Source organism: Myxine glutinosa, chromosome 12, assembly GCF_964187855.1.
Source record: "Myxine glutinosa chromosome 12, kmMyxGlut1.1, whole genome shotgun sequence".
In the NCBI taxonomy this organism is placed as follows: Eukaryota; Metazoa; Chordata; class Myxini; order Myxiniformes; family Myxinidae; genus Myxine; species Myxine glutinosa.
The window spans coordinates 94074989-94193320 of NC_136272.1; the positions used below are offsets into that span (position 1 = coordinate 94074989).

Here is a 118332-nt window from a genome sequence, read left to right on the forward strand (position 1 = left end):
GTGCATAAGTGTGTGGAATGGCTGGGCGTGTGGCCTGTTAGTGCATATGGTTGGTTGAGCACTCCGCCACTGGTAGTCTGTCGGCCAGGTGAGGCCGCAGGTAGGCTCTGGGAGCCAGGTAGAGTTGAGTTAGAGTTCAGCGGGGCCCGAGGATCCTAAAGAGAGGACCCAGGTAGCCCCATGCCAGAGAGGGCATCGAGGGGGTAAGTGCCAGGGAGGACCTTCCCCAGGTAGGTTAGGGTGAGGAGCTCGGCAAGCTCGGGTGGCGACGTTCAGTGGCGGAGGTGCGCAGGTAAGTAGGACCTGCCAGGAGAGCCACATGACCCAGCCCCGAAATTGTGCGAGGGCACAGTATAGAAAAATCGGGGGAGTGAGACCCCAAATTGGTAGATCACCACAGTTTGGTCAATGGGAATTGGTTTTTAGAACCACATTGTGTAAAGATGGCCAATGGATTGGCAGGGCAAGACCCCGGGTAGTGTAAACTGTATTAACGTCATTTAGAAGATAGTTAGGAGAAAATCTCTTCGCACCATCCGCATCCACTCACCAAGGTGATAGAACTCCACACCATGTTGTGAACGATTTGGACTGTAAGACGCATCTTGACGTGGGTGAGACATTGTATGTACTCCATCCCTTCCTTCTTGGGAGGGATTGGGGACGAATTTGGTTTAGGGGAGATATGGGGGACGAGAAAGTAGAGACGGATTTGTAAATTGTGTAAATACGGGAGGGGCAAGGGTAGTGTAGGCTGACATGGGGGGTGACGTACGAGTAGGGACGAGCTTTCTTAGCTCGCTCTCCCGCGCCCTTCATGTCGCATTGCCTTGTTTTTACGTGTACCCTTGCGCCCTTACCCCTCGCTAACTCTGCTTTGTCTTTCCTCCCCACCCATGGACCCATTGTCTTTTGTCCGAGGCGAGTGTGCAGGTGCCCTGAATTGTGCGCCCGCACCCTTGCTGCCTCCTGCCTGCACTGATGCACCATATGGACCACACGTTCTGTGGCCTGGCACCTCTGCTGGGACCGACCATTGTTGCCAGCGGTATCTGGCTTGCGGACCACTGTTTTAAGTGGCATCAATGCCCAGCAGTCGGACCACCTGAGTTGGCCCTGCTGGCCATAAATAAAAAAGCGGACGCAGTTTGTGCCCTTTTTATTAAAGTAACATCAAGCAAGAAGATCAAGCCAAGATACATCGGCCAAGCAGAGGAGCGCTAGAAGACGACATCATTCATCATTTATTATTTTGAAATGTTTTTGTGCATTTTTTATGATGGTGCTTTTTGGTGCATTTTTCTCATTATGGTGCATTTATTGGGTACATATGGGTATGGTGTATTGGTGCAGTGCATGGCAATGGCATTTCCTCTTCTCAAAACATCTTCTCTTTTCCCACAAAAGACAGGTCCTGGGTTGTAGTTGTAAATAATCAAATGGTAGTCGTGTTGTAAATAATGCTCCCCACCGGCTTAAATGTGTAGTTTGAAGACCATTCCGTAATTTGGATAATTGTGGGCGTGAGTCAGTTAGGTAGGACGCAATGCAGCAGGGGGGACATATCTAGTGTTAAAACTGTCGCACTCAGGGTGAGGTTAAAAGTAGAGGGTAACTACACCTAAGTGTCACACTAATTTAAAAGATAGTCCTATTGTTTTGGCTCGGGCCGAGCCTGGAAAAAGGGGGGGGGGGGGGGGGTGCAGTGTTGCGGTTTTGGAACACACACTTTCTTGTAAATATGACATTATTAAAAGGTTAAAGGTTGCACCCCTTAGTTAGGCCACAAGCAACACGTAGGCCACCATAAAACTTCAGTTATTTCATTAATATGTGTTTAGATAAGGCTGTGTTTCCAATAGTTGAATCTGCGTTGTGTCAATCAAATAAGAGTAGGTCCCCAATCCATTCATTTTGCAAGCCTCCCTCTCCAAGCGACGCCATTACGCGCCCTCCAGTCTGCCCTATGGCTCTCCCAAGTATTACGTGCATCGGCCAGCAGCAGCTGCCTTAGCCCTGCTCGCTCAACGCTGCCATAAGCCACGAGTTAAAGCCGGAAAAAGGGGGCAAAGCGCCAGGAAGAAGGTGTGGCCACGTCATCCAGCCGTCAAAGGCGGGGCCGGTAAGCCTTAACCAGCCAACCAGGGCTGAAGTGACATCACCGACAGGCGTGGCTTTGGGGCCCGCGGAGTGATCGCTTGGTTGAGTTATATAAGCGCAAACGAAAAGCCCTTTTTACGGGACTTGTTGGAGGCGCGCTTGTTGGAGAGAACTAATTGGGAGAGCGCTATTGAAACCGAACTTGCTGGGAGAACACGCGTTGCATTGACAATTCTGATGCAGGGGCACTGATGAAAGGAGGACCTTATCAAAGGAGTACATTGGAGAGGGGGCGTTGGCGCCTTTGTATAGTACGCATATATTACAAATGCAGGACACCAGCCTTCCCCCTGTTATATAACTGTCCGGTAGCATTCTACTATACCCGAAGCTGCCTGCCGGGTTTCGCCCGCTGGACTGGAGCCTGGATTGGAGCCGATTGGAGCCTGGACGCGCGGGTGACCATCCACCATCTACAATCCCCGTGTGAGTGTGTATGTGAGACGGGCCCGTTTGTCCTGGGTATTAAGAATAAGACTGTCTAAGGCTGCCCTGTGTAACTCCTTCTTCCTCTTCCTATCCTGTACATTCTTTCGTTTCCTCTTCTCCTTCTTGTAAATAATTAACAAACAAATCTTTGTTCTTCCTATTTTCTGGGTTTCCTCTTTATCCGATCGCATTCGTCTTTTCTCAATTGAGTAAACGTGGCACGATTAGAAACCGCTCAGAATCGGGTTTAGTCCTTGCTAACGGCCAGAATCGCAGCTCGCTTTGCTCGGCATGTCCACTAACGCCGTGGTCCGGGCGGGAGTTATCTCCTTGCTTTACGGCCGGTGGTAGTACTTACGTAATTGGACTAAGACTCGACCAACAACCCTATTTACCACCGACCGGAAGGAACGTTATAACTTCTAGGACCGGGTCGGCCAGATAAAAGGACAAGGGGATTAACCCCCCCCCCCCCTTGATAAGGGGAGAGCCGACGTCCGAGATCCGTAACAATATATATATATATATATTGTTGCGGTTCTACGCCGCCCTTCTTCCCTTTACCAAGGGGGGATTCATCCCCTTGTTCTTTCTGGGCTTGGCGGAACCGAGGCTTGACACGTCCCTTCCGGACAAAGGCAGAGTCGGGTCTCGGGACCAATTCTCGCTCATACCTAATTCCCTGCGCCGCCCTGGAAGCGAGGAAGCAAGCCTCACACGAGCCACGTGTGGTTTAAGTACGCCGAGCGGATTGAGTACGACGTGGTCCGTGCAGTCTCAGTTAGTGGAACCCGATTTGAGCGATCCTATTCGTACCACGCTTAGCCAATGAAGAAACCACAGAAACGATCGAATGGAAGAAAGGAAGAACACAGGTTTAATTATTCCCACACGTATGTACAATGATCAAGGACGCAGACACAGAGCATCGTTAGACAATCGTATCTTATTGCCCAGAATCGGGCCCATCTCACACTCACACAGGGAATTGCAGATGTTGATGTTCAGCCAACGCGTCGACGTGGTCGTCCAGAGACGGCCCCCGTCCGGCTCTCCACGGTCCCAGCACGTCCCGCGAAGATGGCAGCAGGCGATGGCAGGAACTTCGTGGCGCGTCTCCCGAACAAGGGCAGATGATGAGGTGGAACGGCAAAGGGCGGGACTCTCAGCGCGGCTGGCGATTACACAGCCGTTTTCCTCACTCGCGTGACTTAATGCACTGTATAGCGATCAGCCTCAAACTCAACCGAGCATCACGTATTAATAGCGCGTCTTTTGGTTCATGAGCGTCAGGCTTCGCCCGCGTATCTTGTACAGTTCTTGGATGCTCACAACTCCTCTTCCTCGATCCCTCCAAGCTGGTTGGTTAGTGCGCGCGAGTCCTTTGCTCATCAAATGTTCCCGCGCTAGTCCTCCGCTTCAGTCCTTTCGAGGGCTGGTTTTATAGCTACGCCCCCCGAACCTTCTGGCACCCGCTCGAACCTTCTTACCACGCCCTGTGACGCCACGCCGCCGCCACCACCTCTGAGCCCTGATTGGCGGCTCATGCTTACCGTCAGCGCTTCTGCCGCTTTGCCTTCGACTCCGCCCCGACCCTCCTAGCCTGCCTCGTGTTAATTCGCCCAAAATGAACCAAAGTTAGTGCAAAGGGGCATGAGGCTAGGGTAGCTGGAAAGTCGGTAGAAGTAGGGCCTATTCTCCTGAATCTACTCAACGCAGAACTAACATTGGAGAAGGACTAAGCTTACAAATACTAAGACATAACTATACTATCGCGAGGCTACATGTTGCTTATGTGACTAACTATGAGGGGGAAATTTAACCTTTATTAAACTCACTGTACAAACTCAAAACCGCAACAATATATATGTTCCCGTAGGTCCAGTGAAATACATGGTGTCACTTGTGCTGCGAAATCTTATGGTTGAACGTGGTCCTATATTTTGTTCGATTTGTTTTGATGCATGGACGCAAAACATACCCCAACAAGATAAATTGTGGATTCTGTATCCTGTGCCAGTTTCACGTCCACGAGCAATCGTGTACAGCACATGTTCGGTTTACGAGGCTGAAAACGAGGACGTGGTACATCGAGCTCTCGAGAGTGCACGGACCGACAGCTGTATTCACACTTATCAGTAAGTCGAACACCGATGAGTCCACCTGGCAAGAGCAGTGTGGTTGACCGTTTTTAGAGCCTTCATCTTGTTGTCTCATGTGTGCACAACTGATTTTTCCAGGCTGGGCCCACCTGTCCTGTTTCCATGGAAAATGGATGACTTTGGTGATTCCAGCGAAAGCTTCCTCAAGCTTACACCTTCCCCGGAGAGAAATGGCAGCTTCACAGCTGTGCTCTTACGACAGGTACCTACCTTCGAGCATGAGAACTGGACTCAAACTCCAGCTGTGAAATGTATAAAAGCTGCATATATTTTTTCTCCTACGACTGGATTGAAGATTTGCAATCAAATTGCTTTTACAAAAACCGATTTCAAAATTACACACAAATATCTTTTTTTGTTGATTTCCAGCCAGATGCACGTGCCCCTAGTTCATCTCAGAAAGCACTTCCTCAAGATGCAATCACCAGTAGGCCAGATTCCCTTACCAGTTCCCAAGCAATCCAGCTGAAAGCTGCATCTACTGGGAAAAAGCAACCCAGGACAACCAGGGATGAGGTGAGGGGGAAAAAAATTTTTTTTTGCAAGGATTCAGCAAAGCGAGGAACTGTGAAAGCAGCAACTTCAAAATCTGATTGGTGCGGAGAGGCAAATGTGACAAAACGCAGAGGTTTTCCTTTACAGACCAATAAGCCGATGCCTTCTGTCAATGATCAAGTTAAGGTTTGGGGCAAACTGTCCACCAAGCCTGGTGCTACAAAGAACAATCCTCCAAACCCTCGTTCCGCCTCCGTCACGGATATCAACCTGGGGTCAACCGTACCAAACCAAGACGAGCACACATCTTCAACCAAAGCATCAGCTTCTCCGATTCTCAGGAAGCACCCAAAAGATAACTACATTCATCACAAACAAACATCCAAGCCCAAGGAAGGAAGTCCCCACAAGGTTATTCTACATCCTGCCATAATCTTACTGCCTCCACCAGATATGGGTCTAACCAGTACGCCAAACCCTTCCATCCGCAACCCTTCCAAAGCTCAATGTAACAGAAATTACAATGCAAAACCTCTTTTGAAGACACACTTTGCGAGATAAATCGACTTACTCGCACTCGTTTTTCTCCACAATCCCTCTTCATCTTCCACAAATTGGGAAGAAAGTTTACCACTTGCCACCTGACTCCATAAGTTCGGTATTGTGGGCGGCGAACAGATGGTAGAAGTGAGGATCGATAAGGAAGCCCGAAGAGTCCAGAACACCACCAACAACAAAGAAAACGCAGTCGACTTCCCTTTTTAAAACGTTTAATAACCATTTGTCATTGACTTTAGTGTTAAGCATGAGCTAGCTAGTTCGTTCATAACATGTGTGTGCAAACGGCTCGAGGGTAGTGCTCGACAATGTCGGACAATGATGGCGGGGCATGAAAAGGTGGCTTTTTCTTGTCGTTTCGTGAACAATATTGCGTCGGTATTCCATAAGGCCATCACTACTGTGGACTCTGGATACAGTATTGCTCAGCTTGGCATTATTTCAATCCTCATTGCTTCACCGCTCTCCATCACGCGTGCTTTGAGCCTTCAGCTTCTCTTGGAAGTTTTGCCAGAAAACTGGATCTTCAGGGAACATGGGAATTGCTGATGCCACGAGGTCTCGGAAGGATAGAGTGCTGAATCGAGGCGCAGCCTAATGAGTCAGTGGTTGACATGGTGTTACCGATCTCATAGCATGGATTTGGTTTTGGTTCGCAATCTTTTCTGGCGTTTTTTCCTTTCCTTCCATCCTTGTACAGTGTATGGCGGCATAACGCTATAGTTCGCGGCAGTCATATGCTCTCACTGACATATTACTGTTACGTTTCTCTTTGTCAAATTGTATTGTGTTCGGTATTTATTGTTAATTATTGGCATTAAATTTTTTTAGCGAAGTGAATAGATTATTATATTCAGGAAGTAAAAGTGCCCTCTTGTCTTGCATCCGGAGAAAATATTTTCTATCGACCACAACAAGAAGATGCGATAAAGAAGATTATGGCGTCGCACCTTTTACGCTTTGAGAGTGCTCGAGATATTGAAACTCACCGGGAATTAAAGCGAAGAGCACAGAATGAGCTGCTCGACCAGGTGCGGAAGAAATTCCAGCAGGAGGAAAGGAAGGAACCTATCTATGAAACTGAAAGATACGAGTACCGACTGCAAAGCCGCAATGAGCCGGCGAAGCCAAAGCCTCTTACCACTATTTTACCCATCACTATGGCATCAGTGGGTTAGGTAGTTGGTAGTAGGTAGGTGTAGTAGGTACCGTACCTAGTTCAAAATGACACCATTTGCATTCTGGATGAGATTAAAATTGATAAATATGTGCTCCACATTAGTTTTCAGAAGTTTACTGTTCCTTGTTCACAAAGGATGAGAGTCGTACTTGACATAAAAATTTTTTGTGCTTTGGAAAGATTGACAAACACAAGTCTATTAAGCACACTAAAAGACATTTGTGTTGGCAATGCCGAATCCTAAAAACAAATGTGGACGAACTTGCAATGCTGCATCAACCTTTAATTTGTAGAATGTCCGTTAATTTGTAGGCTCAAGTGACCCATGTGCTGTTGGTTGGTTACACCTGGCGTGAGCTGCGACGTTAAGGTATCAACAGACAGTCAGTGCATGGGTATTGTGGGGTGTGGGAGGATGGGGCGGGGCATCGATGCAAGGTGTACTGATATGACGTCTCCTCTATGAACTATGGCTCGAGCTTACTGAACCCTTTTTCTGGTGTTTTAAGAGTCTTATTATTCTTCTTTTTATCTCTCGATCTTAAGTCGATCATGGTTACACACTTTAGTGGAAATAGCAGCAGATTTAAAAGAGCAGTTTCCACATACAGTGACCGGCAAAAGTACTCAGACCGACCTCCTACCCTGACCAATAATGCCACATTTAGATGAATTACGAATTACGGGAAAAAAAAAATTCCAAATGAACTTTTTATTCATAACTGAAGAGACCTAACTGAACACTTATAGGTAAAGGAGGTTACATGTTAGAAATACCTGCAAAAACAGGTACAAAACAAAATGCACTGGTTGCAAAGGTATTCAGCCCCTCAGGTCTTTCGCTCTTTCACGAGCCTCGATCTTGTATACAAAAAAAAAAAAAAAAAGGTCAGTATTTGGTGGAAGCCCTTTTGCAGCAATGACTGTTGAGTCGTTTTGGGTCGGTGAATGAATGAATGATCGTTTTAAGGCCATTTTTCCCCGCTAGAGCGGGGGTTAGCCTTGCGGGCCCCATGACAATCATGGTTCCCTGTTTGAGGCAGTTTTTATGGCCGGATGTCCTTCCTGGCGCCAACCCTTAGTCGCCTCCTACGATGCACAGGGATACGGTGTACCTATTCTAAACCGGGGTACACACCGTGATCATTCATCCCAGCAAGCTGGTACTCAATTTGCCGACCTCGGAAGGATGACAGGCTGAGTCAACCCCCCTGGCGTTAATTCAGCGATCGACCGGGATTCAAACCCAGGATCCTAGGATCCCAAGCCGGCACCCTAACCGCTAAGCCAACACACCAGGAAGAATAGTAATCTTCACCGGAAAAATGCTCTAGTTCTGCCAAGTTTTATGGGGATCGTTGATGGGCTGCAATCTTCAAGTCTCGCCATAAATGCTCAATTGGGTTCAACTCATAACTTTGACCGGGTCACTCAAGAACATTTATTTTCTTCTTATTCAGCCACTCCATTGTGGCTTCAGCTTTGTGCTTCGATTCATTGTCCTGCTGGAATGTGAATCTCCTACCCAGTTTCAGATTCATGGCTGACTCGAGCAGGTTTTCATCAAGGATTCTCCTATACTTTGCACCATCCATTGTCACTTCTATCCCGACAAGCTTGCCAGTCCCTGCTGATGAAACCAGCCCCATAACATGATGCTGCCACCACCGTCCACCATGCTTGATAGTTGTTATGGTGTTGATGGTGCAATGTGCAGTGTTAGGCTCGCACCAGACAAACACTTTGAATTTAGACCAAAACGTTCAATTTTTGTCCCGTCTGACCACGAAACCTTTCTCCACATGTCTGAAGTATCATCAAGATGCTTTTTCGCAAACTCCATACGAGCTTTCAGATGTGCCTTTTTCAGGAATGGCTTCTTTCTTGTCAGCTGTCCAGAGAGACGAGCTTTGTGAATGGAATGGGTTACACAGGGCAAAAAAACAAAAACGTTTCGTCTGCTACAAAGGGAAATGCAGGTGTTCTTGGCTAAATCTGGGCAGCCAATTTCAGATCTGTAGTCAGAATTTAGCCAGCACGTCAGGTTTAAAAAAATATGTACATGTATTAATGATACCCGGCATGCTATATTAGATACTTTTTTCAACTATTGTTGAAAGTGGCCAACAGTGGCCAAAAATATTGGCACCCTTGCACTTTTTTCAACTAACTCACAATTTTCTCTAAAAATAAGTTGAAATTGACAAAAGTATTTGATCTCCACAATTCTTTATTTCACTGTTAATATTACAGAACCTTTGTTTTTGATTCAGAACTTAATATATCCTTTTAAATCAGAAAATAAAAAGAAATGGCATTGACAAAATTATTGACACCCTCGACTTAATATTTGGTAGCACAGCCTTTGGGCAAAATAACTGCAGGCAAGCACTTCCTCTAGCCATGAGTGAGCTTCCTACACCTCTCTATTGGCAGTTTGGCCCACTCTTCTTGTGCAAACAACTCCAGTTCTCCCAGATTTGAAGGGTGCCTTCTCAAAACTGCTGTTTTCAGATCTCCCCACAGGTGTTCAATGGGATTTAGACCTGGACTCATTGCTGGCCACTTCGGGACAGTCCAGCATTTTGTCTTGAACCATTCCTGGGTGCTTTTTAAAGTGTGTTTGGGGTCATTGTCCTGCTTCAAGACCCATGACCTTCGACGGCGACCAAGCTTTCTGACACTGGGTTGAACATTGCACTCCAAAATGTCTTGGTAATCTCCTGAATCCATGATGCCATGCACACATTCAAGGCACCCAGTGCCAGAGGCAGCACAACAACCTCAAAACATCACTGAACCTCCTCCAACATAGAAACATGGAGATGATGTGCTTTACCAAAAAGCTCTAATTTGGTCCCATCTGTCCACAGGACATTCTCCCAGAAGAATTTTGGCTTGTTCAGGTGTGTTTTGGCAAACTCCAGTCGGGCTTTCTTATGTCTCTCTCAGTGGGGTCCTCCTGGGTCTTGTACCATAGAACCCCCTTTCATTGAGTTGGTGACGGATGGTGCTAGTTGAAGCTGTCGTACCTTGTGTCTGAAGCTCAGCTTGAATCTCCTCGCTGTCTTGAAATTGGAGAGCGAGGGGTTGGAGAGAGGGGCTAGGGGTTGGAGAGCGAGGAGCTAGGGGTTGGAGAGTGAGGAGCGAGGGGTTGGAGAGCGAGGAGTTGGAGAGCGAGGAGCTAGGTGTTGGAGAGCGAGGAGCTAGGGGTGGGAGAGCGAGGAGCTAGGGGTTGGAGAGTGAGGGGTTGGAGAGCGAGGAGCTAGGGTTTGGAGAGCGAAGAGCGGGAGGTTGGAGAGCAAGGAGCTAGGGGTTGGAGAGCGAGGGGTTGGAGAGCGAGGGGTTGGGGAGCGAGGGGTTGGAGAGCGAGGAGCGAGGGGTTGGAGAGCGAGGTGCTAGGGGTTGGAGAGCGAGGAGCTAAGGATTGGAGAGCGAGGAGCTAGGGGTTGGAGAGCGAGGAGCGAGGGGTTGGAGAGTGAGGAGCGAGGGATTGGAGAGTGAGGAGCTAGGGGTTGGAGAGCGAGGAGCTAGGGGTTGGAGAGCGAGGAGTGAGGGGTTGGAGAGCGAGAAGCTAGGGGTTGGAGAGAGATGAGCAAGGGGTTGGAGAGCGAGGAGCAAGGGGTTGGAGAGCGAGGAGCTAGGGGTTGGAGAGCGAGGAGCAAGGGGTTGGAGAGCGAGGGGTTGGAGAGCGAGGAGCGATGGGTTGGAGAGTGAGGGGTTGGAGAGCGAGGAGTGAGGGGTTGGAGAGCGAGGAGTGAGGGGTTGGAGAGCGAGGAGCGAGGGCTTGGAGAGCGAGGAGCGAGGGCTTGGAGAGCGAGGAGCGAGGGGTTGGAGAGCGAGGAGCGAGGGGTTGGAGAGCGAGGAGTGAGGGGTTGGAGAGCAAGGAGTGAGGGGTTGGAGAGCGAGGAGTTGGAGAGCGAGGAGCTAGGGTTTGGAGAGTGAGAAGCGAGGAGCTAGGGGTTTGAGAGCGAGGAGCTAGGTGTTGGAGAGTGAGGAGCGAGGGGTTGGAGAGGGAGGAGCGAGGTGTTGGAGAGTGAGGAGCAAGGAGTTGGAGAGTGAGGGCCGATTGGAGCGGAGAGTGAGGAGCGATTGGAGAGGAGAGTGAGGAGCGATTGGAGGGGAGTGTGAGGATTTGAAGAGGAGTGTGAGGGATTGGAGAGGAGTGTGAGGGATTGGAGAGGAGTGTGTGGGATTGGAGAGGAGTGTGAGGGATTGGAGAGGAGTGAGGGATTGGAGAGGAGTGTGAGGAAGTATTGGAGAGGAGTGTGAGGGGTTGGAGAGCGAGGAGCTAGGGGTTGGAGAGTGAGGAGCGAGGGGTTGGAGAGCGAGGAGTTGGAGAGCGAGGAGCTAGGTGTTGGAGAGCGAGGAGCTAGGGGTGGGAGAGTGAGGAGCTAGGGGTTGGAGAGCAAGGAGCTAGGGGGTTGGGGGTGGTAGGCCGTAGTATGGTGGAGCTTGACCCCCAGGTTGCGGGCGACCGCGCCCCACAGCTCGGAGGTGAACTGCGGTCCGCGGTCCGACGGGATGTCCGCCGGTGCGCCGAAGCGGGCGACCCAGGTGGCGATGAAAGCCTGCGAAGTCCGCCGACCACACTCCCCTCCAATACCTATTGGAGGGGAGTGTGAGGATGAGTGGTATTGGAGAGGCGTGAGGGTGGAGAGAGAGAGGAGAGTGTCAGGTGGAGAGGAGTGAGGGGTTACATATGTGAAATAAATAAATTGTGTTCATTACACCATTTCTGTATCTGATGAATTGCCAGTAACCATTTTGTAAAATTTAATGTGCAGCATCTAAATGAAAATGTCCAAATATCACACACGTCCATGCCCGTGGGATTCCCACGGGTGACCACACTAGTTTCTTATAACTGTCTCCCAGTCTCTGACATCGACTGGGAGAAATTTTGCCCACTCCTCCATGCAGAATTATTTCAGCTGTGCGATGTTTGAGGGGTTTCTTGCATGCACAGCTCGGTTCAAATCCCCCCACAACATCTCGATGGGATTTAGATCCAGGCTTTGACTTGGCCATTCCAGAACCCTCCATTTCTTTCTTTTCAGCCATTCCTTGGTGTGGATTTACTGGTACGTTTAGGGTCATTGTCATGTTGCAAGGTCCACCTTCGGTTGAGCTTCAACTTTCCGACAGATGGCCTCACATTATCCTCAAGCACCCTCTGGTACAATGAAGAATTCATGGTGGATTCTATGATGGTGAGCTGCCCAGGCCCTGATGCAGCAAAGATGCCCCAAACCATAATATTTCCACCACCATGCTTTACAGTTGGTATCAGGTTCTTGTGGTCAAATGCTGTCTTTGGTTTTCGCCAAACATGTCTTCTGGTACTGTGGCCAAATAGCTCTACCTTTGACTCATTTGTCCAGAGCACATTGTTCCGGAAGTGCTGGTCTTTGCCTCGGTGGTCATTGGCAAACATTAGTCTTGCCCTGATGTTCTTTCTGGACAGCAAAGGTTTCCTCCTGGCACACCTCCCATGTAGATCAAATTTGTGCAGCCTCTTTCTAATGGTGGACTCGCGCACTTTGACATCAACAGTGGCAAGAGCGACCTGTAGGTCCCGTGATGACATTCTGGGGTTCTTGGAGACTTCTTTCAGCATCTTGCGGTCTGCTCTCGGGCTGAACTTGCTGGGGCGGCCTGGCCTGAACAAGTTGGCAGTTGTTTGGAATCTTCTCCACTTGTAGGTGATCTTCCGGACAGTCGAATGATTGATTTCAAATTGTTTGGAGATCTTTTTAAATCCCTTCCCAGACTCGTCGGCATCTATAAACTTCTTTCTGAAGGCCTCAGAGAGCTCTTTTTATCTAGGCATGGTGACGCCGCACACTTCAACAACAAAGAGCACACCAAACGAAATTTCTGAGGTTTAAATAAGACAGGTTCCTCCAAGATCCTCTCTAACGATGTTGTAATCATTTGCACCTGAGCTGGTGCATCTGATTCTAATTTTAGGTATTTGAAGTAGTGATAAATGTAGGGGTGTACTTACTTTTCCCACATGCGAAATTTGCATTCATGTTTATTTAAATTATACAATGAACTACAAAATGTAAATGTTTCATGATATTTGTTATATTATATCACCTTTATCTATCAATATTGTTGAAATGAAGATCAAATAGCTGTATGTTGAAATATGTTGAAAAAGTCAAAACTTTACATGGGGTGTACTTACTTTTTCCCATGACTGTATTTGTGGCCACGACTGTAATTAGTTTGCATGTTATCACAAAACAACATTAACTGGGACGACGTGAAGTGGGGACACCCTGTATTTTGATTTTCGGATGCAAGGATAGAAAAGAGAATGATGTTGAGGAGGAAGACGTAAGATATTTCGGAAGAAAGAAGCAAAACGAGGAATATGGCAGAAAGGCCTATTCCGAGAAAAGGCCTTGTCGATATCTATTGTACACCTCTTAAACAACCCCCACAAATTTTGCATGCTCCTCTACCTTTCATCGTTACCTGCATCCCTTGTTTGTCCGTCTCTGTATATTTCTTCCTCCGCCCTGCTGTTGGCATTTCTCCCTTCTACTGCTGCTGTTACTTTAGTAATGTGCGTCCTGTTCCCTTCTGTGTTCTAATTCTAACTCTTCCACGAACCTTGACAATGTACACAAAAAAGTGAAGACTTTCACGAATTATATTTTGTGAAAAGTGAAGACCTTCATTAAGTAAAGTATTGTACGTATTTTCAAAAGTCCATTCTGCTGAAGAGGAAACATTTATGCCACCACAAAATACCCACAATAAACATCATAATACAGCATAATTTACATATAATGACCACTCAATTGGCACATTATGCAACAAAATTATGATGTCACTTCCAAATACACTCTTATGGTTTAGTTTTGGAAGAATAAAGTACTCTGCGCCAAATTAAAGATTATAAACGAGGAACAACAGATAATAATCACAAAGGTCGAACCAGAGTGGCCTCAAAATGAATATCACTGGTTAGATCTCTACCTCCAAGGTAACCATTCTCACAAAGGCAACCATACCCCACGAGAGCAACATACACAACTGCCATGCCGACTTCACCGTGCTGTTTAACCTTCCGGGGATCTTTGCCTGGACGAGGGTTAACGGTGACCATCACCGCCGCGCCTCGGCACAATGTACCATTTCCTGTGTGTTTTATATTTCACGGCGATGGCCCCGCTTCACACAGGGGGTACAAAGGCTTCATTGGCTTGATATGGGTGGGAGAGAGAGAGAGAGAGAGAGAGAGAGAGGGGTGGGGAGAGAGAGGGTGGGGAGAGAGAGGGGTGGGGAGAGAGAGAGGGGTGGGGAGAGAGAGAGAGAGGGGTGGGGAGAGAGAGAGAGAGAGGGGTGGGGAGAGAGAGAGGGGTGGGGAGAGAGAGAGGGGTGGGGAGAGAGAGAGAGAGAGGGGTGGGGAGAGAGAGAGAGGGGTGGGGAGAGAGAGAGAGGGGTGGGGAGCGAGAGAGAGGGGTGGGGAGAGAGAGAGAGGGGTGGGGAGAGAGAGAGAGAGGGGTGGGGAGAGAGAGAGAGGGGTGGGGAGAGAGACAGAGGGGTGGGGAGAGAGAGAGAGAGAGGGGTGGGGAGAGAGAGAGAGGGGTGGGGAGAGAGAGAGAGAGAGAGAGAGAGAGAGGGGTGGGGAGAGAGAGAGGGTGGGGAGAGAGGGGTGGGGAGAGAGAGAGAGAGAGAGAGGGGTGGGGAGAGAGAGAGAGAGGTGGGGAGAGAGAGAGAGAGGGGTGGGGAGAGATAGAGAGGGGTGGGGAGAGAGAGAGAGAGGGGTGGGGAGAGAGAGAGAGAGGTGGGGAGAGAGAGAGAGGGGTGGGGAGAGATAGAGAGGGGTGGGAGAGAGAGAGAGGGGTGGGGAGAGAGGGGTGGGGAGAGAGGGAGAGAGAGAGGGGTGGGGGGAGAGAGAGAGAGAGAGAGGGGTGGGGAGAGACAGAGAGAGAGACAGAGAAGAGAGAAAGAGAGAGAGAGAGACAGAGAGAGAGAGAGAAAAAGAAGAAGAAAAAAAGAAAGAAAGAAAGAAGGGTGGGGAGAGAGAGAGGGGTGGGAAGAGAGAGAGAGGGGTGGGGAGAGACAGAGAGAGAGGGGTGGAGAGACAGAGAGAGAGGGGTGGAGAGACAGAGAGAGAGGGGTGGAGAGACAGAGAGAGAGGGGTGGAGAGACAGAGAGAGAGAGAGAGAGAGAGAGGAGGAGGGTGGGGGAGGGAGAGAGAGAGAGAGAGACAGAGGAGGGTGGGGGAGGGAGAGAGAGAGAGACAGAGAGGGTGGGGGAGGGAGAGAGAGAGGCAGAGAGGGGTGGGGGAGAGAGAGGCAGAGAGGGGTGGGGCATGGAGAGAGACAGAGAGGGGTGGGGGAGAGAGAGAGACAGAGAGGGGTTGGGGAGAGAGAGGCAGAGAGGGGTGGGAGAGAGAGAGAGAGACAGAGAGGGGTGGGGGAGAGAGAGGGGTGGGGGAGAGAGAGAGACAGAGAGGGGTGGGGGAGAGAGAGAGAGACAGAGGAGGATGGGGGAGAGAGAGAGACAGAGGAGGGTGGGGGAGAGAGAGAGACAGACAGAGAGGGGTGGGGGAGGGAGAGAGAGAGAGAGAGAGAGACAGAGGAGGGTGGGGGAGGGAGAGAGAGAGAGACAGAGAGGGGTGGGGGAGGGAGAGAGAGAGAGACAGAGAGGGTGGGGGAGGGAGGGAGAGACAGAGAGGGTGGGGGAGGGAGGGAGAGACAGAGAGGGTGGGGGAGGGAGAGAGACAGAGGAGGGTGGGGGAGGGAGAGAGAGAGACAGAGAGGGTGAGGGAGGGAGAGAGAGAGACAGAGAGGGGTGGGGGAGAGAGAGAGAGAGAGGCAGAGGAGGGTGGGGGAGGGAGAGAGAGAGACAGAGAGGGTGGGGGAGGGAGAGAGAGAGAGACAGAGAGGGTGGGGGAGGGAGAGAGAGAGAGACAGAGAGAAATTATTGAGCATAATCTAGGAATAAATTAGTTTAGAAAACAAATAATGATGACATCATCGGTCACGTGGTTCGGCCACCATCTTACTATAATTCACCAAATGTCCGTCTGTCCGTTCCAAGGTACCGTAAAAACGGCTCATCCGATCGCAACGATATTTTTGGTGGGTATCCCTGGGACCCCTGAAGTAAAATAGGCTATATTTGTTTTTCCAATTTTTCCAATTTTCCAGTTTTTCCAAACACAATGGAATAATATTTACCGACATGAACAGTGATGTGGCTTTTATTGAGATTCTACAAATACTGTTTAGATTTTGATGAGAATTACGAACCTGCCGCGAATGCGGAAGTGGACAGATGACGGCAATGCGCGGGTTTGATAAATATCCCAATACAACCGTCATTCAAGCGTAATGTTAAATCGTTTAACGTTAATCGTGTTAATAGTTTTGTTAAAGTATCAATGGATGATTGGAATTGAGCGAATACAATTACGATTTTGAATTCGTAATTGTGTTCACCCGACCGTACGGAACTTCACATCAGGATTTAAATATTTGTTTGTGCCACGAATGTTGTTAAAAGTTTATTTTTTATATTAATGTTATTTCATTTGTGATTGGAGTTATGCTGTTTGGAATGAAAAAAGAGATATTGAATTCAAGTGAATGACGGAATGCCGTGACGGTTTCTACTTTATAAACGTGAATTTGTGGATCGCCGTATGCAGATTCGCCATTGACTGGGTATGGAACAAACGTACCTGTTTGTTTGCGAACGGGTACGTTTTTCATGGAAGTCCTTCACGAACTTGCTGTCCAGGTCTGACGTGCGACTGAAGGTGCAACAGGAATGTGTAATTTATTGGTTTCATGCTTTAGCATTCGCCGTTTCTGCATTGTCTGTTTGCTTCTGGCCTCCCACCCGTGCGTAGCACGGGTACCTCACTAGTATTTTTAATTCCGGCAAGTCCTTGGTCTCTGACCGATTTTTAATCTGTCTGTCTGTCTGTCCGTTTGTGAACAAAATATCTCAAAAAGTTGGGGACGGTTTCGGACGAAATTTGGCAGAGATGTAGCGGATGTGACAAGGACGAAATGATTAGATTTTTGTGAAGATCAGAATTCGGATCCGGCTGCTAGAATTTTTAAAGTGATCCTTCACCATTGGGAGATGGGGCGAAAAACTATATATAGCAGGATATCTCAAAAAGTTGTGAACGGATTTGGACGAAACTTGGTGGACCGGTTGGGTGTCTGATAAGGACGATTCGATTCGATTTTGGTGAAGATCTGAATATGGATTCGGATATGATAATTATTTAATTTTTCAAGTGGTTCTTCACCATTGGGAGATCGGGCCAAAAACTATACATAGCAGGATATCTCAAAAAGTTCTGGACGGATTTGGACGAAACTTGTTGGACATGTTGTTTGTGTGTCAAGGAATAATCGATTAAATTTTGTTGAAGATCCGGATCCGGATCCAGGTAGTATAATTTTTTTTAAGTGATTCTTCACCATTGAGTGGTATGGCCAACCTGGCGGAGGTATGCTCTCTACTGAGTGCCGTTATAGTCTTTAAAATGTGATTGAGGTTTGATGAGGAGGTAAATTACCTAAAACATGATTGACAACTGTTAAGTATATATGCCTTCTCTAAATGCCCCAATTATTCGCACGTTATCGTGGGGTTGGGCAGGGACCGAGTTTGGTCCAATTCGTTCACGAACCGGTTGGTCAGGCCTTGTGTTCCACCGTTGGCAATTTGAACAGGAATTTGGAATTTGTTCACGGTGCCCGAGATAGCTCGCCGACTCTTCACGAAGGATATCGTGTGATCTTTAACATCCACCAACCAATTATTGTGGACGGAAAGCTCCGTTTAACGTCCATCCGAGGGACGGCACCCACATTGATGAATCGCCCTGCTCTTGAAACACCAGGGTGGCAGTTTACAGCTGGGTCAGGATTCAAACCCAGGTGAGACTTAGAGTGTGCGTACCTCTAGGCCATGACATCAGCCCCACAAACCACAGGGTAGTAATCTATTATCCTATAATTTTCCTGTTTTGAAACCCTTCTGTTGTAAATCGGTCCATTTCAAAATTCTTGTGGAATAATGTTTTTTAAATAATAGAATTTTTTTAAAATTCCTTCATTCAACTCTCACAGTTGTGTAACCTCGTGCGTAATGCAATATTAATATCAATTATAATTATTTTTTAATATAAATTTTGCCCTAGGGTAGTGAGAATGTCAATGTAGTTGAATTGATGCGGACATACTTGCTCGTTTGTTCTGGACGTACGCGTCATCCCACAGTCATTAACGCCGTTGTGCGTCACAATGGATTGCTAAAGGACCGATATCATCCATGATGCAGCGAGGGCGTTTCCTCACTCCATCGTGCTGGATTTCTCGTGTCTTTTGGTAATAAAGTCCCGGGACATGAAAACTCCCGCGGGGGGGAGGTTGTCCGCGGTTGCACAAACCAACCGGATGTCACATGACCCCAAACAAAGTTTCAGAATGGACGTCTTCATGTCCCTACAATACACCCATATCAGGGCTTTGGCCATTGGTTCGTCACGGTTTTCTATTGAAACCGTGAACCGGAAATCCGGAATTGTGGGGTTGAGCCTAGAGCTTCGCGGCTTTGGACAAGTTTTTTAGATGGACAATTCAAGTCCCTCCGTGTCCCAAATTTGAATTCAATTCAAATTATTTCAGAGGTTCGGCCAAGCATTCTGATCATTAAGTCCGGGTTCAAGGGGATTATACAAACTACACAACAGGGTCGACCAAACAGGCCATGCTTTATTTATTTATTTGCATTATTATGGAATCTATACTCTAAGATAACCCTGTCTGTCTGTCTGTCTGTCTGTGTCACCATTTTTCTCAGAGATGGCTGAATGGATCTGTGTCAAACTTTCAGAGGTCCATCAGTGAGTACCCGGGAGTGTTTAAGCAAAAAAAAAAAAAAAGTTGTTGAAAGCAAAAAGTTGGATTTTTGGGGATTTTTGTTTTTTAAATAACTGTATAGTGCCTAAACCTTTGTAGCTATGTAAAAGGTAAAGCAAATGATCCCAACCCCATTCCTTAGTGTTTGTAAAGAAGTGTTTTAGACCTCCCCAAAAAATAGAAAAATAACAAAATTATCTTCTCCATTTCTTTAAAATAATTCCAGTAATCTCTGTGTGTTTGTTTGTACATTTGTACGTTTGTACGTTTGTACGTTTGTACGTTTGTTTGTCTGTGACCGCTGTTTCTCGACAACCACGGGTCCGATATACTTTAAACTTGCCAGGTATATTGCTGGGGACCCGAGGATGTGCCTTTTCAAGGTTTCATATTAATCGGACAAGTACTTACCGAGCTATGTCCAAAAAACGATTCAACCAATCAGAGAGCAGCGAGCTATCGCGTGTGCCGAACGTGGCGGACACACTCTGCCTCGGATGGCACATTTGAGAGCGTATTCATTTATTTCCCGTCGGCAAACTATGTTGGCGCTATGTTGGCGTTAAACGATGTTTTAAAACTAATTAAAACCCCGGGGGGATTGTCACTGTACTCGCAAGCGCAAGCCGTTCGCCGTTCGCTTTGGCGTTGCGAATGGACGAAAACATTTCATGCACCAAACCATTTCATGTAAAGCGTTCGCCGTTCGCTTTGGCGTTGCGAATGGACCAAAACATTTCATGGACCAAACCATTTCATGTAAATAGAGGGGGGGATATAATTTTAGATATAGATATAGTACGGGCATGCCCTAGTTTCTTTAAAATGCCAACAGGATTAGAACAGCACCAGGCAATGCTGGGTACCCCCTGCTGGTACAATGTATAGAAAAGTTTGACAAACTGACAATGGGGTGAAGAAGTCCAACAGGAAGACTTAAGGACAAGCACACAAAGGATGTGACAAAGTGAGTAGATAAAGTACAGTCAAACCGTCAAGCACGTTGGTGGGAATCGAAGAGGTCCTTCATAGAACTAGAATGGCACATGATAGAGAGCACACCTCCACCAGGCTGAACACTTTACGTTTTGTATCCCAATGATAGGCCGGATCTTGTTCGGACCTGAACCAAAATCTAATCAGCTTGTTCTTGTCACCGAATCAACTCGTCCACCTCGTTTTGTCATTATCCGTCCATAACTTTTTGAAATATCATGCTATATAGCCTGGTGTTGGCTTAGCGGTTAGGGTGCAGGCTTGGGATCCTAGGATCCTGGGTTCGAATCCCGGTCGGTCGCTGAATTAATGCCGGGGGGGGGGGGGTTGACTTAGCCTGTCATCCTTCCGAGCTCGGCAAATTGAGTACCAGCTTGCTGGGATGAATGATCCCGGTGTGTACCCCGGTTTAGAATAGGTACACTGTATCCCTGCGCATTGTAAGAGCGTGACCAAGGGTTGGCGTCAGGAAGGGCATCCGGCCATAAAAACATTGCCTCAAACAGGGAACCATGATTGTCATGGGGCCCGCAAGGCTAACCCCCACTCAAGCGGGGAAAATGGCCTTAAAACGATCATTCATATCGTTTTGACCCCATGCCTCAATGGTGACGAATTACTTAAGAATTCTCAGATCCAGATCTTCACCAAAATCTACTCATTTCGTCCTTGTCGCATACCCAAATCATCCGCCCAGTTTCGTCCAAATCCGTCCATAACCTTTTGAGATATTCTGCTATATATAGTTTTTGGCCCTATCTCCCAATGGTGAAGAATCACTTAAAAACGTCTCCCAGCCGGATCCGGATCCGGATCTTCATCGAAATTGAATCGATTCTTCCTTGTCACACACCCAACCTGTCCACCAAGTTTCGTCCAAATCCATCCATAATTTTTTGAGATATCCTGCTATATATAGTTTTTGGCCCGATCTCCCAATGGTGAAGAATCACTTTAAAAATTAAATAATTGTCATATCGGAATCCATATTCAGATCTTCACCGAAATCGAATCGATTCGTCCTTGTCACACACCAAACCTGCCCACCAAATTTCGTGCGAATCCGTCCACAACCTTTTGCGATATCCTGTTTACAAACAGACAGACAGACAGACAGACGGACAAGAATGTGTCAGGCAGTAAGTAACCTGACAGGTATGACGAAAAATCGAGAGAACCTTGACCTTTGAACATCGACATGTTCACGATATGTTTCCCATTATCCATTTGTATGTCGATTTTCAACTAATTTGTGTCAAGTTTGACATCTTGGAGCACATACACTTTTGGTGCTATCTGTTTTATGCAAATGACGTCACAGTCACCTTGACCTTTGACATATATAGTCAAACAAGGGCGCAAGAGTATGTTTTAACATTCACCCAAAAGCTTTAACATGTTGCTTTATTAACTAAAACAAGTACAAAAAGTTTTAATTAAAACAAAAGCCGCGTCGATGTTACACAATGCCTAGATGCAGCTGTGCCTATAACGTCGATGTTATAGGCACAGGACATTCCTATTGATTCGATTACTTGATGTTATTTTTGTGCAAAGTGAAAATATATCTCGGCAATTTCCCGTGTGTGGCGACGAATTTTTAATATATCTCGGCATTTTCCCGTCTTATTTCAGGCGGTGTATGACTGACCATGCCGCGATTTTAAAAATATATATCTCGGCAATTTCCCGTGTGTGGCGACACGTGAACGAAGCTATGCTCCTCTCTCCACATTATTGTGACGACGTATAAATTAAATATTTCATCGTGACGATTGTCATCAAATGGACGAATTTTTAATATATCTCGGCATTTTCCCGTCTGTTATTTCGGGCGGTGTATGACTGACCATGCCGCGATTTAAACAAAATATATATATCTCGGCATTTTCCCGTCTGTTATTTCGGGCGGTGTATGACTGACCATGCCGCGATTAAAAAAAAAAAAAAATCTCAATGGACTTGAAGTTACAGGCCTTTGAGAATTCATTTCGTTCTATAAAGGGCAACTTTCATCGGATTTTCTTCCCGGTTTTTTTCAACCGAGTCTAAAACTATGTTGGCGACTGTGAAAAATGAAATGATATATCGAATTTGATTTGAAATAAAACTGTGTGAGAGGAAGACACCACGGGCCTACAAAACAGGCCTCAAAGCTATGCGAGTTAATAAAATGGTGGATATTTGTTTATATGAAGCCTCTCCCAAAATGGGTGGAGCTATGGTTCCCAGAATGGGTGGAGCTTTGAGGTTTTGTCTTCTCTGCAAGAACAAGAAGAACAACAACAACAGCAGAGGGCACTCTATGAGCAGCGTCTGCGACGCGGCTAAAAACATTGACAGCCTCACTTTTTCTTTTCTTTTTTCAACCTTTTCGGAATCCTCTGTTAATGTTTTATGAAGACAGCAGAAAGTGTTCCGTGAGTTATCGCAATCACAGACAAACGAGACAGACCGACATATGACAAAAAATTTCAATTTTCGTCATAAACAGACAGGAGTGTAACAATGATTATAAATCTGTACATTTGTCTATGTACAGATTAAGTGCGTTTAAACGAATTCTTTTCCAATAATATGTCCGATATCGTCTGTGTCCGGACTTGCAGTACATATTTCTTCAGATAATCTCACTTAATGATGAGCGACGTATGATGCACAGCTCACCTGTACAAACATGTCGCATAACTTATGGTAAAGCTTCAGATACGTTACAATAGCACAGTGTGTACGTGTAGTATTACACCCTGGTTAAGGTCGTGACCAAAGATCATAGAGCGGAGCAAGATAGGCCACTCGTGCGCAACCGCGTTCAATTAGGTGAAGTACGCAATGGAGCAGAACGGCGGCCATCTTAGCAAGCAAGCGGAATTCGGGCTGCTTCACTGGAAGATTTACTTCACTAGAAAAAAAGAAAAGTTATGTATCATTGGCAAATGTACTTTTAAACGCTTGCCTGCAATGATTTTTCACACGTTTTACAGGTGGAAATTAAACTTACAGCACCCGTGCTGACCATTGCATCTCATGACAATTTACGAAAAGATATGAATAAATTATTTTCAATTATTTGCACTACATTAAGTCGGTATTAGATGCACAGATGTCCATGTATTGAAACATTTCAGTGTTTTTTTTTTTATTTATTTTTTTTTATTTTTTTTATTTTTTTGTATACAAGATCGAGGCTCGTGAAAGAGCGAACATTAATCACACAGAAAGACAAACAGACACATAAAACAAATAACATCGGGAGCGGTAGACAAGATGGGGAGAGAGGGGGAAGGACACAAACACAACATTTGAGAGCAGGGACCGAGAGACATGGAGACATCGAGAGATCTGTGGGAGGGAGAGGGCTTTGGGGGGGAGGCATGTGAAGGGGGGGAGGCATGTGAAGGGGGGGGGGGGTTGGGAGAGGTATAAACATATGGACACTGCCAGGATTTCCAGGAAATAAGTTGGAATTTCAAACAAGGTGGATCTGGGGTGAATTAGTGGGGGTAGAAAAGATCAAGGTTATGGATGGGGGAAGATAAGAGATGGTGGTGAACAGCTGTTTTAAAGACCTGGAGGGAGGAGAGGGATTGAAGGGAGTGTGGGAGTTTGTTCCACAGGCGGGAGAAAAGAGGAATGAAAGAGTGAAGGTGAGCAGAGAGCCGAGATTTCGGCAGTTTAACCATCAGAGGGTTGCTGGCAGATCTTGTGCGACCTGTAGGAATATTTGGGGGACAGAGCACAGAGAGAGCTGGGGGAGCAAGGCCGGAGAGGAGTCGGTAGAAGACAGAAAGACCACCTACCTGCCTGCGGTGAATGAGTGAAAGGCCCTCAGAGATAGCTTCATCGCGGGAGATTCCAATGATTTTGAAAGCTTTGGATTCAACAGCGTGAAGCCGAGCCAGGTGTGAGGCAGGAGCACCAGCCCATAGGGGAGAACAGTATTCCATAGAGCTGCGGATGAAAGCCTTGTATGTGGTGAGGAGCTCAGGTGTGCCGAGGAAGGACTTCGCACGACGGAGGATGCCCAGTCGGCGACTGGCTTTGGAGGCCAGCTTGGAAATGTGGTTTTCCCAAGAAAGATCATGGCAGATAGTGAGACCCAAAAGCTTGAGTGACAGAACTTCTTGGAGAGGATTGTTGAGAAAGTAGATGGGAGGGTTGTCCAGTCGATCTTTTCGGAGAGACATAGTAAGAGAGTGAGATTTGGCAGGATTGAAAGACATGTTCCACTTGTTTGACCAGTCTGTGATTTTGTCCAGGTCTTCAGAGAGTGAGGAGGCTGCAGACTGCCGATCTGAGGGAAGAGGAATGGAGCGGCAGAGAGTGGAGTCATCAGCAAAGAGATAGAGAGGATTTTCCAGAGAGTCAGAGAGATCATTGATAAAGACCAGAAAAAGCACAGGGCCCAGCACACTTCCTTGGGGAACTCCAGCCTGAACAGGAAGGGGAGATGAGAGAAATCCATTCAGGGCCACACGTTGACTACGACCAGAGAGGAAGTCCGCAAGCCATGCATGGAGATTTCCATGGATACCATAGGAGGAGAGAGGAGAGTTTCATGTCTATGAAATGTTCATAGACATTTCAACGTCTTGCACAATTTTAAATCCTGTCCCAACAATGTACTTGTATGTAATGCATCATGACCTTCGTTGTCCTTCTCTCCTGACAAGGTGGAGGAGTTTTTGTCAAACCTCGACTCTGATTCTGCAACTGGACCAGACGGCATCAGCCCACGGGTCCTAAAAGCCGGCTCTGCCTCTCTATCTCACCCTCTCTCTGTTCTTATGGTTAAACTGCCAAAATCTCGGCTCTCTGCTCACCTTCACTCTTTCATTCCCCTTTTCTCCCGCCTCTGGAACAAACTCCCCCACTCCCTTCAATCCCACTCCACCCTCCAGGTCTTTAAAACAGCTGTTCAGCACCATCTCTTATCTTCCCCCATCCAAAACCTTGATCTTTTCTACCCCCGCTAATTTCACCCCAGATACACTTTTTGGAAATTCCAACTTCTTTCCTGGAAGTCCTTGCAGTGTTCATATGTTTTATACCTCTCCCACCTCCCCCAAAGCCCTCCCCCTCCCACATTTCTCCCGTTGTCCCTGCTCTCAAATGTTGTGTTTGTGTCCTTCCCCCTCTCCTCTCTCCCTCTCTCCCCATCTTGTCTGCCGCTCCTCTTATTTTTTGTGTTTTGTGTGTCGGTTTGACTTTTTGTGTGATTAATGTTAGCTCTTTCACGAGCCTCGATCTTGTATACAAAAAAAAAAAAAAAATGACAGCAGAAATGAATGATATGTTTATTTTCCTTCGTTTTGCTGCAGAGCCATGTGCTTGAATGAACATTAGATTCTATAAAGGTGTGCAATATATGTTATTACATGCAAATATCATGAAACCATTATTAAATCAGATTAATGATCTTCATTAAACAAGAACTTTAATATCCATATATTTGCATGTCGATCAAATATAGATAAACGTCGGCTGTCGTTCAAATCATACAGATCACAGAGTATGAAAGAAGTTGTCCTAGCAAGCATTGTGAGACATGAATCACTCCTTCCAAGCATTTACACTGGATAGTACATGTATATGTACCTCAAAGGGTTAAAGGGATGCTGGTAGAGTGAAATCCATGTTTATGGATTTATGGGCTGTACTATACAAAATGATGATGGTCATAACTCACTGGGAGATGGATAAAACTGCGATGGATGGCGAGATGATGGATAAGATGGATAAGATATGATATGATAACATGGCGATGGATGGCGAGATGATGGATAAGATGGATAAGATATGATATGATAACATGGCGATGGATAGGATAAACTGCGAGATGATGGATGGCGAGCGCAAGCTCACTCTGCCTGCCTGCTAAAATGGCCGGCGAGCGCGTCCATTGGATACTTCACAGTTTCGCACCAGTGGGCTATCTGCTCCGCTCTACGATATTTGGTCGTGACCCCAGTGCACCCCATAATATTATACTCTACATTTATATCATACTTCCCAAAAAAAAAAAAATCTAATTAAAAAATAATAATAATTCAGTTATATAATTAATTCCTTGGCCCAAAATCTGCACAAGACACCTTTTTGCTGCTTCATTCGACCGCCCACGACCTGTCGGACAGAATGAAGTCTTTGGCATGGTGCGATGTGGTGCATCCATACCTTGGCATCAAGGGGGGCAGAATCCTGCCATTTGGTAGTTGTCATCAGGGAGCAGGAAATCGTACATCACATGTTCATTTGGCCAGATGTTACCCTTATTGTTCTCGACCACGAACCACCTTGGCAGGGGCAAAATAAAACCGCTATGAAATGAGTTCATGAATTTTTTAGTCTATCGATATTTTTGATGCAAGATCTTTTTCGAATCCGCCCTTTGTAACTTCCACTATAAGCACCTCATTAATGCAAATGAATCAAAAAGACCACCCTTATGATATCACCTTCTTGCCACGAATGATGAGGTGTCCATGCTCCAGCAGAGTTAGTCTTCTTCTTCTTCTTTTCCTTCTTCTTCTTCCATTTACAGCATGGGGCTGCTAGGTTGCATGCACATCAATAGCCGGGGAGTGCAACTGTGTCGCTGATGCAGTGGTTCCCTCTGCTGGTCGGGCCAGGAATTTATAACTTGTTCACAGTGCCGGAGAGAGCTCGCCTACTCTTCGCGAAGGACACATGGGATCTTTAATTTCACCAATGAATGCTGACAGACGGGACGGCCAGCTTAAAGTCTATCCGAGGGCCGGCACAAACATTGATGAATCACCATGGCTGTGATACACCAGGATGGCAGTTTATAGCAGGGACGGGATTCGAACCCAGGCCGGACAGCTTCGAAGCTCCAACTTTCGCCTCCGCAACCCTCTCGGTACGCAATAAATTGATAAGCCTTAGTTGAACCAATCAGCATTGACGTTTCGCATTTGCCCATTCTGGTTGGCTGAACACACAACTTGAACAGTGTGCCGACCCCTGGGGACTCTGGCCGCTCCTGCATCGCGAAGCAAACAACTGGTGAAACGTCTCGTCCGTTGCTTCCAGCGCAGTGAAGGAGCTTCGCGGTGTCCTGCGCTTTGTTTGCAGTCATGGAGAACGAAGGAATTTCGATGGAGAACGTTGAGAAGGTAAGATCTCTCCGAGCCACAACGGAACAACATGCCTGTCTCATGTTGGAGCGAAAATATCGGGTTTTTTTTTTTTACATACATGGTCGAGGCTCATGGAAGCGCAGGAGAAGGGGAAACGCCAACAGCAGGGCGGACGGAGAAGGTAGACGGACAAACAAGGGACCCAGGTAACGATGAGAATGCAAGGGGTGGACAAAATGGATACTTATGCAAAATTTTTGGGATGGGCGGGAGTGCTTTAACGGGTGTAAAAGGTTTTAGGCAAAACTTCCCCCAAAATGGAATTTCTCACTTCATCCCTCCTTGTTTACCGTTGCCTTCAGACCCTCTTTCGTTCCAATCCTCATCCCTTCGACCAACACCACTTTCAATACCTTCCTCTAAGGATGGCACACTGTCCCCAAAGCTGTCTAGCCTGGGTTCGAATCCCGACCCAGCTATAAACAGTCGTCCTGGTGTTTCACAGGCAGGGCGATTCATAAATGTGTATACTGTCCCCAAGTTGGGCATTAAACGGAAATCCCGTCTGCCAGCATTGGTTGCTGAACGTTAAAGAACCCACGGTGTCCTTCGCGAAGAGTAAGCGAGCTATCTCCGGCCCGCTGGACATCTCACTATAATTCACCAAATGTCCGTCTGTCCGTTCCCAGGTACCGCAAAAACGGCTGAACCGATCGCAACGATATTCTGGGTGGGTAATCCTGGGAACCCCTGGAGTAAAATAGGCTATGTTGTTTTCCCAATTTTCCAAACACGATGGAATAATATTTACCGATATGAACAGTGATGTGGCTTTTGTTGAAATTCTACGTACCAGGAGAGAGTAGATCGACTCCTGACGAACTCTTCCTATATAAACGTGCGGCTCCGAAGAAACACGGCAGCGTGTGCAAAGCGACTGAGAAACAGGTGTAGCGGCCGCTTCCGTGTTACAGATTCGGCGCGCACTCTTCACACATAAACGTGGGACTGAGAAAGACGTGTAGCGGCCGCTTCCGTTGTGCAGAATTCAATCTTTTTTCAAAATGTGCGCCATGTACTGTTTAGATTTTGATGATTTGTGTGTGATATGATTCAACGGATGTTTACATAAATCGTTTAAAATAAAAAAATTTTAAAGCCTTCAATTTCTGATATTTTGCCTTTTCATTTGGGCCTCCCAATTGAAGCCCTGCCCATAGGGTGGGTACCGTTGCTGGTATTCCAAATTCCTGCACTAAACTCCAAGGGCAAATGCATCAGCAGCACAACCGCTTCCTCAGCCATTGACGCTACCCCGCACCCTTGTGCTGCATACGAAAGAATAATATCAACCTCTATGCTTTCCACATGAGATTTCCATGTGTCCCCCCTCTCTGAAATGAAAGATGTCGGTTGACCCTCCGCAGTTTCGCTCCGATGGATACGTGGCCATAAAAGGCTTCTTGAGTCCCGAAGAGTGCGAGAAAATGGAAAAACGAGTGGCGGAGCTTGTGCACAATATGGTCGTACCACACTCGTGCCTGGTCGAGTTCATCACCGAAGACAGTCAAGTAAAGAGCCAGGTGAGCATCCACAAGGTACATCAATTCAAATATTGCTCATTACTTTGGTCCAATCGGATTGACTGGACCGTGAGAACCAAGAAACCCAAATAAAGCTTCATTTAAAAGGAGGAACCCAAAGGGGAAGATGTGACCTTTTTTTTAAATCAACAACTTGATAAACGCTTCTTTAAAAGAGCAGGTAACGATGATAACAAAGATGCCATCATCTCCTGCACAGGGAAGCAACGAATACTTCCTTACGAGTGGAGACAAAATAAGATTCTTCTTCGAAAAGGACGTTTTCAATACAAAAGGTAAAGTTGCAAATAGATGGAAACAGATAAACTAAGGTGTAAGTTTTACCTGCTTTGTCAACACCAATGTTCGTTTTCCCAGGTGTATTCATCATCCCGAAGGAAAGGGCCGTCAACAAAATTGGACATGGTGAGTCTTCGGTTAAACTACCTTTGGAATGCGTACGGAGTTTCCCATTCCGTTGACTCGATCTAAACCATGATGATTGGTAAGAGTACCGCGGTCATACCAAATGTACTTTAATGTTTCCACATGACCTGATTGTGTGGCCAAGGCAACGGACGAGTCTGGTGAAAGTAGCACGGTCGTCATGTCCTTCGGTTAAGCGATCTGTTGGTTAGGTCCTGAGCTTGAAATTTGGTTGCTCAATGAAGTTGAAGTTTGGGGCTGACAGGATGGTCTAGAATCTAGACTATAGAGATACACGCACTCACCTCTAAACCGTCTAGCTTGGGTTTCATTGCTGACCCAATCATAAACTGTCAGGCCGGTGTTTCACAGGCAAGGTGATTCATCAAAGTGTGCGCCATCCCTCGGATGGGCGTTAAATGGGAGTCCCGTGTACCAGTATTCGTTGGTGGATGTTAACGATCCCGTGGTGTCGCGAAAAGAGTAGGCAAGCTATTGCGAGCACGCTGGCCAAAATTCCAAATTATTGCCCGAACTAATCGAACGTCAGGCCTGGCCAGCCGGTTCATGAGGACTCTGGCCAAGCTTCCCCCAGGCCAACCACATGAAAACGTGGGTCAATAAATGGCCGGTAAAAGAAAAATGAAGTTTGACCTTGTGGCTCACATTATATCTGCTTATTCTGAATATGGTGAACCTCAAGACTGAACTCTCAAACCTGTCTCTCTCCTCCAAATCCTGGTGGCATCTGGTCAAATGTTTCTGGTGTTTGTTCCCCTTCCTCCCCTCCCTTACCTCAAACGGTTACACAGTTGACTCCGCACGTGAAAAAGCCGAAAGCCTCAACTCTGTGTTTGCCTCCAAATATTGTGTCCGAAACCCATCTCTCTGTACCCACCTTACCCAGTCAAACCCAGCTGCTCCTGGACTCTGTGTCCTTCTCTCCCAACAAAGTGGAGAAGTTTCTGTCAAACCTCGACTCTGATTCTGCAACTGGACCAGACGGCATCAGCCCACGGGTCCTAAAATCCTGCTATGCCGCTCTTTCTCACACTCTCTCTGTTCTCTTCGCCCTCTCTTTTGCTCAAGGTCATCTGCCATCAGTTTGGAAATCAGCCAACATTACCACTTTACCCAGAAAGGTGCAAAAATAAATCCTTGCAACTATAGACCAATCAGCCTGCTCTCAATAATCAGCAAGGTCATGGAATCCATCATCACTTCTGACAACAAATCCTTCCTCTTCTCCAAAGGCTTGATCTCAGATCATCAATTTGGATGCAGACCAGGTCACTCTACGCTGGACATGCTGCTTCTGCTGCCTCAACAATGGATGGAGGTCCTCAACGTCAGACAGGAAATCAGAGCTGTCTCCCTTGACATATCTCGTGCCTTCGATATGGTCTGGCACCCTGCCCTGCTCACCAAACTCTCCACTTATGGTATCCATGGAAATCTCCACGCATGGCTCACGGACTTCCTCTCCTGTCGTCATCAACGTGTGGCTCTAAATGGAATTATCTCATCTCCTCTTCCTGTTCAGGCTGGAGTTCCTCAAGGCAGTGTTCTGGGCACTGTGCTTTTTCTGGTCTTCATTAATGATCTCTCTGACTCTCTGGAAAATTCTCTCTATCTCTTTGCTGATGACTGCACTCTCTGCCGCTCTATATCTCGACCCTCATATCGGCAAGCAGCAGCCTCTTCTCTCTCTGCAGACCTGGAAGAAATCACAAACTGGTCAAACAAGTGGAACACGTCTTTCATTCCTGACAAATCTCACACCCTCATTGTGTCTCACCGAAAAGATCATCTGGACAAAACCACATTTCCAAGCAGGCCTCCAAAGCCAGTCACCGACTGGGCAACATCCATCATGCGAAGTCCTTCCTCAGCACGACTGAGGTCCTCACCACATATAAAGCTTTCATCCGCAGCTCAATGGAATACTGCTCTTCCCTCTGGGCTGTTCCTTCTGCCTCTCACCTAGCTTGCCTTCACGCTGTATAAACCAAAGCTTTCAGAATCATTGGTATCTCCCACGATGAAACTGATTGAGGGCCTTTCACTCGCTCACCGCAGGCAGGTTGACGGCCTGTCTTCTACCGACACCTCTCCGGCCTAGCTCCCCCAGCTGACAGCAACCCTCTTCTGATGAAACTGCCAAAATCAAGACTCCCTCCCTGCTCACCTTCACTCTTTCATTCCTCTTTTTTCCTGCCTCTGTAACAAACTCCCACACTCTCTTCAATCCCAGTTCCCCCTCCAGGTATTCAAAACAGTTGTTCACCACCATCTCTCTTCCCCCATCCAAAACCTTGATTTTTTTCTACCTCCGTTAATCCACCTCCTTCAAAATCTGTTTTCTTTCCTAAAAGTCCTTCGAGTATCCATCTTGTTTATCCCTTGTACACCACACCAAACCTCGCCCTTCCACAGATCTCCCGATATCCCTGTTCTCTATTGTTGATGTGCTTCCCTCTTTCTCCTCCTTTTGTCTCCTGCTCCCTTTATCATATGTTCTATGTGTTAGCTCTCACAAGTGTCAATTTCGTATACAAAAAAAAACAACCTTTCTTGGTGGCATCCCCCTTCATGGAGTGCCATTTATAGCATCTCAAGCCCAGCTTCATGCAAGATGGATTTAGTCAATGCCTAGGCATAATATTTATGCCCTCAAGATCCAGATGGTTACTCAGCAGTTTAATCTCACTGGACATGAGGAAAGAGGACAACGTGACATCTGCATCTTTGTTGTTCGAGTCTACCTTAAAGCAAAGTTCACTGCTTCTCATACCATTTCTGCTCCTCGCAATGACCTTATCGTCCTGCATAATCTTGTTGAGTATGACAAGGTGAATTCTACCCTTTCAAAATCTGCTTGACATCTATGGTATTTCAATGAGAAGCTCATTGTATGGGTGTTTTTTGATTCAAATGTGTTCACATGCAGAGTCAAAACGAGCAATGGTAAAGACGCTAAATGAAAAGGAGGGCATGGATAAACCTCCAAAGTGCATCAAGCTGAATATCAGGAAGTCTGAGAACATTGCAATCTTTTTTTGTATGTAGAGTCGAGGCTCGTCGAAGAGCTAAAACACTGAATGAATCAGGATGCAACAGGACAAAAGGAAATATAGAGGGAGGGAGGGACACCAACAGTGGAGTTGAAGGACAAAATTGAGGGAAACTTGGACAAACAATGAGTTTGGTAAGGAATGGAGGGCAGGAAACGACATGTGGGCTGGACAGGATAGATATGACGCAGAAGGGAACTCTCAGGAAGGACAAACTCGAAATTTTGGAGGAGGGATTGGGGTAGGGTGGGCAACAACAACAACAACATGCATTTTAAGGCCATTTTCCCTGCTAGAGCTGGGGTTAGCCTTGCGGTCCCCATGACAATCTTCTCCATTTTGCCCTATTTTCTGCATCTCTCCTTGTTAACCCCCTTGCCCGCATTTGTCCTTACACCATCTTTAGCCAAGTCTTTCTCGGTCTTCCCCGTCCTCTACTTCCTTCTACATTCATTTCCATCACTCTTCTCAACCAGTCACTTTCATCCTTCCTCAACACATGACCAAACCATCTCAACCTGTTCCTCTTCACAGCATCAATCACAGGCTCTATTCCCATCATCTTTCGCAATTCATCATTTGTCTTCCTCTCTCTCAACGATACTCCGCACATCCACCGAACCATTCGCATTTCCACCCTTTCCAGCCTTCGTTGCTGCTCTACGTTCATTACCCATGTCTCGCCCCCATAAATCATAACACTTCTCACACATGCAGCATACACCTTTCCCTTCAGCTTCAACGACACTCCCCTCCTCATCAGCACGCCACTCAGTTCCCGAAACTTCTTCCATGCACATCTCACTCTAGCAACCGTTGCCGAGTCTGATCCACCTTCTCCATTCAGCATGTGTCCGAGGTAGCAAAATGTTTTCACACCTTCCAGCTTCACGCCGTCTCCAAGATCCATCTCAACATTTCCTCCATCTGCAGCTCCCTCTGTGCACACCTTACATTTGAATGCAGCTGCCACACTGGTTAATGACCCTCTCAGACCGCTACATTTTTGATGAACCGACTCAGCGCACATTGTACATTGAATGGAGTTCACTCCGACACCCTTCCTGCATGGGCACATGGGCTGTGGCACATGGCCACTTCCCAGTTCTTTCCACCTCACCACATGCTTTACCACTTGCCATCACCTTCGTCTTTCCTATATTCACCTTCAGACCTTTTCTCTCCATACATTCCTTCCACTTGTTCATCTTTTCCTTCAGTCCATCCATACTTTCCGCAATCAACACCAGATCATCTGCATACAACAACTCCCACGGTAAACCCTCCTTTACATTCTGAGCCAGCACCTCCATCACAGCTACAAATAGTAGTGGACTTAGTACCGACCCCTGATGCACTCCCACCTTCACCTCAAACTCAGCACTGTTCCCGTCCTTCGTCCTTACAGCTGTGCGCGCTCTTTTGTACATTGCCATCACTACTCTGATCAACCATTCCTCCACTTCTAACTTCCTCAATGCCCATGTCAATACTTTGCGTGGAACCCTATCGAATGCTTTCTCCAGATCAACAAACCCAAGAAACAACTTCTTCCTCTTCTCCATGTACTTCTCCTGCAACTGCCTCACAAAAAAGAGCACGTCTGTCGTTCCTCTTCCTGGCATAAATCCAAACTGCATTTCGTCGATCTTCACCTTCTTCCTTATCCTCCTCTCCAACACCCTTTCCAATACCTTCATTCCATGCTCCAATAACTTTATCGCTCGGTACGAGCCACACTCCAGAGGGTCACCTTTCCCCTTGTATAGAGGGACGAGGGTACTCGGTTCCCAATCCACTGGAATGCGGCCTTCTTTCACCACCAGATTACAGATCTCTGTCATTCTCTTCACACCCCAACTTCTTGCTGCCTTCAACATATCTCCCACAACTCCCGTCGGCCCTCCCGCTTTTCTACTCTTCATTGCTTTTATCGCTTCCTCAACTTCCTTCTCAGTTATCTTCTCTGCCGGTCCTAAAACTGGGTTACTCTCTATGTTGCCATCCCATTCATTCTCTGTATTCAACAGCATTTCCATATATCTTTTCCATCTTCCTTTAATTCCATCTGGGTCCACAACGATTTGTCCCACTTCATCCTTCAAGCAACTCACCCCCATCACATCACACCTCTCTTTCGCCATCTGCTTTGCAATCCTGAATAAAACTCTCTGACCCTCTTCCGAATCCAAGCGTTCTCCGAACATTTTCCTACATACCTCCTGCGCCTTTGCTTCCTCTTTCTTTGCAGCCTTCTTGGCTGCCTTATAACTTTCATGCTCTGCTTTTTCTGCTCCCGTACCCTTCGCCTTCTGCCACTCCTTGAACTTCTTCCTCTTCTCGTCAATCCTCTTTCCAACTTCATCATCCCACCACCATGTTTCCGAGTGCCTCGGTGGTCCTTTTGTCCATCCACATACCTCACCAGCGGCTCCCAACAGATTATCTTTCATTGACATCCAACCACGTTCAAGCTCAACCACATCATCCTCGACCCTACTCAGCCTCTCTTTTAATGCCTCCCTTACTGTCACCTCTTTCAACCTCCACACCTTCATTCTCGGTTGGTACTTCACCCGCCGAGCTCTCATCGCACCTTTCACCCTTATGTCGCAGACAACCAAGTGGTGCTGTGAAACAGCCTCCTCCGCCGGGATCACCTTTGTGTCCCGGAGGTGCCCCCTATCTCGCCTACGCACCATCATGTAGTCAACGGTTGTTGTCGACCCACCTGACGTGTGTGTAACAAGCTTATTATCCCCTTTCTGGAACTGAGTATCACAAATCAACAAATCAGCTCCATCAGCGAACTCCAAAATCCTTTCACCTTCTCCATTTCTCACACCATATCCGTAACCCCCATGAACTCCCTCAAAACCGTCCATACTCCTTCCCACATGTCCATTTAGGTCTCCTCCTACCACAACTTCCTCATCTTTAACGTTTTCCATCAGCTTCTCTATCGCACACCAGAACTTGTCCTTCTCTTCATCGCTCCGACCAACCTGCGGAGCATATCCCGAGATGACGTTCACCAAGAGCTTTCCAATCATCATTTTCACCATCATCAACCTATCACTCACTCTAGTCACACTCACCACACTGTCTACAAACTCCTCAGAAAACAGGACACCAACACCATTCACACCCTCTGGGCACCCTTGCCACACAAACTTGTATTTCTGTCCCTGCCTACCCTTCACCATTCTCACACCACTTCCCTTCCATCTCGGCTCTTGCACACAACATATGTCCACTCTTCTTCTGACCAATACTTCCACCACTTCTCCTGATCTCCCTGTCATTGTCCCTACATTCCATGTCCCAAACCTCAGAAACCGATCTCCACTTCTGGCTGTACCCTGCCCATATGTAGTTGTAATTGTCATGGTTCTCTTTTTTGAGGCAATGTTTTTATGGCCGGATGCCCTTCCTGATGCCAACCCTCTTTGTCGCCTCTTACGACACGCAGTACCTATTCTAACCAGGGTACACACAGGGAAGGGTGGGCATCGAGGGCACAAAAGATCATGGTTTGGGATGGGGAACTATGTGAGAGAACAACTGGGTCAAGAGGATTGTGGGAGTGAAGAGGGTGGATAGATGGAGGATGTATGAACTGAGGGAGGAGATTGGTGCGCAGATGCGTTTGACAGGAAGATTGGTGAAATGCCGGCTGAGATGGGCTGGACACGGTGCAGATGGGTGATGAGAGAATGGCAAAGAGAGCGGATAGGTTGAGGGAGAAAGGTAGAAGGAAAAGAGGTCGACCACGGTTGAGATGGGAGGAAGGCATGAAGAGGTATATCAGTAAGGTGGGGTGGTTTGTGAGAGGACAGAGTTTGCTGAGGATAGAGGGGAGTGGAGGAGTATCGTGGTCAAGGCAGAGCAGAAGCATGGTACACCATTGGACCTCACCCCTTATAAAGGGAAGAGGAGAAGAAGAACAACACCGATCAGAGTTGGTGGGGAACAGCTGTCTTGAAGATCTGGAGGGAAGCATGAGGTTAAAGATAATGTTAAAGTTGGATCCACAGGCAGGAAGAGAGGGGGATTGGGGGGGGGGGGGGGAGGGGACAAGCATTGATCCTGGATTTAGGGAGTTTCACCAGTTGTTGGTGGACCATGTGAACACTGCAGGAAACTGGAGAGGGGTGTGAGAGGGGGGGGGGGGGGGGGGGGGGAGGAGAGAATTGATGGTTGTGGTGGATGGCATGGAAAGAGCAGAGAGTGCAAGACCAGAAAGGAGGTGGTGTAAGATAGAGACCACTGACTTGTCTGCGACGGCAAAGTGATAGGTCCATAGACTCAGATTCATCACTAGATTTCAATGATCTTAAAGGCCTTGTTTTCCCCCGGTGTCAAGCAGAGCAAGGTGTGAGGCAGGGGTGTCAATCCAAAGAGGGAGTTGAGATTTACATCAAGCTGCGAATGATGGCCTTGTATGATGGCCAAGGAATTACTTTGTACAACAGAAGATGCCCAGTTGGCAACTGGCTTTGGAGACCAACTTTGGAATGTGGTTTGCCCAATAAAACATTTAATATTTTGTCACAAAGAACACAATGGATTTCTGCAGGTGCATTAGAATTTCAGCTGGTTTTCAGGATTTGGATCTGGTCGGAGTCATGGGAGCTCAGAGAGCATTACAGGTAGGTACTAAACAGTTGAACACTTGAAGGTGATAATGACAATGCTGAAAGTTGTATGGCCCTTATTGTGGAGTATGGCATCATCATTACAAAGAAAAAACAGAAACGATTCCTCCAAGTTGTGCAGGACCATAAAAACCGCTTCCCCAACAGCAAAAAGGAAACTCTATAAATAGAAAAGTGACATAATGTCAGGCCACCAGTACCATTCCTGAACAGTCCAGAACTTCAACCCCATTGAGAAACCTCTAAATATGGTTGAAAATGGATGACGTTTGACTTGTGATGTTTTTTTTTGTACATTTTGTACAAATAACGACTACCCAAGAAAGCACAAAGTGTGCATGCACGTGTTTATGTTCCACTTGTATAACCTTACTCTGCTTTTCACCAGCACTACATGTACTGGATCCAGTTTTCAAAGAAATTACGCACAGTCTTAAAATTAAGGTACGTACTCCTAAAATGGCAAATGGGCTCATCAAAAGGGATTGTGTGAGGGTTGGAAGCGAAGTTGAGAACATGAGCGAATAAATTTAAGAGGAAACAAAAGTGAAGGGAGAGAGAGAGAGAGATGTGAATATAGAAAAAGTGTGACTATATATATATATATATATATATATATATATAGTATATATATATATATATATATATATATATATATATATATATATATATATATATATATATATATATATATATATATATATATATATACGGTATGTACATACATACATATACGAGGGGCAGTCAATAAGTAACCTTAGAATATTTTTCACAACTTGTTTATTGCATGTATGTGTAACAACTGTGCTATTTTCGAACATAATCTCCATTGCGTTCAATGCATTTTTTCCAGCGCTTTACCAAGGCCTGGATTCCTCTATAAAAAAAAAAATTGGGATGTGTAGCCATTCGTGCACCGCCTCTTGGACATCTTCGTCGCATCGGAAAGTCGTTCCACCAAGCACCTCTTTAAGTGGCCCAAATATGTGGCAATCCCAAGGGACGAGGTCTGGCAAGTAGGGTGGACGAGGAAGACACTCAAAATGCAGGTCCTCCCTCGATTGTTGCAGTTGTAGCGCGGGCAGTATAGGGCCGAGCATCGTCATGCTGCAGCAAAACACCTGTAGTGAGTAGTCCACGACGTTTTGATCTGATTGCTGGTTTCAGATGATTTTTAAGGAGGTCGCAGTATAATGCACTGGTGACTGTGGTCCCTCTAGGCATGTAATGCTCTACAAGTGGGCCTCAGCTGTCCCAGAAGAGCGTCAGCATCACTTTTCCAGTGAACGGCTGTATGCGGAATTTTTTGGGCTTTGATGAAGTTGAATGGCACCACTCTTTGCTTGCCCTCTTCCTTTCTGGCTGAAAGTAGTGGACCCAGCTTTCATCCCCAGTCACTACACGCTGTAAGAAAGCGTCGCCTTCTGTTTCGTAACGTCCAGGAAATTCTTCACATGCGTCCACTCGCCGTTCTTTCAGTTTGGGTGTGAGTTGTCTGGGCACCCACCTTGCGGAACCCCAGCACGCTGTGAATGATATGGTGTGCTGGCTGAACCATGGCTAATGTTCAATTCGGAGACCACTTCATCCAGCGTAATGTGACGGTTTTCCCTTGGAACGCGCTCAACTCCTGCAACCATTTCTGGTGTCGGCTGTGTGAGGCCGGCCCGAGCGAGCAGCGTCTGCCACACTGGACACTCCACTTTTAAACATCCTGGCCCAGTCGTACACCTGCTGCAGCGATAAACTTGCGTCACCATATTGCATCTTCATTCTGCGATGGATTTCACTGGGATTCACACCCTCACTTCCCAAGAAACGGATGACAGAACGTTGCTCCTCCCTGGTGCATGCTTCTAAGGGAGCTGCCATCTTGGAACTGCTCTACTGACGTCATACGCTCAATGTTGCCAGATCTAAAACAGGGAAAACATGACTCTTACCCATAGATATAACATATGTCGTCTACAATTACACACATTACATTCTCGAATTATATCGCCATTTTAAGGTTACTTATTGACTGGCCCTCATGTTATATATATATATATATATATATATATATATATACATACACACACCTCCCATGTTCTAACTGAATATAGCTGCATAAAGAAAACATGAGAGGCTACACAAGGTAAGGCCTCTGCAGTGCATAACCCATCAGCGACAGAGTAGACAAACGCACATCACCAAAGCTCTCAAGCAGATGAGGGGGTGTCTAGCATTGGGATTGTCATATATGATTGTATATGCTACCAGTGAATGTCTGCAGTTATAGAGAAACTCGGGAAGAGTTTGAAACAGCAAAGGGCTTACCTAATGGTAGCTCTTTTGGTTGCTTTATGCAGCTTTCCTCAGCTAAAACAGCAGAGGAGTTAATTTATATAATCCTAGCCCCATGGGGCAATTATTCCCTCCAATTACGGCTCTTCATATATATTGTTACGAATTTGGTAGAGCAATATGTAGAGCAGAGTAGATCTGAGTAGTTAACATGCTTCGAGATGTCGCGATAGGGAATCTACCTGTAATAAGTCATGTTTAGGTGTTTTGTCGGTTAAGGTGTATAATTGTGAATCTACCAGGAGATTCGGGTGATAGTTAGTGTAGGGGTTAATCAGTAGAGCCCTTGTATGTCTTACCTGGTAGTCAAACCTTTGTCCATTATGGCACTGCAGACCACATAAACATCAGTTAGGACCTTTAGTACAACACTAAATGACGCCTTTGCCCCCTGACATGACTTAGGAAGAAATCAGGCTAGAACACCGCCACAATTGGCCGCCACCATTTACACCTCCGAGAGGCCTATCCACCTCACATAGCACGTGCTGTGACCAAGGAATAGGAGCGGGAGTGGAGTGACGCAGTGGGTGTGACCTGGACAAGCCGGCTAGCCGGGGGAGGCTCTGATTGGCTGAGGAGTGCGCCAAAGCTGACGTAACCGGCCAGAGATATTAACGAGGGCCGGACGCCAGTTTCGGCAGTGGAGTTGAGAGAGGCAGTCCGGAGAGTTGGATCGAGAGATGAGATCAGAGCCCCGACCTGAGTTGATCAGGAGTGAGGGAGTTGTGACATTCCTGGCAGTGCAGAGAGAGAGCCCGAGTTGCGTTGGCAGTTCGCAGAGTTGGCAGTTGAGCCATAGGGAGTTGCTGAACGCCAGTTTGCCGAACACCATTGGGCAGTCGAGTCGATACGAGGAGTTGTCTTCAGCAGCCCGGTCGAGTCGTTCAGAGATCCCGACCCGAGTTGGGCTGAGGTGTAGCCCGAGTGGAGCGGTGCTGGTGCTTTTGGAGCTTGGTGCACGGACCTCGTTGGCGGCGAGAGGATCGGAGCTTGGAGCGAGGCCTCGTGGGTACATCGGGGCCGGAGTTTGGAGCCGCGTTGGACGGACAAGACAGATAAGCCCGAGCTCCGCGTACACTGTACACGACGTGACGTGTTATTTTTGTTAATTCATATTCCCTCATTTGTATTTGATATCTGTTGTGTGTGGGATCCCAATTTAGGCTTCTTATTAGAGTTATCGTGCTTTTTCTGTCCTTGCCCTTTTCCTGAATAAACCCTTGCATTATTTTCTGTACATACTTGAACGCAGTTTACCACCTGATTGATTTGATAGATAAGGCTGTGGGGACTTGCGCTGTTTCCCTCCATTCCGCGCGCTTAGGTGTTTGAGATTTTGGAATCCGCTATTGAGCTTCCGCCTCGGAGTTAAAGCCTCGTAATCGGCAATCTGCGACCGCCAGATATTAATTTCGGCGGTTGCGCGACAATATTTATGTATACATCATGGTGACGATCATGGCAAAAATTCCACCATTTATCATAAATAATAGCCATGAAAGTGGCTTGTGCAGAAGGCTTACTCATGTTGAAAGTCTCCTAAATGTCTCCCTTTCAGGCTACAGCTGAGGCTTTACAGATCAAAAAACCTGTTGTTGTACAGAGCATGTACATCTTCAAGGCAAGTGCAAGAAACCCATACTTTGTTCTTTTTTTGTGATTATTGGACACTTGATACTTTCAAATTTAAATCCAATGTGCTTCCACCCTCTCCCCATCCCCTCTTCCCTCCCTGACCATTACAGCAACCTGGAATCGGGGGTGAAGGTATGTTTTATGACAGATCAGTTAACATTTTGTAAAACACTATACGTATAAGGTTATCATTGGTAAAGTCTTCTTCCTTCACTTTCATTTATTTATTCATCGATATAGCTATTTATCTATCAATCAATCACCATTTGCTTTCTTGCATATAAATTTGAAAGCTTCAAAAAAAAAAAATGTACTGTACAGTACAGTATTGCAAATTAACTTCCATTCTTAATTTCATGCATATATTATTCTTTACAATCATTTATAAATGGCCAACCTTCATCGGCAGACATTCAGGTCATTTTTGGAGTGTGCTCGTCCAGTCTTCTACAATTCCTTGTTTGAGTACTGCATAACCATGGCAATGGAACACAATACAAGATGGTGGTGGAGACAAATTGCATTTGGCATCCAAGCAACACTCCTTTTATTTGCAGAGGAAAACAGCTCTACCATTGTACCCTGTTCTACCGATCTACCCGACCTCCTTAAGCAACTGTTAAATGCGAGTTATATTGAAGTGATTGCGGAGTTCTCTCGCTAATTCAGGAAAACCAACTAGAAAGGCACTCGGTAGAGCGCATACCTCCGCCAGGCTGAACAGTCTATGTTTTTCGTATCCCACTGATCGGCCAGATCTGGATCCGAACCTGAACCAAAAATCTAATCAATTTTGTCCAGGCCACACACCAAACCAAACCCGCCCACTAAATTTTGTCCGAATCCATCCATAACGTTTTGAAATATCATACTCACAGACAGCAGACAAATAGACAGGGGTGAAAACATAACCTCCATCCAACTTCAGTGGCAGAGGTAAAGATTTTGGACGAGCAAAATTCTGTATTTGAACATGCTGGTACGAAGTGTGTTCGAGCTCCTCCATGAGCCTTGGCATTGGGTTTTAAAAGGTGTTAGACGTGGTTTTAATTAGAAGACACCGTGTATGCCCCTTCGGAGGGAATGTGAAGCCAGTCGAGTTCTCCATATGTTCGCAGTGAATATTAAAGAGCTTCTGGTGCACCTTTCAATAACAGCACGCCATTGTGAGCCAGTACCTAAGACAACATCACGAGGAACTGCAGCTGGAGCATAGCACGACAAGCTTAATAAATTTCCAACAATATCCAGGGACGAGATGTGGCGAAACACATGCTACAGGTGATCCTGTTTTGGAGCCGGATTGAACAGTAAATTTGATCAAAGCATTCAGCGTGCTTAAATGAGATAAAATGGACTTGGTTTGCTGAAACAGCAATCCTAATATCTTTTAAGTGAATGATTAAATGTTACTGGAACATAACTTGGTGAGTTGGTCAATAATTGACAATTGCATTTATTGAAGTTGCATTCCAGCCCAAGCTGTTAGTAAAACCTTGACAAGTTTCAAAATAGACTGTAAATTATTAAGCAGGATGAAATGAAGTAAAAAAATTTATGAACCGACAAAAGCAAGATCACTGACCTATGTTCCTGGGCCCCAAATATACAGTGACACCACACCAGGACGCGACCTTCCTGCACACAGAACCAACGCAATGCATCACCGGCTTCTGGTTTGCTGTCGAGGATGCAACGGAGGAAAACGGCTGCCTGCAAATAATTCCCGGATCGCATCGAAGTACGTCGTAGTTCATCTCAATGCCAAACGGGAAGGGCATCGTGTACACAGGAGCAGTTTTGACCAAACTGTACGGTCAATATGGGTGCAGAAGAGGTGTTTGAAAGGAGAGGGCAGGGGAGGGTTGGCACAGTCCCCAACCATCCCACACATAACTAGAGCAATGTGACTGTGTCACCAATATGCCTCCACATAGTCCCTGCATGTGACAATGGGTAGATGCCCTCATTCACTGTCCTAAAAAGAAACAAGTTTGATTTAAATCCCTTCAGCTGTTTTCAAGTATCACATTTTTACTAGACATGACAGGTTTCACATCGATCGGTGAAGTGGTTTTGGAGAAGGGATTTTTTTTGAAATATTGGCTTTCAAGCTAATATGATTGCGAAACCACGTGACATATGACATCAAAAATGTACACTCTGCATATGTATGGGTAGGGGATCATGTTTGTGAAGTTCCCTGTTGATTGGATAAGGCTTGTTTTTCTATCCAAGATGGCTGCCAAAGCAAGTGACCTACGATGTCATCATTTTCAAACAAAATGCAACAATGGTGTTGGATTACATTTTTGAAATTTCACATCGAAAGGGTAAGCGGTTTCAGAGATATAATTATTTAATATTTTCCTTCAATCCAATATGGCTGCCACACCATGTGACCAATGACGTTTTCGTGATCAACTTTTAATCACCATGCCAAGTCAATGGTTCACATGCTGTTTCGAGTCAATCGATTCGGTGGTTTGGGAGAACATGTTTTTTGAGGTTTTAGGTTAAATCCAATTTGGCTGCCAAACCATGTGACCTGTGAAATCATAAATTTATTATTTCAATACAAATGGGTCATAGATCATATGCATGCAATTTCAGATTTTTAGGACAAGGCATTCAATTAAAACATTTTTGGCTGGTATACCACCTCACCGATGGATGAACATTATCATGTTTTTGTTCCCCATTGGGAGTACTTAACAATGTGCCAAGTTTGGAATTTTTCCATTCAGTGGTTTCCAAGAAATATTTTTTAATTATTTGTGTTTATTCCAAGATGGCTGCCATACCACGTAACCTATGACATCACAATTATCATAAAAACATTCTGCATGGGTGTCGCTCCTACTCTGAAAGTTTTGTCAATCGGACATATGGTTGCTGAGAAAAACGAAGTTTAGCCCATACGGACGGATAATCTGACAACATAATGCCTCCGGCCATCTTCGGGGGCGGAGGCATAAAAACCATTAGCATGCCCACTCATTTCTCCCATTGAGGCTGAACCTCTCTTGGAGAAGACTCAAGCTAAGACTCATCAAATCGGTCTTTGGGGCTCCTGCCATTTATTAAACAAAACTTTGAAATCTTCTTCAGCCCTGGGCCAGGATGCACCAATGGCTAGTTACTTGCAAGCTTTGCCCCGTACCCTGCAAATGAGTGAATAAATACAAATGTTTACTTTGCAGATGATGTCACAAGGAGGATGGTTCGGTCTCTGCCAACAGAGTACCCAAAGACCAAGTTTCTCGGCCAAGAGAAAGACCATCTCGACGAAGAGTTTGTGAAGTTACCCGTGACAAAAGGTAAACTGGTCAGCAGGAAGAGTGCTTTGTGTGAGTTTGCGAACTTAGGCCAACTTTGCAATCGCTTTATTCTTACAAAAAAAAAAAATGTACATTTAGAAAAGGCAACAATAAGGAAGTACAGTATTACGTTCTTCTTCTTGAAACGGAGCATTTAAACAGCAGCACAAATTGCAGGAACCCTCGTGATTTTCGACGGACGCGTCGTACACAAGAGCAACATCAACACATCAAACAGATCCCGACAGGCATACATCTTCCACATCATGGACTCCCAAGACTGCGTGTGGAGCAAGGACAACTGGTAAGGTCAGGTCGGTGTAGCAGAGCATAGGACGTGACTGTGCGGTAGAACGTGGCTCAGTGAATGCCAACTGTAAGGAATAACAATCTTCAATACGGCGGCGGCTGCAGCTAAACATTAATTTTAACAAAACAGCTATTGGAAACAGTTTACCTGTTATACTTTTGTCTATCTCCTTCCTCCAACCCTCTTCCCTCAAGGATGCAGCCTTCCATCGCCCTGCCTTTCCCAGCTTTGTAGATTACCACCAAGGAAGTTCCCAGAACGATCGAGGGACTGAGCCACCACGAAAATCCAGAAAATGGCGAAAAGATACAGAATAAAATAATACAAAGCAAATTCCAGAATACACCAAATGATCTCTATAACGAACCAGGCAAATTTTACTAGATTTGGTGGCTTAACGGTCCACTCCGAATCTGGGAGGTCGGCGGTTCGAACCCCGGCCGAGTCGTACCAAAGAATTAAAAAATGGTACCTGCTACCTCTGATTGACTCCCAGCATTTGAAAAGTATGCAGAACACGGATAAACAACCAAGAGGTTGGCAACGATTGGGCAGGCTTAACGGGTCTTCCCTCCTGCGTTGAAGTGCCTTGCAAGGAACGAGTATTTTCATCTCGTGCATGCATTGCCACTACTACATCGACACAGATCGAAGAACATCACCAAAGTCGAAAGGTTGACGACATTGCAATGACTGCGAAGGGCCTGGTCACCGTAAACCACATTTTGTCCTTGAGGGAAGAGGGTTGGAGGAAGTTGATACTGCGGAAGCATATTACAACATGGCTGTTAGGAGTTGAAAAACGACTGATAGATGGATGGATGAGCTCAAGGAAAACGTTTTCTTTGGAATAAGAATACAATGAAGGATTAAACTGTGCAAATGCAAACTGTATTTATCAATTCATTAAAGTCCCTCACCGTAAATGAGTGTACTTTGGCAGTTTGCACACGTCTTGTTGACATCGTCACGGATGTCGCTGATGGGCACCGTGGCGAGATGAACCAATCAGAACCAACAGGACAATTATACCAAATGAGCCAAAGGTTTTGAACACTTGCACTTGTGAGCACTTTTGAAGAACAGGACACAAAACCAGGGAGAACCCAAGCAACTGACCGTCACAGTCCTACGCTGTGTCCAGAGCAAGAGACATCGAGTGATGTTAGCTCCAGCACCAACATGGCGATGCAAGCGGGCACCACAATGGACCACGTCGCTTGCTCTTGCAAGTCAAAAATATTGCTCAATTACCGTCAACAGATGGCGAGGAACCTTTATCCTATAGTGCATATGCAAGGCAACCAAGAGTCGATATGACAACCGCTGCACGGCTTACCTGTTAGAGTACAGCAGATAGCGACACCAAACGCCAACAATGCATGGAATCGCAACTTCCGAACAAAGCGGAATTTTGTTACTGCAAACATGTGCTTAAATCGATACATGAGGAAATACCATTGAAGGTCAGGTGAAGAAGCAACAAACATGAGGAAGTGCGGAGCGGGAAGAAACATGGCTGACAATTTGAACAAGAGTGATGGGGGAACCGAACACAAATGTCACAGTGCATGCAGACACAGGTACACTTACCCTCCAGCATTCTGGGAGATCTCCATCACAAGGTCTTATCAACTCTGCAATCACACACTAATCGTCTCCATATTGCATATTCATAAAGGGGGAAACGATTTGAGAAGAAAATAAAAGGGGAGGCCAAAAAGTGAAGGGAAAACGGAGATAAAAAGGAGGGTGAAAAATTGGAGAGGAAATGCTTGACTGCGACAGTGGCGGAAAGCTGAGTAGAGGCAGAAAAACAGAAGAGTTAGCATGACAATTCAAAATGGCAATTGTTAAGAGACTAGTTGGTTCTGCAAAAAGGATTCACATTGCTCTCATTTTAACATAAAACTAAAACAAGAATAACCAGACATTAAAATCCACTCAATCTCATTTTGATACCGACGAGAAGCAAGTCCTGACGTGGCAGGTTTAACGGCCGGAAGTCGAAATGCAATTGCACGAGGAACGAGAACATCACTTGGTCGAGAGCAAACCTCCGCCAGGCTGAACATTTTACGTTTTTGTATCCCACCAATAGGCCGGATCTGGATTCGGACGTGACCCAAAATCAAATCGGCTTATTCTTGTCACCTAACCAACTGATCCAAATAGTTTTGTCATAACTCGTCCACAACCTTTTCAAATATCATGTTATAGATACTAGCAACGGTACCCGCCCTATGGGCGGGGGCTTCAATTGGAAAGCCCAAATGAAAAGGCAAAATATGAGAAATTGAAGGATTTTTTATTTTAAACTATTCATATAAACATCCGTTGAATCATATCACATGCAAATCATCAAAATCTAAACAGTACATGGTGCCTATTTGGAAAAAAGATTGAATTCTGTAATACGGAAGCGGCCGCTATACCTGTTTCTCAGTCGCTTTGCACACGCTGCCGTGTTACTTCGGAGCTGCACGTTTATATAGGAAGAGTTCGTCAGGAGTCGATCTACTCTCTCCTGGAACGTAGAATTTCAACAAAAGCCACATCACTGTTCATATCGCTAAATATTATTCCATCGTGTTTGGAAAAATTGGAAAACTTGGAAAAAAAATGGAAAAACAATATGGCCTATTTTACTCCAAGGGGTCCCAGGAATATCCACCCAAAATATTGTTGCGATCGGTTCAGCCGTTTTTGCGGTACCTTAGAACGGACAGACGGACATCTGGTGAATTATAGTGAGATATCGTTTTTGACCACATCTCAATGGTGAAGAATAACTTATAAAATTCTCAGATCCAAATTTGGATCTTCACCAAAATTGAATCAATTCTTCCTTGTCACACACCCAACCTGTCCACCAAGTTTTGGCCAAATCTATCCAAAACTTTGACAGCAATTGTTGTATATCGTTTTTAGCCCCATCTCTCAATAGTGAAGAATCACTTTAAAAAAAAAAAACTACATGCTATTCATAGAATACTTACCCTGCGCAGTCAACTTGGTGAGCCAACTCTTTTGTTTTTAAAGGGTTTTTTTTTTTTTTGATCCAATATGGCTGCCAGACCACATGAGTGATGACATCATAAATTTATATTCTCTCATATAATTGTTGCGTACATCACGCTCAATAAATTTCAAACTGATCAGACCAAGCGTTGTCCCTGTCGAATTATGACGTCATCATTAAGGCATCAATGACTTTCACCACATTAAGGCACCAATGGTTTTATGCACCAATGACGTCATCATTAACACTTGTTCCACATGCAGAGTTATTTACAATTATCCACATTTCAATTTTTTCCATGGAGCGGTTTCAGAGATATGGAGGTGCAATGTTTTTCGTTTTTTTCCAAGATGGCATCTGTATCACGTGAACTATGTCAATATTATTCAAATATTCTACAGGTGAAGGTGCTCCTGTGGTGAAAATTGTGTCCATCAGACCAACAGTTGCAGAGAAAAAAAAATCATACTGATCGGATAAAGCGTTATACTTGTCAAATTATGATGTCATAACGAAGGCACCAATGACATCATCAACATATCCTATTCCCCTTGGGGAGTACTTGACAATGAGGCATGTTTGTTTTCCTTTTTTTCCATTGAGCGGTTTCGGAGATATAGAGGTGTAACCTTTTTCCAAGAAGGTGTCCGTAGCACATGACCTACGACGTCATAATTATGAATAAAATATTCTACAGGTGGAGGCGCTCCTTTGGTAAAATGTCGTGTCAATTGGACCAACGGTTGCCGAGAAAATGAATTTTAAAAACGCAGACACGCACGTACAATCGTACCCGATTGCCTAACCCTGCTTTTCGCTTTGCAGCGCAGGGTAATTATAGTATCCGGATCCAGATCTTCACAAAAATGTAATAATTTTGTCCTTGTCACGAACCCAACACATCCACCAAATTTCGTCCGAATCAGGGCAAAAGCTTTTGAGATATCCTGTTGACAAACAGCCAGACAGGGGTGAAAACATGACCTCCGTCCACCTTCGGTGGCGGAGATAATAAGGAGCAGGGAGTTATGGAGCGTACTGGTGAACAGCACGAGACCTACTTCGATGTAGCATCGAAGGGTTGGCAAGATAGCTCAGAGGCAGAGCACTCGCCTTTGAGCTATCGAGCCCAGGTTCGATTCCCGATCAGATTATAAACTGTCGGATTGGTGCTTCAGCAGCAGCAGTTGCATCAAGTGCATCTTCCCTCGGATGAAAGTGAAGGAATTATACGGTGAACCTCAAAGATCCATTCGTAGTCATTAGAGGGTTATTCAACGAAAAGTTGATGCGTCGCACCAGCAGCCTGAACAAATTAAAAATACCAGCCCCCATGAAACCTACCAACCGAGCTATGTGACCGCCTTCATCGAGGTACTCGGCGACCCCAGAAAGTGACCTGGGAATGAAAGGCTCTCCGCCACCCCGATCAATGGCCGCAGGAGGGCCCCACGCAGAGGCTCATGTCTGTGGATTCTTAGCAAGATAGGTGGCTGGTGCCATTGCACAGGTAAACTTCAACTTACACGAAGCTAAATAAGATTACAAGGCAAACCGATTGAATGTCAAGTGTGGCCGAGTGACCATGAGAGCACAGCACCTGAAAAAAAGCATCAAAAGAAGGATTTGACGTGTAGAAATTTGGCTTCAGAAATGTGGCGAAACGTTTTGACTGTGCGTCAAAAGGTGGCACACATCTGGTGTTGGTGTTGCGCAGTCAGTAGTCACTCATGTCAGCCACACAGACCATTTATATAGGGAAGTGAGACTCACCTCGACAAGTGAAAGCAGAAGGCAGTGGAGGAATTTCCAGTTGCACTGTACCTTGGTCTTTCGGCTCCTGAAGTTGAAGCTTCAACGCGAATGAATGACATTCTCTGGAAATGGGCACGCCGGAACTCCGTCACCGCAATTTGACATTTGCACGTGGGTGGGACCCCCCCCTCCGCCCCCCCCAATCCCCCACGGTTTCCTGCATTTTTGTGTCTTCACAACGCACACCTTACCCGCAGACACATTGAAGAACATTGGGACCTGAAAACATACCGTTTTTCCTTAGCATACCCAGCGGGGTACAGAGTGGAAGTTTTAATTTTGGGGTGAGGAATTAGAGTGAGAGCAATCAGATTTTTATTTTTTAATCGGCGAGAAATAGTGAGGTTTGAAGGAAACGCGAAAGAAGGAAACAGCACATCACATCAGAGGGGAAAAGAGGTGGGGTAAGGAGAAACAGTGGAGAGAAAAGCATGAGAGCATGAAAATGGACTGGTTGTGACTTTGCAGACAATGAGCAAAGTGTGGAACGTGTGTGACACATCTGGATGACAAAGTGCGGGATGCAGGGCATGGGGGACAAAGATATGGGGGTCAGGCACTGGACCCCACAAATAAAGGTGTGACAGGGCGGGAGGGTACCCCATGTATGAGGCGATGCGTGCAAGGACAGGGAAGTGGTGAACCGAGGAGTGTGGGGAAGTGGGGAACCAAGGAGTGTGGGGAGGTGGTGAACCGAGGAGTGTGGGGAGGTGGTGAACCGAGGAGTGTGGGGAGGTGGTGAACCGAGGAGTGTGGGGAGGTGGTGAACCGAGGAGTGTGGGGAAGTGGTGAACCGAGGAGGATGCGGAGGTGGTGAGCCAAGGAGTGTGGGGAAGTGGTGAACCGAGGAGGGTGCGGAGGTGGTGAACCGAGGAGGGTGGGGAAGTGGTGAACCGAGGAGTGTGGGGAAGTGGTGAACCGAGGAGGGTGGGGAAGTGGTGAACCGAGGAGTGTGGGGAGGTGGTGAACCGAGGAGGGTGGGGAGGTGGTGAACCGAGGAGTGTGGGGAAGTGGTGAACCGAGGAGTGTGGGGAAGTGGTGAACCGAGGAGGGTGGGGAGGTGGTGAACCGAGGAGTGTGGGGAAGTGGTGAACCGAGGAGGGTGGGGAGGTGGTGAACCGAGGAGGGTGGGGAGGTGGTGACCCGAGGAGTGGGGGGAAGTGGTGAACCGAGGAGTGTGGGGAAGTGGTGAACCGAGGACTGTGGGGAGGTGGTGAACCGAGGAGTGTGGGGAAGTGGTGAACCGAGGAGTGTGGGGAAGTGGTGAACCGAGGGTGGGGAAGTGGTGAACCGAGGAGTGTGGGGAGGTGGTGAACCGAGGAGTGTGCGGAGGTGGTGAACCGAGGAGTGTGGGGAAGTGGTGAACCGAGGAGTGTGGGGAAGTGGTGAACCGAGGAGTGTGGGGAAGTGGTGAACCGAGGAGTGTGGGGAAGTGGTGAACCGAGGAGTGTGGGGAAGTGGTGAACCGAGGAGTGTGGGGAAGTGGTGAACCGAGGAGGGTGGGGAGGTGGTGAACCGAGGAGTGTGCGGAGGTGGTGAACCGAGGAGTGTGGGGAAGTGGTGAACCGAGGAGTGTGGGGAAGTGGTGAACCGAGGAGTGTGGGGAAATGGTGAACCGAGGAGTGTGGGGAAGTGGTGAACCGAGGAGGGTGGGGAGGTGGTGAACCGAGGAGTGTGGGGAGGTGGTGAACCGAGGAGTGTGGGGAGGTGGTGAACCGAGGAGTGTGGGGAAGTGGTGAACCGAGGAGTGTGGGGAGGTGGTGAACCGAGGAGTGTGGGGAGGTGGTGAACCGAGGAGTGTGGGGAAGTGGTGAACCGAGGAGTGTGGGGAGGTGGTGAACCGAGGAGTGTGGGGAGGTGGTGAACCGAGGAGTGTGGGGAAGTGGTGAACCGAGGAGTGTGGGGAGGTGGTGAACCGAGGAGTGTGGGGAGGTGGTGAACCGAGGAGTGTGGGGAGGTGGTGTATCGAGGTGTGCGGTTAAGGGGGTGTATGGGATATACACGGGTGGATGTGGGTGTGCGTGTGCAAAGAGTGGATGATGGCAAATAACTATGGAGGAAAATGTGGAAAACAAAAGTTGAGGGGAGGAAATACAGTAGGACTTGAAGCAGACACAAAGATGGATGAACATCGGATGTTCAGGGAGTGATACGCAAACTGTAGTTTGTGCAGGAGGTGGTGCGAGGTAGACAAAACAGCGATGGCGATCGGTGTGCGAGCGAAACGTTGGGGCTGAAAAGTATTTTATTAAAACCTCAAGAGCCGCGATACAGGGCGGAATGCGGAGTAATAATAATAATATACGCAATGACGATTGAGATTACACAGGCACAAGAAAATGTGGCGGACCTAGCGGACCGCAACCTGGTACACGCCATGGAAAAACCGCCCAACAACTCAAACAACCAGAACGGACTAACATCAGCCGATTTACAAAGCAGGGCCGATTGTGCGCGTAAATGATGACGATGATGACGATGACGATTATGACGATGATTATCAATGATAAACGCACCAATGAATCGCACTACACGCTCGGAGAAACGAGCCGGGTAAATGTAACTGGGAAAATTAGTATCAACATGAATGCATTAACAGGATAAACAAGATCAAAGAACAACGCCAACCCCATTTCGCTCGGTCAACACGCGAGCACCTAATAATTTTCACCCAAATCTAGAATCGAGCGGGTACAAATTCACGGGGCGGTACGGGATGTGAACAGGGGATGTGGGATGAGCTTGGGGGGGATTGGAGGATGTGGGATGAACTAGGAGTGGGGGGTATAGGATGAACTGAAGGGGAGGAAACATGGGATGATCTGAGGGGGAGGAAACATGGGATGATCTGAGGGGGAGGAAGCATGGGATGATCTGAGGGGGAGGAAACATGGGATGATCTAAGGGGGAGGAAGCATGGGATGATCTGAGGGGGAGGAAACATGGGATGATCTGAGGGAGAGGAAACATGGGATTGGGATCATCTGAGGGGCAGGAAACATGGGATTGGGATCATCTGAGGGGCAGGAAACATGGGATCATCTGAAGGGGAGGGGATATGGGATGATCTGAAGGGGAGGGGATATGGGATGATCGGGAAGGGATATGGGATTATCTGAATGTTGGGAGAGGAGAGAGAGGGAAGGTGAGGGTGGGAGATGATACGAGCTAAATCGGAACGGCACACTGGTATCAGTTTTCTATGTTAATTAGATGTCCGCCTACCTGAACGGGTAAGTACGAGTTATCATAAACGCCAAGTTACCCACTCCAAAAACTCTCGGTACATTAAACAGTCCACCGATGGACCCCGCCCCAATCCGTTCCGCTGCCCATTCCCACGGAGACCGCCCTAGTACACTCTACGGACGCCATTGTAGCGATCGTAGGCCGAATCTCGCTCGTAGGATTCGGAGAGCCGGTAGCGAGAAGCGACGGCCGGTGGGCTCAGGGCCCGACGAGCATACAAGGCGCTGGACGTCGGATAGGGGTGCACGGGGCTTCGTTCCCTGGCCAGCCGAGGGGCGCTGCGGTAGTAGATCGACAGCCGTTCGTAGGGGTCGCGGAGATGAGCAGGTGGTACAGGAGCGTGTGTTGGCTGAACAGGAAGCGGACGTCTCTCGTACGGATCCGAGTAAGGAGAAGGATGAAGAGGGTAGCGCTGATCTAGTGCGTAAGGTCGCCCGGGGACTTCTCTTCTGGGGCCAAGGCGACCGTAACCCGGCGGAGGCGGCGGCGGCGGTGGTGGAGGTGGAGGTGGGTACGGTCGACCGTAGCCCGGCGGGACGGACGGTATCGGGTATCCGGCAGGAGGGTGTGGTAGCATGCCCATCATCCCGCCATTACGGTAGCCCGGAAAGCCCCCGGAAGGCCCGTCGAACTCTTCCCGGCCGTGTGTGCTCACCGAGAGTTTCACGTTGAGTGCTCGCCCGCCCAGGGTCTTCCCGTGCAAGGCGTCGATCGAATCCATGACGGTTGGACCCTTTTCCATGTGCACAAAGGCGTAATCCTTGACGATGTCGCACTCCAGAACTCGCCCGTATTTCTCGAACATTTCCTTGATCTGCCGGCTCGACACCGAGCTGTCCACATTCCCCACAAATATCTTAATGGCGTTTCGCACCTTTGTGGTGGAATAAAGCACGTTGATGTGGTTGCCTTTGAATTCGGACTTGTGCAGGTCGGCGATGGCGTTCTTCGCATCGATTTCCTTCTCCATGTGCACGAACGCGTAGTTTTTCATAATGTCTGCCTCGTTCACCTGGCCGTACTGCTCGAAAAGAGTCCGCAGCTCGGCCGTATTCGCCGAAGCTGGCAGGTTGCCCACGAAGAGCTTCACCATGTCTGCCTCGTCGCTGTTCTGAGGTAACCGAGGAAAACGTCCGAACTGCCTTCAATTCCTCCGAAGCAAGCCCTCCGCCTCGTTGCTTAAAATGGCTGAATACGGTCAACTTCCGGTGGACCTTCACGTTCCTTTATAAAATTTCGGGGATTTTTTTTGATCGACCGAGAAAAGGTTAATCGTATCGTATGTATTTTCTCTAAGATTGCGTGAAAGAACATTATATTTTAAAGAGTTTATAACGTCACTGTGCCTATTGCTTTTTTTCCGAGGGTTTAATTTTATTTCTTTGACATGCATTCTTTTTATCGTGTTCATCTTTTCATATGTTCAACCATAATTTTAATTATTATAAGTTTGTAATGTTTGTTTGTTTCGCAGTAAAATCCGAAAGCAATTTTAAAATTGGAAATTGATGTAAAGTTTTTTCCTTACTATACACCGCCTAAAATTCAACCATCGATTTATTATTGCTAGGCCTAGTGTATTATAGAATCAAATATGCAACGATTCGGCGTTATTGATAGAAAGCAAACCATTCGCTTTTTAATCTTTGTTTTATTTTGCTCTACGATCTCAATGTTCGATTTATGGGGATTGCTTGGCCACAACTTCCGGTGTTGTCGATTGACACCAAATAGCGATGAATTGAATGGACGATGTCTTTCTAAGGGGACGTTATTAAATACAATATCTAATCCTCAATTTTATTTCCACTAATTTGTAATTATAATCCTCACACCATACCCTCCCTTTTTCTGGAGATCACAAAAAAAGAAGTAAAATCGCTTGTAAAATGGCGGCAACTCAAACCGTTTTTTTTGGTTATATTATTGTTGTTTTAAGGGCAGCATAACCTATGGTGTTCGTGTTTTGTGGCGATTTTGGCTATGCAGTTGTTTTTGTTTGTTATCTTATAAATTTTCTCCACAGTACCACTGCCTCCGCCAATCAAAAGAATCAAGTTACTTTCGCCGAGTAGTTTTCCGCGTAAAATCGGCTGAAATCACTACTGTAGTCACGTTCAGTTTATATAGATTTGTTTTCATTCCGCTTCTTGCACGCTTTATTGATTGTGTTGGTGTGTACCTGTAACCATAGATATATATATATATATATATATCTATGCCTGTAACTTGAGAAAAGGATAAATCACAGCCTTGCTCAAATCGACAATGCGAATACACCCTAATACTGCGCAAATATAATACTGCCTAATACTGCAACGATTAAAAATAACTTGTACACCTCATTTGACAATTTATTTTCAACAAAACGAAGAAGGAAAAGTGACACAAAGCTTTATTGGACACCATGTTGGCTAGATATTACAAAAATAAAAAATAAAAACTGTTTTTCGTGATATTTAGCAAACATGTATGACTGTGCAATTCGATACGTAATAATTTATATAAAACTATAAAAACAAAAGAAAAGTTACATTTCATATACAGTATCTGTGCTTTCATTTTCTTGCTACAAAACACCATACAACATGACAAACAATATTCACACTTCAACATGTTCTATATTTACCTTCACTTTGCTGAATACGTGCAAAACACAACACCTTATACACAAGCAAACACGACAGGTGAATGTTGGCTTTTTCGTCTCGGAAATACTCGATTTGAGACCAAACAGTGGAATTGTAAAATGACGTCACGTGGCGCCAAATTGAACGTGCGCGTCATTGAAAGCAGCCATCCAGTGAACTGGTCCATATCGTAAATACCTTGCACAGGTAAGTTTGCCTTTTCAAGCAGGAGCTTGCACCCACGTGTAATTTGTGAGCTCCTCTTCCAGGTTATTTCGGAACCTTTAACAGTCGAACATTAATCATAAGCTTCCCGCCATTCCCACAGCCACGCGTTCTATGAATAGTCCACTCCTGGGGTCCAGACTCGGGCAGGAAACGGCCTTTCCCGCAGCGAGATATATATTGAAGATTTTTGACATCAAGTCGAACATGTCCATAAAGTGCGGAGGTCGGACAAGGGCATTTGTACACAGGAACATCCGAGTCACAAGACCAAAATCAAAAGTAGAGTACAGAGATCGCCAAGAAGTGTAAGAATGAGGGTGTGAGTGGCAACAGGTTCTATATATTATATACATAGACCAAGAAGTGTAAGAATGAGGGAGTGGCAACAGGTTCTATATATATATATATATATATATATATTTATGTACAGTACATAGATCAAGAAGTGTAAGAAGGAGGGTGTGGTGTGAGTGGCAACAGGTTATATATATTATATACATAGACCAAGAAGTGTAAGAATGAGGGTATGAGTGGCAACAGGTTCTATATATATATTTATGTACATAGATCAAGAAGTGTAAGAATGAGGATGTGAGTGGCAACAGGTTCTATATATTATATACATAGACCAAGAAGTGTAAGAATGAGGGAGAGTGGCAACAGGTTCTATATATATATATATTTATGTACATAGATCAAGAAGTGTAAGAAGGAGGGTGTGAGTGGCAACAGGTTATATATATTATATACATAGACCAAGAAGTGTAAGAATGAGGGTGTGAGTGGCAACAGGTTCTATATATATATTTATGTACATAGATCAAGAAGTGTAAGAATGAGGGTGTGAGTAGCAACAGGTTATATATTGTTGCGGTTTTGAAATAAAGGTTAATTTCCCCTCTTAGTTAGTTACACCACAACATGAAGCCTCGCGATAGTTCAGTTATTTCTTCATAAATGTAAGCGTAGTCCTTTCCTGTGTTTAGTTTTGCGTTGAGTAGGCCAGTGAGATTAGGTGTCCCTTTGGTGCTTTGCTTCGATGCTTTTGGTTTGGCACTGAAATACCACGCGGCAGGCCTGAACAAGTCAACTGAGGCCGAAGGAAGGCGGGGCAGGAGGAGTGACCGGTAAGCAACGAGCCGCCAATCAGGGCTCGAGGGGAGTGGCTTACCACTGCGGCAGAGGCGGGGTTTGGAATATTCGAGTGAGACTCTGGGGCGGGGCCATATAATAATAATAATAATAATAATAATTCATTTATTTTGTATAGCGCTTTTCCAGAAGCTCAAAGGCGCTTTGACAGAGTGGCAAACATAATGCATAACAATACATGAAAACAACAATTGCAAAAAGACAAGAATCAATAGGGAAATATTTAAAGCAAAAGGAGGGAGAAGGAGAAGACATAGTCAGGGGTTAAATGCTGTGGGTTGAATGTTGAATGCAGTGTTGAACAGGTGGGTCTTTAGTGATGTTTTGAATGTGGTGAGTGAGGAGGAGTCTCTGATGGTGTGAGGTAGTGAGTTCCAGAGGGTGGGAGCAGCGATGGAGAAGGCCCTGTCCCCCCAGGATCTGAATTTGGTCCGGATGGAGGGGGTCAGGAGGTTGGTACTAGCAGAGCGGAGGTTGCGGGTGGGAGTGTGTCTGGAGAGGAGGTCAGCCAGGTAGGATGGGGCCAGGTTATGGAGGGCTTTGTATGTCAAGAGGAGGATTTTGTACTGGATTCTCTGGGGGATGGGGAGCCAGTGAAGCTTGTAAAGGACGGGGGTGATGTGGTCACGGGTCCGGGAATGGGTGAGTAGACGGGCAGCGGAGTTCTGAATGTATTTTCATATCAATGTATATTGATATGGGATTTGCATCCATCCATATCCGCTTGTAAATATTCCCCTATTTCCTCAATACTTCCCAACTATTCCCAATCCCCCATTCCCTAGTCCCAAACCCTGCTCCGAGCCCCCCCACCTCAGATGAGTTCCGGATGAGATTAGTTCTGAGAGAGATGAGTTCCGAGTCAGATGAGTTGCGCAGCCCAAGAGTTGAGTGGAGAGTTCAGAGATCCGAGACGGCAGAACGTACGAGATCAAGAGAATGAACGGCACGAGAAGGCAGAACGAATTGAATTGCCTCGTTGTACACGAACTTTGCCCTGTTCCCCGCGCAGTATTAATCGCGCGCTGTAAAGAACGACCCGCACCGGGCCACAGACGCGCGATTTTCCTCCTGCCTGCCTTCGCCTGGATACGTGCCGTGACCGCCAGAGGGCTACACCACGAGTGAGCTGTTCCCGGAGCGACCGAAGCAGGCGCGCGAACTTCTCTTCCACCATCTCCCCGTGTATGTGAGTGGGCCCATTGTCTGGGAAATTAGTAAGACTGACTAAGCTCTGCTCTGTGTCCCTTTCCTTCTACAAATCCTTGTATGGTGTAAATAAATTCTGTTCTTCCTTCTGATTTGCCTGTCCTGTCTCTTCTATCATTGGCTTCACATGCTACGAGTAAAACCGCTCTAATCGGGTTCCAATAGAAAAGTAACAGCACGAGTCATGTGATACGCATTCCGCTCGGGCGTACTTGATTAAGCGTGGCCCGTGCGAGGCTCGATCCCCGCTTCCGTTGCGGCGTGAGTACCAAAGGTACGTGCAAATTTGTCCCGAAACCCTTTTCCACGTTTGCCCGGAAGTGGCGACTCGGTCTCGCGGACCCGAAGACCCAGGGGGGAAAAAGGGGGCTTAATCTCCCCTTTGTAACGGGAACGAGCTTCGGGGGATCCGCAACAATATATTGTTGCGGATATGGGATTTGCATCCATCCATATCCGCTTGTAAATATTCCCCTATTTCCTCAATACTTCCCAACTATTCCCAATCCCCCATTCCCTAGTCCCATTTTCTGTAAACAACACTCTGTAGACCCGACCTCCCCCTATTTCCCCCATTAAATGTCGTGCCCAGGTTCACCGCATCTCATGTAAGACAACTATAGGACATCTTGCTAGTTATTCTTAGTCTATGTCAGTTAAGGACTCGTTTCCATTAATTCTGACCCTTCGTTGCACCAGAATGTGATTGTATGGCACCGTTAGGAAGTTTAGGACCTCCCAATACCTCCCCGCAGCTCTTCCTCACGGTTCAGCAACAACAACAACAACAACAGCAACGGCGTGCACAGGGAGTGCGCGTCCTCACTCCGGCTTGGTTGGTAGGGGGTGTTGGGAGGGCATGAGGCCTTCCCAGCGAGCCGCCATCGAACATGTGCTCGACGGGGTTACCAAATAGGGGCTCCCTGTCAGCTCCTCGTCAAGGGCGGAGCCCGGTAACCCCCGCACCCAATGGGAGCGGCGGACCGGTCCCATCTGGGGCGGAGCCAACCAGCCGAGGGCGTGTCACTCCCCGCTGAGCATGCGCAGGAAGAGGGAGGTGACGTCAGATGCGCGCTGAGCATGGAGCAAGAGAGACGTCCCTTCCGAGCGCAGTGAGACCTCCCTGCATCTCTTGGACCGTGCTTGATCCTGTCCCCGAGCCAAGGTTCACCTTGTGCTATCGACTACCTGTCCCTTCCTGCCATCAATCCCTGTGTAAGTCAGCCTTGTCCCGTTTGTCTGTGGTCTGTCTGGGATAAAATAAGATTGTATTTAAGTGCCTATCTCTTCTGTGTCTTTACCTCACTACCTTGTAATCTACCCCTTTTCTCCACCACTGTAATTATATCCTCCTCCGGAGGTCTTGAGAACTGTACCCCTTGCGTCGTTTCATCTATCCCAGTCGTTGTGTCCTTTCCATCATTGATTTAGCATAGCGCGATTTGGTCAACGTCTGGGTGGAATCGGGGTCTAGTCGGGGAATAACTGTTAGGTCGCGGTAATACACCACCGCTCGGTCGAAATAACATCTAACCGCGATCCGTAACAATATTATATACATAGACCAAGAAGTGTAAGAATGAGGGTGTGAGTGGCAACAGGTTATATATATTATATACATAGACCAAGAAGTGTAAGAATGAGGGTGTGAGTGGCAACAGGTTCTATATATATATATACATATGCCAAGATGTGCATGAATGAGGGTGTAGACCCTTTTCGGTCAGGGCCTGTCCGTGAGCTGTTGAAGGAAGAGGTTTCGCTCATCTTCGGGTGTCTGGCCCTGCTGAGCACGCACGATGCACGTTGGCCGATGAAGATTGAGCATGTACACCAATTGCTGTCGCTCGTTCTTCAGCTGTTCAATTTGCGCCTTCAGATCACCGTTTATCTTCTCCAGCCTTTCGGATTCCTGGAGAGAAAGAGCACCATCTTGTAATGACTGCTGCAAGTCAGAAGAGGAGCTTTGACTCTGACATCAGGTGGGTGGTCAACTGGTATTACAGCCAACGCCAGCGATAACTTGCATCTCCGTCATACCCCATTCACATTGTTTTAGAGCCAGGCTTTGGGATTTCAATGGTATTCAGTATTTACTAATGTGCCACAGGATTGATTTATTTTATCACAGGGGTGTTGTATCACAGGGTTTATCTGATTTTGCTCTGGTACCAGCGCACAGTGGCCTACCCTTTTCAGAAGACACGGTGGGATTTTTAACGTCCACAAGTAGAACGGCCAGCATTACGTCCCATCCAATAGGATAGCTTGCTCCTGTGACGCAATGCCCGATGATCTTCAATGAGATTCATCCTTGATGGTTGTTGAACCCAGGCTAGACAGGTAAAAGGTGAGCACTGGATATCCCAGCTCTCTCGATAATCCGTGACATCCAGCAGGAGGCATTATACCTTTTGCTATTACATTTCCACCAAACTTTGACTTACTGCAACAAACTTTGACTAACTTTTTTAATTTTTTTTTCCTTTTTATAAAATTTTTTACAATTTTTTTACATTTTGATTAACCTTTTTACATTTCTTTTTTTTGACATTTTAAAAAAATTTCATTTTGATTAAATTTTACATTTCTTTTTTTGCCTTTTTTTTCATTTTTGACATTTTGGTTAAACTTTTTACATTTCTTTTTTTGACATTTTTTTTTTTTTACATTTTTACATTTCCACCAAACTTTGATTGGGGGGGGGGGGGTGTGTGTTTCTTAAAGGGTGGAGTTTCCCTCCCAAATAAAACGAAGCTAACACCTACATCAAGAACAGGTGGGATTTGAAAAAAACTCGGTATCCATTTGCCGTCCGTTATTGTTGTTGTACAAACGTTTCCATTGGTTCATGGCCAATTTTACACCTGTCACAGCCCAGCACAACGTCACGTGCAGTAATTGAAATTCTTTATTTTACTGGGAGCGATCCAAATCCTTTTCATCTCGGTTGACACTCAAGTCACCGACGAGTTAAAAATGGTATCGGTCTCTAAAGCCTTTCGAAATCCCCCAGAAACTGACACCGAATCGCAGTTACACTATAAATACCATGCATTGCGCAGGAGAACAGCATTCTTGATGCTCGTCATGTTGATGCAGTTCGAATGATACACGAGCCGAAGGGGACGATCATGATACGTGTGCTTTTACAGTGTGGAAAAGGTTAAGAACGGAAGACCGCATGGCCTATAAATGCCCGGCATGATGCAACCCATGGCATCAAGCTTGAAGGTAACAGGTCTTACCTGCTGTAACGTTTCCGTGTGTTCTTTCTTCTTGTTACGACATCTCGCTGCAGCAACCTTATTCCTCTGGCGTCTGCGTTTCTTCCTCTCTTCCTCCGCTGGCGTGAGCTGGAACCACACACACAACACACGTGTTTCCCAAACCCCTTTGAACACATGTTAATGCTATCTCAGGTCAAGCCCTTTAAACATCAACCACCCATGGAACTACCACATGCTACAGCATGATGAACAACCAAGACTATGACTGCAGCCCCAATTATTCCCACCTTTTGTGGGATCGACTGGGAACATTTATGTCCCAAGTCGTTTTTATGACTGAAGGTGGTTTGGTCAGGGGGCCAGTGATGACTCAAATACTCTTTGCGAAAGACATCCTAGGATATTCAAACGTCCAGCAATTAATGTCAGCAGGTGGGAATGACTAGGTAAAAACTACACCTGTAAAGGCCAATCACCCATCTCTATTATAGACTGCAGGTGTAGAAAACGATTCCTTATATCTTTTAAAGGCTAAACCTATGAATGTGTTGTCAAATGTAAAAGTGTAAAAATAAAGCTTCCTGGTCAGTAATATAGTTAATTTGGTGATCCTGCTTCCCACCTTTCTCCTCGAGGTGGTTGAAAACTGGGCCTTCTGCACCAATGGTATTTCAAGACAGGATGTGAATTCCCAAGGACACCCTCCCAAAGTCCAGACTCATGTCTCACCAGTGTTAATTCCTCCTTTCATCCTTGTGTATTCCCACCCATCCCCTTCTTCCATACCTTTATAATTTATGAACCTGTTGCGCTGTCATATAGCTCCTCCATGTGTCTGAATAACTACTCCGTTGACATATTTAGACACGTGGGGCTGCCGCCGCAATTTTTCCTTGGCTAGAGGGCACAATCCTGGACGGGTCGCCACTTCGACAGAGCAGGATACTCGAAAGGCTCATTCATCCCAGTAAGCCGGTACTCGTTTTTCCGACCTAGAGAACGACAGGCTGAGTCAAGGCACTTGGTGGTATGTCAACGGCACGGCAGGAGCTCAAACTCTGGACCCTAGGGTCAGTTGGAGCTAACGCAGCAGGTGAGGTGAAAAGGTAGGACCTCCATAACATCCTTTATCGGATAAGTGTTTCTGGGTTTTCTGTACAATTATTAATCTTACACTTAAACAAGGAAGTAACTAAATTTTAAATATCTAATCTGACATGTTTTCTGGAAGTTCAGGACGTATGGCACCTCACATGAGTTATTGACCAGGAAGGGTCCTGCAAAAGCAAAGTTTTCAACAGTACACACACACTGGAACTATTCCTATTTTGTATGATGCATTACCCCTACAGAGTGAAGGTTGAAACTATTGCAGAATTTAGATGCCCGTACTTCAGGCAGGTCATCCAGCTTCACGTCTCACCCAGGCAGTGTGCATCTGCGTGCACCGCAAAGTTTTCCTAATCTTTGAACAGCACCAGGATCGAAGTGTTTGGAAACTAACGTACACAGTCGGGCAGTGAGCGGGTTTGCCAGCTTCAGTATCACTGATCTAATCTTGGAATTCCTTTCTCCTGGAACAGCGCATCTCATCTATCTGTGGTGGTGATGGTGGTTCTTACCCCTCTGGACAGAGCGAAGCAAGCTCCTGACAAGGGTTACGCTGGGTGGTTTGCCATTGCCTCCTCAGGAGTAAGTCAGGACAGAAATTTGGATTTTGTCCAGTGCGCCAGCACAAGTGGCGGACTCGTTCCAAAAGATATTATGGGATCTTTAACAAATAGCTAATGCTAGCAGACTGTACACCCAGCTTAATGTCCATACGAGGGATAGCACACTTCGTGATGCAACACCCTGTCTGTGAAACACCAATTCAGCAGTTTTATATTCGGGACAGGAATCAAGCCCAGGACAGACCGATCAAGTAAGTGTTCTACCTGTGCGCCATCTTGTTAACCTTGTTTTTATAGCATCCTATAATAAGGCGTAAGGTGCAGGTAGATGGAAGCACCCTTTTGAGGAGCCTACCAAAGGCCGAGGCATGTCCAACAGTCGCTGCTTGTGCGGCGGTTCATGGTCGTCCACAGTGGCTGCGAGCCCATGTGCCAAGCGCTTGCTCTGGATGGCGAAGCGAAGTTCCTCCTTAACAAGCGGAGTCAGACTACAGCATGCAAACTCGTCTGGTATTATCGGAGATGGACACGGGACCGAGGCCCCCGCGCTCAGCTCGGGACCCGAGGCGAGAGTCGCGGAGGGTCCTGGAACGCACGAGTACTGCGGCATGGTGGACGTGGTACAGATGGCTCGTTGTGCTCTGGGTTCTACGCCGAAACCCACTTGCTCCACTTGGCCGAAGACGAATGCTGTCGGGTTACTTGGGATTTCTGCCAAGGAAAGAAGGGCCGATGAGACAAGTTAAAGGTGAAGTCATAAATACAATAGTTCTAAAGATTTACGTCAAATCTCTCATTTCCTCATAAAACTTCCTCGGTGTTTAATTACGTAAATTAAAATATTAACAAATTTTCACATCAGGGCTCTAACTAGGGTTATGTTCCTGCCAACCTATGAAATTTGCACTTTGAGAACTTCATTTCATTAAGACTAATGTGAAAAATAGGTTCAGTTGCAGACACATAACCATCACCAAAAACCAAGCTAAAAATGTTGCTTATTCACAATTAGCTTAACTATACATAATAATATTAGTAGATACTGTTTATACAAATAATGCAATATATGCAAATGACTTCAAGATTTGGACTTTTAAAATAGGTGATTTTAAGGGTGGCAGGATGACAGTGGTACACACACTCACCTCTAAGGTTTGAATCCTGATCCAGCTACAAGCTTTCATGCTGGTGTTTCATAGGCAAAGTGATTCATCAATGTGTGTGCCGTCCCTCGGATGGACGTTAAACTGAGCATTCCACCTGCCGGTATTAGTTGCTGGATATTAAAGATCCAATGGCGTCCTTCATAAGGTTTTGCCCTAACTACTATGTCGAATGTCAGACCTGGCCAACCGGTTCCTGAAAGACTTTGGCCAAAAACTTCCTCCAGCCAACCACACAAAAGCGTGGGAATAAATGTGGCTGTTAAAGAAGATAGGACATTTTAACCAAAGAACCGCATAAAGTCTTCTATTACTCCATGGCAAATCGTGTGAATTATTGTGCAGCCAGGAAAAGTTATAAAAATGTGCTGTCTTCCAATGTCCCAATAATAAACAATTCAGATCCTCATTGTGGTATGTACATATATACAATGAACGTAGAGCAGCAACGAAGGCTGGAAAGGGTGGAAATGCGAATGGTTCGGTGGATGTGCGGAGTATCGTTGAGAGAGAGGAAGACAAATGATGAACTGTGAAAGATGATGGGAATAGAGCCTGTGATGGATGCTGTGAAGTGGAACAGGTTGAGATGGTTTGGTCATGTGTGTGAGGAAGGATGAAAGTGACTGGTTGAGAAGAGTGATGGAAATGAATGTAGAAGGAAGTAGAGGACGGGGAAGACCGAGAAAGACTTGGCTAAAGATGGTGGAAGAAGAAATGCGGGCAAGGGGGTTAACAAGGAGAGATGCCAACAGAGGTTAACCCCCGCTCTAGCAGGGAAAATGGCCTTAAAATGCCTGTTGTATTGTGGTTTATACATTACAGTAGATCTACACGAGAACATAAATTACAGTAGATCCAAGGTAGGCCTTGGAGCACACCTCAGAGCTAGCTCAAAACGCGACTCAGGCTGCACAGGTACAATATAGCCGTGGTCTGAGATGAGCTGCAAGGCCCGAGAAGAATGTTCCACATGTCATCAAATGCTGTGGCTGCGGATGCTTTGCAGGCTCTGTGCATTCTTCACTTGTTATGCTTAAATCAGAACGTTTTTCCAACTTAATTATTGAATAAAAGATGGTACACAGTGCCGCCATGGTACTCGTATATTTCTAAACTGTATATTTAATTAGAAATGACAACGAATGATCTATATTAATGTAGATCTGCACGCAAACTCTGTCTCTCACACTTCATCCCTTCAGAAACGGACAACGTGAATCATAAGTAGATATACAACCAAAGTTTTGTATACATATTTCTGAGATTACATCACAAATTAAACTAGAACGGCACTTCGTAGAGTGCATACCTCCGCCAGGCCGAACAGCTTATGCTTAGTATCTCACCGATAGCCCAGATCTGGATTCGGACCTCAACCAAAATCTAATCAGCTTGTTCTTGTCACCTTGCTAACTCGTCCACCAAGTTTCGTCATAACTCGACCACAACTTTTTTAAAATCATGTTATATAAATCGTTTTTGCCCCATCACTCAATGGCGAAGAATCACTTTAAAATTAAATAATTCTCGTGTCTGAATCCATATTCAGATCTTCACCAAAATCGAATGAGTTCGTCCTGGTCACACACCCAACCAGTCCACCATGTTTCATCCAAATCCGTCCACAACTTTGAGATATCCTGCTAAATATAGTTTTTGGCCTCTCCCAATGGTGAAGAATCCCCCCCAAAAAAAAAATTATAGTAGCCGGATCCGAATCCGGATCTTCACCAAAATCCAATCATTTAGTCCTCGTCACATACACTACCTCTCCGCCAAATTTCGTTTGAAGCTGTCCACAACTTTTTGAGATACCTTGTTCAGAGTCAGACAGACAGGGGTGAAAACATAACTTCCATCCCCCTTCGGTGGCGGAAGTAACAAGAGCGAGAAATGCTTTGCAATAAATGTCCCAATGAATGTTCCAAGCAAAAAGGCCATATCTCCGTGAAACTCAACCTTGTTCTGCAACTTCTTATAATAAAGGCATGTACCAAGTGTCAGTTGAATATGTTGAAGGGTTTAGAAAAAAAGTGCAGAAAACTAAAGGTGGGACTGAGACGGAGAGCAAACCTATAGTCCCCTCTGGGTAGGAGACGACTAATCACAAGTGTTCTTCTGTAAGCTCATGGATAACGGCAACAATACCAGTGTATTCAAACAAAAGGCTCCGATAGCACAAGGGCCATTCCTATGTAGGTTATAGACAACTGATATCACAATTAAAATTCACGTTTCTATTGAAGGGCTTCTATAAAGTACAGTGCAATATCGAGGCTCATGGAAGAGCGTGGAACAATGGAAAAAAAAGACTCAAAACTGGAAGTTTGTTGGAGAAACTTCCAATAGATTATCCAAGGAATAATCAGCAAGTCCAGAGAAGGGAAAATAATAAACTAAACCCAAAAGATAAAGATTGTACCAATGAAATGTTACAATGTTTGATTAACTACTTTGTTATAACTAGAGCTGAATAGTCTAAGTTTTGTATCCCACTGATCGGCTGGATCTGGATCCAGACCTGAACTAAAATCGAATCAATTTGTCCTCGTCACACACCCAACCTGTAGATCCACCAAATTTCGTACAAATTCATCCATAACTTTTGGAAACATGATATATACAGTATATCGTTTTTTGTTTTTTTTTTCTCAATGGTGAAGAATCATTTTGAGAATTAAAAAAAATTCTAGTATCTAGATCCGGATCTTCAAAATCGAATCAATTCATCCTGGCCACACACCCCACCTGTCCACCAAATTTCCTCCAAATCCACCCACAACTCATTGAAATATCGTGCTATATATATATAGTTTTTGGTCACATCTCAATGGTGAAGAATCATTTTGAGAATAAAAATTCTCGTATCTAGATCCGGATCTTCAAAATCGAATAAATTCGTCCTTGCCACACACCCCACCTGTCCACCAAATTTACTCCAAATCCACCCACAACTCATTGAAATATCGTGCTATATATATATATATATATATATATAGTTTTTGGTCACATCTCTCAATGGTGAAGAATCATTTTGAGAATAAAAATTCTCGTATCTAGATCCGGATCTTCAAAATCGAATAAATTCGTCCTTGCCACGCACCCCACCTGTCCACCAAATCCATCCATTACTTATTGAAATATCGTGCTATATATAGTTTTTGGTCACATCTCTCAATGGTGAAGAATCATTTTGAGAATAAAAATTCTCGTATCTAGATCCGGATCTTCAAAATCGAATAAATTCGTCCTTGCCACGCACCCCACCTGTCCACCAAATTTACTCCAAATCCACCCACAACTCATTGAAATATCGTGCTATATATATATAGTTTTTGGTCACATCTCTCAATGGTGAAGAATCATTTTGAGAATAAAAATTCTCGTATCTAGATCCGGATCTAGATACACCCCACCTGTCCACCAAATTTCGGCCGAATCCGTCCATACATTTTTGAGATATCGTGCTCACAGACGGACGTGAAAACAACCACCATCGGTAGCGTAGGTAAATAAATCATCGGCTTAAACGTGCACGATTCTTGTCAGCGCGAGACGTGAGTGATATTCAGCTACAGACTTTGTGATCATTTCCGTGTGTATACGTTTACGTCTGTACATCTTTCAATTGACGCAACTGCTTTTTGTGCGAAAGACAGACGAAGAGCACACACACCGAGGTTATTACTCCTACAACTACGACAACAACTACAGCCCCAATTATTCCCACCTTATTGGGTCGGCCAAAGAAAATTATTTGCCCCCAAACCTCTCGAGAACCGGTTGGCCAGACCTGACATTCGACTGGAGGTGAGTTGGAAACGAATTTGTTCGGGTTCCTGGGAGTAACTTGCCTAGTCTTCATGAAAGACGCGGTGGGATATTTCACGTCTTCCAGCAGACCACCCGGCTTAATGTCAATCGGACGGACGGGCAGTTTGCCAAGCAACGATCCCACATATTATAGTCGGTTCAGGAATCGAACCCGGACGAGACAGTTCAAAGATCGGTGTGCTGACATTTTCTTACAAGTTCTCGAATGAATACACGATCTGACTATACCTCCACCAGCCTCACAAGTTTGTGTTTTGTATCCCACTGATAGGCCGGATCGGGATTCGGAGCTGAAACAAAATCTAATCGGCTTGTTCTTGTCACCTAACAAACGCATTCACCTTGTTTCGTCATAACTCGTCCATAACTTTTTTTTTTTTTTTAAATATCATGTTATACATCGGTTTTATCCCTCATCACTCAATGGTGAAGGATCACTTTAAAAGATTCTCGTATCCGCATCTGGATCTTCACCAAAATCGAATCAATTCGTCCATGTCACACATCATAATTGTCCATAAAGTTTCGTCCGGATCCGTCCAAACGTTTTTTTTAGATATCCTGCTATACATCGTTCCCCCCCCCCCCCCCCCCCCATCTCTCGATGGTGAAGAATCACTTAAAGTTCTCTGATCCAGATCGTCACCAAAATCGAATCAATTTGTCCTTGTCACGTACCCTACCTGTCCACAAAGTTTCGTCCGGATCCGTCCAAAAGTTGATATCCTGCTGTATATCTTTCCCCCCCATCTCTCAATGTTGAACAATCACTAAAAAATTATCTGATCTGGATCTTCACTAATGTCTCATTTTGTCTGTCGCTTACCCAACCTCTCCACCAAATTACGTCAAAATCCGTCCACAACTTTTTGAGACATCCTGTTCACAAACAGAGACAGACATACAGGGGTGAAAACAACCTGTGCTCACCTTGAGTGACGGCGGTAATTACACGGTAACGTGCATTAAATATGCACCGCTTCGCTCGCGGGGAAACGAATTGTGACGTCATGAAGGTTCTTACAGCGTTATTTTTGAGAGAGGGGATGATGCACATGTATAAAACTCAAATTACAAAATACGTATGCAAGTTCGTTTTTTAAAGTGAAGGAATTGAAAGAAAGAACGAGTAATTGACGATTTCTTTCCAAGTTTAAAACGATATTCCAAAAATATCACGAATTATACGATTCCCAAATAAAATAGTTTTGTTAAACAATATTAAACACGAAAAGCAATTTAAAATGTATAAACTACATACATGGTGACGGGGGTTTTTATAAAACCGGGTTGAAAAGGTTCGATGTCGAGTGGTGGTCTAACGTCATATTGGGTTATCCTTATCCCTCGATCAGACGTTACCGATATTTGGTTCGGATTTTTGTTTTTCGTTTTTTAAAATTCGTTCTGTTTTTCCATCCAATCCGAATCCGCTTCGTACATGTACGCAAAGATTACGTACGTACATGGCAACAACGACGACGGACAACCTCGTGTACAAACGGTTACACGCAATGGGCTTCCCTGTAAGAGGGACAACCCGCGACTCCGTCATCTGACGTCATTAACTCTCGCTACATCTGACATTTGGAATGAGGGTAACATAACGAAATTAAAAAATAATAAAACTTTTCGATCGGTTTATTTTACACAAATATTCTATATACTATAAAACGATCCACGTCGCCCTTAAACACCAAATTAGGCTTTTTAAACCGAGTAATCACCCCTATTGTTAAACCTCAATCGTCTCGACGTTGTGAATTATCCGAACAATGTTTCAAAATTAAACGGCGAGTTTTACTAGTTTTAGGACAGAGTTAAATTTCGTTGTGTCGATATGTCTGCCGAGTAATCAACGGATTGAATCCTAAATAGTTGGCCGATCAGTTGAATGACGTCAAAAATAACAATGACGTATGCAATTAAAGGTGACGTCGACAGGTATGGGGAAAACCGTGAGATTTTATGACGAAATATAATATATAAAACCTGTCATATAAAATACATATATGGGACGGTACATTTCTCGTACAATTCATACGATGTATATAACACAATGTTTCTTTTCTGTAAAGTCTGCCTTCGGTGTCTTTTCAGACAATGTACACCTGTCTACCTTGGAAATACGAATCCAGAATCGAATCGACGGGATTCATATGACGCAAACATGTCCTTTTGTTATACATTTTCATGATTCTTATTATACATCGGTATAATTGTAAATTAATAGGAATGGAAGTTATCTGTGACGTCATTGATACAATAAACTTGTACTGAGATGATGTAAAATGACGTAATATTTTCTCCAAGTACTGCTAAACGGAAGGGTTTTGAAAGTGACAAAAAGACGATTTGTGTTCAAGTTTATAATTAAATTGAAATAAATAATAATTTTTAAGGTTGCAGAAAATGTTTTGCTAGTTTACCGCCGTTGATGCAGCGTCTTTTACACCACCTTATTTAACGCTACATTAGTTCTTCGTGCCTGTTTGTGTCCTTTATAACGTCCTTAAAACAGCAAGTTTCCTTTTTGGAATGAGATTTTTATTCAAAATTTAACATTCAAGTGAAATAAAGTTGTTCTGGTCCTGGCTGTCTGCACGTAAATAATACAACCACAAGTTTACATAATAAAATAACTTCACTTGTCATAAGTGAACCACGTCACAAAACAGTGGCAATCAGAAATCAATTCTGTTAATTAAAAAGTTATGATCAAATAATGTTCACACAACACTACAACCAAAGAACGACCAGTTTTACCACGTCCACCATTTTGTTTTGACCATATGCACCAGGCATCCCACATCAATGTGACGTCATCAAGGCGACTTCCAGATGAAACTTCAGTACCGATCGGATGTACGTGAGAAAGCGTTCAGGGCTCACTTAGTTTACTGTAATCAACCAATTCCACAGGTGAGGTCATGAAGGTTATACACCGGGTCGGAACGCCCACGAAGCAGACAGACAAGCAGACAGACAAGCAGATAGACAGACAAGCAGAAACATCTCGAGCTGTGCAATTTCAGACACAAGATTGGAGAATTCAAAGAAAAGAAAAAGAGGATCAGACATATAAGCAGAGACGACGTGAGACCGGACAGACACCGTTATGCACAGAGAAAGACAATGCCGTTCATTCATTCATCCTGTAACAAAAAGTTCGGAGACAAAAGGGCAACAACATATCTTAGGCAGGTGGTAAACAATGGTAGGTAAATACCAAAGGCAATATATCGCCCCCCACCCCCTCACCGGCTTCCCCATCCATTCCTGGGTCTTACCCCCATCCATTTGTGGGTGTTAACCCCGTACACCCCTCCCCGCGTCGCCCGGCGATACCTGCCGTAGTGTACACGAGACACTGCTCCCTACCATATGTCACCTGCTGCAGAGCTTCTTAATGCTCCCGCGCCTTGCATCACTGGCTTTATAAGTGGCCGAAAAACCGACTCCGCCCACCCCTCGCACAGGCCGCGCCCCTTCCCCACAGCCAGAGCTGACGTCATTCTATTTATAGTCGCGCGGCCTCTGCCTTTAGCAATGACGCAATGCACTCTCTCTCTCGACCGGACAACCGGCCATTGGCTCACCATAGCCCGTCCCGTCGGACAAGACGACACACTTGTTGTCCCCTCGTATTCGACAGCCGGTAATAAAGGTGAAAGGTTAATTTATATTCTGTGTACCGAGTGTCCTTTAACCTTCCCGTTCTCGTCATCTCATAAGTCCCTCTTTCTCTTTTGCGGTCTTCGATCTTCCACAACACGTTGACTCCGTTATAATTATAATGTCGGTCGAAGGAGACGACCGGGGACTTCCCACTTGGTGGATGGAATACAGTATACACGGTCCCCGGGCCCGGCAAATCGTCATCCCTGAAAAGGAATCTTCCTGAACGCCATTAGAGGGCGCACTCAGCAACCCTAGGATCCCGGTGAGACTCACATGAGACAATGAAGATATTTCAACCGAAAATCAAAATACACTCGACGTCGGTCGCCACAATAATTAGGGTTTCCTTAGAACATTCGGCGACAAACTGAGGCGGTGTATAGGCAGAGCAAGGAACGAAATACCCCATAATGCGTATATTTCTACAATATATATATATATTAAACCAAGAATCGAATTAATAAACTGTTTTAGACTTTAAAACGGAAACCATAAAAAGTAAAATTTCTTTCACGACTGCTTTGCATGAAAAACAAGCGCGATGGAGAAGAAGAAGATAACGAACAAGAGGCAGAGGAAAACCTTTCAGTGACCAAGTAACTTTTTGCCAAACAGACGAACAATGAAGATAAAGCGGACGAAACAGATATTTAAATAAAATACCGAAGTATCGTATTAAATAGAGTATCACAGTACTGTAGGAGCTTCAAAAGAAGCGAAAAAATTGAGAGGTGAAGATAGTGTATTTTCTGTGACGTCACTTTTGATGTTTCAGGGAGTTGGAGAAAGGAAAATACTTCGTAAAGCTTTTGCCAAGCGTTATATGGAGTTTATATGACGTCACTTAATTAATAAGCCTTTCTGATTCGCGTTATATTATGACGTCACTTTCGACGTGACGGAGCTCTTCGCTACGTCACGTCGGTCGGTGCGCATGCGTGTTATGCGCAAGTTTTCGAGAGATCCTTGAGGACGCAGTTTAGTTTAAGCGAGGTCGCAAGATAACCCCCAAGACCTTTTGACCTGTATGTTCTGGGTTACAGGTTAAACTTGTAACGTCCACCTTGGCCTGGTCCCGCGACCGAGTCGTGACGCGAAAGTCGTATAATTAATGTGCAGAAATAAATAGAATAGCGCTCATTTCAAAAAGTAAAAATACATCTCGGCTATTTTTTGGCGGGTACGCAATTTGCTGGCGAGGAGCCGAAAGGCGCGCCGACCGTCCTCGCGGTCTCCATGACAGGCCCTTCATACGTCACGACGTCACGTGACCTGGCGATCGCCGGTGCCGGATCTTAACACCTCAACCAATTGTTATTTCACGACTTGCGCTGGGTTGCAGTGTGCACGGTTTACGATGACGTCACTAACTCTCGCTAGACCGGCCCGGCTTTCCAGGAACAGCTGAATGATCACCTGAACATCGTGACATCATCGTCATCATCCAGGGTTCCCGGAATCCACAGATCTACCTGGAAGGTGCTTGCCACGGCCGCTCGTTAATCACTCGGGTGTTGTCTTTAATGAGAGATCCCGAAACAACAATTGGAGATCAAGTGTTGTTTGCGACTTTTTCCTACCTGTTCGGATTTGACTGCAAACCTCCGTCATGGTGATGCATGGCGAGGCTTCGAATCGCTGAACGGGTTTGGCTTTTGGAGATGTCAGAAACCACCTGCCCATTGTGCAGTCGTGGAGCCGCGACCTTCGGTGTCTTACAACGTTTGGTGTACAAAAATCTTCCGTCTAACTCCATTTAGCCACATGAGGGTCAAAGGTCAATCTTTCGATGACCTCCAGATCGTGCGACCAATGAGCAACATTGGCGTCGTGTGATTATTATGACGTCATCGCTCCACAACGAGACCGACAAAACATTTCAATATGGATGTAGAGACACGCACAGGGCTGATGTCACCTGCGATGAGTCACGAGCACGTATGAACACCTGTCATGGGACATACAAACAGAGGAGCTTCGCCAGAAGTCGTGAGGACAGCTTTGATGCTTCAGGTGGACATTTTTGTTCTCGTTTGATGGAGGCACTTGATGAAACTGAAGACACTAGCAGGTACGAGGTACACCTACCTGTACAAGCGTACGTCGAATTGAGGTCGCAAGGTGAAACACATCGACGGTCTTCATAAACAGTTAGCCTGGCAGTATTATACCGAGAGGTATGCACACTCGCCTCCGAGCTGTCTCACCTGGGTTCGAATCCCGACCCAGCTATAAACTACCGTCCTGGCCTTTGGCAGGCAGGGCGATTCATCAACGTGTCCGACGTTCCTCGGATGGACGTTAAAACGTGCACCCTGTCTGTCAGGATTTGATGGTGGCTGTCGAAGAGCCCACGGTGTTATCATTGGCACCTTGAGCAAATTACGACAGCGTAATTGATGCCTTGACTACAGGCCACAAGTGATCTGACATTATTGGAGGTACCTCGACACCAGGTGACACTGCTTGGTCTCTGGGTAGCAGCTTCTGCACTGTAATTGACTATCGGGGTGGTGGTGGTGGTGGTGGGTGGTTCGCAAGTTTCATTTGAATACAAAGGTCAACCGACACACAAACCATGAATTGAAGTGACATTTGGGAATTGCCATTCTTGTCTCACACAACGTAGCTTGAGGCGACAGTGCAGCACCTGGTGCTGCTCTGCATCATTATCTGGACAAGTGGCAACACCTCTTACACAAGATGCTCTCCCATCTATCAGGGAACGAATATAGAATTCGCCTAAGGTATCACGACACCGGGACGTACTCTCATCTCCAAGTACCATGGGATCCTCAACTTCCAGAATCTCGAGTGAGTTGAGAGGACGATCCTTTTAACTTCCCCTACAAAGGATGGCAGCACCTTGCCTGGGAATCACCAGGATGGCAGCTCACAGTCAGGCCAGAATCACAACCAGACTCGATGGCTCAAAGCGCTCTTAACCAAAATCCCCAAAACCATCAAAAGCACAAGTCCTCAGGTCTATTATCACCATGATTGGGTCACCTCCACATTTGGAGGAACCAGGTATCAAGTCACCCGAGCACGTGTCGGACCGTCCATTTTCTACTCGACCAATCGGCGTGGACATTCAAACCGGAGACCGCTCTCATTGGACAATTTTAAAAACAAACGTCACCTTCCTTTTCTCGTTTTAATAAATAATTCCATTATGTCCAAATCATATATTACTATCTTGACCAAATGTTTCCTCTCGCAACGCGTGCATTCACCATGGCAACCAATTAACGGTGGACAGTGAAACAAGAACAATCAAAATCAGAATAATGGATGATCTGGTAAAACCGGATCGCAAGACGAGTAGGTATGGAAGAAAAAGAGGAATGGGAATAAGAGCATCACTTATGTACAGGATAAATGAACCATAACAGTGAATAATACTGTGCTGTCTTACTGATCTCAACACGACAGGTGTGACCCTGATGACGACTGCAAAAGTCAGGTGAAATAGTTGACCAAAGTGCTGTACATAATGATTAATGCATTTTATCGTTCGCTCACGGAATTCCTAAAGTCCTCAAGATCTTGAGCATTTCCAGTGCGCTGCTCGAGGATCACAGCGCCAGCGTGTCCTTGATAAGCCGACGGACCGCCGTGCCGACCGAGCCGGCCGGCCCGTCGGGAACGGTGAAGGCGACGCGGTGCAGGTAGGGTTGCACGTCGGGGAAGCCCGTTTGGAAGACAGCCGGCAGCTCGGATTCCGTGGGCATTTTGGGCATGTACTCGTGCCTGTTGATTACCACGGCGATACTACGGATAACCTCAGCCAGTGTTTCGCCCACACGCTCGTGACAAACCTGTAAATAAATGCCAATAACCAGGTTGGGATGACAACTTGTCATATTCACATCATGCGTCATTATTGATACAAACACAAAACACACACAAAACAAAGCACAGCACAAAGCACAAAACAACGGGTATTGATTACACACAATTAAAATACATGGACAATTGAACAAAAGATCTTTATTGCACGTGGACAATCTAGCTGTTGTGGTAGAGAGTAGGTGGGAGATGCAGAAAGTACTGGGGGTGTAGAAGGAGGAATTTGGGAAGCATGGTATGAAGATGAGTATGGAGAAGACAGACGTGATACGAGTCGAGCAGCGGAGAAAAGAAATGAATATCGGGTTAGAGGTGAAAGATCAGATAAGGAAAGAGGTATGAGTATTTGGGGGGGGGGGGGGACAGTGACTGAGCATGGTAAGTCCGAGGCAGAGGTGCAGGAGAGGACTCGGGTAGGTGAAGAGGGCGAAGGGATTAATGGCATACAGAAAGATATTAGGGAAATTCTGATGTCGTGTGTAATGCCGGCCTACCTTTACAACCTGGAAATGGTGGCATTGACAAAGGGACAACAACACATGCTGCAGGTTTTTTGTATACAGAATCGAGGCTCGTGCAAGAGCTAACACATTGAACATCAAAACATGCACAGACACATAAAACATACAATGAAGGGAGCGGGAGACAAGAGGGGGGGGGGGGGGAAGGGAAGCACACAAGCACAACAACAAAAGAGAACAAGGAGGTCAGTAGATCTGTGGAAGAGGGAGGGCTGGGGGAGAAGAGAGGGGCACACGGTATAAAGCAAATGAACACGACTAGGAATTTCAAGAAAGAAGTTGGGGATTGAAAGAGGCGGATTTGGGGTGTTTTAACAGGGGTAGAAAAGATCAAGGTTTTGGATGGGGGAAGACAAGAGATGGTGGTGAACAGCTGTTTTAAAGACCTGGAGGGAGGAGAGTGATTGAAGAGAGGGTGGGAGTTTGTTCCAGAGGTGGGAGAAAGAGGAATGAAAGAGTGAAGGTGAGCAGAGAGTCTTTATTTTGGCAGTTTCACCAGAAGAGGGTTTCTGGCAGATCCTGTTTGTCCTGCAGGAATATTTGGGGGACAGAGCACAGACAGAGTTGGGGCAGCAAGGCCAGAGAGGAGTCGGTAGAAGACAGAAAGACCACCAACCTGCCTGCGGTGAGAGAAAGGCCCTCAGAATCAGCTTCATCGCGGAAGATTCCAATGATTCTGAATGCTTTAGTTTCAACCACGCGAAGCCAAGCTAGGTGTGAGGCAGGAGCACCAGCACAGAGGGGAGAGCAGTATTCCATTGAGCTGTGGCTGAAAGCTTTCTATGCGGTGAGGAGCTCAGAAAGGACTTCGCATGACAGAGGATGCCCAATCGGCGATTCGCTTTGGACGCCAGCTTGGAAATGTGGTTTTCCCAAGAAAGATCATGGCAGATAGTGAGACCTAAAATCTTGAGTGACAGAACTTCTTGAAGAGGATTGTTCAGAAAGTAGATGGGAGGGTTGTACAGTCTTTTCGGAGAGACATAGTGAGAGTGTGAGATTTGTCAGGATTGAAAGACATGTTCCACTTGTTTGACCAGTTTGTGATTTTGTCCAGGTCTGCAGAGTGAGGAGGCTGCAGACAGCTGATCTGAGGGTTGGGATATGTAGTGGCAGAGAGTGGAGTCATCAGCAAAGAGATAGAGAGGATTTTCCAGAGAGTCGGAGAGATCATTAATGAAGACCAGAAAAATCACAGGGCTCAGAACACTGCTTGAGGAACTCCAGCCTGAACAGGAAGGGGAGATGAGAGAATTCCATTCAGAGCCACATGTTGACTGCGACCGGTGAGGAAGTCCGCAAGCCATGCGTGGAGGTTTCCATGGATGCCGTAGGAGGAGAGTTTGGTGAGCAGAGCTGGGTGCCAGACCGCATCGAAAGCACGTGTTATGTCAAGGGAGACAGCTCTGATTTCCTGTTTGGCATTGAGGACCTCCATCCATTGTTGAGACAGCAGAAGCAGCATGTCCAGAGTAGAGTAACCTTGTCTGAATGCAAATTGATGATCAGAGATCAAGCCATTGGAGAAGAGGAAGGATTTGATGTCAGAAGCGATGATCGATTCCATGACCTTGCTGATTATTGGGAGCAGGCGGATTGTTCTTTAGTTGCAAGGATCTGTTTTAGCATCTTTTTTGTGTAAAGTGGTAATGTTGGTTGATTTCCAAGCAGATGGCAGATGACCTTGAGCAAAGGAGAGGGTGAAGAGAATAGACAGAGGGTGAGATAGAGCGGCAGAGCAGGAGGTTTGTGAGAACAACTGGGTCAGGAGGATTGTGAGAGTGAAGAGAGTGGCTAGCAGGAGAATGGATGAACTGAGGGAGGAGATTGGTGTGCAGATGAGCTTGACGGAGAGATTGGTGAAATTCCGGATGAGGTGGGCTGGACACGGTGCAGATGGGGGAAGAGAGAATGGACAAGCATTACGCCTTTTTTCCCCCGTCGGTGAAGCGATGTGAGTTGACAAAGTGGAAGACGCAAGGCGGCCATCTTGGATTTTGACGTGGCGACCCAATTTTCAATAGCGTTCTCCCTTATGCGTAGATACACCCACACACCAGATTAGAAGTTAGTAGTTCGTTTATTTTTCAAGATATTTCGCTCACAAGGTTCAGACATATATATGGTGGCGGCCATCTTTGATTTTGATGTGGCGACCCAATTTTCAATAGCGTTCTTCCTTATGCCTAGATACACCCACACACCAGATTAGAAGTTGGTACTTCGCTTATTTTTCAAGATATTCCGCTCAAAAGGTTCAGACATACATGGCGACGGCCATCTTGGATTTTGACGTGGCGACCCAATTTTCAATAGCGTTCTTCCTTATGTGTAGATATATCCACACACCACATTAGAAGTTAGTAGTTCGTTTATTTTTCAAGATATTTCGCTCACAAGGTTCAGCCATATATATGGTGGCGGCCATCTTTGATTTTGACGTGGCGACCCAATTTTCAATAGCGTTCTTCCTTATGCCTAGATACACCCACACACCAGATTAGAAGTTGGTACTTTGCTTATTTTTCAAGATATTCCATTCACAAGGTTCAGACATACATGGCGGCGGCCATCTTGGATTTTGACGTGGGTTGCACCCACACAAACCAAATTAGAATTCGGTCCTTCGCTTACGCATGCATGCACGTACGCACGCACGCACGCATGGACGGACGCACGGACGCACGGACGGACACACACACACACACACACACACGGACGGAGGGGAAAACCATAGTCCCCCTTTCGCTCCGCGGTGCGACGGGGGACAAAAAGAGAGCGGATAGGTTGAGGGAACAAGGTAGGAGGAAAAGAGGTAGACTGTGGTTGAGATGGGAGGATTGTGTGAAGAGGGATATCAGTAAGGTGGGCTGGTTAGAGAGTGGAGAAGGTTTGATGAGGACAGAGGAGTGGAGGAGTATCATGGTCAAGGTAGGGCAGGAGCTTGGTGCCATTGGACCTCCCCCCTTATAAAGGGAAAAGTAGGAGAAGAAGAATTGTGGAGTCTTAATTTGCCACAAAGTCATATAACAGACTCAAACACGATTCAGAAAGAAGTTCGAGACCAAATTATCTCCAGATAAATCTGCTATTTTTCGATTGATAAAGATGTTCAAGTCCCACGGGACAGTACAAAATCCTAATTACTCAAAGCCTGGTGGTTGCCAGACAGTACAAAATCTTATTTGCTCAAAGCCTGGTGGTTGCCAGACAGTACAAAATCTTATTTGCTCAAAGTCTGGTTGCCCAAGGTTGCCCGAGAAAAACATTGAAGTGGTCCACGATGCAGTTTTGAGGAACCCCAGGAAATTACTGCGTCGTGCATCTCAAGACTTGAACTTATCTTTATCAATTGCACAGAATTCTGAAGCAGGAACTAAAAATGTAGCCGTATCGCATACAAGTGAAGCAAAAACTTACATCCAATGATAAACAACTTCGTGTGATGGTGTGTTAAGGGTTTGAGGAAAAAATGCGTTGGGATCCTAATTTTCTGTGTAACGTGTGGTTTTCTGATGAGGCCCACTTCCTTTTAGGACTTAAGTGTTCATGTTAACTCTAAAAACAATGTGTGTTGGGGTTCTAGTTCTCCTGATGAAGTTCGTGAAAGGCCGTGGCACAGCCAGAAATGCACTGCACGAGTTGCCATAAGCAAACCTGGCATCATTGGGCTTTTCTAGTATCAAGATGAACAAGGGAAATCGGTAACAGTAACCACTGAACGTTATTTGAAAGTTATCCAGAAGTTCTGTGTTAGATTAGCGAGGAAGCGCCACATCGACAGGGCTGTGTAATGGTTTCAGAGAGATGGTGCCACACGTCACACTTCCAACGGATCGATACAGCGGCTACAACAGAAATTCAGTGATCAAATCGTCTCGAGAAGGACAGATGTTGAATGGACGCCCCATTCTCTGGATCTCAACCCACCCGCCTTCTATCTTTGGGGGTTACCTGAAGGATAGAGTGGACCAGGGGAGACCTCAGACTATTGACAACCTGAAAAATTCAATTGCCACCCACATCAAAGCTCTTCTGGTTCAGGAACGCAGCCGAGTTATCGAAAACGTCACCAGGAGGATCCATTTAAGCCTGCTGCAGCAGGGCAGCCATTTAGAACATGGTTTGTGAACTGCCTTTTGAAATTACACGTTTCACTTCTGAAATTACAATTTATTCTACATATTACAAAGATTATTATGTGTAAGTGTCATGTTGTTTCAATGGAACATTTAAAAAGTATAAAAGCAGCTTTGGTTAAGCCTGGTGTTGGCTTAACGGTGAGGTGGCTGGCTTAGGATCCTAGGGTCCTCAGCTCAAGCCCCTGTCGAGCCGTTGAATCAACACCGGGCGGGTCGGCAAAATGAGTACCAGCGAGCTGGTAAGAGGGCATTGCATCAGCGACACAGTCGCACCCCCAGACAATGATGCAACCAAGCAGCCAGGGGCTGCATACAAATAAATAGTACTTTGGGTTGCACTATTTACGAAACACACATACAAGAACAAGAGAACTACTATTATTAGCAGAATTACCCACAGCCAACCAGGCCTTAATCTAGAGTCAATGGAGCACTGCCCTGCCCTATGGGCTAAGCTCCAGCATCACATCTGTTTCTCCTGGAATCCATGAAATCTAAAATTCTCAAAATTATCGGAATCTTCCCCAATGGGAGGGACTGAAGGACAAGGTCTGTTGCTCTTGCATCACTGGTAAGTCGATGGCCACTTTGTTTTTAACCACCTGTCCTCTGGTCGTCTAGTTCCCTCCGTTCTGTGAGCCCTTCAAAACTTTCCAGCTCCTCCAGGGCACACGCATTATTCCAGAAGGCCGTTCTGAGGTCTTTCAATCCCACTCTTCCCTCCAGGGCTTCAAGAAAGCAATGCACTTCCTTTTCATGCACGTCAACACATCCCCACCCACGATGTTTTCTATCCCCATCTACCCTACCCATTTTATTAGTGTCCTTCCCTCCTCTCTTCCTGTTCGTTCAGTCCTTTGCCTGTGTCCAAGTGTTGTCCCACTGTCAGTACATTGCCTCTTCCCCCTCAGGGAGTAATACGTGGATGTCGAGCATGGGGCCCTGTTGTCCTTGTCCAGACGACATGATGTAACATGAGAGAAATCAAGACATTTCTGCACACCTGTCTATCCGGCTCAGAGGCCAGATGCAGCAAACGGACGTGCAACGTCCACACCTCCCAAGGTATACACTCGTCCGAGAAGAGCCAGCGGGAGCGCTTCCTCTGGTAAAACTCCAGCGATATCTGCCCACCACCGCCTGCCGCAGCCGCGCCGCGCATCGCTTCTCGAAACTCGGCCGCGGCTCGGCGCAGCGCCCGATCCAGCGGCTCCGAGTGCACCCGGACGTACGTCAGATCCATGGTGTCGCAGTCCACGTCCTGCACGCCCACCGTACCCACAGAGTACGTGCCCTCACGCTTGTAGTGAAACTTGCCCGTGATTCTGTGCAGCAAAGCAGAGTGAAACACCGCCAGCACGGCCTCCTCAAGCTGCCGAATCTCCAGCGAGACCTCGAACGATTGCGTGCGACAGTTCATGGCTGCGGATGCCCGTTTACACAGTCGATTTGAGTGCAGGCCCGAGACCGAGTCTGGGGACAGAATAGAATAGGAACTATGACTATGAGGCTTGTACTTGTAGAAAGTGAAGATATCTGGATTGTGAAACTCCACAATTGAACGAAGGAACAAACCGAAAAGGTTTCCCAAAAGCTTTATCCTTATTCCCCTTAATTAAATTAAAGCCCGCCAAGGCCGAAATAACAAGAAGCACCACATTTCTTTTGACCGATATTTTCCTCCTCTTCTTCTTCTTCTTTACTTTATTCGTCTTGACCAAAGTGTTACTGCGATAGTGCGATTAAAGACACATTTTTGTGTAGGACCGATAATAAATCACGTCTTCATAAATTAATAACGCGTCAAAAGAGGAAACTAAGCGATAAACTGTTTTTCCCACATTCAAATGCGAAAATATACCGCAACTACCGACACTGTCATGGTTAACATACATTGAACAATTACCGAGAGCCAACCAGTACTTAAGAGCAAGGCGTAAACAAAAACAAATAACTGCAATCTAAACTAGAATGGTACTCGGTAGAGCGCATACCTCCGCCAGGTGAACAGTTTACCTTTTGTATCCCACTGATAGGCCGAATCTCGATTTGGACCTGAAGTTGAACCAAAATCGAATCAGCTTGTTCTTGTCACCTAACATTAACAAACTCATCCACCAAGTTTATTCATAACTCATCCATAACTTCTTTTTAAATATCATGTTATATTTCGCCTTTCGTGGGATCTCTCAATGGTGAAGAATCACTTTAAAAATTAAATAATTATCGTATCCGAATCCATATTCAGATCTTCACCAAAATATAATCGAATCGTCCATGTCACACATCCAACCTCTCTACCAAGTTTCGTCCAAATCCGTCCATAACTTTTTGAGATATCGTGCTATGTATAGTTTTTGTCCCAATCTCCCAATGGTGAAGAATCACTTTAAAAAATTATAGAAGCCGGATCCGAATCCTGACCTTCACCAAAATCGAATCATTTCGTCCGTGTCACATACAATACCTCTCTACCAAGTTTCGTCCAAATCCGTCCATAACATTTTGAAATATCCTGCTATATGTCGTTTTTATCCCTATCACTCAATGGTGAAGAATCACTTTAAAAATTAAATAATTCTCATATCCGAATCCATATTCAGATCTTGACCAAAATCGGATCAAATCGTCCTTGTCAGACACCCAATCTGTACACCAAGTTTCGTCCAAATCCGTCCATAACTTTTTGAGATATCCTGCTATACATCGTTTTTGGCCCCATCTCCCAATGGTGAAGAATCACTTAAAAGATTCTACTAGCCGGATCCGAATCCAGATCTTCACCAAAATCTAATAATTTCGTCCTTGTCACATACACTACCTCTCTGCCAAATTTCGTCTTAATCTGTCCACAACCTTTTGAGATATCGTGTTCACAGACAAACAAACAAACAGATAAACAGACAGAGCTGAAAACATAACCTCCATCCTCCTTTAGTGACCGAGGTACATATACGGTTGTCTCACATCAACCCGATCTCTCCAGAATGACAATGCAAAGAGTCAAAATGGTTGATGAACCACCGATCATATCGACCAGTTCGGGACAGCCTTTACGTCGGTGAGTGGTACGAATATGAATACAAAATTAATACACAAAGTTTCACCAAAAACGTTTTAAAATGTGCCCGTAAATGCATCTTTGGTATTTCACGTTTTGAACCCACCCAGGGGGCGGGGCTTTTCGGGACATTTCGGGCAGTAACCCATCATCGGAGACAAATTAAGCAAAACCTTTATTGTATGGACGAGCGTGATTCGGCGCGCCCCGCGCACTCTCCAGTCACCACACGTCGTTTCACAGTGATAGGCATCTTTGACCATTTCGGTGTCTTTTGGGTCTTCAGGGCCATTTGGGTCTTCAGGATATTTTGGATCCCCTGGGCCTTTAAAGGTTTTTTTTTTTTTTTTTGTATACAAGATCGAGGCTCGTGAAAGAGCTAACATTAATCACACAAAAAGTCAAACCGACACATAAAACACAAAAATAAGGGGAGCAGTAGACAAGATGAGGAGAGAGGGGGAAGGACACAAACACAACATTTGAGAGCAGGGACATCGGGAGAAATGTGGGAGGGGAAGGGCTTGGGGAAAGGTAGGAGAGGTATAAAACGTATGACCACTGCAAGGAATTCAAGGAAAGAAGTTGGAATTTCAAAAAAAGTGTATCTGGGGTGAATTAGCAGGGGTAGAAAAGATCAAGATTTTGGATGGGGGAAGATAAGAGATGGTGTTGAACAGCTGTTTTTAAAACCTGGAGGGAGGAGAGGGATTGAAGAGAGTGGGGGAGTTTGTTCCAGAGGCGGGAGAAAAGGGGAATGAAAGAGTGAAGGTGAGTAGAGAGCCTAGATTTTGGCAGTTTAACCATAAGAGGGTTGCAGACAGATCTTGTGCGACCTGAAGGAATATTAGGGGGACAGAGCACAGAGAGAGCTGGGGGAGCAAGGCTGGAGAGGAGTCGGTAAAAGACAGAAAGACCACCAACCTGCCTGCGGTGAGTGAGTGAAAGGCCCTCGGAGTTAGCTTCATCGCAGGAGATTCCAATGATTCTGAAAGCTTGCCGAGCTAGGTGTGAGGCAGGAGCACCGGCTCAGAGGGGGGAACAGTAATCCATTGAGCTGCAGATGAAAGCCTTGTATGTACTGAGGAGCTCAGGTGTGCCAAGGAAGGACTTCGCACGACGGAGGCTGCCCAGTCGGCGACTGGCTTTGGAGGCCAGCTTGGAAATGTGGTTTTCCCAAGACAGATCATGGCAGATAGTGAGACCCAAAAGCTTGAGCGACAGAACTTCTTGGAGAGGATTGTTGAGAAAGTAGATGGGAGGGTTTTCCAGTCGGTCTTTTCGGAGAGACGCAGCAAGTGTGTGAGATTTGTCAGAATTTTTTTTTTTTTTTTTTTTTTTTTGTATACAAGATCGAGGCTCGTGAAAGAGCGAATTGAAAGACGTGTTCCACTTGTTTGACCAGTCTGTGATTTTGTCCAGGTCTGCAGAGAGTGAGGAGGCTGCAGACTGCCGATCTGAAGGATGAGGAATGGAGGGGCAGATAGTGGAGTCATCAGCAAAGAGATAGAGAGGATTTTCCAGAGAGTCAGATAGATCATTGATGAAGACCAGAAATAGCACTGGGCCCAGAACACTACCTTGGGGAACTCCAGCTAGAACAGGAAGGGGAGATGAGAGAAATCCATTCAGGGCCACACGTTGCCTACGACCAGAGAGGAAGTCCGCAAGCCATGAGTGGAGCTTTCCATGGATACCATAGCCCATAGGAGGAGAGTTTGGTGAGCAGGGCTGGGTGCCAGAACGTATCGAAGGCACATGATGTGTCAAGTGAGACAGCTCTAATTTCCTGTTTGGCATTGAGGACTTCCATCCATTGTTGAGACAGCAGAAGCAACATGTCCAGAGTAGAATGACCTGGTCATAATCCAAATTGATGATCAGAGATCAAGCCATTGGAGAAGAGGAAGGATTTGATATCCGAAGCAATGATGGATTCCATGACTTTGCTGATAATTGGAAGCAGGCTGATTGGTCTGTAGATGCAAGGATCTGTTTTTGCACATTTTTGTGTAAAGCGGTAATGTTTGCTGATTTCCAAGATGCTGGCAGATGACCTTGAGCAAAAGAGAGGGTGAAAAGAACAGAGAGAGGGTGAGATAGAGCAGCAGAGCATTATTTTAGGACCCGTGGGCTGATGCCGTCTGGTCCAGTGCAGAATCAGATTCGAGGTTTGACAAAAACTTCTCCACCTTGTCAGGAGAGAAGGACACAGAGTCCAGGAGCAGTTGGGTTCGACTGGGAAAGGTGGGAACAGAAAGAGATGGGTTTGGGACACAAGATTTTGAGGCAAACACAGAGTTGAGGCATTCGGCTTTGTCACGTGCGGTGTCAACTGTGTCGCGATTTGAGTTAAGAGAGGGGATGGAGGGGGAACAAACACTAGAAACGGATTTGACCAGACACCACCAGGATTTGGAGGAAGGAGACAGGTTTGAGAGTTCAATCTTGAGTGTGGAGAGATAGTGCTTCCTGGCTCTCCTGAGGGTAGACACACACTTGTTCCGAGCTTGTTGGAAGGAACTGAGATTGCCTTCGGTTGGATTTGCTTTCCAAGAGGCAACGGCAAGTTATTTCTGGGCAACTGCCTCACCACAACATTCAGTGTACCATGGACAGGAGGAGGGGTAAGACAACTGAAGACGAGATGGAATAAATCTGTGCATGAGAGAGAGCGGTTTGCTTTTGAAGAATTCCCAGGAAGAATTGATGTCAGAGGCAGTCGGGATGGGAGACCAGTCCAGATGATTGATGGCTGCTTGCAGACCGTGCCAGTCAGCCTGAGTGAAATGCCTGACTCGTCGGCACTGAGGAGGCTCTCTGAGAATGGCCAGAGAGATGTCCACTTTAACAAGCACATGATCAGGAGAACCGATTGGAGCAGAAGAAGAGCAGCAGATATTTTTAGGGAAGTTTGTCATAACCAAGTCCAGAAGAGAAGATACTCGATTGACTGCGATCCGGGTCGGGAAATTGACAGATTGTGTCAGTCTCAATGAGTCAAAGAAGTCCTTTGCTGAGGTGCCATGGCTGGTGAGAGAGGAACCCACACCCAGCCAGCTGGCATGATGAAAGTTGAAGTCGCCACATATGAGGAAGAAAGAGTTTGGATGAGTTGACAGAAGTTGGTCCATGTTGTCTGACAGCAAAATGTAAATGGAGTCATCACTGTTTTGAGGACGGTACAGAACACATATGAACAAAAGGTGGGAGCGGAGAGGAAGCCGTAGCCAGAGGTACTCCTGGGGGTGGGGTGGAGAGAGGTCAGTGCAAGGAGAGTGAGGAAAAGAGTTTTTGATAAAGATAGCCACCCCACCACCAGGATGAGGCTCAGGTCTATCATACCGGAGGAGGGAGTAACCAGGAAGAGATATTAAGGAATCAGAGACATCTTGAAGGAGGAAAGTTTCTGTTAAGCAGATCAAGTCTGGATTGTCAGAAGCAACCTGAATGGAGAGATCAATCAGGGTTGAGTGAAGGCCCCGGATGTTTGAGGTCCATACCGTTAATGAGGAGAGAGGGGGAACATCGGGTACAGGACAGGGGAGGGGAGGGGTAGGGTCAGATGAAGGATGAGAGCGGGAGGTAGGGAGAGCAGTTGATAGTATGTCAGAGATTACAGAAGAGTTACAACAAAGGGAAGGATGAGGAGGACGAAAGGTTTCATGGTGATGGGATGAGGCGCAGTGAGGGGTTGTTTGAGGGGAGGCAGAGGAAAGTAGAAGGTTGGGGGAGGTGGAGGTATGAGATAGAAGGGAGACGAAGTGGAGAGGAGGCAGCTTTGAGAAGGAGGTGGGAGAAGGGAGAATTTGGGAGGGATGGTTGGGGGTGAGATTTGAAGGGGAGGAGTTGGGGGGGAGTTTTGAATGGGAGGGGCAAGGGGGGAGTTTAGGAGGGGAAGGGCAAGGGGGGAGTTTAGGAGGGGAGGGGCAGGGGGGGAGATTTGGAGGGGAAGGGCAAGGGGGGAGATTTGGAGGGGAGGGGCAAGGGGTGAGATTTGGAGGGGAGGGGGCAAGGGGGGAGTTTAGAAAGTGGATGATTAATGAAAGATGAACATTTATAACAAATTGGGTTTATTGTGATTTTGAAGTTAGCGATCCATTTAAGAACGATGGAGGAGGGGTGGAATGAATGAGAATTTAGAGCATATAGTGAGAAAGAATTATAAGAGATTGAATATTTTTTTGAAATGGAATGAGTTTAAGAGGAAATTGAAAGGAGCCTTTTCTTTTAAATAGGAAGAAAAACAGCGTGTTGTAATAAACCACTCAATAAAACACTGCAGGGGAAAGTTTAAACATATTTAAACAGAACCGTGAAGAACAGTCTTATCTATCTATAATTCCAGTAATCTCTGTGTGTATGTTTGTATGTTTGTATGTTTGTATGTTTGTATGTTTGTATGTTTGTATGTTTGTATGTCTGTATGTCTGTGACCGCTGTTTCTCGACAACCACGGGTCCGATATACTTTAAACTTGCCAGGTATATTGCTGGGGACCCGAGGATGTGCCTTTTCAAGGTTTCATATTAATCGGAGAAGTAGTTACCGAGCTATGTCCAAAAAACGATTCAACCAATCAGAGAGCAGCGAGCTATCACGTGTGCCGAACGTGGCGAACAGACTCTGCCTCGGACGGCACATTTGAGAGCGTATTCATTTATTTCACGTTGGAAAACTATGTTGCCGTTAAACTATGTTTTAAAACTAATTAAAACTAATTTGCGATTCATTCGCTTTCCTGCACGTTTGTGCACGCGATGGCGATTTCTTTACCAAACTCCGCAAGCCGTTCGCTTTGGACCAAACCATTTCATGTAAATAGAGGGGGGGGATTGTCACCGTACTCGCAAGCGGTTCGCTTTGGACCAAACCATTTCATGTAAATAGAGGGGGGGGATTGTCACCGTACTCGCAAGCCGTTCGCTTTGGACCAAACCATTTCATGTAAATAGAGGGGGGGGGGGGGGGGGGGGATTGTCACCGTACTCGCAAGCCGTTCGCTTTGGCTTTGCGAATGGACCAAACCATTTCATGTAAATAGAGGGGGGGGGATATAATTTTAGATATATATATAGTACGGGCATGCCCTAGTATTCACAAAGATACCAACAGGGAGACGGCCTTGAGGGACAACCACGAGTCACTTGAACAGGGCAAAAGGTCAATTTTGGGTCTTTGGGGTGTTTTGGGTCTTCGGGGTCTTTTGAGTCTTCGGTGTCTTCAGGGGTTTTGGGTCTTAAGGGTCTTTTGTTTCCTCTGGGTCTGTAAGAGTCTTTTTGGGTATTTTGGTACTTTGGGGGTATTTAAGGGTCTTTTGGGTCTAAAGGGTCTTTCAGAATCTTTGGGGTATTTTGGGTCTTTTGGGTCTTCGGTGTCTTTTGGGTCTTCGGTATCTTCAGGAGCTTTTGGGTCTTAAGGGTCTTTTGGTTTCTCTGGGTCTTTAAGGGTCTTTGGGTCTTCTGGGCCATTTGGGTCTTCAGGATATTTTTGAGCCTCATGGCCTTCAAGGTTATTTTGGGTCTTTGGGGTGTTTTGGGTCTTCAGGGTATTTGGGTTATTCAGGGTATTTTGGGTCTTGAAGAGTCTTTGTGGTGTTCAGGGTGATTTGGGTCTTTGGGGGCGTTTTGGGTCCTCAGGGTCTTTTGGGTCTTCAGGGTCTTTTTGTGTCTTCATGGTCTTTTGTGTATTTTGGGTCTTCGGTGTCTTTTGGGTCTTTTGTGTCTTCAGGGGCTTTTGGGTCTTAAGGGTCATTTGCTTCCTCTGGGTCTTTAAGGGTCTTTGGGTCTTCTGAGCCATTTGGGTCTTCAGGGTATTTTTGACCCTCAGGGCCTTCAAGGGTATTTTGGGTCTTTGGGGTGTTTTGGGTCTTCAAGAGTCTTTGTGTTGTTCAGGGTGTTTTGGGTCTGCAGTGTCTTTTGGGTCTTTGGGTCTTTTGGGTCTTTGGGGCCATTTGTGTTTTTGGGGCCATTTGAGTCTTCAGGGTCTTTTTGAGCCTCAGGGCCTTCAAGGGTCTTTTGGGTCTTTGGGGTGTTTTGGGTCTTCAAGAGTCTTTGTGGTGTTTTGGGTCTTCAGGGTCTTTTTGGTCTTTGGGGTCTTTTGGGTCTTTTGGGTCTTTGGGGCCATTTGGGTTTTTGGGGCCATTTGGGTCTTCAGGGTATTTTTGAGCCTCAGGGCCTTCAAGGGTCTTTTGGGTCTTTGGGGTGTTTTGGGTCTTCAGTGTCTTTTGGGGCTTCAGGGTCTTTAGGGTCTTTAAGGGTATTTTGGGTCTTCAGGGGTCTTGGTGGTCTTAAGGGTCTTGGGGGAATTAAAGTGTCGTCAAAGGTCTGGAGGGTCTCAGCAGTCTAAACGTAATTAAGCGGGTTAATTAAGAAGGTGGTAATTATTTGAAGAAGAAGAAGACGTTTTAGTCGTATATAAACAAACAAACATACATAACGACATAACCATCTACGTTTGGTCTATTATAATTAGATGGATGATATTTATAGTACAAATCTCAAATTCGAACCAACCTCACAGGGATATGCACTATGACTAGAAGAATCCCGAGATATTCGAAAAAAAATAAAAAATGTTTACTAAGCTTCGTCCTTGTTATGATGGCCATGACGACATAGTGAGCAAGAGTTTCTTCATATGTCGTAAACCTTCCATTTTCCACCTTACGCGGTGTGAAAATTGTTTCGTCACTAAGAATTCACTTAGCAGTGAATGGATTTATTTTCCTCCCCAACAGGAACTCGGCAGTGAATTATTAGGGATTATAAACGCTATTGCTTTTGTAAAATGAGTACGGAACAGGAAGTTTATATTCCGTCAATGTTTGGCTCTTTACGTGGCGTCACGTTTATCCATGGCGGCCAATGAGGTGAGTGAGAGCACTCCTGATTCTTCGGCATTCTTCTCAAGTGTGGCCTACATTGCTTCCTTTTGAAGAAGCAATCCGTTTTATGATTAGTTGTCGATGTCTTCCACCTGTACTGCGATAAACTCATACGTTGTGTTTATACACTTGAATGCTGTAAACATGTAAGGCAGCAGCTTGAAACAAACTCCTATCCTATCATCATGGTTCATTTGTATATGAAAACTGATGGACATGAAACTGATCTGCTTATTCCAGCCATCCTGTATTTTATGGAAATTGTTCACTCATCTAAATTTTCTTTAAAAATTTTCTTTTAAAATAAAAAAAATTGTAAAATAGTTTGAGTATATGTTGCTATGTCCACAAGGAAAGTTGTTTTTGAATTTGATTACTTATATACAGTATATGTATTTTCCAGTTCTCTGCAGAGTTCACAGATGTTTCTGTTCATGAAAATGTGCCGGTGGAGGGAAACATCAGGATCTCTGTGCCATTGGCCGGTGAGGACGAGGACATGAGCACGCTCGATGAACCTGTAAAGGAGACCTTTGTAAGTGGCTTCATGATGTCTGTACAGGATGGGCCAGAGATGGGGGCTCTGGATGAATGTTGTAATTGTTTATAAAACAGTGGTTTGTGGTAACCACACCAATAATCCTGGTGTTGGTGGTTAAGGTGGTTGCTTAATATCAAAGGGTCCTGAGATTGAGCACCTCTCATGTCTTTAAATTAACACCAGGTGTGGTGATTCAGCCTGTCATCCTACCGAAGTCGGCAAAGTGAGTACCAGATCACTGGTCATGGAGAGGCATCGCATCAGCGGTAGCTGCACCTCCAGAAAATGATGCAACTAGCAGCCAGTCTGCACATGAACCACCACCACCACACCAATAGCTGAATCGCTACAATCACTTGCAGTCTGTAAACTGGACAGTTCATAGAACGCAATACCCCATGTAGTGCTCAACTATATAATTTAATTTTACTGAAATAATTATTTGAACATGTGACTGCCAACTACGAGTATACTCGTATAAAAGATTACACGAGTGTATTGTAAACAGAATATGCTGCCGTGTTAGATAATGCAACAAACTCTGCTGGCGGTTCGGTTAACATAAATCTGTGTAATATTCATGATTAGTCTCCATGAGAAGTTTTGCCACTTCATCTGCATTCATACGTGACATTTTGAAGGGGAATGACAAGTAGCAAAAAAGAAAAATAATGAAATACCAAGTCGATTCAGTGCAAATAATAGTCCTACTAGATAACTCGTACCTGGCATACAGAATTTAAAATCTTGTCCCACTGCCCGCTATGAGTTTTCTTATAATGTGGGGTTTCTCCAGCAATCGATAAGAAATTTAATTAGATTTGCTCATAGAAGGGTAAAATTTGAAAAGAAAGTATATGCACAACATGCACGCTTGCTTTGCAAATAGAAGTGCTGTATACTTAAGAGTATAATACTCGTCCCTCTATACAAGGGGAAAGGTGACCCTCTGGAGTGTGGCTCGTACCGAGCGATAAAGTTATTGGAGCATGGAATGAAGGTATTGGAAAGGGTGTTGGAGAGGAGGATAAGGAAGAAAGTGAATATCGACGAAATGCAGTTGAGAAGGAAGTCCCTCTATAGTCCCTCTATACAAGGGGAAAGGTGACCCTCTGGAGTGTGGCTGGTACCGAGCGATAAAGTTATTGGAGCATGGAATGAAGGTATTGGAAAGGGTGTTGGAGAGGAGGATAAGGAAGAAGGTGAAGATCGACGAAATGCAGTTTGGATTTATGCCAGGAAGAGGAACGACAGAGGCGCTTTTCATTGTGAGGCAGTTGCAGGAGAAGTACATGGAGAAGAGGAAGAAGTTGTTTTTTGGGTTTGTTGATCTGGAGAAAGCATTCGATAGGGTTCCACGCAAAGTATTGACATGGGCATTGAGGAAGTTAGGAGTGGAGGAATGGTTGATCAGAGTAGTGATGGCAATGTACAAAAGAGCGCGCACAGCTGTAAGGACGAAGGACGGGAACAGTGGTGAGTTTGAGGTGAAGGTGGGAGTGCATCAGGGGTCGGTACTAAGTCCACTACTATTTGTAGCTGTGATGGAGGTGCTGGCTCAGAACGTAAAGGAGGGTTTACCGTGGGAGTTGTTGTATGCAGATGATCTGGTGTTGATTGCGGAAAGTATGGATGGACTGAAGGAAAAGATGAACAAGTGGAAGGAATGTATGGAGACAAAAGGTCTGAAGGTGAATATCGGAAAGACGAAGGTGATGGCAAGTGGTAAAGCATGTGGTGAGGTGGAAAGAACTGGGAAGTGGCCGTGTGCTGTGTGCAGGAAGGGTGTCGGAGTGAACTCCATTCAATGTACAATGTGCGCTGATTGGGTTCATCAAAAATGTAGTGGTCTGAGAGGGTAATTTACCAGTGTGGCAGCTACATTCAAATGTAAGGTGTGCACAGAGGGAGCTGCAGATGGAGGAAATGTTGAGTTGGATCTTGGAGATGGCGTGAAGCTGGAAGGTGTGAAAACATTTTGCTACCTCGGAGACATGCTGAATGGAGAAGGTGGATCAGACTCGGCAACGGTTGCTCGAGTGAGATGTGCATGGAAGAAGTTTCGGGAACTGAGTGGCGTGCTGATGAGGAGGAGAGTGTCGCTGAAGCTGAAGGGAAAGGTATGCTGCATGTGTGAGAAGTGTTATGATTTATGGGAGCGAGACATGGGTAATGAACGTAGAGCAGCAACGAAGGTTGGAAAGGGTGGAAATGCGAATGGTTCGATGGATGTGCGGAGTATCGTTGAGAGGGAGGAAGACAAATGATGAATTGCGAAAGATGATGGGAATATTGCCTGTGATTGATGCTGTGAAGAGGAACAGGTTGAGATGGTTTGGTCATGTGTTGAGGAAGGATGAAAGTGACTGGTTGAGAAGAGTGATGGAAATTAATGTAGAAGGAAGTAGAGGATGGGGAAGACCGAGAAAGACTTGGCTAAAGATGGTGGAAGAAGAAATGCGGGCAAGGGGGTTAACAAGGAGAGATGCAGAAAATAGGGCAAAATGGAGAAGATTGTCATGGGGACCACAAGGCTAACCCCCGCTCTAGCAGGGAAAATGGCCTTAAAATGCATGTTGTTGTTGTTGTATACTTCAGAGTTGGCAGTCCATGTGTTGGATCGTTGAGAAACAAAACCGAAAGTCTAACAGCGGCGTAGCTGGGCTTGTAAAATATTATAAACCACAAGCACACATGATTAGCTTTTTAAACAGTCGCTAATGCTGTCTGTAACATTAAACAAGGAAATTTTTAGGAATCCCGACATCCGTGAGTTAAGTTTTACTTGCAGAACTGAGCGAAGATCTACTCTAATCTATATACTGCATTAGGGTTGGAGGTGTGCAACATTTACCAAGCAGCTAACGAGAGCTTGCCAAGCCAGTAAATTAAAATGTCGGTCGGTGGAGTCAGCCGTCGTAATGACATAGACGTAATGACGTAACGGACACAAAACTGCACTGCTCGCATTACAATTTAATGATGTTCTATGCAGGAAATGACAGTGATCAATTCGTTACTTGATAGTGCAAAGTTTATTTCCATGCCTTTCATTCTATCTGTACTATAAGAGAGCCGTGTGCGTGCGTCGCCATTTTTTTTTTTTTTTTTCAGATGGCTGAACGGATCTTCATCAAACTTTCAGAAATTCAACAGAATGTCGGGGAATGTTTTAGGCAGAAAAAAACGTGTGCTTGTGTTTGTGTTTGTGTTTTTTTTTTGTTTTGTATCACATGATGCAAAAATGATGATGTGATAAATTATGATGATGTGATAAATGTCATTAAATTGTAATTTATCACAGCAACCACCGAGGTCCCCAATTGTTTCCTTTATAAAATACTTTTTGTTTTTTATTTATTGTAACCATCATGCAATCTCTTCTGCAGATGAGGGATCTGAAAGCAGTAGGAAAGAAGTTTGTGCACGTCTTGTATCCAAAGAACAATGACGAGCTTTTGAGGGATTGTAAGTAAACTGCAACCAAACTCTATTTTTCATGTGCTTACCTGAATGTTTTTCAAGTTTTACAAAATTTTGCCTTATCTTAGTAGGTGTCGAACATCTTGTTTTTTCACTAATTTTTCGATGGTATTTCTGTTTTCAGCTCTTATTGTAAACTCTTTCCTTCTTTCTTTGTTCAAAATATTATTAATATTATTATTATTACCCTTGCCAGAAGAGGGGTTTTTTTTTTTTTTTTTTTTTTTTTGTATACTGAATCGAGGCTCGTGAAAGAGCTAACATTTATTTCACAAACAAATCAACCAGACAAACAAAATATATAAAAAGAGCGGAAGACAAGATGGGGAGAGAAGGGGAAGCACACAAACACAATATTTGAGAGCAGGGAGATGTGTGGGAGGGAGAGGGCTTGGGGGGAGGAGGCGTGGGAAGGGGGGGGGGGGAGGAGGCGTGGGAAGGGGGGGGGGAGGAGGCGTGGGAAGGGGGGGGGGGGGGAGAAGTATTAAACATATGGACACTGCAAGGACTTCCAGGAAAGAAGTTGGTATTTAAAAAAAAAAAAAAAAAAAAAAGTGTAGGATTTTGGGTGAAATTAGCGGGGGTAGAAAAGATCAAGGTTTTGGATGGGGGAAGATAAGAGATGGTGGTGAACAGCTGTTTAAGAGACCTGGAGGGTGGAGTGGGATTGAAGAGAGTGAGGGAGTTTGTTCCAGAGGCGGGAGAAAAGAGGAGTGAAGGTGAGCAGAAAGTCTTGATTTTGGCAGTTTTAACCATAAGAGGGTTGCAGGCAGATCTTGTGCGACCTGTATGAATATTTGGGGGACAGAGCCCAGAGAGAACTGGGGGGGCAAGGCCAGAGGAGTCGGTAGAAGACGGAAAGACCACCAACCTGCCTGCGGTGAGTGAGTGAAAGGCCCTTGGAGTTGCTTCATCGCGGGAGATTCCAATGATTCTGAACGTTTTGGTTTCAACAGCGTGAAGACGAGCTAGGTGTGAGGCAGGAGCACCAGACCAGAGGGGAGAGCAGTATTCCATAGAGCTGCGGATGAAAGCCTTGTAAGTCATGAGGAGCTCAGGTGTGCCAAGGAATGACTTCGCACGACGGAGGATGCCCAGTCGGCGACTGGCTTTGGAGGCCAGATTTGAAATGTGGTTTTCCCAGGAAAGATCATGGCAGATAGTGAGAACCAAAAGCTTGAGTGACAGAACTTCTTGGAGAGGGTTATTCAGAAAGTGGATGGGAGGGTTGTCCAGTCGGTCTTTTCGGAGAGACATCGTAAGAGTGTGAGATTTGTCAGGATTGAAAGACATGTTCCACTTGTTTGCCCAGTCTGTGATTTTGTCCAGGTCTGCAGAGATTGAGGAGGCTGCAGACTGCCGATCTGAGGGATGAGGAATGGAGCGACAGAGAGTAGAGTCGTCAGCAAAGAGATAGAGAGGATTTTCAAGAGAGTCAGAGAGATCATTGATGAAGACCAGAAAAAGCACAGGGTCCAGAACACTGCCTTGGGGAACTCCAGCCTGAACAGGAAGAAGAGATGAGAGAAGCCCATGCAGGGCCACACGTTGACTACGACTAGAGAGGAAGTCCGCCAGCCATGTGTGGAGATTTCCATGGATACCAAAGGAGCTGAGTTTGAGCAGAGCGGGGTGCCAGACCGTATCGAAGGCATGTGAAATGTCAAGGGAGACGGCTCTAATTTCCTGTTTGGCGTTGAGGACCTCCATCCATTGTTGAGAAAGCAGAAGCAGCATGTCCAGAGTAGAGTGACCAGGTCTGAAACCAAATTGATGGTCAGAGATCAAGCCATTGGAGAAGAGGAAAGATTTCATATCTGAAGCAATGATGGATTCCATGACTGTGCTGATAATTGGGAGAAGGCTGATTGGTCTGTAGTTGCTAGGATCTGTTTTTGCACCTTTTTTGTGCAAAGCGGTGATGTTGGCTGATTTCCAAGCAGATGGCAGATGACCTTGAGCAAAAGAGAGGGTGAAGAGAACAGAGAGAGGGAGTGAAAGAGCGGAAGAACATGATTTTAGGACCCGTGGGCTGATGCCGTCAGGACCAGTTGCAGAATCAGAGTCGAAGGTTGACAGAAACTTTTCCACCTTGTCAGGAGGAAAGGACACAGAGTCCAGGAGCAGCTGGGTACGACTGGGTACAGAGAGGGATGGGTTTGGGACACAAGATTTAGAGGCAAACACAGAGTTGAGGCATTCAGCTTTTTCACGTGCGGAGTCAGCTGTGTAGCCGTTTGAGGTAAGGGAGGGGATGGAGGGGGAACAAACACCAGAAACAGATTTGACCAGACGCCACCAGGATTTGGAAGAGGGAGACAGATAAGAGAGTTCGGTCTTGAGAACGGAGAGATATTGTTTCCTGGCTCTCCTGAGGGTGGACACACACTTGTTTCGGGCTTTGTGAAAGGAAATGAGATTTCCTTCCGTTGGATTTGTTTTCCAGGAGACTAAAGCAAGTTGTTTCTGGGCAACAGCCTCACCACAAGATTCCGTGTACCATGGACGGGAGGAAGGGTAGGACAACTGAAGACGAGATGGGATAAATCTGTGCATGAGAGAGAGCAATTTACTTTGAAAGAATTCCCAGGATGAGTTGATGTCAGAGGCGGTAGAGATGTGAGACCAGTCCAGATGATTGATGGCTGCTTGAAGACCGTGCCAGTTGGCCTGAGTGAAATGCCAGACTCGTCGACGCTGAGGAGGCTCTCTGAGAATGGTCAGAGAGATGTCCACTTTAACAAGCACATGATCAGATGAGCCGATTGGAGCAGAAGAAGAGCAGCAGACATTTTCAGGGAAGTTAGTCATAACCAAGTCCAGAAGAGAAGATGCTCCATTGACTGAGATCTGCGTCGGGAAATTGACAGATTGTGTCAGTCCCAGAGAGTCGCAGAAGTCCTTTGCTGAAGAGCCATGGCTGGTGAGAGAGGTACCCACACCCAGCCAACTGAAATCACCACATATGAGGAAGAGAGAGTTGGGATGGGTAGATAGAAGTTGGTCCATATTATCAGACAGCGAGATGTAGATGGAGTCATCACTATTTGGTGGACGGTACAACACACATATGAACAAAAGGTGGGAGCGAAGGGGAAGCCGTAGCTAAAGGTATTCCTGGGGGTGAGGTGGAGAGAGGGCAGTGGAGGGCGAGTGAGGAAGAGTTTTTTTAATAAAGATAGCAACCCCACCTCCAGGACGAGGCTCAGGTCTATCATACTGGAGGAGGGAGTAACCTGGGAGAGATACCAAGGAATCAGAGACATCATGAAGGAGGAAAGTTTCTGTTAAGCAGATCACATCTGGTTTGTGAGAAGCAACCTGTATGGAGAGATCAGTCAAGTTTAAGCGAAGGCCCCCGGATATTTGAGGTCCATACCGTTAATGAAGAGGAAGGGGGAGCATTGGATATAGAACGGGGGGGGGAGGAGGGGTCGGCTCAGATGTGGAAGAGGAGGAAGAGGTAGGGACAGCTGTTGAAGGTGTTTCAGAGATTTCAGAATAGCTTGGAGAAAGGGAAGAATGGGGCGGACAAAAGGTTTGATGGAGATTGGGTGAGGCACAGTGAGGTGTTATTTGAGGAGGGGGAAGAGCGAGGCAGAAGGTTGGGGGAGATGAAGGTGAAAGTTGGAAGGGGGAAGAAGCAGGGAGGACGCTTTGAGGAGGAGGGGTGAGAGGGGAGTCTAGGAGGGGAGGAGCGAGGGAGAGTCTCGGAGGGGAGGGGTGTGGGGGGAGTTTAGGAGGGAGGGGAGGGAAGGGGCAAGGGGGGAGATTTGAAAGGGATGGGTGATGGGGAAGATTTGGAGGGGAGGGGCAAGGGGGTAGATTTGGAGTTGAGGGGTGATGGGGAAGTTTTGGAGGGAAGGGGTGATGGGGAAGATTTGGAGGGGAGGGGCAAGGGGGAAGATTTGGAGGGGAGGGGCAAGGGGGAAGATTTGAAAGATGGGTGATGGGGAAGAATTGGAGGGGAGGGGTAAGGGGGTAGATTTGGAGGGGAGGGGTGAGATTGGATTTTGAAAAGTGTACGATTCATGGGAAACGAACGTTTTTTGCAAAATGAGTTTGAGACCTTCGAGTCAAAAATACGTTTGAGGACGCTGAAGGAGGGGTGGAGGGCTGGAGAGTTTCGGGCATGTAGAAAAGAGGAACTGTAAGAGATGGAATTTTTTTTTTTTGGAATGAATAGATTTGTTGAGGAAGACGAAAGCATCCTTTTATCGGAGAAGAAGAAAAAGGTGTTATAATATATGACAGAATACAGTTCTTCAGGGGAGAGATTAAACATTTCTAACCACGTGATCGCGTGATCACAAACAACGTGAACGGAGAACGAACGAACAAATAAGAACAACAAATAAACGAATAAGAACTGAGAAGGAAATATTTTTTTGGGGTTTTTTTTTTTTGAGTAGAGATGTTAAACAAGGAAGTATGGGGTGAACGACTGTGACGAAACAGAGAACGAAAGTAATTGCAGCGCATTCGACGAACCGCTGAGAGAAAACAAAACCACAAGGTCAGAGATGGTAGCCTAAGCCTGCTAGTACTAGTACTAGGCCTCAGAATACATGACACGAATTAACCGACGATTGTGTATACATGTACGAAAAATTAACACCGAAAATTTTCCTAAAGACACGCCATAGGTACACACACCGAAAGATAGATACAGTCTCGACAAAAACACAATTGTGAAAAAATTGCTTAGCTTCGAAAGCGTGAGCGCATGGACAGCTTCGAAAAGACGTGACCTCGCCGACGGGTATTGCATTTGGATCCATTTGTCTGTCTGTTTGTCCGCACAGAGCATGAGTATGTGTATTTATTACATTTGACACTTTAGAACCTTAAGATCCTTAAAAGTCTGAGAAACCTAAGACCTTGTAGACCCTTTATAACCCTGCGACCATTTCAGACCCCGAAAATCCCATGAAACTACAAGGCCCGTTAGAACCCTAATGCCCTTTAAGACCATATATAACCCTTAAAGACCCAAAAGACCCTGACCGAAGACCTAGAGGACACAGAGCCCCCCAAAGACCCCGAAGACCCATAAAAACCCTGCCCAAAGACCCTGAGGACCCAAAGGACAAAACCACACAATTCCTGGCGAGGGTCTGCAATCTGATTGCTCTTTCTTGTTATTATTATTATTATTATTATTATTATTATTATTATTATTATTTTGGGCTCAAGGAGGAGTATGTTACTTGTATCACATGAAAGACAGACATTACTATACTTCAATGTTCTTTTACATGAAATCCATAACTAGTTCTTTTTTTGTAATACGAATTATAAGAACAAATATTGGTCTTCGATTAATGAACAGGATTACATAATTAAATTGATATATGTGGGAAAATTACATGCCCAGACCAGGAATTTAACCCAGGTCTTCTCGAAAACCGTACCAGTGCTCTGCCATCTGGGCTACCCTCAGGGCATGTAATTTTCCCACAAATATCAATTTAATTATTGATCTCTTCCTCTCGTCCCTCCCCCACACTAATTTTGCTTCCTTTCTGCAGGGGACTTGTGGGGTCCATTGATACTCTGTGTTTTTCTTGCCATGTGAGTATTAACCGACGTGTCTTCTCAAGCTCGCATTGCTATTGTTTTTTATACATACAGTTGTGGCCAAAAATATTAGCACCCTTGCACTTTAAAAAAATAATTCACAATTTTCTCTAAAAATAAGTTGAAATTGACAAAAGCATTTGGTCTCCACAATTCTTTATTTCACTGTTAATATTACAGAACTTTTGTTTTTGATTCAAAACTTAATATATTCTTTTAAATCGGCAAATAAAAGGAAATGGCATTGACAAAATTACTGACACCCTCGACTTAATATTTGGTAGCACAGTCTTTGGACAAAATAACTGCAGTCAAGCACGTCCTATAGCCATGAATGAGCTTCCTAAACCTCTCTACTGGCAGTTTGACCCACTCTTCTTGTGCAAACTGCTCCAGTTCTCCCAGATTTGAGGGGTGCCTTCTCCCAACTGCTGTTTTCAGATCTCCGCACAGGTGTTCAATGGGATTTAGATCTGGACTCATTGCTGGCCACTTCAGAACAGTCCAGCCTGATAACATTGCATACGGTGGACACAGGAACGTCAATGTCTCTGGAGAGGGTCTTGTAGCCTTGAGATTGTCCATGCTTTGCTACAATCTTGTGTCTGACCTCCACAGACAATTCTCTGGTTTTCTTTCTTTTCTCCATGCTCATTGCAGTACACACAGTGACACAAAACAGCAGAAGGACTGCTTTTCTCCATTCAAACTAGTTGAATGGGTGATTTTAATGTTGCAGGCACCTGCAACTCACCACATGTGAGTTCAATTCCAAAGTAAAGCAGAATCACCTGCCTGAAATCTAATTATTTCTAACAACTTCTAAAAGGTGCCAATAATATTGTCCGGGCCATTTTAGGATTTCTGTGTGGAATAAGCGAAGATTTTGTAATTTTTCCAGCTTTTTGTTTTGTTCCACTGCAAACCAAAGAAATATGTGGCTACCAAAATATTTTTTAATTTCAACAGTTTTCTGGAGCCTAGAGTTAGCCTGGTGTTGGCTTAGTGGTTAGGGTGCCGGCTTGGGATCCTAGGATCCTGGATTGGAATCCTGGTCGATTGCTAAATTAACACCAGGGGGGTTGACTCAGCCTGTCATCCTTCCGAGGTCGGCAAATTGAGTACCAGCTTGCTGGGATGAATGATCCTGGTGTGTACCCCGGTTAGAATAGGTACACCGTATCCCTGCGCATCGTAAGAGGTGACTAAGGGTTGGCGCCAGGAAGGGCATCCGGCCATAAAAACATTGCCTCAAACAGGGAACCATGATTGTCATGGTGTCATGGGGCCCGCAAGGCTAACCCCTGCTCTAGCGGGGAAAATGGCCTTAAAACGATCATTCAGTCTGGAAGAAATGGTGCATTATTTGAAAAGTGTGTGTGTGTGTGTGTGTGTGTGTGTGTGTGTGTGTGTGTGTGTGTGTGTGTGTGTGTGTGTGTGTGTGTGTGTGTGTGTGTGTGTGTGTGTGTGTGTGTGTGTGTGTGTGTGTGTGTGTGTGTGTGTGTGTGTGTGTGTGTGTGTGTGTGTGTGTGTGTGTGTGTGTGTGTGTGTGTGTGTATACCGTATATATATATATATATATTTGGTTTTTAAGAAGCACTTTTTTTTTTTAGATGCATTCTTTAATACTGCTATAATTTAATAAATCGTTTATTTCTGGCTCTTCTGGAAGAAGGCAATTGGCTTTGAACGATGCAAAAGCAGACGAGAGCCACAGTGAATATCCATCTACATGTTGTGCAAGGAGTGGATCAGCAGCAACTGCTCCAGTTAACCTTCTGAATAATGAATACAGTTGCCATGCATAAATATAATGTCCTGCCTTCTGTTACAATGGAAATATTCTGAAGCTATCTATTGCCTCAGCTCCTGCTGCCCTCACGAGTGAAGCACAAATAAGCTTATTTTGTAAGGGGTGGAGTGAGGTGGGGGAGGGGAGAAGGGAGCAGGGGGGGTGGGGGGGAGGTGAGGGTAGAGGGAGGGGAAATATATACTACATGTACATATTTGGGGGGAGGGAGGGGAAGGAAAGGAGAAAAAATTTACCCCTGCGAAGAGTACTTTAACTTCAGTGTTGCCTAGGTAAAAAAGGAAATTGTAATACCCTCTGCCACCAACACCAGGTGGCGCTACACGGTGCACATTTACATAGAGAATTTACGCCCGTCCCCCGGCCCCTCACACCCCCGCATGAAGTCGCGGCCTTATGAATGGCTGTGCGGACCCCTTCTTCTCACTAAAAGTGGAAACGGAATGTAAATTGAAGTTCAAATAAGCCTGTGAGTTTGCTCTGTGGAGCAGCCTGCACGTATTGCACTATATATGAATTATATAATTACCAACCCGCGATTGACTTTTTTTTTCAAATATTTAATTATTATTATTATTATTTTGTCTAAAACACTCCCCTGGCACGTATTGACAAACCCATGAAAGTTTGACAAAAATCTGTTCAGCCATCTCTGAGAAAAATGGGGACACACACACACACACACACAGACAAATGGCTCTCTTATAGTATAGATTAACTCTTTTATTCATGAAAATAAATATCACAAAAATAATGCACAAACATAATGATTAAGGATACAGTTTGGAAAAAGGGGGTGAATTTTTTAAAAGTTGAAGTCCATAGCCATATTTTCCCCATTGCCCCCTTAAGCTATTGCAGATTTTGCAGTTCATGGGGATTTTCAAGAACATAACCCCCACGAACGGCAAGGCCCTCCTGTAAAGGAAAATAGCCACTTGTAATAATTTGCGTAGACTGATTAATATGCGATCAGCACATATCATGGAGGAACAGGCAATGCTTTGAATCGGGTGATCAATGGGTACACATGCGAACATACTAACTGGTTAATGGACATATTTGTGGAATAACCATAGCACATAATCCAAGAAGGAACCTCACCTTAAAATTTGCAAGGTATGAGGAAAATCAGGACAAAGTGGAAATGGGTTTAAGGAAGCAAATTACATCGGTAGTATGAGGACAGTTTAGATGGAGGAACAGAAATAATATATATGCCAGGGTTGATGGGGGTTACATAGCAGGAAGTTGAGGGAGATGCATTTTGTCTTGTTGAATATTCAACTCTTACCTGGGTGTACATGATGCCAAACAGCCAATCCAAAGTTTGATTTGAGGAATCCATATACAGACATGGCATTTAATATGGAATATTTTTGTGGTGGGGGTGAACTTACTTTTCAAGATGACTTAGAACCAAAAGTTCATTGGAATTATGTTGAAATTATTCTAGATTTTGTTAATGTGACCTTTAAAAGAAACAAAAACCACATTTGACATTTTGAAGCAAATAAATTGATCCTTGAAAGTGATGTAAACTGATATCGAACTCAATTCACGGACAGTACTGTGTTAAACTTCTGTGCGTTTTCCAGAAGTGTATCTTTATTTTGCACATTAGCCAAATTTTCTTTCAACAAAAACCAAAGCTAAATTATGACTGGGATTACGGACAGTAAAATTACAGTTCAGGACTTCGTGTAACCCCCACGAGCATTCAGGAGAGCATGTACACGTCGAGGCATGCTGTTCACGAGATTTGCCAAGGTTTGGACAGGAATCACTTGCCATGCCGTGACAATAGCCTGCTGCAATTCACGCACAGAGGTGGGCTGCTGGTCCAAGTTGTCGATTTGACGCGTTAATTCTGCCCACAAGTTCTCTATCGGATTCATATCCGGGGACATGGCAGGCCACTCCATATGCTCGACACCATGGTCAGCAAGAAAGTGTTGGATCATGCGAGCACGATGAGGCCGTGCATTGTCATCTTGGAAGACAAAGTTTCCTCGAAAGGCTGCACGAGCAAATGGAAGCAATGTTTCTTCCAGAATGGCCCTGTACTTGAACTGGTTCAGGTTTCCATTCAGAACAACCAGGTCAGTTTTGCCCCCTGCATGAAAAGCAGCCCAAACGGTCACCCCACCACCACCAGCTTGGACTCTTGGCACTATACAATCTTCGTTGTGGGCTTCATGCACTTGTCTGCGCACTCAAACGCGGCCATCTTGACGATAGACCAGAAATCTAGACTCGTCACTGAAGGTCACGTGATTCCAGTTTCCTGGCTGCCATTGACCGTGCTCTCTGGCCCACTGCAATCGGCGCTGGCTGTGTTGTCTGGTCAGGCGTGGCTTTCTCAGGGGACGCCTGGCACGATAGCCTGCTTGAACCAGTCGTTGGTTGACTAGCCTTCTGGATACAGGCACATTTGTCAGTTGCTGCCACTCAGCCCTAAGCCGATTAGCTGACTTGGTACGGCCATTGCAGACTAACCGGTGCAGCTGGCGATCATCTCTCCTTGTGGTTCTGCATGGGCGTCCTGGCCTCGGTATTGGAGTAGGGACACCCCTCTGAGCATTTCGTTTCAGGATCTTTGACACCTGACCTTGAGTGATGCCATACTTCCAAGCAATAGCACGCTGTTTCATGCCAGAATTTCGTAAAGCCACCACTCCATGAAAAACAGCATTGTCACGTTGATGGACCATCTGCAGAGGAAGCGGCAATAACTTTTGTAGATGTGCAGCAGTTGTTTTCCACTAATACAGAACGCAACAACCATTATATACCCGATTGTGAAGCCAATCGTCAAATGTACCTGTCCTTACATTTTGTCACGCCACCTGTGATATAATCCTGTTATTGACTTCTTGCTGCGAAAGACAATCGGTGACATGGTTCTTTCAACAAATACATCACCGAAGGGTAAAAGAAACTCACCAGATTGATATACTGAGTTCAGAAAGTAAACCCAAGTCAAGAAAAAAAAAAATATTCCATATTAAATGCCAAGTCTTTTTTGAAGCACACTCTCACTTTGTTAGGCAATTACTGATTGGCTGAAAGGAAATAACTACACTTTGGATGCAGTTTTCCTCTTATTTTGGGATAACCAGCTTACTTACGTTCCAATCCATCATCATGCCAAATGCTGAACATTTTTCTGAATTGATAATATTGGTGACATGAGAGACAAATGTTGTGAATCAGCCACCAACCAAGGCAGGATTTTAGAATTTGACCAGGTTCCTGCTACACAATGGCCAACTCTCTTTTTGAAAGGTGGGATCTTGAATGGCCATCATTCAAGTCCAGCAAATGATTTAAACTCCCTTTTTGAAGATCTGCGTACTCATTGATGAATGATCGTTTTAAGGCCATTTTCCCCGCTAGAGCGGGGGTTAGCCTTGTGGGCCCCATGACAATCATGGTTCCCTGTTTTGAGGCAATGTTTTTATGGCCGGATGCCCTTCCTGACGCCAACCCTTGGGCGCCTCTTACGATGCACAGGGATACGGTGTACCTATTCTAAACCGGGGTACACCGTGATCATTCATCCCAGCAAGCTGGTACTCAATTTGCCGACCTCGGAAGGATGACAGGCTGAGTCAACCCCCCTGGCGTTAATTCAGCGATCGACCGGGATTGATCGACCGGGATTGATCGACCGGGATTGCGTACTCATTGATGCAACATCCTTTTTTGTATATACAATGTCAGGCTCGTGGAAGAGCTAGCTAGAATGGATCAGGACATTACAGAACAAAAGGAACAGTCGAAGGAGAGGGTGGGGAGTGGGGTGGCAACAGCAGGGCTGAGGGATGAAATAGAGAGGGATTTGGAGAAATAAGGGATACGAGGAAGAATGAGGGCAAGGGCTGGAAAAAATTGACGTGGCCACACATTTTAAGGAAGGAAAAACTGGAAACTTGGAAAGAAGTGGGTTTGGGGAGGGTTAATGGGCATAGAAAATATCATGGATTTGGAGGAGGGATGATCTGAGATGGTGGTGAACAGCTGTATTGAAGCCCTGGAGGGAAAAATGAGATTGAAGAGAATGTGGAAGTTGGTTGGGGAAAATGGGAGAGGGGGGGGGGGGGGGGAGAGGGGGTAGGGGTAAAAGAGGAACAAATGAGTTCGCAATGATTCTGGATTTTTGGAGTTTCACCAAAGAGGTTTTTTTGGCAGACCACGTGCACCCTGAAGGATTAGGGGGATGGGAGTGATGACAGAGCACAGAAATGAGGCTGTAGAAGACAGAGACCACCAACGTGTCTGCAATAAGAAAGTGATAGGCCCATTGACTTGGCTACATCGAGAGTGATTCCAATGATCTGGAAGACCTTGGTTTCCATGGCATCGAGATAAGCAAGGTGCGATGCAGGTGCGCTAGCGCAGAGGGGAAATCAGTACTCTAATAAGTTGTGGATGAAGGCCTCGTAGGTGGATAAGAGTTCAGGTGTGCCAAGGAAGGACTTTGCATGACGGAGGATGCCCAATGTGTGACTGGCTTTGGAGGCTAACTTAGAGGTGTGGTTTGATCAAGAAAGGTCATGGCTGAAAGTGAGGCCCAAAGGTTTGAGTGATTAAACTTCTTCAAGAGGATTGTTAGTCTGGCAAATTCACCTACAGTATATAATATGACCCTACCGCAAAGCCGCAATGAGCCGGCGAAGTCAAAGCCTCTTGCCACTATTTTACCCATCACTATGACATCAGTAAGTCAGGTAGTTGGTAGTAGGTAGGTGTAGTAGGTACTGTACTTAGTTCAAAATGACACCATTTGCATTCTGGATGAGATTAAAATTTATAAAATTTACTTCTTGATTAATTCGGTGACTTCTGTCTCAACTTCGGATATTTCCAGCTGTGAAAAACTAACCCCTACGGCCGCGAGATTTCTAAAAAAGAATTCTTCGTCAATTTTAGAATATCCGATGCCGTTTTCAGCCTCTGAAACGCGGTAATAAGCTTTTTAAAAATATTCTTTCAAATGCTCGAATCTTCCGTTCCTGTTCCGGTTCCGGTGTTTGGTGAAGATTTTCGTTGAAGGGGCCCGGGGAACGAGGTTGGTCTTAAAGTATTTTATTTACAAATTTGAGGTGCATAAGATTGTGAATCAAACAAAGACGTGTGAAACAAACTCCTATTGAACGTTTTCGCAATTTTTTATGCATACTTCCGCATCCGCAAGATGGCGGCCTCCACGGAGCGATTTGGTGCGTCAAAGCTTTGAAATTCTCAAAAGGATCCAGCAAAATCTGGCTTTTCAACATAATACGTACGCGTTCATTCACAACACCGGCTTCGCCGGCTACTATATTGCCTGTGAAGCACAATATAGTAGCCGGCGGATATTGCTTTCGGGTTTGATCCTACACTTTTGGAACCGATGGTTGATTAGATCACTCAAAAGCCTGTACACTACTTCTGAGCTATCTTTCAGATCAAGATCGTCAAGTGGTTGTTGGAATTTCTCCATGAGCCTCTTGGTGCAATGATCAATGGTTTTACTGTCTTCCCAAATGATCAGACTTAGCCTGTGTTGTTGGCTTAGCGGTTAGGGTGCCGGCTTGGGATGCTAGGATCCTGAGTTTGAATCCCGGTCGATCGCTGAATTAACACCAGGGGGGTTGACTCACCCTGTCATCCTTCCGAGGTCAGCAAATTGAGTACCAGTTCACTGGTAATTCCCTGTTTGTGGCAAGAGGCGACTAACTGGGTTGGCAGCAGGAAGGGCATCCGGCCATAAAACATTGCTTCAAAAAGGGGACCACGGTGCCTGAAAAAGGCCAACCCCTGCTCTGCAGGGAAAAATGGCCTCTAAAGGTGGTTCTAAATAATCAGACTTGGATAATATCCAACCCTCTCTCTCAGTTGGTTGTTCAACCCTCTCGGAGCTTTGGAAGGCCACAACTGCCCAGTGCCCAGGCATGTCTGCCTGCCGAGGTTATTTGCTGAGCAACTGATGCTCTGAATAATTAAATGCGAACGTCTCGTGCAAGTCAGCAAGCATTGATAGGTTTATTTGACGTTTGTTTTGTTACATATTTCAACTTCAGTTTGTCATTTCTATTTTGTCTGACCTTTTGCAGGATGCTGCAAGGCAAGAATGCAGACAGCGCAAGTCATGGCATCCCACAGTTTGCTGAGGTGTTTGTGACCGTGTGGTTTGGAGCGATTGTGGTCACGTTTAATTCTCACCTGCTCGGTGGCACCATGTAAGCTTGTCCGGTGTGATTCCGGCAAAGGGAAAGTCTATTTGCATGCTCTACCTTCGTTAAGTGGAGTCTTAAATATATATCTCTTTGTGAAGATGTTTAACGCGTTGCTCGGTTGTAGAACTGGCGTTTCGTTTCCTTTGCGCTTCCACAGTTCTTTCTTTCAAAGCCTGTGTGTGCTGGGGTATTGCGTCATGCCGCTCAGCGTCGCCTTGCTGCTGTGCCACGTGACGCTGCTGGGAAAAGGAAGCCTTCCTCTTGCCATGTTTATCGTTCGCTTCATTTGCGTTGCCCTGGCTTTCGCTTGGGCCACGTTTGGTGAGTCGACAGGCTTGAGTGACAGTGAGCCACCCACGTCCCCGTCTCCCCCAGCCCAGAAATCTCGAGTGGAATGGAATTCCATACTTGTCGTGCCAGTGTGATGTGGCTATAAAATATATTTTTGATTTATTGATCAATCAATTAATCGATTAATTATTTCTTGATTAATGAATTAATTTTTTTTTCCCCGATTAATGACTTATTTAATCAATTTTCACAAAGTTACAGCTTCGGATGAAGCACTGGTGGTTTAGGTATGCTATTAGCCAATTGATTAGACCTCAGATTTGCTGACACTGCTCCTTTCTTTGTCGCAGCTTCCACGACCTTCCTCGGAAGCAGCCAGCCCCCGAACCGGAAGGCTCTGGCCGTGTACCCCATCTTCCTTTTCTATTTTGTGATCAGCTGGATGATTATTACGAATGTAACTTAGTCATTGGTGGCTGTTTATTGAGACATTCATAATGATGTAAAGATGCTTACAATGGACTGTTTGAAGTTTGGGTTTTGGCCGATTGTATGATTGAAGCTCCAGCGATTTGAAATACCACCAGCACGTGGTAAGGTACCATATTATCCATTTTTATTTTTCACATCAGGAGCAATCATTGTGAGGAAGCCATAAACCCAATAGTGCGGTGGTGGGTAAATAATCGGATACATTTTCTCTGGGTTCTCTGCTTACATGTGCTGTTGACTTGATGAAGTGTAAATATTAAATATGATTGCATCGGGCTACAGGCCTCTCCCATCCCCAAACCAATCGCTGAACAGAGGAAGTGCAATCTTATTGCTCCTCCTGGTTTTGTTTGGTGTTCTTGTTGAGGTGAGGCTTTTCTTTTGTATTACAAGATTCTACTCTTTGATACGCAGCACATCTCCACAGGTTTGCATCATTGCTGAAGGTGCCGCTGATGCAGTGCCCCCTGTAGGTTGAAGCAGTAATCTGTTTTGGTGCTGGCGATAACTCGCCGATTCTTCGCGCGAGGGCACCATAGGATCTTTAACTTCCACCAACTAATCCTGGCAGACGGGTGCCCGTGTAACGTCCGTCCGAGGGATGGCACACACTTGTGAAACACCAGGATGACAGTTTATAGCTGGGTCGGGATTTGAGCCCAGGCTAGATAGCTTAGATAAACTAGATAAAAACATTTAGGCTAGACAGCCCAGGCTAGATAAAACACCATTGAGTGTGTGTATGTCTCGTGGCCATCCTGCCTGCCCCTTTGTATATTGCTTATAATTGCTGTATTCCTTTATGTGAAGGTGGGGGGGTGAGTTGTTCACATGTAAATTTCACTTTTCTTTGTTAAACTCCCATTGTGACATTACATTTAACTCCACCAAAATTCCATTGTTTGAGTGACTCAAAAGGCCTCACAGGTGTTCCAAATTATAAAGGCCTTTGTGATAGATATAAATTTGATATCTTGTGTATATTTTGGAAACTTTCAAATGAATCATAAAGTTGAAGAGGCATGAGCCTCTGCTGGATCTTTCGTGTCTGCAATCTTTTGTGAGAATCTTTAAAGAGTTACCTTGATGGAAACTTTGGAGGAAATTTTCATTACCCGTGGGGGGGGGGGGGGGGTTGGTGGGGAGGAGGAATTTGACGGGTGGGTGGGAAAGATTGGGGAGAGCAAGGAGGCATGCTATTTTCCTTGTGTTCACCATTGTTTCAGGTTTTAAATGTTTCTTTAAGAATTGATTAGTTTTCAATTTCTACCCTGGTTAATGTAGTCAGGTTCACGATGTTTTTTCGTTCAAAATTTTAGGAGATTAGCAAAACTATACATTTTTGGAATATTCAGAGCATGAGGAATCCAAAAATTAATGTTGGCATTTGCGTAGACACCTTTGCGAAAATGACACTCAGGACAGTGATGAAGATCTGTAAAAGCATATTCCTTCCTGAACGGTATAGACCTAGTAGTGTGTATAGGACTTGTAGTTAAATCTGATACTAACAAGGCTGCTTTCTTGCTTTATAAACCCACACCTATAACTTCAAAGGACTTGCAATATCATGTATTATGTAATACAGTTATATCACAAATATGAAGACAATGGTTTTCAATTACCTTTGTTTGTTGCTTTTCTATAATCCTGAGCACTATTTTGCGGCCTTTATTGGATTCCTTGACCCAGAAAACATAGGATGAGCATATTTAATTAAGTTTCTAGGTTGACTAGAAGCCGAGATAGCGCAAAATATGTATTTTATGGTGGCCATTTTGAAAATCCAAAATGGCGGCCATGCAGGTGTCTGTGCAAATGCCAACATTGATTTTCGGATTCTCCATGCTCTGATTCCAAAAATGTACATGAGGGTGGTCCAAAAATTTGAAGATTGGATTTTCATTTCTCCACAAGCCTGCCCCTATTCCTATTGAAGAAAGTAGTTTGTGGTGAAAATTTTAGCTTGATTGGACAATATTTAGACATTGCTCAAAATGTTGACAAATTTTAATGAATAATAAGATACTTTTTTTTTTTTTTTTTTTTTTTTTTTGTATACAAGATCGAGGCTCGTGAAAGAGCGAACATTAATCGCACAGAAAGACACCCTCTTGGTGCGCGGAATGATGTCACCGCACCAGCGAGCCATCGTGTCCGCCACAAACCGACACATAAAACATATAACATCGGGAGCGGCAGACAAGATGGGGAGAGAGGGGGAAGGACACAAACACAACATTTGAGAGCAGGGACCGAGAGACATGGAGACATCGAGAGATAAATACATAAAAATAACCACATTTAGAGGCCATTTTTCCCCGCAAAGCAGGGGTTGGCCTTTTTCGGGGACCGTGGTTGTTGTTTTTCGGTCCCCTTTTTGAAACAATGTTTTACGGCCGGATGTCCTTCCTGCCACCAACCCTTTTTGTCGCCTTTTACGACAAGCAGGGAATTACCAGTGAACTGGTACTCAATTTGCCGACCTCGGAAGGATGACAGGCTGAGTCAACCCCCCTGGCGTTAATTCGGCGATCGACCGGGATTCGAACCCAGGATCCTGGGATCCTAAGCTGGCACCCTAGCCGCAGACATCGAGAGATATATATTTATTTATATATATACAGTATATATATATATATATATATATATACGTATAGATATATATCGATTTATATCGATATATATAGATATATATAGATATATATATATATACACAAAGAATTAAGTTAAGCACCCCCCCCCGTTTTTTTACAACCTCGCACATTACAAGTTTGTTGTCGTCAAAACAGTGTAATATACCCATGATATTGCTATATTTTCTGGAGAAGTGATATTATGGTCACATAAAAACATAACAATCATGCCGTTTTCAATATTTTATTCTGAATAATTTAAGGTGAAATTTTTTGGGAATTTTAGGCATATTTTCACCTCAATTTAAGTATGGAGCTATAGGTCCATCACGGACAGTGTGGATGACGTTTATGTTTTCTAACGTACAGTCATTGTTCTGAGAAGACCTCTAGCGATCTTTGCGTCAATCCCATCTTCATGGATGACAACGCCAGGCCTCACCGTGCGAGACGCGTCCGAGCCTTGCTGGAGCAAGGTGCTGTGACAACCTTCCCCTGGCCTGCGTACAGTCCTGACCTGAACCCCCTCGAGCACGTTTGGGACATGTTGGGACGACAAATTGCGAAGATGGTCCCTCCAATAGCCAATCTGGATGAATTGGAACGTGCATTACATCGGGAATGGAACAACCTGCCACAGCAACGCATACGACGGCTTACAGGGTCTATGAGACGTAGGGTTGAGTCAGTGATCCGATCACGTGGGTCCTACACACGTTATTGACGCAAAGATCGCTAGAGGTCTTCTCAGAACAATGACTGTACGTTAGAAAACATAAACGTCATCCACACTGTCCGTGATGGACCTATAGCTCCATACTTAAATTGAGGTGAAAATATGCCTAAAATTCCCAAAAAATTTCACCTTAAATTATTCAGAATAAAATATTGAAAACGGCATGATTGTTATGTTTTTATGTGACCATAATATCACTTCTCCAGAAAATATAGCAATATCATGGGTATATTACACTGTTTTGACGACAACAAACTTGTAATGTACGAGGTTGTAAAAAAACGGGGGGGGTGCTTAACTTAATTCTTTGTGTATATATAGATATCATTCAAACAACTTTCTCGATGCATTTTTAGCATCATACATCAATTCATAGATAATTATCTATTTTCAATTACTCAAATTATTTGTTATTGTTGGCTTGCACTTGTCTTCAATGGTATGACCAAGAGATTGTGCAATAGCACTGGCCACAAACATAGCATGCCAATCTGAGAGATTTACTCTGTCCAGAGTTGCCACTATTGCTGGAGTGATCACCTTGATGGGAGCCTTTTTCACCTGTTTGGCAGAAGATGGACTTTGGAGTTTGAATTCATTGTCCCCTGAATATGTTGGCTTAGCGGTTAGGGTGCCGGCTTGGGATCCAAGGATCCTGAGTTCGAATCCCGGTCGATCGCTAAATTAACACCAGGGGGGTTGACTCAGCCTGTCATCCTTCCGAGGTCGACAAATTGAGTACCAGCTTGCTGGGATGAATGATCCCGGTGTGTACCCCGGTTTAGAATAGGTACACCATATCCCTGTGCATCGTAAGAGGCGACTAAGGGTTGGCGTCAGGAAGGGCATCCAGCCATAAAAACATTGCCTCAAACAGGGAACCATGATTGTCATGGGGCCCGCAAGGCTAACCCCCGCTCTCGTGGGGAAAATGGCCTTAAAACGATCATTCGTATTATATTTTTTCGTCCCCTGAATCGGAGCTTTCAATCTCACTCATCATCATCATCATCATCAACCAGCCGATGTTGATGGAACAGATTGCAGTGCTGTTAGTCTCAGCAGCATGTTTCTTCTTTATTTTATCTTCATTCTCAAGCCTGATATGCTTTCTGTTCTCCTTCACTGCCAGAGTGTTGTCCACAGATCCCATACGTGAACTTGAGGGATCCTCACGCTGCATGATAAGGAATGCTTTGTCTTCTTCATTCATCATTTTCTCAAGCACATCATTTGGTGAGATATCGAAGAGGGATTGAAGATCATCTTTGAACATCTGCTCCTTCACTCTATAGTTTTCGAATGTCTTGGTTCTATTTTTCTTTACCAGTTTGTAGGCATCATACAACTTCAAAAGTTGACGCTCACAGGAATCTACTCTCTGCACTGGAATTCGTGCTTCTCCCAGTATGCACACACAGCTTGTACACTAAGTTTGGCACTTTCACGAACTGTATGGTGTTCTTGTATGTGATGGTACACCATTTTCTGCAATGTGTGTCCTTTGGTTGGTAGTCCCCCACATATTATTTCCTTTTCAGACTTGCCCAGCAACCAAACTGTGGAAGAGCTGCGAGTTTCTGCCATCTGAAAAAAACAGAATAAATTAAAAATGTTATTTTTTGAGCAACCTCTAAATAAGTTCCAATTTACCTCATATTTGGTTCATATGATCTTTATAAACATCGGAATAAGGGCAGCCTTGTGGAGCATGGATTTGTAATAGTATTAAATATATATATATAAAACACAGTTTGTGTGTGTGTGTGTAATGTTACCGGTAGACTCCTAAACGGAGAGGCTCACGTACTTGATATTTGGCACAGACATGGCCATTGAGCCTGGGAAGAAAATGGTCGACCTAAAAATTATTTGATAATATTTTTTTTCCATATTTTTACCTCAGTGCATTTCAGCGAGGAATATTATGCACCGAATCTGACCGGTGGCAGAGCAGCGCGCTGATTCGCTCAGAGCGATCACGTGATGTTCCTTGCCGCCATTAACTCAGTTACGCGTTCGCACGTATTTCAGAGCGAAAAGCGATTGCCTTTTTTCACATTTCAGCGAGGAACATTGCCATTCACACCACATAGGTTTTTTTTTCTTTCCTCTTTAGATCCATATTTTTTTTCAGCGAATCTGAATCGGTGGCAGAGCAGCGCGCTGATTCGCTCATTCGCGCTCATTGATAACGATCACGATCACGTGATCACGAATGATGTTCGTGATGCGATCACGTGATGTTCCTTGCCTCCAGCAAGTAGCATAGATTTTATTTTAGCATGATTAGCATTTAGCATGATTTAGCACAGATAGTAGCATGTTTCACATAGATTTTTTTTCAGCGAGGAATATTATACACGGATTCTGACCGGTGGCAGAGCAGCGCGCTGATTCGCTCAGAGCGATCACGTGATGTTCTGAATAAGCACAATCAATTGAGTGTGCCGCATGAGTCTGCGATAAGTGTTTAAAGTAAAGTAAAAAAAAAAAATGTTAACGTGCCGTTGTTAGCCTATTCATGTATAGTTTGTGTTGTATTTAGCTGTGGCTGAGCTAAGATGTAGCTGAACTTCAGAGTCGTTGACTCTGGTATCCTTTGACCTCTTAATCACCTTGTTCCATTGGGACAAATCCAAGTAATAAGCGCATCGGCAGGTAAATCCACCGGAGCGAGGTGAAACACCTCTCAGGTTGAAATAATGTGAGTTATTCCATCCCCGCCGCCAGTTGGCTTCACTTTTCACGGAGTATGAGTGTTCTATATATTTTCAATTCAGTGCGCCCGACTCGCTCACGTACTTGATTTGTGGCATAGACATGGCCATTGGGCCTTCACGGTGTAATTTGTGCGAGGCTTTTGTCCGAGTGAGCTTGAGTCGAGAGGGCGAATGTACGGGTTGGGAATGTACGGGTCTCCCTTCTCCCACCCGGCAACGCCGGTACTGGAGGGCGTCACAGGATCGGTGAGTCTCCAAATCCGCTTTGTGCTGTTGCGAAGATTCAGGACGATGTCGCGATTGTTGTGCTGCTCTCCGACCATGAGAACTGCAACGTCATTGTTGACTGGCCCTCCCCTTCCCTCCCCCTTCCCCCTCCGTCCTCCCCTCCCCCTCCCTTCCCCCTCCACCCTACCCCTCCCCTTCTCCCCTCCCCCTCCCTTTTCCCCCTCCACCTCCCTTTTCCCCCTCCCCCTCCCCACTTCCCCCCCACCCTCCCCCTTCCCCTCCCTCTCCCTCTCCCTCTCCCCCTCCCCCTCCCCCTTGCCCCTTTCCCTCCCCCCTCCCCCTCCCCCTCCCATCCCTCCCCCTCCCCCTCCCCCCCTCCCCCCCTCTCCTCCCCTCCCCCTCCCCCCTCTTCTCCCTCACGTTTATACACGGAATGCCGGGTACTTCCCCCCCCCCCCCTCTTCTCCCCTCCCCCCCTCTCTTCCCCTCCCCCCCTGTTCCCCTCCCCTCCTCTTCCCCCTCCCTTCCCCTCCCCCGCCCGGCAATGCCGGGTACTTCTGCTAGTATTACATATATCTGTGGACCACCCTAATGTTCAGGTTTGCTAATCTCCCAAAATTTTGAACGAAATTATATTTGTTAACATGGTGAACCTGACTGATGAAAGAATTTCTAAAAATGTGGATGTAAAAATTTAATTATTGTACATTAGTACATGATGTTCCCGCTCTCAGGTCATGCTTCAGCATGTACAGCGATTGCTCGGCTGAGCCGATCCCAGGTATTTAAAACAAGTTTTGCATCAAAAACATGTTGTACATTGAAATTCCTCCAATCGGATATGTGCGAGCGATTCCGTATTGTATCCTCAACTCGTCGTGTACTCGGCCAATGTGTGTTCACATTTTATTGTACAACGCTAACGTGTATATGCCTTGTAGTGTAACACATAATTTGTGTTATTATGATCGAGATAGCATGCATACAAAGGGGAGGATGTACACTGTTGTACTGAAGCCTGTTATTACCTCCGCCAGCAAAGGTGGATGGAGGTTATGTTTTCACCCCTGTCTGTCCGTTAGTGAACAAAATATCTCAAAAAGTTGTGGATGGATTCAAACGGAATTTGGCAGAGATGTAGCGGATGTGACAAGGACGAAATGATTAGATTTTGGTGAAGATTCGGATCCGGCTACTAGAATTTTAAAGTGATTCTTCACCATTGGGTGATAGGGCCAAAAACGATACATGGCAGGACATCAAAAAGTTACGGATGGATTTGGACGAAGCTTGTTGGACAGGTTGTGTGTGTGTGACAAGGAAGAATCGATTAAATTTTGGTGAGGATCCGGATCCGGCTAGTAGAAGTTTTTAAGTGATTCTTCACCATTGGAAGATCGGGCCAAAAACGATACAAAGCAGGATATCTCAAAAAGTTGTGGACGGATGATTTTGATTAAATGTGATTCTGTATTGTGATTTTCTGTTATACTCTGGGATACAAAACGTAAACTGTTCACCTGGCGGAGTTATGCTCTCCACTGAGTGCCGTTCCAGTTCCCACCTGTGTCAATGATATCTGCAATGTATATATTGACATATCCGGTGGTCTCACAAAGAGCCCCATTGTGCTAAAACGACCCTTTCTCAATTTCTATAATTTTGAAGTTTTCTTGCACGAGGAGCTTGAAACAGAAGTTGATCCAAAAGAAATCCACCTTGTGACCTATTGATTACCCTCACCAATTGGTGATGTGCAAAATTCACCTTGCTACCTGAATAATCCCTTCTCAGAATATTGATTACTCTGAACTATTGGTGATGTGAATAATCCCTTCTCAGAATATTGATTACTCTGAACTATTGGTGATGTGAATAATCCCTTCTCAGACTATTGATTACCCTGAACTATTGGTGCTGTGAATAATCCCTTCTCAGACTATTGATTACCCTGAACTATTGGTGATGTGAATAATCCCTTCTCAGAATATTGATTACCCTGAACTATTGGCAATGTGAATAATCCCTTCTCAGAATATTGATTACCCTGAACTATTGGCAATGTGAATAATCCCTTCTCAGACTATTGATTACCCTGAACTATTGGTGATGTGAATAATCCCTTCTCAGACTATTGATTACCCTGAACTATTGGTGATGTGAATAATCCCTTCTCAGACTATTGATTACCCTGAACTATTGGCGATGTGAATAATCCCTTCTCAGAATATTGATTACCCTGAACTATTGGTGCTGTGAATAATCCCTTCTCAGACTATTGATTACCCTGAACTATTGGTGATGTGAATAATCCCTTCTCAGAATATTGATTACCCTGAACTATTGGTGATGTGAATAATCCCTTCTCAGAATATTGATTACCCTGAACTATTGGCAATGTGAATAATCCCTTCTCAGACTATTGATTACCCTGAACTATTGGTGATGTGAATAATCCCTTCTCAGACTATTGATTACCCTGAACTATTGGTGATGTGAATAATCCCTTCTCAGACTATTGATTACCCTGAACTATTGGTGATGTGAATAATCCATTCTCAGACTATTGATTACCCTGAACTATTGGTGATGTGAATAATCTCTTCTCAGAATATTGATTACCCTGAATTATTGGTGATGTGAATAATCCACTTTGTGACCTATTGATTACCCTGAACTATTGGTGCTGTGAATAATCCCTTCTCAGACTATTGATTACCCTGAACTATTGGTGATGTGAATAATCCCTTCTCAGAATATTGATTACCCTGAACTATTGGTGCTGTGAATAATCCCTTCTCAGAATATTGATTACCCTGAACTATTGGTGATGTGAATAATCTCTTCTCAGACTATTGATTACCCTGAACTATTGGCAATGTGAATAATCCACCTTGTGACCTATTGATTACCCTGAACTATAGGTGATGTGAATAATCCACCTTGTGACCTATTGATTACCCTGAACTATAGGTGATGTGAATAATCCACCTTGTGACCTATTGATTACCCTGAACTATAGGTGATGTGAATAATCCACCTTGTGACCTATTGTGTACCCTGAACTATAGGTGATGTGAATAATCCACTTTGCGACCTATTGATTACCCTGAACTATTGGTGATGTGAATAATGCACTTTGCGACCTATTGATTATCCTGAATTATTGGTGATGTGAATAATCCACCTTGCGACCTATTGATTACCCTGAACTATAGGTGATGTGAATAATCCACCTTGTGACCTATTGATTACCCTGAACTATAGGTGATGTGAATAATCCACCTTGTGACCTATTGATTACCCTGAACTATAGGTGATGTGAATAATCCACCTTGTGACCTATTGTGTACCCTGAACTATAGGTGATGTGAATAATCCACTTTGCGACCTATTGATTACCCTGAACTATTGGTGATGTGAATAATGCACTTTGCGACCTATTGATTATCCTGAATTATTGGTGATGTGAATAATCCACTTTGCGACCCATTGATTACCCTGAACTATTGGTGATGTGAATAATGCACTTTGCGACCTATTGATTATCCTGAATTATTGGTGATGTGAATAATCCACTTTGCGACCCATTGATTACCCTGAACTATTGGTGATGTGAATAATGCACTTTGCGACCTATTGATTATCCTGAATTATTGGTGATGTGAATAATCCACTTTGCGACCCATTGATTACCCTGAACTATTGGTGATGTGAATAATCCACTTTGCGACCTATTGATTACCCTGAACTATTGGTGATGTGAATAATGCACTTTGCGACCTATTGATTATCCTGAATTATTGGTGATGTGAATAATCCACTTTGCGACCCATTGATTATCCTGAACTATAGGTGATGTGAATAATCCACTTTGCGACCTA

The 118332-nt window shown here is 45.4% G+C and overlaps 5 protein-coding genes and 1 long non-coding RNA gene across 7 annotated transcripts; 2 read left to right on the forward strand and 4 right to left on the reverse strand.

Annotated features, from left to right (window-relative positions):
• Positions 1-9196: 9196 nt before the first annotated feature.
• LOC137437622 (uncharacterized) lies at positions 9197-27930 on the reverse strand. 2 transcript variants are annotated; one of them, XR_010986562.2, is made up of 4 exons: positions 27852-27930; positions 26354-26514; positions 26073-26191; positions 13007-14206 (listed from the first exon to the last, which is right to left on the reverse strand). It is a non-coding gene; the product is annotated as an uncharacterized LOC137437622 (long non-coding RNA). The 2 variants fall into 2 exon arrangements; XR_010986561.2 differs by lacking the exons at positions 13007-14206; positions 27852-27930 and adding an exon at positions 9197-11590 and having other exon boundaries at positions 26354-26476.
• On the forward strand, positions 26894-45279 carry LOC137437621 (phytanoyl-CoA dioxygenase domain-containing protein 1). Its single transcript, XM_068132097.2, has 11 exons — positions 26894-27034; positions 28426-28581; positions 28802-28877; positions 28960-29007; positions 37128-37183; positions 40647-40709; positions 40834-40855; positions 42336-42464; positions 43927-44043; positions 44221-44347; positions 44548-45279. Exons 1-11 carry the CDS (start codon positions 26996-26998, stop codon positions 44585-44587), a joined length of 873 nt encoding a protein of 290 aa, XP_067988198.2. The 5' UTR covers positions 26894-26995; the 3' UTR covers positions 44588-45279.
• A 6138-nt stretch (positions 45280-51417) lies between these two features.
• LOC137437624 (uncharacterized) lies at positions 51418-54295 on the reverse strand. The gene has a single exon (XM_068132098.2). It carries the CDS (start codon positions 53530-53532, stop codon positions 52543-52545), a length of 990 nt encoding a protein of 329 aa, XP_067988199.2. The 5' UTR covers positions 53533-54295; the 3' UTR covers positions 51418-52542.
• Positions 54296-57576: 3281 nt separating this feature from the next.
• On the reverse strand, positions 57577-70954 carry ATF3 (activating transcription factor 3). Its single transcript, XM_068132099.2, has 4 exons — positions 70852-70954; positions 62917-63272; positions 60907-61014; positions 57577-59570 (listed from the first exon to the last, which is right to left on the reverse strand). Exons 1-4 carry the CDS (start codon positions 70859-70861, stop codon positions 59382-59384), a joined length of 663 nt encoding a protein of 220 aa, XP_067988200.1. The 5' UTR covers positions 70862-70954; the 3' UTR covers positions 57577-59381.
• Positions 70955-74385: 3431 nt separating this feature from the next.
• Positions 74386-81571, reverse strand: ATG101 (autophagy related 101). Its single transcript, XM_068132101.2, has 2 exons — positions 80761-81571; positions 74386-75063 (listed from the first exon to the last, which is right to left on the reverse strand). Exons 1-2 carry the CDS (start codon positions 81175-81177, stop codon positions 74821-74823), a joined length of 660 nt encoding a protein of 219 aa, XP_067988202.2. The 5' UTR covers positions 81178-81571; the 3' UTR covers positions 74386-74820.
• A 7868-nt stretch (positions 81572-89439) lies between these two features.
• On the forward strand, positions 89440-109163 carry YIPF6 (Yip1 domain family member 6). Its single transcript, XM_068132102.2, has 7 exons — positions 89440-89689; positions 90108-90239; positions 93635-93713; positions 99260-99302; positions 107220-107345; positions 107500-107663; positions 107984-109163. Exons 1-7 carry the CDS (start codon positions 89675-89677, stop codon positions 108097-108099), a joined length of 675 nt encoding a protein of 224 aa, XP_067988203.1. The 5' UTR covers positions 89440-89674; the 3' UTR covers positions 108100-109163.
• Positions 109164-118332: the final 9169 nt, after the last annotated feature.

Coding starts and splice junctions, on each gene's coding strand:
- LOC137437624 (XM_068132098.2), bottom strand. CDS start 53,532: ATGGTGAAGCTCTTCGTGGGCAACCTGCCAGCTTCGGCGAATACGGCC.
- ATF3 (XM_068132099.2), bottom strand. Junction 61,015..62,916: donor TGGACATGCCTCGGCCTTTG/GTAGGCTCCTCA, acceptor GTGTGGTTCCAG/CTCACGCCAGCGGAGGAAGA. Junction 59,571..60,906: donor ACACGGAAACGTTACAGCAG/GTAAGACCTGTT, acceptor CTTTCTCTCCAG/GAATCCGAAAGGCTGGAGAA.
- LOC137437621 (XM_068132097.2), top strand. CDS start 26,996: ATGGAGAACGAAGGAATTTCGATGGAGAACGTTGAGAAG. Junction 40,856..42,335: donor ACCTGGAATCGGGGGTGAAG/GTATGTTTTATG, acceptor CCAAATATACAG/TGACACCACACCAGGACGCG. Junction 44,044..44,220: donor GAAGTTACCCGTGACAAAAG/GTAAACTGGTCA, acceptor CACAAATTGCAG/GAACCCTCGTGATTTTCGAC.
- YIPF6 (XM_068132102.2), top strand. Junction 90,240..93,634: donor AACCTGTAAAGGAGACCTTT/GTAAGTGGCTTC, acceptor TCTCTTCTGCAG/ATGAGGGATCTGAAAGCAGT. Junction 93,714..99,259: donor TGACGAGCTTTTGAGGGATT/GTAAGTAAACTG, acceptor TCCTTTCTGCAG/GGGACTTGTGGGGTCCATTG.
- ATG101 (XM_068132101.2), bottom strand. CDS start 81,177: ATGAACTGTCGCACGCAATCGTTCGAGGTCTCGCTGGAGATTCGGCAG. Junction 75,064..80,760: donor CCTCTGAGCCGGATAGACAG/GTGTGCAGAAAT, acceptor ATTTATTTACAG/GTTTGTCACGAGCGTGTGGG.